This window comes from Osmerus eperlanus, chromosome 6, assembly GCF_963692335.1.
Source record: "Osmerus eperlanus chromosome 6, fOsmEpe2.1, whole genome shotgun sequence".
In the NCBI taxonomy this organism is placed as follows: Eukaryota; Metazoa; Chordata; class Actinopteri; order Osmeriformes; family Osmeridae; genus Osmerus; species Osmerus eperlanus.
Genome location: NC_085023.1, coordinates 4,232,436 through 4,373,437, shown reverse-complemented (window position 1 = coordinate 4,373,437; position 141,002 = coordinate 4,232,436). Strand labels below are relative to the sequence as shown.

At 45.0% G+C, this 141,002-nt stretch overlaps 17 protein-coding genes and 1 long non-coding RNA gene across 19 annotated transcripts in view; 9 read left to right on the top strand and 9 right to left on the bottom strand.

Annotated features, from left to right (window-relative positions):
* Positions 1–13,354, top strand: part of LOC134021968 (NACHT, LRR and PYD domains-containing protein 12-like) — a 248,064-nt gene extending 234,710 nt beyond the window's left edge. The window contains 1 exon segment of the mRNA XM_062463092.1: positions 12,149–13,354. Within this exon segment, the coding sequence (XP_062319076.1) occupies positions 12,149–12,684 (536 nt within the window). The 3' untranslated portion in view covers positions 12,685–13,354.
* A 19,405-nt stretch (positions 13,355–32,759) lies between these two features.
* Positions 32,760–33,176, top strand: LOC134021965 (histone H2A). Its single transcript, XM_062463088.1, has one exon. The coding sequence runs from the start codon at positions 32,770–32,772 to the stop codon at positions 33,154–33,156; it is 387 nt and encodes a 128-aa protein (XP_062319072.1). The 5' UTR covers positions 32,760–32,769; the 3' UTR covers positions 33,157–33,176.
* Positions 33,177–34,152: 976 nt separating this feature from the next.
* On the bottom strand, positions 34,153–38,651 carry LOC134022738 (immunoglobulin lambda-1 light chain-like). Its single transcript, XM_062464489.1, has 5 exons — positions 38,609–38,651; positions 38,211–38,526; positions 37,042–37,112; positions 36,165–36,464; positions 34,153–35,630 (listed from the first exon to the last, which is right to left on the bottom strand). Exons 1-5 carry the CDS (start codon positions 38,649–38,651, stop codon positions 35,476–35,478), a joined length of 885 nt encoding a protein of 294 aa, XP_062320473.1. The 3' UTR covers positions 34,153–35,475.
* A 10,289-nt stretch (positions 38,652–48,940) lies between these two features.
* LOC134022737 (uncharacterized) lies at positions 48,941–51,509 on the top strand. The gene is made up of 4 exons (XM_062464488.1): positions 48,941–49,468; positions 49,611–50,030; positions 50,151–50,271; positions 51,201–51,509. The coding sequence occupies exons 1-4, from the start codon at positions 49,446–49,448 to the stop codon at positions 51,507–51,509; spliced, it is 873 nt and encodes a 290-aa protein (XP_062320472.1). The 5' UTR covers positions 48,941–49,445.
* On the top strand, positions 50,147–59,801 carry LOC134021929 (uncharacterized). The gene is made up of 10 exons (XM_062463054.1): positions 50,147–50,271; positions 51,201–51,512; positions 51,635–51,838; positions 51,937–52,047; positions 52,160–52,287; positions 52,401–52,482; positions 58,187–58,299; positions 58,410–58,597; positions 58,721–58,939; positions 59,122–59,801. Exons 3-9 carry the CDS (start codon positions 51,653–51,655, stop codon positions 58,927–58,929), a joined length of 1,017 nt encoding a protein of 338 aa, XP_062319038.1. The 5' UTR covers positions 50,147–50,271; positions 51,201–51,512; positions 51,635–51,652; the 3' UTR covers positions 58,930–58,939; positions 59,122–59,801.
* Positions 59,802–61,200: 1,399 nt separating this feature from the next.
* On the bottom strand, positions 61,201–61,921 carry LOC134021944 (histone H2A). The gene has a single exon (XM_062463071.1). It carries the CDS (start codon positions 61,909–61,911, stop codon positions 61,525–61,527), a length of 387 nt encoding a protein of 128 aa, XP_062319055.1. The 5' UTR covers positions 61,912–61,921; the 3' UTR covers positions 61,201–61,524.
* A 721-nt stretch (positions 61,922–62,642) lies between these two features.
* Positions 62,643–63,418, bottom strand: LOC134021919 (histone H1-like). The gene has a single exon (XM_062463034.1). It carries the CDS (start codon positions 63,396–63,398, stop codon positions 62,772–62,774), a length of 627 nt encoding a protein of 208 aa, XP_062319018.1. The 5' UTR covers positions 63,399–63,418; the 3' UTR covers positions 62,643–62,771.
* Positions 63,419–66,120: 2,702 nt separating this feature from the next.
* Positions 66,121–67,443, bottom strand: LOC134021918 (histone H2B-like). The gene has a single exon (XM_062463033.1). It carries the CDS (start codon positions 67,208–67,210, stop codon positions 66,836–66,838), a length of 375 nt encoding a protein of 124 aa, XP_062319017.1. The 5' UTR covers positions 67,211–67,443; the 3' UTR covers positions 66,121–66,835.
* Positions 67,444–74,269: 6,826 nt separating this feature from the next.
* Positions 74,270–74,741, top strand: LOC134021940 (histone H3). The gene has a single exon (XM_062463065.1). It carries the CDS (start codon positions 74,278–74,280, stop codon positions 74,686–74,688), a length of 411 nt encoding a protein of 136 aa, XP_062319049.1. The 5' UTR covers positions 74,270–74,277; the 3' UTR covers positions 74,689–74,741.
* An 11,918-nt stretch (positions 74,742–86,659) lies between these two features.
* On the top strand, positions 86,660–97,912 carry LOC134021923 (uncharacterized). Of its 2 annotated transcripts, XM_062463041.1 has the most exons (12): positions 86,687–87,356; positions 87,499–87,924; positions 88,044–88,164; positions 88,284–88,591; positions 88,716–88,923; positions 89,022–89,138; positions 89,251–89,378; positions 89,494–89,578; positions 96,263–96,375; positions 96,483–96,670; positions 96,794–97,012; positions 97,182–97,912. In XM_062463041.1, the coding sequence occupies exons 1-12, from the start codon at positions 87,334–87,336 to the stop codon at positions 97,586–97,588; spliced, it is 2,343 nt and encodes a 780-aa protein (XP_062319025.1). In that variant the 5' UTR covers positions 86,687–87,333; the 3' UTR covers positions 97,589–97,912. The 2 variants fall into 2 exon arrangements, with proteins under 2 accessions (XP_062319027.1, XP_062319025.1); XM_062463043.1 differs by lacking the exons at positions 96,263–96,375; positions 96,794–97,012; positions 97,182–97,912 and having other exon boundaries at positions 86,660–87,356; positions 96,483–96,663.
* Positions 97,913–99,719: 1,807 nt separating this feature from the next.
* LOC134021947 (histone H2A-like) lies at positions 99,720–105,981 on the bottom strand. Its single transcript, XM_062463074.1, has 2 exons — positions 105,930–105,981; positions 99,720–100,123 (listed from the first exon to the last, which is right to left on the bottom strand). The coding sequence occupies exons 1-2, from the start codon at positions 105,979–105,981 to the stop codon at positions 99,771–99,773; spliced, it is 405 nt and encodes a 134-aa protein (XP_062319058.1). The 3' UTR covers positions 99,720–99,770.
* Positions 105,982–106,662: 681 nt separating this feature from the next.
* LOC134021936 (histone H1-like) lies at positions 106,663–107,470 on the bottom strand. Its single transcript, XM_062463062.1, has one exon. The coding sequence runs from the start codon at positions 107,449–107,451 to the stop codon at positions 106,843–106,845; it is 609 nt and encodes a 202-aa protein (XP_062319046.1). The 5' UTR covers positions 107,452–107,470; the 3' UTR covers positions 106,663–106,842.
* A 1,234-nt stretch (positions 107,471–108,704) lies between these two features.
* LOC134021949 (histone H2B-like) lies at positions 108,705–110,709 on the bottom strand. Its single transcript, XM_062463075.1, has one exon. The coding sequence runs from the start codon at positions 110,305–110,307 to the stop codon at positions 109,933–109,935; it is 375 nt and encodes a 124-aa protein (XP_062319059.1). The 5' UTR covers positions 110,308–110,709; the 3' UTR covers positions 108,705–109,932.
* Positions 110,710–111,153: 444 nt separating this feature from the next.
* On the bottom strand, positions 111,154–111,531 carry LOC134021958 (histone H4). The gene has a single exon (XM_062463085.1). The coding sequence runs from the start codon at positions 111,518–111,520 to the stop codon at positions 111,209–111,211; it is 312 nt and encodes a 103-aa protein (XP_062319069.1). The 5' UTR covers positions 111,521–111,531; the 3' UTR covers positions 111,154–111,208.
* A 12,297-nt stretch (positions 111,532–123,828) lies between these two features.
* LOC134021941 (histone H3) lies at positions 123,829–124,319 on the top strand. The gene has a single exon (XM_062463068.1). It carries the CDS (start codon positions 123,831–123,833, stop codon positions 124,239–124,241), a length of 411 nt encoding a protein of 136 aa, XP_062319052.1. The 5' UTR covers positions 123,829–123,830; the 3' UTR covers positions 124,242–124,319.
* A 3,004-nt stretch (positions 124,320–127,323) lies between these two features.
* Positions 127,324–128,220, top strand: LOC134021964 (uncharacterized). The gene is made up of 2 exons (XR_009930601.1): positions 127,324–127,428; positions 128,190–128,220. It is a non-coding gene; the product is annotated as an uncharacterized LOC134021964 (long non-coding RNA).
* A 3,716-nt stretch (positions 128,221–131,936) lies between these two features.
* Positions 131,937–133,761, top strand: LOC134021932 (N-lysine methyltransferase KMT5A-A-like). Its single transcript, XM_062463058.1, has 4 exons — positions 131,937–132,060; positions 132,168–132,355; positions 132,479–132,697; positions 132,867–133,761. Exons 1-4 carry the CDS (start codon positions 131,966–131,968, stop codon positions 133,271–133,273), a joined length of 909 nt encoding a protein of 302 aa, XP_062319042.1. The 5' UTR covers positions 131,937–131,965; the 3' UTR covers positions 133,274–133,761.
* A 973-nt stretch (positions 133,762–134,734) lies between these two features.
* Positions 134,735–135,516, bottom strand: LOC134021943 (histone H2A). The gene has a single exon (XM_062463070.1). The coding sequence runs from the start codon at positions 135,498–135,500 to the stop codon at positions 135,114–135,116; it is 387 nt and encodes a 128-aa protein (XP_062319054.1). The 5' UTR covers positions 135,501–135,516; the 3' UTR covers positions 134,735–135,113.
* Positions 135,517–141,002: the final 5,486 nt, after the last annotated feature.

The following is a 141,002-nucleotide window of genomic DNA, read 5'->3' as shown; positions in this document are numbered from 1 at the left end:
GTGTATGTGGTCACTACTGTCTGAACCAGTATCATGAGGAGTAGTGTGTATGTGGTCACTACTGTCTGAACCAGTATCATGAGGAGTAGTGTGTATGTGGTCACTACTGTCTGAACCAGTATCATGAGGAGTAGTGTGTATGTGGTCACTACTGTCTGAACCAGTATCATGAGGAGTAGTGTGTATGTGGTCACTACTGTCTGAACCAGTATCATGAGGAGTAGTGTGTATGTGGTCACTACTGTCTGAACCAGTATCATGAGGAGTAGTGTGTATGTGGTCACTGCTGTCTGCTTAGCAGGGGGCCAGACTCACCCCATACCAAGTGAGATTTCAAACATAAAACATATTGACTGTCAGTTGGGGATTGTTTAAAGTCCCTCAGATTAAATTGATACCAGTATTTATACTGGTTAAATTGTATCAATACAATTTTTTACTACTGTCATTTAAGAATCATATTGTGTGCACAGATGTTCATTTATTGCGTGCTTTCAACAAACGTAGATGAACAAACAGCTGAAGAACATCTGGTCAGCCAAGTGCTCCATGAAATGAGCCTGGGTTTGTCAATGTTATAACTCACCCTGGTGCATGTTGGTATAAAGCTGATGTTTGACTTCTGTCACAGTATCTGTGAGCACATCCAGACTGCATGACTGAGGAGTAGTGTGTATGTGGTCACTACTGTCTGAACCAGTATCATGAGGAGTAGTGTGTATGTGGTCACTACTGTCTGAACCAGTATCATGAGGAGTAGTGTGTATGTGGTCACTACTGTCTTAACCAGTAACATGAGGAGTAGTGTGTATGTGGTCACTACTGTCTGAACCAGTATCACGAGGAGTAGTGTGTATGTGGTCACTACTGTCTGAACCAGTAACATGAGGAGTAGTGTGTATGTGGTCACTACTGTCTGAACCAGTATCATGAGGAGTAGTGTGTATGTGGTCACTACTGTCTGAACCAGTATCACGAGGAGTAGTGTGTATGTGGTCACTACTGTCTGAACCAGTATCATGAGGAGTAGTGTGTATGTGGTCACTACTGTCTGAACCAGTATCATGAGGAGTAGTGTGTCTGTGGTCACTACTGTCTGAACCAGTATCATGAGGAGTAGTGTGTATGTGGTCACTACTGTCTGAACCAGTATCATGTGGAGTAGTGTGTATGTGGTCACTACTGTCTGAACCAGTGTCATGAGGAGTAGTGTGTATGTGGTCACTAATGTCTGAACCAGTATCATGAGGAGTAGTGTGTATGTGGTCACTACTGTCTGAACCAGTATCATGAGGAGTAGTGTGTATGTGGTCACTACTGTCTGAACCAGTATCATGAGGAGTAGTGTGTATGTGGTCACTACTGTCTGAACCAGTATCATGAGGAGTAGTGTGTATGTGGTCACTACTGTCTGAACCAGTATCATGAGGAGTAGTGTGTATGTGGTCACTACTGTCTGAACCAGTATCATGAGGAGTAGTGTGTATGTGGTCACTATTGTGTCTGAACCAGTATCATGAGGAGTATTGTGTATGTGGTCACTACTGTCTGAACCAGTATCATGAGGAGTAGTGTGTATGTGGTCACTACTGTCTGAACCAGTATCATGAGGAGTAGTGTGTATGTGGTCACTACTGTCTGAACCAGTATCATGAGGAGTAGTGTGTATGTGGTCACTACTGTCTGAACCAGTATCATGAGGAGTAGTGTGTATGTGGTCACTACTGTCTGAACCAGTATCATGAGGAGTAGTGTGTATGTGGTCACTACTGTCTGAACCAGTATCATGAGGAGTAGTGTGTATGTGGTCACTACTGTCTGAACCAGTATCATGAGGAGTAGTGTGTATGTGGTCACTATTGTCTGAACCAGTATCATGAGGAGTAGTGTGTATGTGGTCACTACTGTCTGTACCAGTATCATGAGGAGTAGTGTGTATGTGGTCACTACTGTCTGAACCAGTATCATGAGGAGTAGTGTGTATTTGTTATGCATGTAACTGATTGGATAAGGAAGTAGTTGGAAATAACTAAGACGTTCGTTCAGAGAAAACCCAGTAAAGTGATTTCATGTTCTGTGGTTATTCGTCCTCAAGTGTTTCTTTCTATACATAATACATCACAGTTTGCATCTGGTGGCTGTTGTGCTGCTGTCCCTGTGGGTGACTCCTGTTGTACTGCATGAAGGGAAGGGAATTAGAAATAGCAAGAAAAGTGTGCTTGTTGTATTATACTACTATATAACTGGATATTCACCTTCATTCTGACATACTATACCTTATAGGATGGTAGTATTCCAGTTGAGATGCAGGGATGGTCAACCAAGTGCCTCATATACCAAGTGAGATTTCAAACATACAACATATTGACTGTAAATTGGGGATTGTTTCAAATCCCTCAGATTAAATTGATACCCGAATTATTACTGGTTATATCGATTCAAACCATTTGTTTTACTTCTGTCATTTAAGAATCATATTTTGAGCGCAGATGTTCATGCATTTGCATGCTTTCAACAAACTTAGGTGACCAAACAGTTGAAGAACATCTATCTGGTCAGCCAAGTGCTCCATGAAATGAGATTTTGAACTTGGCCCAGTTTCCCAGACATGGATTAAGCGTAGTCCTTTACTAAAAACAATTTTCAATGGAGATCTTCATTTTATTCGACCTACTTACTTTTGGACTAGGCTTAATCCATGTCTGGGAAAGTGGGCATATATCTCTTTTATTAATATGGTCTGAGAATAATAAGTGACAGTAAATTAACACATTGAATCAGGAGAATAGTAAACCATTTAAAAGTAGCAGTTACAGTTAGATTCTGCCTTCTCTGGGTGGTGAGGTAATCAAATAATACACATTCATCTAAGTGTCTAAGTTAATTCTGCTGTCTTTTGGATTTATGAATTCTCTTGCTAGACTGAGAGTCAGAGACGTGTTTTTAGCACAGTGCTTCAGGGTGGCTGGAGAGACAGAGTCTGGCCCAGCTGCTTAGCAGGGGTAGGTGTTGTGGTCTCTCAGAGTACAGTCGTTTAGCCTCTCTCACCACCTTGCTAAACCTGGTCTTTGACTTCTTGAACCTGGATCTGTCCCTACTCCTGGACGCTTCCTCCTCGTCCAACCTCAGCCTTCTGAGTTTAGCCGTGAACCAGGGTTAGTCGTTGTTATAACTCACCCCATACCAAGTGAGATTTCAAACATAAAACATATTGACTGTCAGTTGGGGATTGTTTAAAGTCCCTCAGATTGAATTGATACCAGTATTTTTACTCGTTATATTGTATCAATACAATTTTTTACTACTGTCATTTAAGAATCATATTGTGTGCACAGATGTTCATTTATTGCATGCTTTCAACAAATGTAGATGAACAAACAGCTGAAGAACATCTGGTCAGCCAAGTGCTCCATGAAATGAGCCTGGGTTTGTCGATGTTATAACTCACCCTGGTGCATTTTGGTATACAGCTGATGTTTGACTTCTGTCACAGTATCTGTGAGCACATCCAGACTGCATGACTGAGGAGTAGTGTGTATGTGGTCACTACTGTCTGAACCAGTATCATGAGGAGTAGTGTGTATGTGGTCACTACTGTCTGAACCAGTATCATGAGGAGTAGTGTGTATGTGGTCACTACTGTCTGAACCAGTATCATGAGGAGTAGTGTGTATGTGGTCACTACTGTCTGAACCAGTATCATGAGGAGTAGTGTGTATGTGGTCACTACTGTCTGAACCAGTATCATGAGGAGTAGTGTGTATGTGGTCACTACTGTCTGAACCAGTATCATGAGGAGTAGTGTGTATGTGGTCACTACTGTCTGAACCAGTATCATGAGGAGTAGTGTGTATGTGGTCACTACTGTCTGAACCAGTATCATGAGGAGTAGTGTGTATGTGGTCACTACTGTCTGAACCAGTATCATGAGGAGTAGTGTGTATGTGGTCACTACTGTGTTCGAACCATTCCAAAACATACCAAAGGATGTATTGTGTTATTGTATCTCACTGGTGAATTAATCTTTTAAGTTTCATGTCACAATAACACAATCAAGCTAACCATTCCTGAACAGTGTCATATATTCACTGATAGTTTGATCATGTCAGTACAACAGTGCCATAGATATCGTCTATAGTACTGATCATAGGAGATACTAAACCTTGTATTGATCCTAGTACCAAGGGAATTATGATCTGAATGGTTCAGAAAGACACTAGACAGTCTAGAACAAAAGATTCACTGATGGCCTACATTTCACATTATATGACTTAGAAATACCTCAGGAAGACCACATGATGTCTCAGTATACATTAGACAGGATTGTTTTGGGGATATTTCACAAGTACAATCCAGCTTAGTAAAATCAGCTTCTCAGGCAGGTTCATTTTTCACATTGGTTACTGGCTACTTTGTCATTGTGTTCGAGTCAAATGTTAAACTCTCATGGAAACTCATAGTTAAAACATTTAAGAAAGCTTGGTAGGAGCAATTCAGTGAGAGAGTTCCACTCTTCCAGAGGTGGTCGGTGTTGAAGAAGAGGTGCAGACCATAAGCAAAGCATAATCATGCATCAAGAGTAGAGATAACAATAAAAAGTGTTTGTGATCCCTCCCTAATGATAATCTTCTACAGGCTGTCAGGCTGTCACATCACAGAGGAAGGCTGTGCTTCTCTGGGCTCAGTGCTGAAGTCAACCTCCTTCCTGAGACAACTAGATCTAAGTAACAATGATCTGAAGGATGCCGGCATGAAGCTGCTCTCTGCTGGACTGGGGAACCCACTCTGCAAACTGGAGACACTGAGGTATGTATTTATGTTCTACATGAGCCATTAGTAAAGTTACCATCATCAAGTTGGGTATAAACTTAATGCCAAGAATGAGATATGCCTTCTAGTCATCAGTGAGGACTAGTTTGATAAGAAACAGGCAGATTTGCTTCATCTGAAACACTCTAAAACATGCTGTACATAATGATTTGCTTATATTTTATTTCATGTTTTTGTTTATTTTAGACAGAATGAAAATGTTGATGCAACTGTTTCTGAATGTGCAACACGATTTCAGTCTCTTTGGGTAGTGTTAACAATCTGTATGCCCTTGCCCAAAGGGTAATACAATACAGCTTAATTTAATTTTCAACCTTAAACCTATTTCGCATTGAAACACAACCTGTCATTCATCAAACTTTGTGAACATCTGGGGTTTCCCTCTTCACAGTGGAAACATTTTGACTTTAATCTGTGAACACCACTTGTTTTATTACAACACTGAAATGTGCAGTCATGGCTTTCGCAAAGAGAGAAATGGAGGTACTGTCATCTTCAGCACCTTTATAGACTGTAACCTAAATCAGTAGCACACATAATCTCAATTTCTTATTGTGTACGTGTGTGTCTGTGGTTGTTGTGATGTATTTTTATGAATGTTAGGGTCACTACGAAAAGTAAGACATTTGAAGTTAAAAAAAGAACTATTTGAGGGTTTTCTCTGCTGTTAAATATAATAGCAGTCATGTTTGACCCTGAAGACAACACAAGGGTTAAGATATACTATTCATCATATTATTGTACATTTACCTGGGCAGTGAGTTTAGCATCTGGCGGCTGTTGTTCCTGTGGTTGACGCCTTTTCCACTACATGAAGGGTTTCAAATTAGGAATGGCAAGAAAAGTGTGCTTGATGTATAATACTACTGTATATACTGTATATATGTATGGAACTGGCTATTCACATGTATTCTGACATACTTTACTTCATAAGATGGTAGTATTCCATCTGAGATGCAGGGAGAGTCAGCCAAATGCCCCATACCGAGTGAGATTTCAAACACATATCTGCTCTTTAAAAAAGGGAAGAAAGAAAGTTGAACACAGAACGTCAGTCTTTTATTGATCCTTTGCACAGATCACAAAAGGTGACATTGGCCATAAAATGTATTGAGGTTGGCCCTGCTAATGCGTCCTAACATTAAGAGCACAGAATGCAAACATGACTGTTACAACTTAAAACTAGAATTTTGGAAAGAATATAAAATGTTGAAATAGCCTATATAAAGACATAGGCATGATGGTGTTAAATGATTATCTGTAATCCATGAACAGCATACTAATATAGCAGTTCCTCTTCTCGCAGGGAGTGCAGAGCCAACAGGCAGTCAGGTTATCTAATGACTTAACATAGTTAAATAAATACTGACAGGCATTCTCTGTTGTTCAAAAATAATAATATTTGCTAGATACGTTTTTTGAATACTTTTGGTTAATTTCACTTCCATTTAATTTCCCCTTTAATTTTTTGGAATAACTTCTTATATTGTCCAATAGCCTGAAGTGTTTGATGGCACGCCCTGTCATGTGATCTCTGTCTCTGTATCAGTTATCCTGTTGCTAAAAAGAACACTGTTAACTGAAGGCGTCTGAAGGGAACCAGATGTCTATCTGCTCAGAAAATTCGAAGCTAGAGAAAAATTTACCATCTGAAAGTTAAAGTCTATTAGTAGCCGGTCCAGAACAAATACGTTTACTGAGGCTTTTTAGGTAATTTAGAAGCAAATTACCTCAGGTTTACCACAGAAAATTCTCAGGGTATAAACCAGGATGTTTTGTAGCTAATAGGCTACAGAGCGACTGAAGTGGGATATTCTTCAGTTGGAATCCAACTCAGTGGAACAAGTTCGGCAGGTAGGCTGATATTTTACCACTTTATTTGTATAAATTACGTTTTAGTTGACTGCGGCAGGGTGTGGGGAATGGGAGGTAGTTACAAATAGCTAGAAAGAGGCAGCAGGAGAGGGCTTTGTCGGGAAAGTAGCTGGTCGCTGTTGTTTATTAGGTTGTCATGACTTCATGAATGATTAACGTCCTGTCACTGTTCAGTTGCTCATCCTCCTCGATATCGTGATATTTAATACAATTCTGAAGCAGCGGCGGCAATGATGATCTATGTCGAGCTGTCATAGAACTCGGTTTAGAGAGGGAAAGGTCACGTGGCCGTGAACATTGCTTTCTGCAATGGTGGATAGATATGATCCATGTTCTATGTCTCGTACTGCTTAAGAATAGCAACAACTAATTTGTTGTGTTCATTCAAGTCAAGTTTGGCTTTATGTAGCAGACGTCCTGATGTTCCATAGAACTACTAGCACCAAACTGACCACAAACCTAACCTTCCTGAACTGGGGGGAAAGGTCACTCTGTCTAATGAGGGGGAGGAGCAGCTATGACAGCACCTGCCAAATGAACCCCTCTGTGCTGACTCACTCTGGAGGCCCAGATGGATTCTGTCACAACATTGATCCTCTTTCTACAGGCTGTCAGGCTGTCTGGTCACAGAGGAAGGCTGTGCTTCTCTGGCCTCAGCTCTGAGGTCCAACCCTTTCCACCTGAGGGAACTGGACCTGAGCTACAATCATCCAGGAGCAAAAGGATCGAAGCTGCTCTCTGCTGGACTGGAGGATCCACACTACAGACTGGAGAAACTCAAGTAAGGACATGTTTGTGTTTTTATATACCTCCATGTAATGTTGCTTAACACTGAATATACATCTAAGTATGTTAATAGGCCTTGCATTTCATGATTATACAATCACAGACTGCGTGTTTATTTAGGACAGTGGGTTAGGAAGAGAGAAGCCCTATATAATCTACAATAGCCTTTAGTGCAATTATGACTATATAGCTACAATCCTAATTGTATTTCCTGGGGTCTATTCCAGAAAGTGGGTTGAAGTGAAAACAGTGAGTTTGTTAACCCTGAGATGAGGGAAACTCTGGGTTTTCTGTTCCAGAAAGAGAGGAAACACAAACTCTGGTTAAGTTACCACGGTAACTGATGGTAACTAACCTAACCTGCTTGCTGGCAGCTTTTGTTTAGCAAACCATGAATTTCTCCCTCTCTCCTCCCTCATGCCGAGCCTGAAGCAACTATCAGACATGGGGTGTCCTTTCCTCATCCAGGGCTCCAGACTAACTTGTTTTACTAGGAGCACTGTAGCCCCTAACTGAACATGTTGGGGGCACAGGCAGAACATGTAGGGGCCTACACCTTAAATTGACCTGCAAAGCAATTATTCACATTTTCCCCATTTTAAATGTATTACTGATAATGTGCTGTTGTATTTTACTTTGCAGTAGGGCTGTGCGATATGACCACAATCTCATATCCTGATATAGATCCTTTCATATCCCGATAACGATACATAACACAATATGGCACATTTTCTTTCAATTCAATGAATAAATAGTTGATATAAAATGACCACATGGAGAGGCTCTAAATTGCGGCCAATTTGGTTGCATCTGTAAGGGAAAAACTTGCCTGGGGCGCCAAATGTGCTAGGACCGCCACTGTGTATAACACATAAGGATGACATGAAGTTTCCATGCAGAGCTAACCTGGTATTTACTGAACATGTCCCTGTTAATCTGTGCTGTGGAGGTTGATGGACCCTCCTCAGGGTTTCCCGCAGCACTTTCCAGTTAAGGCGGCCGCCTAAGCAACACACGCCTGCCGCCTTAACTACGTCGTCCAAAACAAAAAGAAAGATGAATGCCGTGTTACTCTGTCCTGTTTGCTCCCTTTCATTCCAAACAGTACCTTCTCTGCAGAATGCATTAGTCTATCGTACAAACAACCCCCCTCCCCCCAGAACACATTAGGCTAGACTCTACAACCCCCCCTCCCGGTCTGACGGCAAACCCTACCACCTTAACTAACACGTTTTCTGTGGGAAACCCTGCTCCTCCTTGTAATGCCCAGTCATGCTCTGTTATAAAGGAGAAGAATGTGCCAGTTGTTTTACCATTCATTCTTTTTTCTCATCACGTCAATGTACATGTCAAACCCATAATTCCACACAAGAACCTCAAAACAATGTACATGGGGAGAGAACAGTGTAGCTCAGTAGCTACCATACAGTAAGATGTATACCTCTGTAGGTCTTTCTGAATCCCTCTGTGGCAGCAGACAACATATCTGTATCATTCTGTGATGAAGAGCATTCTGTTCTACTGTACTGTACACAGTCTTTGCAATATTGAGAACTTAAACTGCAAGAGGTTCTGTTGTGGCAGAAGGCTCAACAAGGCAGGTAACACCATCAATGACCTTTGGGAGAAATGAACCCCCCAAATGAAATCTCCACAAACACACTAACATGTTATGTGGGCCCTTGTGTCCTCGGGGGTGATAGGCTTGGATGAGTTCCCTCCAGGGATGCCTTCAGCCGCTGGTCGCCCAGCGTTCTGGCTCAGAGCCAGCTCTTCTGCCTCTGTCAGAGGTGGTGCCCTCCTCTGCCTTCTTTCTGTTAGTCCACTACAAGTCCAATGTTCATATACTGAGCAGGATTAGGTGAGACAACATTTATGTGTTAAAACAGCATTCTCACAAGTTGAGACAGCCACTGAATGATTTGTACTTGGTTTAATCCTGTCAAACATGATTAAAACAATCATGTGTCTGAATCAGAAGGGGACAATGACAGACAAGGAATTTACTTTGGCCGAAAGATACCGACCGAGGCAGCCATTATCGGCGCCCCCTTGAAAATGTCAGCAGAAACATGAGAGAAAAAGTCAACCCCCAGACTATGCTCCTAGAGGAGTACAGTGTGAGAACAGGAGAAAACACCTCAGCACATGGGCACATACATTGTACAACATTACAGAACTCATGACATGCAAAGGGGGTGGGAAGGCCAAAGCAAAATATGCCCTACCTGTTTGAACTGATTTTATATTTCATTTTCAGCTGCTGCCAAGTGTGTTTTGTGCCCATAGGATTGTTCCACCACTTGTCCAGCTGTAGTAAGACGTGTGGTTAAATGTCAAATAAATAGACTGCATTGAAATGTACTCATTGACCAATTGTCTCTCTTTTGCTGTTGCAGTTGTTGTTTACCTTTCAGAAAATGTTTGCATACTCGCCTGCACGCATGAGAATTCCTAATTCCAGTGAATTAGAATTAAACGAACTCAGATCAGCTCTTCTGGAACCGATAACTCTGTGCTTCCCATCTCAGGGTTCATCAAGTCTGAGTTCAGGGTTAGGCTCAGAGTTTGTAAAACTCTGAGCTGTTTTCTGGAATACACCTCTGATGATAAACATAGAAACAACATGTTTACTTTAGTCACGTAGCAACAGGTGAGGTGTCATTTCCTCATCATTCCTCTGCTTCTCCCTACAGTGTGGATCATGGTGGAGAGTGCTGGATCAAACCTGGTCTTAGGAAATGTGAGTATTGACTGCTACTTAGTTCTGGTACACAGGGTCATACAGGGACAATACCATTAGTGACTTTGACACTGTCAGAAATGGACACACGTATGTGCCCTCCCTTCACCCTCCCCTCTCTCCCCCTCCCCTGTTCCCCCCCCTCCCTTCCCCTAGCTGCTGTGTGTTTCCTGTCCCCCTCCCTCCTTCCCTCACTCCTCGCTTCCTTCCCTCTCCACTGCCCTACCCTCTCCTCCTCCCACCCCTCCCTTCATCTCCTTCTCCCCTTTCGTCTCTCTCCTCTTCTGAGAGGAGGTCAGGGGGGTGGGGGGAGAGGAGGGGGGGGGGTCGGGGGAGAGGAGGTGGGGGGGAGAGAGTAGATAAGGGGGGTGGGGGGGAAGAGGTCAGGGGGCGGGGGGGAGAGAGTTGATAAGGGGGGTGGGGGGAGAGGGGTGGGGGGGGAGGAGGTCAGGGGGCGTGGGGGAGAGAATAGATAATGGGGGTGTGGGGAGAGAGCAGATAAGTGGTGTTGGGGGGGAGGAGGTCAGGGGGGTGGGGGGAGAGGAGATAGGAGGGTGGGGGGGAGAGGAGGTGGGGGGGAGAGAGTAGATAAGGGGGCTGGGGGGAGAGGAGGAGGTGGGGGTGGGGAGAGAGGAGGTCAGGGGGGCGGGGGTGAGAGAGTAGATAATGGGGGTGGGGGGAGAGGAGGACAGAGGGGTGGGGGGAGAGGAGGTGGGGGGGAGAGGAGGTCAGGGATGGGGGGAGAGAGTAGATGAGGGGGTAGGGGGAGAGGAGGTGGGGGGGAGAGAGTAGATAAGGGGGCTGGGGGGGGAGAGGAGGTGGGGGGGAGAGAGTAGATAAGGGGGCTGGGGGGAGAGGAGGTCAGGGGGGGGGGGTGAGAGAGTAGATAATGGGGGTGGGGGGAGAGGAGGACAGAGGGGTGGGGGGAGAGGAGGTGGGGGGGAGAGGAGGTCAGGGATGGGGGAGAGAGTAGATGAGGGGGTAGGGGGAGAAGTGGTGGGGGGGAGAGAGTAGATAAGTGGTGTTGGGGGAGAGGAGGTGGGGGGGGAGAGAGGAGGTGGGGGGGGAGAGAGTAGATAAGGGGGGTTGGGGGAGAGGATGTGGGGGGGAGAGAGTAGATAAGGGGGGTTGGGGGAGAGGAGGTGGGGGGGAGAGAGTAGATAAGGGGGGTGGGGGGGGAGAGGTCAGGGGGGGGGGAGAGAGTAGATAAGGGGGCTGGGGGGAGAGGAGGTCAGGGGGGGGGGTGAGAGAGTAGATAATGGGGGTGGGGGGAGAGGAGGACAGAGGGGTGGGGGGAGAGGAGGTGGGGGGGAGAGGAGGTCAGGGATGGGGGAGAGAGTAGATGAGGGGGTAGGGGGAGAAGTGGTGGGGGGGAGAGAGTAGATAAGTGGTGTTGGGGGAGAGGAGGTGGGGGGGAGAGGAGGTCAGGGATGGGGGGAGAGAGTAGATGAGGGGGTAGGGGGGAGAGGAGGTGGGGGGGAGAGAGTAGATAAGGGGGGTGGGGGGAGAGGAGGTGGGGGGGAGAGAGTAGATAAGGGGGGTGGGGGGAGAGGAGGTGGGGGGGAGAGAGTAGATAAGGGGGTGGGGGGGAGAGGAGGTGGGGGGGAGAGAGGAGGTGGGGGGAGAGAGTAGATAAGGGGGGTGGGGGGAGAGGAGGTGGGGGGGAGAGGAGGTCAGGGATGGGGGGAGAGAGTAGATGAGGGGGTGGGGGGAGAGGAGGTGGGGGGGAGAGAGTAGATAAGGGGGGTGGGGGGAGAGGAGGTGGGGGGGAGAGAGCAGATAAGTGGTGTTGGGGGGGAGGAGGTCAGGGGGGTGGGGGGGGAGAGAATGAAAGGGGGAGGGCAGGAAGAGGGAGACATTCTAATGTGAATGATGATGATCAGTAATATATTGTGTCTTGGTCTCCCCCATCAGATGCCTGTGAGCTCACACTGGACCCAAACACAGCATGCAGAGAACTCTCTCTGTCTGAGGAGAACAGAAAGGTGACAAGGAGGTGGGAGAAGCAGCCGTATCCTGATCACCCAGAGAGATTTGAGGGCTGTGCACAGGTGCTGTGTAGAGAGGGTCTGTCTGGGCGCTGTTACTGGGAGGCAGAGTGGAGTGGAAGATGGGTTGGTATAGCAGTGACATATAAAGGAATCAGCAGGAGAGGAAGGGGTGCTGACTGTAGGCTTGGACACAATAACAAGTCCTGGAGTCTGGTCTGTGATGATGACGATTACTCTGCCTGGCACAATAAGAAGAGCACTGACATACCTGCCCCCCCCTCCAGCTCCCACAGAGTAGGAGTGTATCTGGACTGGCCGGCCGGCACTCTGTCCTTCTACACAGTCTCCTCTGACACACTGACCCACCTGCACACATTCCACAGCACATTCACTGAGCCCCTCTATCCTGGGTTCTTGGTTCTTGATGACTCCTCAGTGTCCCTGTGTCAGGTAGAATAGCCCACACACACTCTCACACACTGTGCTCACATAGATGTCATTGAAGATTGAACTGTATACAGTTGGAATTGATATCCCAGAGTGTTTGTAAATATTGGTGTGTGTAGAATGTTTGTTTTGTTTTAACCTTTTAGATGTAAATATTACTGATATTAAATATTATTAATATCTCTAAATATTACCTACGCTTCCACCAGAGTGAGTTATTTTTCCAAAACGGAAGCTAGCTTTAGTTAGCTTCCGTTACCTAGCAACCTAGCATAATACTCGTAGCAATGCTACTACCTGCTAGTGTTACTTGTTAGCCTCCTAATTGTACATTTTGAAGCCATACTACAGCGTTTGTCATGTAGTTTTTGTCTATCGGAAAATAGTCGGTTGGAATGTTCAGAATCACACGTGCGACGTTACTCTGTGGGGCTTTCGAACTATCGCACACGTGTGATGCTGCTCCTTAACGGGTTAATTGTTGACAAACAACAATCCTGTCTTTGATCTCAGTCCCACTGAATGTGATGAACTAAATAGTGTCTTAGTGACTAAATAAGGAGAAATAAAGATGTTTTATACAGGATGATAGAAGACATGCTGTGTGTTTGTTGGTGACCCAGTGGCCCTATAGACACACACACACACACACGTACACACACACACACACATGCACACACACACATGTACACACACACACACACACACACACTGGAAACACTACATTTAGGACCAGTAATATGACAGTATTACCCACTTGAATATACACTGTGTGTGTGTCTAGTGTGATCCCCTCTCTCCCTCCCTACTCTCTCCCCCCACCCCCCCTCCCTCCCTACTCTCTCCCCCCACCCTCCCTCCCTACTCTCTCCCCCCCACCCTCAACCCTACCTCTCCACCCCACCCTCCCTCCCTACTCTCTCCCCCCAACCTCCCCTCCTACTCTCTCCCCTACTCTCCCTCCCTACTCTCTCCCCCCACCTCCCTCCCTACTCTCCTCCCACCTCCTCTCTCCCCCACCTCCTTCCGATCTCCCCCACCCTCCCTCACCTACCCTCTCTCTCCCCCCACCCTCCTCCCTACTCTCTCCCCCACCCTCCCTCCTACTCTCTCCCCCCACCCTCCCTCCCTACTCTCTCTCCCCCACCCTCCCACTCCCTACCCTCCCCCCTCCTCCCTACTCTCTCCCCCCACCTCACCTCCCCCCTCTCCTACTCTCCCTCCCTACACTCTCCCCCCACCCTCCTCCCTACTCTCTCCCCCCTCCCCCCCACCCTCCCTCCCTACTCTCTCCCCCACCCTCCCTCCATACTCTCTCCCCACCCTCCCTCCCTACTCTCTCCCCCCACCTCCCTCCCTACTCTCTCCCCCACCCTCCCTCCCTACTCTCTCCCCGCCACCCTCCCTCCCTACTCTCTCTCCCCCACCCTCCCTCCCTACCCTCCCTCCTACTCTCCTCCCTACTCTCTCCCCCACCCTCCCTCCCTACTCTCTCCCCCCACTCCTCAACTGCCTCCACTGCTCCCATCACGGCCCGTATCAGATTCAAGACTCTGGTACTGACCTTCGAGCGGTGAACGGGACTGCTCCCGACTACATCAAGGTCTCTCCTCCAGCCTTACCCCCCCCCCCGCCCACCTACGGTCTTCTTCTGACAACCGTCTGGTGGTCCCACCTCTCAAGAGCACCCGCTCCAACCCAAGCTCTTCTCCTGTCTGGCCCCCAATGGTGGAATCACCTCCTCACCTCCATCAGAGACACTGACTGTCTCTCCACCTTCAAAGAAAAGGCTCAAGACGCACTTGTTCCGGGAGTACAACGGTACTTAGGGATGATTTGCTGGACCTGATGTTAGTTTCCTCCAGATCACAATGACTCTTACTTAGAGACTTGTTGCTCTTGTTGGTTAGCTGTAACTGATTTAAATTACCGTACTCGCTGTGAAATATATTTTTACTGTTGCTTGTTTTTTCTACAGGTACACTCTTGCACTTTTTTGAGGTCATGTTGTTTAATTGTAACTTACTCAACTACAAGCTCTTATGGTTCTTCCTTCTGGCACTTATTTAGGTTTTTCACAATGTATGCTTCATGTTGGCTCCCCGCAATGTTTGGGGCGTCTCAGTGTTATGATCAGTGACCTGTGCTCTTTTGTAAAGCTCTCTCTGGAAGTTGCTTTGGAGAAAAGCGTCTGCTAAATGAATAAATGTAAATGTACTCTCTCCCCTCACCCTCCCTCCCTACTCTCACCCTACTCTCTCCCCCCCACCCTCCCCTCCCTACTACTCTCCCCCACCCCCCTCCCTACACTCTCCCCCCCACCCTCCTTCCTAACCTCTCCCCCCCCACCCTCCCCCCTACTCCTCCCCCCACCCACCTCTACTCACTCCCCCAACCCCCCTCCCTCCCACACCACCCCTCCCTACTCACTCCCCCCACCCTCCCTCCCTACCCCCACCCCTACCACTCTCCCCCCACCCTCCCTCCCTACTACTCTCCCCCCACCCTCCCACCCTACTCTCTCCCCCACCCTCCCTCACTACTCTCTCCCCTCCCACCCTCCCTCCACTCCCCTCACCCCCCCACCCACCTCAACTCACCCCCACCCTCCCTCCCTACCCTCCCTCCCCTACCTCTCACCCCCCACCCTCCCTCCCTACTCTCCCCCCCACCCTCCCCTCCCTACTCTCTCCCCCCCCACCCTCCTTCCCTACTCTCTCCCCCCCACCCTCCCTCCCTACTCACCCCCCACCCTCCCTCCCTACTCTCTCCCCCACCCTCCCTCCCTACTCTCTCCCCCCCACCCTCCCCTCCCTACTCTCCCCCCCCACCCTCCCTCCCTACTCTCTCCCCCACCCTCCCTCCCTACTCTCTCCCCCACCCTCCCTCCTACTCTCTCCCCCACCCTCCCTCCCTACTCTCTCCCCCCACCCTCCCTCCCTACTCTCTCCCCCCACCCTCCTTCCCTACTCTCTCCCCCCACCCTCCTTCCCTACTCTCTCCCCCCCCACCCTCCCTCCCTACTCTCTCCCCCCCACCCTCCCTCCCTACCCTCCCTCCCTACTCTCTCCCCCCACCCTCCCTACCCTCCCTCCCTACTCTCCCCCCCACCCTCCCTCCCTACTCTCCCCCCCACCCTCCCTCCCTCCTCCTCTCCCCCCCCCCTCCCTCCTACTCTCTCCCCCCACCCTCCCTCCCTACTCTCCCCCCCACCCTCCCTCCTACTCTCTCTCCCCCACCCTCCCTCCCTACTCTCTCCCCCCTACCCTCCCTCCCTACTCTCCCCCCCACCCCTCCCTCCCTACTCTCCCCCCCACCCTCCCTCCCTACTCTCTCCCCCACCCTCCCTCCCTACTCTCTCCCCCCCACCCTCCCTCCCTACTCTCTCCCCCCCACCCTCCCTCCCTACTCTCTCCCCCCACCCTCCTTCCCTACTCTCTCCCCCCCACCCTCCCTCCCTACTCTCTCCCCCACCCTCCCTCCCTACTCTCTCCCCCACCCTCCCTCCCTACTCTCTCCCCCCACCCTCCTTCCCTACTCTCTCCCCCCCACCCTCCCTCCCTACTCTCCCCCACCCTCCCTCCCTACTCCTCAACTCCCTCCACTGGCTTCCCATCACGGCCCGTATCAGATTCAAGACTCTGGTACTGACCTTCCGAGCGGTGAACGGGACTGCTCCCGACTACATCAAGTCTCTCCTCCAGCCTTACACCCCCCCCCCCCCCCCCCGCCCACCTACGGTCTTCTTCTGACAACCGTCTGGTGGTCCCACCTCTCAAGAGCACCCGCTCCCAACCCAAGCTCTTCTCCTGTCTGGCCCCCCAATGGTGGAATCACCTCCTCACCTCCATCAGAGACACTGACTGTCTCTCCACCTTCAAGAAAAGGCTCAAGACGCACTTGTTCCGGGAGTACAACGGTACTTAGGGATGATTTGCTGGACCTGATGTTAGTTTTCTCCAGGATCACAATGACTCTTACTTAGAGACTTGTTGCTCTTGTTGGTTAGCTGTAACTGATTTAAAATTACCGTACTCGCTGTGAAATATATTTTTACTGTTGCTTGTTTTTTCTACAGGTACACTCTTGCACTTTTTTGAGGTTCATGTTGTTTAATTGTAACTTACTCAACTACAAGCTCTTATGGTTCTTCCTTCTGGCACTTATTTAGGTTTTTCACAATGTATGCTTCATGTTTGGCTCCCCGCAATGTTTGGGGCGTCTCAGTGTTATGATCAGTGACCTGTGCTCTTTTGTAAAGCTCTCTCTTGGAAGTCGCTTTGGAGAAAAGCGTCTGCTAAATGAATAAATGTAAATGTACTCTCTCCCCTCACCCTCCCTCCCTACCCTCCCTCCCTACTCTCTCCCCCCACCCTCCCTCCCTACTCTCTCCCCCCACCCTCCTTCCCTACTCTCTCCCCCCTACCCTCCCTCCCTACTCTCTCCCCCCACCCTCCCTCCCTACTCTCTCCCCCTACCCTCCTTCCCTACTCTCTCCCCCCTACCCTCCCTCCCTACTCTCTCCCCCCACCCTCCCTCCCTACTCTCTCCCCTACCCTCCCTCCCTACTCTCTCCCCCCACCTTCCCTCCCTAGAGAGGAAGGGGTGATGACTGTAGGCTTGGATACAATAACAAGTCCTGGAGTCTGGAGTGTAGTGATGACAGTTACTCTGCCTGGCACAATATGAATAGCACTGTCATACCTGCCCCCCCCCCCCTCCAGCTCCCACAGAGTAGGAGTGTATCTGGACTGGCCGGCCGGCACTCTGTCCTTCTACACAGTCTCTTCTGACACACTGACCCACTTGCACACATTCCACAGCACATTCACTGAGCCCCTCTATCCTGGGTTCTATGTTGGGTTAGACTCCTCAGTGTCCCTGTGTCAGGTAGAATAGCCCACACACACTCTCACACACTGTGCTCACATAGATGTCATTGAAGATTGAACTGTATACAGTTGTAATTGATATCCCAGAGTGTTTGTAAATATTGGTGTGTGTAGAATGTTTGTTGTGTTTTCATTGTTGACAAACAACATTCCTGTCTTTGATCTCAGTCCCACTGAATGTGATGAACTAAATAGTGTCTTACTGCCTAAATAAGGAGAAATAAAGATGTTTTATACAGGATGATAGAAGACATGCTGTGTGTTCGTTGGTGACCCAGTGGTCCTACACACACACACACACACACACACATGTACACACACACATGTACACAATGAAAACACTACATTAAGAACCAGTAATGGGACACTATTACCCACTTGAATATACACTGTGTGTGTCTAGTGTGATCCCCTCTCCCCCTGACCTCCTCTCTACCCACCACCTCCTTTAACTCACTGAGAGATAAAGAGGGGTGTTGGGAGGGGGGGGGGGTCTAACTCACTGAGTGATAAAGAGGGGTGTTGGGAGGGGGGGGGGTCTAACTCACTGAGTGATAAAGAGGCGTGTTGGGAGGGGGGGGGTCTAACTCACTGAGTGATAAAGAGGGGTGTTGGGAGGGGGGGGTCTAACTCACTGAGTGATAAAGAGGGGTGTTGGGAGGGGGGGGTCTAACTCCTTCTACCTTGGAGCCTCTCTTCCTCTCCTCTTCCTGGTTCTGACCATTCACTCATTTCCATCCTTTCAGCTCTCTGTGTCTGGAGGACAAAGGCATTTTCACAGGACGACAACAGAAGGATTGTTATCTGAAGAAAATTCTAGTGGCACTGTGTAGATCTGAATAGTCAAGACTGGTTTCAGTACAATTTATTTAGCTTGTACAAATGAAGAATTAACAAAGTACTTTGTGATTAGTCATTACGAAGGACGTGCTACCTAAGTCACAGATCATTCGGTAGAGTGACAGAGAACATCAGTTATGTACTGCCTTATATGAACTGAGAACATATGTTCTTAATAGATGGCCAATCCATCAATGCAGTGGTCTCTGTGATTGGATAGCACTGGTCAGTGACAGTTAAGACAAAATAACCCCCCAGGCCAAATGACCAATCCTTTGATGTAGCATAATGTCCTCTCCACACCACTGGGGGGCGACATTCCTCAGAGGCTGAGAGCAGCAAGAGAGCCAGACAGAGACATGCAGCTGTGGAGGAACCTGAGCAGAGAAGAAGAGCTCCAGTCACAGCCCCGCTCTGCTGAGCCACCAGAGCCTCTCTCTGTGTTATGGAGACACTCGTCATGGTGGACAAACACAGGGGTTCCCAGAGACAGAGCCCAGGTACTTGAGAGGCTCCCCTCTGCACATCAGGCCGTTCATCACTCCCTAGCCAAGAGGGATGGAGCACACTAGTTCATGGGATTGATGAACTTGGTTGAAGGCTGTGTGCAAGTGAGCCAGTGTGTTGTTTTGTTGTGTGTGTGTGTGTGTGTGTGTGTGTGTGTGTGTGTGTGTGTGTGTGTGTGTGTGTGTGTGTGGACATGTGGCATCAGTGTTGTTATGATTCTCCGCTTTTATATGAAACAGTCATGCAGTCAGTCCCCATGACCAGACACTGCTACCTTCCGACTGCTGAGAGAAGATGGAAGGAGGTTTGAAACCGAGGGAGGAGGAGCAGGGAGGCAGAGATCCTCCAGAGTGGTCAGCTCAGTGTTGTCAGGGCAGGAGGGGCTCCCTGCTGGGTGGGAGGAGATACAGGAGTCTCAGAGAGACCACATTCCTCCTGCTGACTCCCTCCATGATAACTCACTGCTGTGGGGAGGGGGGAGAGAGCGCTGTTGTGTTGTGGCAGGTTTAAGTGACCAAAATGCAGTGGCAACTTGACTCTTCAGTGAGCAATTTCAACCCTGATACTGTAGTGTCAGTAAGTCTATGCTGGGAACATGGAATTATGTGAAAACAATAGTAGAATAGTTATGACATGTTATGACATGGATCAAAGGGGTTGTGCTCTATATAAACTTCACAGTCTATAAAAAACGTAATGAAAAACAATGAACAGTTCCAGCATTTAGCAATGGTGTGCAAATCTGCTCCCTACTTGTTTGTGCTTCAGGTGTGCATTAGTGGCCCCCTAGTGGATCGCTGGTGGAACTGCAGGTGACTGCTGCCTCAAGCCAAGCATCAACAGTACATAGTTCTGCTGCTCTAAGGAGGGACACTAAAGAGTTCTGCAGAGAAGTCATGTTTTGGTCTCATTAAAAGATGTTAAAATGAATCCATCTCTATCCTCTGTCTGGTCTTGATGCAGATTGATCCATTTTCAAATAACCAACCCCCATCTTACAGTAGCATACTTATAAGAGTTCAGGTAAAACAATATTTGTTCACACCATAGACTGTATATGGTTCATACACACCCACAGATATGCAAACACAAACATGGATATGAAAAACATGTACCTGTATCATGGCTACGGTGTAGCAATACCTTTCATACCTCATAAAACCAGACTTTCCAGGATGACCAACTTGAGTAGAACTGGGCATTTATTAACAAAACACAAAAACAGGTTAAATAATGTTGTTCCTCAAACTGCTCACCAGGGTACAGGATAGCTCTAGGCCTGGCAACAGTGAAAAGAGCAAAGGTGGTTAGCATAGGACACAGTTTTCAAGTCTTGTGCTGGACAGTTTTGATGCTGTGTCGCTCCCCAGTCAGCCAATGAGGAGCAGCTGAGCTCCTGTTGGATGACTGGGGAGCAGGACGGTCAAACCAGGCCTGGATCCCCTGAGCCAGAGCTGCCCAGAGCACTGCCAGCGGTGGTGCTTGGCTCTCTGCTGTTTCTTGGCTCCCTGGTTGCCACAAAACACATCCTTACCTGCAGGAATGACACATCCTCTGCCCTAAGCTCCTGCTTCTTCAACTGTGTCTGAAAGTGAGGCTATCTTTGTGTTTATTCCTCAAATCTTTTCTTTCATTGTCTCCCTCTTCTCTTTCTCCTCTCTCCTCAGAGCTGCAGTCCTGACCTGCTCTTCCTCAGAGACTGCTGAAGCTTGTTGAACGTTTCCTTTATCTGCTTCTCTGTGTTTACTGTCTGGGTCTGTTAGAGTCAGAGAAGACCTCACATTAGCATTTTGTTATTCATTTAACAATGATGATTCACATATCTTTACTGATCGATTCAATGCCCTTTGATCACACTATTGGCTAACACCTACTGTACTGTACCTCAATGTGTTCTGCAATCTGCTCACACGTTAGTTTAACTTGAGTTAAACTAACGTGGACTTAAGTCCTCCAGCTTCTTTTCTTCTTCTTCCTCTCACCCTGTGATCCTGGGCAGCTTCGTCTACTGGGACACAGGTGGAAGAATTGTGTTTTCTGGAGGTCTGACAGAACGTTTGATGGATGACATCCTCCTCTGGAAGCAGTTCTCTACCTCTGTGTCCTTCCAGTTCTCCATAGAAGCAGAGAAACATGATCACATACAACCTTTCCATTGACACTCCTCTATTCTATGTGTGTTTCTAAATGTCCTGTTGAGTTCTTTGTTGTGTCTGTTCCAGATGTCCCCAGGTATGAAGATAGTTGTCCACAGTTGATGAAGACCACATGAACAACTGATATCTCTGTTGAGCTGAACTAAGTAATGACTGCCGTTTACATGAAATCCAAAAGTCATTAGACAGGTATAGTAGTGTTTGTGTGTGTATGAGTGTCTACATATTTGTGTGTTTGTGTATGTGTGCATTTATGTGTGTGAGTTGTGTGTTTGCGTGTGTGCGTAGTTGTGTGTGTATATGTGTCTGTGCATAGTGTGTGTTTGTGTGTGTGGTCATGCTTGTGTGTGTGTGTGGTGCTTGTTTGTGTGCATTCCTGCATGCCCGTTTGGGTAGGTCTGTCAGTGAATGTGCCAGAGTCCATGAGCTCTTTGGAGAGAGATGCAGGGAACAAGGGAGGAGAGGAGGAGGAGGAGAGGAGGAGGAAGAGGAGAGGAGGAGGAGGAGGAGGAAGAGGAGAGGAGGAGGGTGGGGAGGAAGAGGAGAAGGAGGGGAGGAAACATGTGTCACCAGTGTGACACAGTCACCTGTGGTATCCCAGCTTGTCAGTATTGTGTTTGTTATTGTTGGTCTCCTCCCCTTTGTGTGTCTCCTTTCCACATGTCGTCAGCTACTCTGTCAGTAGAGTTCTCTGTGGTGGTGAACCTTCAGTCAGCAGATCAGCTGGTTTGGTTGGTCCTCAGGTTCATATTTATTGTGATTATTTATGTATTTGATCCAGGGCCGGCCCAAGGCATAAGCGAACTAAGCGGCTGCTTAGGGCCCCCGTGGCCACCAGAGGGCCCCCAAGAGCACATGAAATTACAGTTTAATGTACCGTTTTTCTTCGATTAAACGATGCCCTCGATTAAACGCCGCACCAAAAATACGGTAGGACCCAGCTAACAAAATGACGTCCCCAGGACGTCCCCTGAACGTCCCCGAATGTTATCAGGACGTCGCAAGGGAACGTCCCCATGACGTCTTTTTGTAGGGTCCCCTGAAGGTCCCCGGGACGTCCATGTAACGTCCTCATAACATTTAGGGGACGTTCAGGGGACGTTTGTCTGCGACGTCATGGGGACGTTCCCTTGCGACGTCCTGATAACTTTCGCATACCAAATGCAGAATCAATTTCTCAACCTTAATTTATAGTCACATTTATGCATTTAATGGATATTTTTTGTATACAAAGTAGCCTTTAATGCATATTACCTAGTAAAATGTAGCCTATAGTGAAAAACTAAACTGAATGTGTACACTTAAACTCAACAATGTAATTTAACCTATTTATTTAAAATAAATCTACTTAAAGTATAACAGGCTGCTGCTAAGTATTGTGTATTGTAACTTATTATGTATATGCTTATAGAAGAAAAAACACGATTTAAAGTATAAACAATCACTTTATTTAAATTGATTTTTAAGGCCTGAATTAATTCTTATATTTTGATTGTCAACCCCTCCTTCTCCCCCTCCTCCCCCTCCCTCTCCTCCTATTCCTCCCCCTCATCCTCCTCCTATTCCTCCACTTCGTCGTCGTCGTCCTCCTCCTCCCCCCCTCCCCCTCCTCTTCCTCGTCCTCCACCAGTTCGTCCGGAATCAACACCTGCAAAAATTTTCTACAGTTAGACAACAGAGCAATTTTACCTGCTTTTACCTAGTGAGAATTATAATGTAATGCATTTATATGTTAACATAAATGTTATCTTACTGACTCTTATAGCCTACTTAAACTTTGTAAATAACCCAATTTGCAATAACGGGTTTCCATATTCTGCTTAATCAACATCAATCAACTGTTGCATTAACATTAACACAATCTAAACAAAATCGGTCGCATGGCAATAGCAAAATGCATTACAATATTTGCTATATATTTGCACCAATCCACCCCCTTCAGTTGACTGATCCATACGTATGTATGGATAAGTGTATATAATATGTGTATATACCTGGTTTGTTGATCTGCATTGGGGAGCATGTTTTAGTGTAACCGCAATGGCCTCCTCCACCTTCTGGCAGTCCACACTGGGAAAGGAACGGCTGCAGGCACCTAAACAGAAATATTCATATGACTGAACTAGTAATGGTGATAGTAAAGTGTTGGGCAATCTCCATTACTGCCCAAGGAGTTTATTTTCATTGTGGTTTGTTTGTTTGTCTGTATTTGTCAGCAGAGTTATGGAAAACCTATAATACAGTGTATTATATAAAGCATTGTAGCCTACAGTGAATGTTTAGTTTGTGTGTGTGTGTGTGTGTGTGTGTGTGTGTGTGTGTGTGTGTGTGTGTGTGTGTGTGTGTGTGTGAGATTTAACTTACGTATCACCACATCAAAAATTAATAAATGGTTGAAGGGTCTCTTCCCCTTTCTCCCCTTCAAACTAAACCCCTTCCATAATTCATTATCCCGATTTCTTTAAGGATTCTCCTAACTCCATCTCCAATATTGTTGCCTCCAAGAAGGCTCAGGTATCTAATCTAAAGAAATAAAATAACAAAAATCACCTCAAAACCATTTAATTTCAAACAACATATTTGACACATTTAACAAGTTGTACATATTAATGTTCTGTTAAAGAAGGTGTCACATCAATATAAAGAGAAAAAGAAACTTCATTTGTAGGTCTATTTGTCTCTTGGTCTAATTGTAACAGTTTACTGCCATTAAAAAGAGATGGTGTATTCCAGGACATACCATTTTCATTTTAAATGAGCGGTCTTTCAGTTTTTGACAGAGGTCCTCCAAGTCTCTGTCATTTTTGCATGGACACTCCAATATCTCAATTTCTGCTGCCTCAGAAGGTCTCATTGGCCGGGACTCCACAGCCTCCATCACACGGCCAATGGTATTCCTGCATCCTTTCTATTTTGATCCCGATTCTCCTCTCAACACCCTCCAGGAAACCGAAAATCTCTGTTGAAACAAGCATAATAATTAACATTAAAATCAAGATTCACAAAATGCTTCCTTAGTCGTAGTAATAATCAATGGGAAGGGTTGATTTTTTTAGAGATACCTTTACGTAGCTGGTTCAACGTAGCTGACATTGTGTTAGTTTGGAGTATGTTATTAGGCTGAATGTAGGGGAAAGTGTATTGCATGAGAAGGAAATGTATCAAAAGATTATGGTGTGATTTCCCAGATTGTTGTGTTACCCATATAGATGGTGTCACTAAAGGGTCAACGACCTGAGCGTCACGTCACCTCATAAAAGTAGAGGGCGCATTGCGTAATTTGTTATGGAAAATCATCCCTAGTGAGCGGGCGCTATGAAGATAAATGAAAGTTGAAAAATTATCACAATTATTTTATTAGTAGACTAACACTGCATTGCGAGAGCAGGTTTCTGCTCTTTCGTGTTTTTCTGCTGACATTGACATTGAGAACTTAGCAGGCCCGTAAAGATTACCCCCGCACCGCGGGGGGGGCTCGCAGGGATGGGGGGCCTCCCGTTTTTTTTTTTTTTTTATCCAATTTGAATTACATGGGATGTCTTATTGTCTTGTCTGTGTTTCCAGAGTTGATATAAAAATAAAGGAAAGTATATTTAATTGTGCTTTCTTTGTTAGCTAGGTAAGTGACATGACGAAGTAGGTCAGATGATCACACAGACCGGCAAGCCCGCTGCAAATAGGTAGCTAATAGTGATGGGCATTCCGGCTCTTTTTCGTGAGCCGGCTCGTATGGCTCAGCTCAACAAAAAGAGCCGGCTCTTTTGGCTCCCGAACAGCTCTTTAAAAAATACATGTTTTAACTATGAATTTGACTATGATGGGTGTGAAAACAATTTGAATTAAATTATGAAATTAAATCATACTCGACCGTAACCACATATCTTTAAAAATGCATTGATTTGTCATGGCTCTCCTCCGAGTTTTGACTACTCTCTGACTGTGTGTGAGTTGGCTCGGCCCTCCCTCATGCAGGATTGACAGGAACAGAATGTGAGGATGATCGTGTGCGCCTTTAAGCCTACAAGTATTTTTTTGTTGTTCTTTGAATTAGTCAATTATTTTAAATACAATTAAAATTCATTATTTCATAATCATTTCGTTTTTATAGGCTGTATTAATCTATTAAAAATAGAGTCGGCTCATGCGAGCCAGCTCCCGACGTTCACCTTCAAGAGCCGGCTCTTAGAGCCGGACCGTTCACGAACGACCCATCACTAGTAGCTAACTGTAGCATAGGAAAAACGCACATTTAAAAGCGGCATTCAAAACAGAACATTTCGGAATTAAATGCCAAACTTCCAAAAAAAAATTTCGACCAGCCGGTGAAGGATGCACTCATCTGCCAGAAGAGACAGGTATTGTACTGTTTGCTATAGCTAACATTACTGTACCACGTAGCTAATTAGCCTATACTTTGACAGCTGTACTGCTCTGTCTGTGTTGTGCTTCCTAGTGTTAACAGAGCCTCCTTTCCAAGAACCAGGAACATTAGCCTTGCTCCTTTATTGACTTCCTATCAAGCTGACAACATTGAAATGGAGTGAAACTACAAAAAAAAGAGAAAGTAGAAAAAGTGCTTAATTATAAAATATATTACTACATAACTGACATTATTAGCAAACATGACGTATGCGACAGTACCGTGCAGTTGCAGCGATTGCGTTTGACTATTTAAACATACAAAAAACATAATCAAAGTTACAATAAGTCATTGTATTTCAGTTATATACATATTGTGATCGTGTAAAACGTACAGTCATTGCTTTCTACAAGATTCACACGACAAAAAATGGCTCCATTTATGATTTAGCGAACACGCTAATAATAAAACACAACTTCATACTATCAAGTGTGCCTGATGTAGCCACGGCCATCACATTATTTCTGACCATACCCGTGACTGTCGCAAGCCCTGAAAGATCATTTTCCACGCTGAAACTGATCAAAACATATCTCAGAAGCTCCATGTCACAAGAGAGGCTGTCAGGTCTGGCCATCCTTAGCATAGAAAATGAATGTGCGCGCGCGCAGTTTAGATGTAAAGAGTGTGGTAAAAGACTTTGCACACAGATTTGCTAAAAGACGCGCACATGTGTAGGCTATTAAGTAAGTAAGTAAGTAAGACTTTATTTATATAGCACATTTCATACAAGAATTGTAGCTCAAGGTGCTTTACATAAAATCAATAAAAACAATAATACAAGTGATAAACAATTCAAACAAAAATAAAAATCCCAATAAGATCTCTGTTCAAGAGAGAAAACAACTTTAAACATGCATCTTAAAAGTAACATATACATTTGGTTCACCCCTGGTCTGTATATATAAAACCATACACTCTGTTAACAGATCCTTTCCCCAGGTCACCTGCAAATTAACCTGCAAACCGTTTGAGCGTTTTTTTCTTATTGAATAAATTTCCCTCACAAGACAAGCTTGAGTTTTGATATCTTGCATTTATTACACGGCTCTTCAGAATGTTCCAAAAAGTTCAGTTGATCGCGTCGGGGTCCTGTTCGTCCCGTCGGTATTTGTATTACATTATCCGTTACATATTTGGTAGGGGGGCCTCTCAGGCTTATTCTGTGGGGGGGCCTCATGTGTTTCCGCTACGGGCCTGGAACTTAGGTTGGACATCTTTGAACAGTGCTAGTTCATGACTATACCATATCAAGCTTGATTGTCTATTCACCTACCATTTAGTTAGCTGATGATTAGCAGTGTACAATATTTTGTGTTAACTGGGTTCATAGGAAGATTAGATTTGATGTTCCTGCTAGTAATGGAGAGACCCAGCTTGTTAGGGCACAGCTTATTAAGGACCAAGGCACAGATCACAGGTGTGCCCCTGCAGCAATCACAGCTCCTCTACCTGCCTGCCATCCTGCAACAGAACCAAAGACACAGAAACAGAACACAGAGAGAGGAGACCAAAACAATGCACAGAGCCAACAATCATGGTTTATACCATCATCAGAACAGGCATAACCTCCCGATCACTACAAGTCATTCAGGTAATGTCCTATTGACTCATACAGCAGTGAACAGTATCCTTTCTGAAGTAGAGCAATGGCTAGTGTTTGCTGACCATGACAGTGTTTTATAGCATTCAACTCAAGTTAAAAGCATCTTACACAGCAGAAAGAAAAATATGTATTTCAGGTCATCTGCAAGTCCCAGTGTGCCATTACAATCAACCCTGGGCCCAGCAGCAGCTTGGGTAGGCCTGGTTGCACAGTGAAATCCAGCTGCATGGTTGCTGCCAGAAGGTGACCTGAGAAGGAGTTGGGCCTTTGGGACATCATAGATGATCTGTTAAGTATAAAGACAACAGTGTGTGAATGTGAAGGACAGCCGATGAACCTTTATTTCTGTCACCTTGGCTGTGTATTTCACTTTTCTAGGTCTATACAAGGAAGATGACCGCTCAACAAATTGGCATCACAATATATTGGCACGAGAACCTATCACTTCATAACTGCTACCTCCAATCACTGTACATACTGTCCTGTCACTGTACATACTGTCCTGTCACTGTACATACTGTCCTGTCACTGTACATACTGTCCTGTCACTGCAGGCTACATACGTTTGCACTGGCACCAATTACTGTTATTTTTTGTTTTATATGGCATCATGGTCCTGGGGAAATAAGTTTTGTCCTGTGGTCCTATAGGTTTAGTATACTCTATTGTTTATTTTGTATTTATTTAGGAGGTTTATTACATTATATTTTAGCTTATCATAGGTGTAATCTATGTTCTGAGTACTTATATGTCATGTTATGCCAGGTTGCTTTGCGTTATCTTGTCCTAAGAATTTCAGTGCCCAGTCTGACCCTGTGTTGGTCTGTGCATCTTGAACTTGAAACTCTGTTTCGTTTTTAGTATGTACAACCTAATTGAAAATGACAATAAAATACACTTGACTTGAATAGTAGCCTAACAACAGTTGTATATTGCCACCAACTGAGTTTGCGCATTGCCTCTTACATTAAGGGATGTTGGCAGTGAAACCAAATTGTGCACAATACTGAGGCAACACAAACGCAGCGCAAGGGAAGTTCACAAAGCTCCAAGCCAGACAGCCAGCCAGCCTGATATTACTGTATTTATTTGTCTGCACCCCTTTTTATATCCTACAGTATTGCAATTGTGACCACCAACTTCATACTAATAGCTAACTAGCTAACCAACATTGTATTTGATAGTAGCTCGCACAAGCATCCTTAGACCTACTTTACTTATGTATTAGTTGTTACAATTATTGTCATAATTTCCCATCGGAGATTCAAGCCAGCAGACTTTAATTTTGGAAAAACAGACGCTGATTGAGCCAAACCAGGCGTTAATTTTGTGTGGTTTGCTAGACACGTCTCAAAAAAGCACGCGTTTATTTAGACGCGTGCTTTGAACGTGTCACGTGACACGGTTCGATTTGAGGCGAAAAAGACACCGACTTTGTATGGAAGTCGGCGCAATGGACGCCGTCTTTGCATGCAAAGTCGGCGTTAATTACGCGTGGTTGACACACAGGGGCGTCTTAATACTTGCCCACTAGGCCTGCCATACCCATGCGTGCGTTTAGCTGCGGAGCTGCAGACAGGAAACTGCTGTACTCTCGTCTGACCCCAGCCGCCGCTGTGCACCGAATCGGCGGCACAGCCCAAGGTGGAGTCGACTCGAAAGGGCTGGGGCTGCGCCCCCTGACCAAGAGAGGTCTGAGCTCTGTCTTCGCTATGAGCTTCGAGAGGTCTCACAGCGCGACCAGAGCCCTGGGCGCACAGCCGCAGTGATGGCTCTTGTAACGTGACAACAGAGCCACACGCTGTGTCAAGGTGCACAGAGACGGGTCGCGGTCTGGCCACACGCTTGCTAACTGGGTTAGACTCTGCTACACTCATACTGCATGACGGTCCGGTGTCGCTAGTTGAGTAAAACTCACGCACCGAGACCAACTCAGTAGATGAACCCACACCAGTAAGAGTGCTCAACTCTGTATCGGTCGGGCTTACAAGAGGCACTGACTGGAATACCTGTCTTTCTTTGATAAAGTATTGTGGAGGTCCAAGCCTCTCTTTACAATTCTTTAATACATTAAGACACGTAGTTGGGGGAACCGAAGTTTCGGTCCCCACCGCCAGTCCTCATCCTGCTCTGACCACCAAGCCAGGCAGGGGCAGGTGGTCGGGCGAAACCCGTCCTCTCTGCTGGAGCCGTGGTGTGTGGCACAGGTGTCGAGGGAGGAGGGGCGCTTGAGATGCTGCCGCAACTCTGGTCGCTGCTGCCGGTCGGCGAGGGCGCCGTTTCCTGCCCTGAGACGTCCCCGATGAGGCCAGGGAAGAAGAGGCGGCGGGAGGCTGCCCTGAGACGTCCCCGATGAGGCCAGGGAAGAAGAGGCGGGGGGAGGCTGCCCTGAGACGTACCCACCGAGGCCAGGGGAGAAGAGGCGGTGGGAGGCTGCCCTGAGACGTCCCCACCGAGGCCAGGGGAGAAGAGGCGGGGGGAGGCTGCCCTGAGACGTCCCCGATGAGGCCAGGGGAGAAGAGGCGGGGGGAGGCTGCCCTGAGACGTCCCCGATGAGGCCAGGGGAGAAGAGGCGGCGGGAGGCTGCCCTGAGACGTCCCCGATGAGGCCAGGGGAGAAGAGGCGGTGGGAGGCTGCCCTGAGACGTCCCCACCGAGGCCAGGGGAGAAGAGGCGGGGGGAGGCTGCCCTGAGACGTCCCCACCGAGGCCAGGGGAGAAGAGGCGGGGGGAGGCTTCCTCTGTAAGGGCATGTGTCCCGACAGGTGTTTCCTCTCCACCTCCAATCGGGAGAAACGCTCGGAGGCCGAGGCAACTGCCGGTCCAAAGAGCCCATCCCTGGACACAGGAGCATTGAGAAGAGTGGTTTTGTCCGCGTCCCTCATGGCCGTCAAGGACAGCCATAGGTTACGTTGCACCACCACACTGCTCGCCATCGAGCGCCCCGCGCAGATCGCCGCCCCCTGGGCGAGGAACACGGCCGCCGACATCATCCTCGCCACGAGGGATGCTTCCACAGCAGACAGCCCTTCTGTCTTCCCTGTGGACAGCTTCGCGACCGCTGCCATGAGCAGGGCGGCGTTGCTGGAAGCAGCTGCCGCCTGCGCTCCCCACATGTAGACCTTATCGGCCAGAGAGGCCGTCAGCCTGTCACGAGGGCTTGGCATGGTCGCCTTCTTGTTGGTCGACCAAGCGCTCGCTCCCGGAACCAGGTACGCTACCAGCGATGGTTCCAGGGGCGGGGACCGGTCTTCATAGCATCTAGCATCCCGTCTACCCGGGAAAAAGGCAGAAGCGCCTTAACCGGCGCGTTGGCTGCCAACGGCGCGTCCCACGAGCCCTCTACCTAATATGCCCGTTTAGGCATTGCGGGGCAGGCTGGACGGGCCGGTCTGGACCTCTTAGAATAGGGCCCGACATCCCATGGGTCGTCCTGCTCCACAGGAGGGGAGACCGGCATGGGAACACCCATAATGCTAGCCACATGGGCTATCAGGATGGGGAAGTCGGCGCTCCTGGATAGACGAGAGGAGGCGGGAGGGGCGGGAGCCGGTTCCTCGTCCTCCTCTGAGGCCGAGCTCGACACGCCCCCTGCTCCCTCAGAGACGGAGAGGGGGGCCGAGTGCAAGATGTTCTGCAGGAACTCCTCCACAGGAGGGTCCTGCCCCAGAACCATCTTGCCAGCCACCTCGGGAGGCCTAGGTCGTTCGACCCTGAGCTCTCCTCATCGGAGAGCAGGGCGGAGACCACGTCCACGAGGGGCTCTTCCACCTGGAAGTACTCGTGACGCTTACGCCTCTCCGTTTCAGAGAGCCTGGCGCACTCAGCACACTCCGGGGAATTCACCAAGCCGTCTGGCGTGCCGAGGTCCCAGGCACACGAAGCAAAATTCGTGGCGGTCCCCTTCGGCCTCCAGGTGACGGCACCTGCACTGAGCTCTTAAAAGAGCTTTGCGCGGCAGAGGTGGTATGGAAAAACTCATTTTAATACTCTTTAATCTCATCAAAATTCAGAACAACCCGTGCTGAATTTTTGGGGAGGATGAGTGACGGCTGTCACCCCTGCCTTGACTGGGGCGTTAGCCACCGATGGCGCATCCCATGAGCCCTGCACATAGTCTGCCAGTCTCGGCATAGTGGGGCATAAGGGCTTCGAGGCCTTACTGCGTTTTGCATGAGGGCCGACATCCCACGGGTCATCTTCCTCCACAGGAGGAGAGGCCGGCAGCGGAACGCCCATGATTTCGGCTGCCTTCGCGATGACAGCCGGGAAGTCTGCCCTGCGAGACAACGCGGAGGAGACGGGAGGGGCGGGAGCCGGCTCTTCGTCATCCTCTGAGGTCGAGGTCAACTCGCGCCCTTTTACCTCAGAGAAGTGCGGGGGGGTTGAACGCAACACGCTTGGGCAGAAAGCCTCCACAGGAGGGTCCCGCCCAGACGCGTGCACCTCAATAGCCGCCTCGAGGTGGTCCTCAATTTCTGAACTCTCCTCCTCGGAGAGCAGAGACCACATCTTCGAGGGGCTCCTCCACCTGAAAAAAGTCGTGACGCAGCCGCCTCTCCGAAACGGAGAGGCCAGCGCACGACAAGCAGACAGGAGGGTTCACCAGACCGTCCCTGGCATGCCGAGGTCCCAAGCAGACTAAACAAAATTTGTGGTGGTCTCCATCAGCCTCCAAGAAACGGCACCGGCATTGGGCTCTTAAAAGAGCCTTGCGCGGAAGCGGTGGAATGGAAAAGCTAATTTCAAAAATTCTTTAATCTTCAAGCCACTAAATTCGAGCAACCGTGCTGAATTTTTTGGGAGGATGAGTGACGGCTGTCACCCCCTTATATAGAGCACCTGTGTGAGTGACAGGTGTGTGTATATTTTGATCTTCAGTCATTAGCTGCACTAGGCAGCGGGTAAACCAATAGGAGCAGAGCTCCCCTATGGGGCGGAGCTCCACGAAATAGAACCTGGTCAGCTAGTAGTAGAAGTATGTGCAACAAGTTTGAAGTTTGTATGGTCTATTTTGACAAAGATATTGAAGAAACACTTCACACACACAATTGTGTGTATTCAAACGTCTGCTAGGTTTTTCGGCATTCAGGCTCTCTACTCTTTTACCCCGGTCCCTAAATATGACACGGAGCCTGAACTGGGGTACGAATATGAATGTCCATGAGATGTCTATGCTGTATGTGTTCTGTTGCCCCTCCAGCGTCGCTGTTGTGCAGGCGAGAGACACAAACATGAGTTTTCAAGTAAACTCTCTCCTGTTTTTTTTACCCTGGACGGCTCTCTGTGTCACAGTAGCGGCCTGACCTTGAGGACAGACCCTGTGTATTATTTACATCAGCAGGTGTGTCCTCGGTGCCTTGTGAGATTATGTGTCTCAGTACACAATTGTATAGTGGTCTTTGCATTCATTCATCCATCCATGCCACATTAATGTATGTTATTGGCGCCTTAAAGGAGGAGCGACTGGATGAACAAAGAGAGGAGAGGAGGGTGGGTAGACGAGACGACAAAACGCAGGAGAGAATGGCTCCACCCCCGAGTTTGTCGCCACCTACGATTGGATCAAGACCCAACCGACATTGTGACCAATGAAAGCCGTTTACCATCAGCTAGCCTATAAGTCTGTACTCTGACAGACGCTTTTCACTCCTCATTTAAACAGAAATATCGCGAAGATGAGCGGAAGAGGCAAAACCGGAGGCAAAGCCAGGGCTAAGGCCAAGACCAGGTCATCCCGCGCCGGGCTCCAGTTCCCCGTGGGTCGTGTTCACAGGCTTCTCCGCAAGGGCAACTATGCGCAGCGTGTGGGAGCTGGTGCACCCGTCTACCTGGCAGCCGTGCTCGAGTACCTCACCGCTGAGATCCTGGAGTTGGCCGGGAACGCGGCTCGTGACAACAAGAAGACTCGTATCATCCCCCGTCACCTGCAGCTGGCCGTACGCAACGACGAGGAACTCAACAAACTTCTCGGTGGCGTTACGATCGCTCAGGGTGGAGTGCTGCCCAACATCCAGGCGGTTCTTCTCCCCAAGAAGACCGAGAAGGCCGTTAAGGCCAAGTAAAGACTAAACCTTTGTTTCACGTTCCCCAAAGGCTCTTTTAAGAGCCACTCACTACACTCTTCAAAGGCGCATTGTATTTCAATTCTTATCAAGTTTGGTGGACTCTTTAAAGGAAAGCTACAATACATATATAAACCAAGACGTATAGCCACACTGAAACCCCTTCATTAAGTTCCAGCACTAAACCTAAATGGTTTACTGTGCTGCTCAAGCTGCATGTCCGCGTACAAACGTTGTAGAAGCGGGTTCATTCCTTACAGAAAGTTTGGAAAAGGCTCAATTGCTTTTGGTCAATATGCTCAGCGATTTTACATATTTGAATGCTTGTATTCATGTATGGGTTGTCTTTGGTGTGTACACGCTCTAAGTCACAAGCACGTTCTTAAATACAGAAATTAGTTTAATTTACACATTCATTAATCACCTGCCCGCCACCGCGCAGCGGTGCAACGGATGGAGGATGGGGACGGAGCCAGAAGGTTTAAAGTGTGGGCGGGAACGGACGTCCGATCAGTCTGCTCGGAGTCCGATCAGCGGACGACAAGCAGACCATACTTCCTTATCGTTCAAACTCGTAGACGAGAAGACAAGTATCATAATGGCAAGAACCAAGCAGACAGCTCGTAAATGTACGTGTGGCAGCAGCTAATAGTTTATGTCTGGTTTGTTGTTTTTATTTATTTTTACAAAATGTACCTGCAGAAATCATGTTGGAACCTTCTGTTTGAGTAAGTTCATGTGTATATTTTAAGTACAAAATGTACATGCGGGGAATGTAGTGCAAATATAATAAAATATTGTACCACTGTAGTTGAGGTCAAACAAAATGTTAATGACACAGTTATAAAAGTATTTGAAAGTGTAATAACACTTAATGACATCTTTATGACAAGTGAAAATGTTACCACTGTAGTCGAGGGCAAGGAAAATATTCATGACACTGTTATAAAAGCATTTGACAGTGTTAAAGCACTGAATGACATCTTTATACCAATTCCAAATGTTACCACTGTAGTTCAGGTAAAAAATATGTTCATGACACAGTTATAAAAGCATTTGACAGTGTAATAACACTTAATGACATCTTTATGACAAGTGACAATGCTACCACTGTAGTTGAGGTCAAGGAAAATATTCATGACACTGTTATACAAGCATTAGACAGTGTTATAGCACTTAATTACATCTTTATGCCAATTCCAAATTGTACCACTGAAGTTGAAGTTAAAAAAAAATCATGACAGTTATAAAAGCATTTGACAGTGTAATAACACTTAATGACATATTTATGACAAGTGAAAATGTTACCACTGTACTTGAGGTCAAGGAAAATATTCATGACACAATTTTAATATAAAAGTAAGGGCGTCAGGTGGCTGAGCGGTGAGGGAGTCGGGCTAGTAATCAGAAGGTTGCTGGTTTGATCCCTGGCTCTGCCAAATTACGTTGTGTCCTTGGGCAAGGCACTTCACCCTACTTGCCTCGGGGGAATGTCCCTGTACTTACTGTAAGTCGCTCTGGATAAGAGCGTCTGCTAAATGACTAAATGTAAATGTATAATGGTCTCATGACAGCCATTGTCAAAACCAACCACATATGACAGTAGTATTTAATCCTAACACATAAAGCTAAATACACTGCTCTAAAAAAAATTATGGACCACGTAATCACCACAATATTACACCGTCATTTAAACTTCAGGGATATCAATCTGTCCAGTTAGGAAGCATAAGCAATTGTGAATCAATGTCACCTGTTTTGGTCCAAATGAAAGTGACAACAGGTGCCCTGGAGAGGCAACAGCGAGACAACCTCACATAAAGGGAGGTCAGGTGGCTGAGCGGTTAGGGAGTCGGGCTATTAATCAGAAGGTTGTTGGTTCAATTCCCGGCCATGCAAAATGACGTTGTGTCCTTGGGCAAGGCACTTCACCCTACTTGCCTCTGGGAGACTGTCCCACATATAATAGCCCATAACATTTATTTTTAAATCATATTACTTAAAAAATACAGAAGTATAACATTTTAAGACAAGAACCAAATGAGTCCACTTAAATGATGTAGACTGTTTCCTAATACCTCCAACACTTTGTTCCCACTACATATTCTCATTTTCTCCAGACCCCGCCGGATGCCACTTGACAGAGTGGACATCATTTTTGTCCAACGGAAAATAATGCCAGAAGACTACTCAACGTGCACAATTATTCATGTCTACCCATTTCTGTATGTCCCACTTCCTTCCAATGCCAAATGTCAACAGGCAAGATATGGACAAATCTGCTGTAGTAGGAATGCAATTTTTAACTACCTGTAGAGTTTAGAGAACATTTCTCTGGGTGTGTGGTCGACTTCCCTTGTTGTCCTTGAGGAGCAGCAGGAGGGAGAGCCCACAGCAGTACACCAAGCTCTTCACTATCATCACAGTGTAAACCAGAGAGGCCAGGTTCACACTGCACATGAACTGCAAGAGTTCTGGAAAAGAAAGAAATTAAATTATACCATACATATTGACATATACTGACCAATCAATCTATTTCTCCCAAGGCAACATATAAAGATTCATGTGATAGTAATGATGAATTGCGTACTCTTCAAGAAACAAAAGCACATGAAATCTACTGATAAATATGATTCAATAAACAGCATTCTAACATGTTTTTTAAATGAAAAATATTCTATAAAATACAGACAAAGTATGTATTGTTTATAAACAATTTACAGTTGAACTATACATTTGTTCAACCATCAAGAATACGGATGGCGTGAGAGACTTGTGTATGATTTTTGGTGTAGAGGCAGCCGTGGTAAAAGAAGATTCATCTGAGATAAATTAGATGGGCCAGAGCAATATTATAATTCTGTGATAAAGTAATTTGAGAATAAAAAAATATAAATTGTAAATAACTTTGAATAGATAAATATACTTAGGTGAGCCTACTTTTTGTCCTATCAAGAGATGAGAAAATAGGTACATGAATTGAATAAAAATAAATCTTCTTTGTTTACTTTTTGTTATGTCAGCAACAGCCACTTCATGCTTTACAGTACAGCTGTACTTTTTTGATTTAGCATCTTCGTTCTTGATGATGATCACACTAGTCACTCTCCCGTCCTCCCTCTGCTCCAGCTCTTCTCTCTCTGCTTCAGGCACCTCCACCAACCAGCCGTCTTCTCTCTCCATCTTCCATGAAAATGTCACCAAGTCTGGGAACATGTCACTGGCCTGACACAGCAGGGTTGTCCTCTTATTTGTTTGGTTCTTGGGAGCTTGATAGGCCGTCACTTTTGGTTTTTTTACATTGTTGTCTGATGGTAAGATAAATGAAGAAGAAAATACGACCACTCTAATTCATCATTGAGTACAGTATGTGAAATTAAAATGTGCAAAACATATTAAGTTCACTGCAGATTGCTTGAGTCTTTTACATAATGTAGATTTTGAACTGTGCCTGAAAATAAAATAAAATATGTCCATTACAGCCACTGTATGTACACAAAAACAAACTGCATGCAAGATAATTTACATTATATTAAGTTCATCCTTGTACATTCTGGGTAGTGTTCTGGGCTCTGGGAAACACTTGATGATCATAATGATTAAAGATGTGATGGCTTCACTCATGAACAACATTTTACTTAAAATCACTGTCCTTAAAATTACTTAATAAACAAAGGTGTGAAGATTACAAAATAATTTATTTAGACATCATTTCATTGATTGTGGGAATTTAATGTCTCTAGTACAACACCTGAAGAAGAGTATCAATTAAATGTTTTAAATGTTTCTTTGTCTGGTAACATGCTATGTTTTACAAACATTACCACATAGAAAGATTCACTAAATGATAATGTAAACTTGATAATACAAATAATTATATCTTACCAGTAACGTAAAGTCTAGTCCCAGGACCAAAGACGTAGTCCACAGTGAAATGCCCCATACCTTTAAGTTGGCTGTTGGATGCAGTCAGGGGTATAGGCGTGGTTATTCATTATTTCAACAATCTAAATATCTTATGTATAAACTAGCACCATTTAAAGCAAAGGTAAACTGCGTACATACATATTTCTACATAAACATATGTAAACATTGTTAGACCACATAAGAAATAATTGGGCCTGATATGGCCTTGCTAAATGTATGATTATTCCACCTACCAGATGTTTTCCATTATTCCATTTAATGTGAGACCATTTACTATGTATCCTCTACACAGTCATTGCTGTCACTTCACTTGTAAGTGTACAACTCCTCTATAAAAGGGAGTCTGCACGCCTCTATAATAGTAATCCCACACCATCACATTTGAACTTCTCAGCCAGACTGAGGCACTTCCTGGCTGTGTTCTGCTATGTAGACAGTTATGTTACTACATGACAGATTACGGTTTAAGTTTGTCTTCACTCGTTTGTGAAATTCATCCGTCACATATTTCAAAATATACACTGGATCAGTAATAAAATGTTAATTATATTTGTACACTTGGGTCTGACCTGAAAAATGGCTTAAATGGTTTACACATAACTCCTCAAGGCAAATTATAAAGCAGTAATTGGAAAAGGATCCCAAATAGGATTTACAACAAATGCTTCTAAATCAAACTCCATAGCCTGGTTGATGTGCTTTTGGCCCTTTCAAACAGTTTGGAATTTGCTGGAATTTGTACTACTTGGCAACGGCCAGGATGAAAGCATTCTCGACATAACTAAAATTCCAGTAGATCACCCTTAACATTATCTCCTTCCAAGACATATATTATTTTGGGAGGTTTTAAAATGCAGAAAAAGGTTGAAAGAGAGAGTGGGTCAGGTTGGTACCAACCCATGCTGTTGGAATTGGCTGTACTTGGAGGATTGCATTATTATCCACCAGCCTTCTATATGTGTGAGGGTTGTGGAACTTTGTTGGGTAGCTGGCTGTTGTGTACTCGTAAAGTGGGAGAGCTTTGGAAACAACCCTGCATGACTGAGACTGCTCAGAAATCAAATCTATCTAGATGAAGCCCAGACAGTTTTTGAACAGGGTATCAGAGACAGTTGTCACTGTGGGGCCTACTACTCCTCCAGCAGGCACAGTAGTAGGTGGCAGAGTGGGACCGTTCAACTGACTTAATCTCCAACTCATAGTTGTTCTCCCTTTTCAAGACTGAGAAGTCATCTATTTGAGGATGACCGAAACGTGAATAAATGTTTCCATTACTGTTATGAATAACTAGAATCAGAACAAAAGGCTCCCCTGCTCTTTCCTGGTACCAGTAGACATAAGAACCACCACACTGCTCAGTGCCTCTGCAGCTGAAGGAGACACTAACACCCTCTATGCTTATCCATGACTTTGGCTCCTGGAACAACTGGTCTCCAGCTACAGCTGTTGACCAGAGAAAAAATCAAACTTTAGCTTGTGAACACAGCTGTCAATGTCACATTTACAGTATGTGTGGAATACTCACCTAAGCAAAGGATAGACGTAAAAGCACTGAAAACAAGGAACATTTCTACACCATTAAACAGTCAACTGTTGTAACTGAAGTTGTTTAGGTCTTTGTTCAGTGTGGGCAGAGAGATGAAGATGTAATGGGGTGTGTGGTTTCAGAAAGTTAATCTAACCTCATGTCACGTGTCCACCTTGCTTTAATCCTCTATTTGTTGAGATAATTGACTAGTATTTTCTCTAAGCTGCGTAAAAAGATAAGCTATACAAATTGACTTGGACCAACTGTTTGGGAGCATGTTCAACAAGTTAAATCGAACTTTGGCTAGAGTGAAATAAATACGGTCTAATGCATATGATTAATCATCTGTCAATCCAACTGTGGTTAAACAGTCTCACCATGTTTCCAATAAGTAACATCACTGCCTTCATTAGAAAACCATGAACGCTTTCACCACAACTTCCATCTACACAGTTTCAAAAACAGTGTGAGCAGCACCTGTGTTTCATCTAACTAGTATGTGCCAGAGAGAAACACATTCAATTCTATCATGCAATTATAATAAGATTAAAGATTTTTATAAAGAAAAAAAAAATGTGTTCCCATTTTATTTTAGTTGATAGAATGACATATGTCTTTCTTGTCGTTTTTACATATGACAGTATTAGAAGTAGTTATTAGTAGTATTAATAGTATACAATCATGGGGTTCATTGAAAATGTACATACACACTGGCTAGTTTATTAGATGTACACATCTAGCATGTGCTCAGACCTCTATTTTCCTCAGAACCGACAGAATCTGTTCCTGTCACTATTATGAGACAATATGATGTAGTCAATACAGACACATTGACATTATGCAGATGAGGCAGCCATACATTCATACAGTAAACAGCCATTCAATCTTCATCCCAAAGAAGCTTTATTGGGTTGAAGACAGTCAGGTATGCTGAACTTATGATAACAAGTAAATCAGTAGCTTTATGCAGTCATACCCAGATAATGGCTTTTGTGTTTATTTGTCCACAAGAAGGTGGTCTTGCACACACTTACACTCTCCTATTTATGTATTGGAACTATGCTGTTTCTGCTGCACAATAACAACACATGAAAACATGATTAAAAGATGAACATGGAGCAGAAGTAAAACATTTGACCTTTTATTTGTGTCTGTTTCAATATGTATGTGTTTTACCATTTAAAGATAAAAGCACTTTTAGGGTTCCATCTTCCTATTTTAAGCAAGTATAAGTGTTGGGACAATTTAATTTAAATAAGTTTAAAACTATGACGATGTTCTTCTTTCAAGGTAGTTTTAAAAATGTCATCATTTCATCTTACTACATTATTTGTAATGACAGCTATTCTGTTGCTGTTATGTTATATGAGAGAAGCTTGCCGAACACTGTCTTTCAATGTACAGTTCATAGTATTTATTATTTGATTTAAAGAAAGAGTAATAGGTTTAGATATAAAAGCAATTAAACTATATTTTGATTGGAAACTTCTAGATATATACAATGTCAGGATACTAACAGTTGATGTGTGAGAAAAACACTAATATGTACAATGAATATTCATCGTCTCACCATGTTTCCAGTATACATCACCTCAGCTTGCACAAAAAATATTTTCAATATGTGGCAGAATTATTTGTAACAATAATCTTCCTGTAATCTAATTGTTATATTTTCACAAATAAAGAATATCAAGTATATGTATCAGCATACTCGTAGAGTAAAGACATATTTGGCAAGGATATGATAGGGATATCACAAGTAATCCCCGTAGCTGCATGCCTCACCTGTTTTTTGTCCACAATATGGTGATATTGCACAATGTTGTTAGTGGTTGTTCACGACAGTGAAGAGCAACTACTTTTTCATTATATGTTGCAATGATTTGATGGTGTGAAAGCACAGTAGTTATAATGTCCTGTAAAGGTGTAATCAATATCCTTGATCCTTTGTCCACTTGCATTAGGCCATTGCTTTTTAAGTTAAATTAATGAAGTATTGTTCTTAACCATATCTCAATAAAGTGTTGTTTAAGCTTCCCTTGTGAATATTTAGTAATTTTTCTAAATGTGCATTTATTAGGAAACATTATTTAGAATACACTGTGTAATGTGGTAAATATGGAAAAGGTTGTCACCGTTTATTTAAAAAAACAAACACCGTCATAATCATCATAAATCATCATCATTAAACAATGTTTTCAAACTCATCCGTACCATAAATGATCAATAGATTAAACTGTGGTTGAACTGTCGTATCATGTCAGCGTTTATTAGAAAACCATAAACACTTCACCACATCTTCCAAACAACAGTGTGAGCTGCACCTGTGTTTCATCTGGGCCTAACTAATATGTGCATTAGAGAGAGGAGAAAAAAATGATTTGAACATGCAATTATAATGTTAGGCTATTAACAATTTAAAATGTTTTTGCTTATTTCATTTTTGTTGAAATGTTGTCATTCCAAAGCCATTACAAAACTGCAAAAACTGTGCTGTCATAGAAAATAAACTGATAGCCTACAATGCATTATGTTTCAACATAATACCCGTTGGTGTCTCCTTACCTAATATAGATTACTGAGCCATGAACATAATATAGATTACTGAGCCATGAACATTATATAGATTACTGAGCCATGAACACTATATAGATTACTGAGCCATGAACATAATATAGATTACTGAGCCATGAACATTATATAGATTACTGAGCCATGAACATAATATAGATTACTGAGCCATGAACATTATATAGATTACTGAGCCATGAACACTATATAGATTACTGAGCCATGAACACTATATAGATTACTGAGCCATGAACACTATATAGATTACTGAGCCATGAACATTATATAGATTACTGAGCCATGAACATTATATAGATTACTGAGCCATGAACATAATATAGATTACTGAGCCATGAACATTATATAGATTACTGAGCCATGAACATAATATAGATTACTGAGCCATGAACATAATATAGATTACTGAGCCATGAACACTATATAGATTACTGAGCCATGAACATTATATAGATTACTGAGCCATGAACATTATATAGATTACTGAGCCATGAACATTATATAGATTACTGAGCCATGAACACTATATAGATTACTGAGCCATGAACATTATATAGATTACTGAGCCATGAACATTATATAGATTACTGAGCCATGAACATAATATAGATTACTGAGCCATGAACATTATATAGATTACTGAGCCATGAACATAATATAGATTACTGAGCCATGAACATAATATAGATTACTGAGCCATGAACATTATATAGATTACTGAGCCATGAACATAATATAGATTACTGAGCCATGAACATAATATAGATTACTGAGCCATGAACATTATATAGATTACTGAGCCATGAACACTATATAGATTACTGAGCCATGAACACTATATAGATTACTGAGCCATGAACATTATATAGATTACTGAGCCATGAACACTATATAGATTACTGAGCCATGAACATAATATAGATTACTGAGCCATGAACATTATATAGATTACTGAGCCATGAACACTATATAGATTACTGAGCCATGAACACTATATAGATTACTGAGCCATGAACATAATATAGATTACTGAGCCATGAACATTATATAGATTACTGAGCCATGAACACTATATAGATTACTGAGCCATGAACACTATATAGATTACTGAGCCATGAACATTATATAGATTACTGAGCCATGAACATAATATAGATTACTGAGCCATGAACATTATATAGATTACTGAGCCATGAACACTATATAGATTACTGAGCCATGAACATAATATAGATTACTGAGCCATGAACACTATATAGATTACTGAGCCATGAACATTATATAGATTACTGAGCCATGAACATTATATAGATTACTGAGCCATGAACATTATATAGATTACTGAGCCATGAACATTATATAGATTACTGAGCCATGAACATTATATAGATTACTGAGCCATGAACATTATATAGATTACTGAGCCATGAACATTATATAGATTACTGAGCCATGAACATTATATAGATTACTGAGCCATGAACATTATATAGATTACTGAGCCATGAACATTATATAGATTACTGAGCCATGAACATTATATAGATTACTGAGCCATGAACATTATATAGATTACTGAGCCATGAACATTATATAGATTACTGAGCCATGAACATTATATAGATTACTGAGCCATGAACACTATATAGATTACTGAGCCATGAACATTATATAGATTACTGAGCCATGAACATAATATAGATTACTGAGCCATGAACATTATATAGATTACTGAGCCATGAACATAATATAGATTACTGAGCCATGAACATTATATAGATTACTGAGCCATGAACATTATATAGATTACTGAGCCATGAACATTATATAGATTACTGAGCCATGAACATTATATAGATTACTGAGCCATGAACATAATATAGATTACTGAGCCATGAACATTATATAGATTACTGAGCCATGAACATTATATAGATTACTGAGCCATGAACATAATATAGATTACTGAGCCATGAACATTATATAGATTACTGAGCCATGAACATTATATAGATTACTGAGCCATGAACATAATATAGATTACTGAGCCATGAACACTATATAGATTACTGAGCCATGAACATTATATAGATTACTGAGCCATGAACATGGAATTGATTTGCTTTGGCTTAAATATATTTGTCAAATGTATCAAAAATATTTATCTGATGGCCTTACTATATTTTTGTTAATTCGAATCGTGCTATTATAATTGTCATATAATTATGTAACTTTGAATTATTGATCAATTGCATCTTGAAATTCTATGGAAAGATTTGATAATGTTTGGAAAATCTTTACTTTTAATGATGGCTAATCTCAACAAATAAGACGACAGACAGTACTGCACTTCAGCGATGCAAAAGTGCCATTAAAGAAGCATACCTGTTTAATGGACATGTCGTTTACAAGACAAGTGATGCACTCCATGTGTATTATTTTACTTTAACAACTGTAATAGGCCTACAAGAATGTCTAACATAAAAATATATATATAAAAAAAAAATAGAAACAGATCCTTACCAAATGCTCTTAATTATTCTGGGACTAAACTGAACGTTAGAGTTGCTTCCAGACACTACTTTATAACATACATGATTTACTTTTAAAATACTTAAAATTCTAAATATTCTGTATAGAATTTGCAACAATGTGTTGTCATGTCATTTCACTGCAATCGCTTATTAGACTTGGCTTCCTGGAAACATGGTGAGGCAGTTTAACCACAGTTTGACTGACAGATCATTCATTGCATGCATTTTCATCTTGCATTTTCAATCTTGCACACTAATCTTTGTTTAAACATATGCCATTTTATGGGTGTAAATATAGCATGTTTTAACCTGTGCTAAGTAAGCTATAGTATAAAAAAATTAAATAATAACTAATTCAAATCTGTTGATCAAGCTGTGGTTAAATTGCCTCAAATGGTTTCAAGTCAGAAACACCTTACCCTTTATTACTTTTCATCAAAAGAGATTAGGCCTATTATTTTTCAGCTTCCACTGACAATTAATTACAAATATTATTATCATATTTTTGGTCATAATGATGACCTTCCTATTCCAGAGTACCTATGTGGAAGTATACATAGAATATATAGTTGCATCCCGTATTAATATTGTATTGCTGTTAAACTGTACAATAAAATATCTCATAGGCTTTTTTTAAATGTACACCGTATATGACATCAAACGAGAGTTTATTTTCAAAGACACGTTTTAGCAAATCACATAGGCTAATAGACCTTAGTGGATAATGGGCATGACCTAAGAATGGCACAGGCCTGTGTTTACATATTGTCAGTAAATTGTTTTGTATTGAAATGTATTATCTAATTTAATTTCAATATTCCATGTCTAAACAGTTGTTTAAAGATGATTAAGTTATGCATAGGTCACACCTGTTTCTCAGGCATTTTATTTTAAAAAGCTTGCATTAAATGTACACTTCTGAACAAAATGGAGTTAGGCTTAACTGAAGTTCGGGAGAAGAATATCGCACCTCAAATTCTCCTTCACTCCAATCAAGTCATTCGCATTATCGCATCAGTCCAGCCGAAGGTGCGAGGAATGCGACTTGAAACTCCCCTTTCTCCAATGAGACATTTCCACATGTATTTCCTCTATATTCCTCCGTCTTTGTGCTCGCATGTTTTGTCGCACTCCTTCCCCTCATTAGCGAACGACCCATCACTACTGGAGAATGACACTCTTGTCTCCACAGGACGCTAGGTTTGTCTCTGCTACCAGCCTCCTCCAGCTGCACCAGGCTTGGCTATGCTCCCAGTCTCTACATCCACCGGGATCACCGTGCTACCAGCCCCATCATTCTAATAAACATCTTAAACTTCAAGTGTTGGTATGTTATTGCACTTGTGAATATAAAGTAGGAGAGCATATGTAGGCTACTCAAGCATTCTTACACTGTAAAAAAAAAAAAATAACGGTGAAAGACTGTAAAGTAGGCTAGCAACAGTAAAAAACTGTAAATGATAAAACATGAAACAACTGTTGAATTAACAGAAGTAGGCTACTGTTGATGTAAATACAAGAAAGTTTGATAACTTTTGCATTATTGCTTTGTAAAAACTACACCTAAGCCTACACAAAATCACTGTTTACATTTAGTCATTTAGCAGACGCTCTTATCCAGATCGACTTACAGTAGCCTAAGACATTGCCTCAAGGGACATTCCCTTGAGGCAAGAAGGGTGAAGTGCCTTTCGATAGGCCTACATTTGCTAGATCATTCTTTCAACTTATGTAAATATTCAATAAGTGCATACATTGTCTGTTGTTTTTTTTATTAGTAATCATGTGCCGTTGGCAACACTGTTGCAGCTGTGCAGTTTATCGTGGCTGCAATGTCATGGGGCGAGCGACACAGCGTCATGTTGAAAGGAGCGAATGGAGAGAGGCGCGACTCAACGGAAACAAGCAGCCTACAATGAAGTTTAGGGTTTGAGTTGAATGCAACTAAGTTAACAAACAGTAGACAAAATGAAACAGGAAAGGATGGAAATTAGATCCAAGGATCTAATTTTTTTCACACACACTGTGAAAGGAAAGGGGAACATAGAAGCCTAAACAGAGTAGATGAAAGCAGAGTACAATATTGTACAGTAGAGTAGGCTATAGTTAGCCTGACGTTGTCATACTCATAATTCTAGTCAGAATATGAGTCTGAAACCGCTCCGTTGGGCTGTGAGTATGGGGCGTGTTTCAACCGAACCCGGAAAAAATGCCTCTTCACTCAATTGGATAGACCTACAACCAATCAGAGCAACGTAGTATGTTGTTTGTTGAAAACAAATTCAACCCAAGTGCTCTTTGGTGATGTGGTTGATTACGTTACTGTTGATCATCTGTTCATCATCGTATAAAGCCATAAATAAATAAAGACAATTGTCACGGCGGGCTAAGTTTGGCTGGCACCCAGGCTAGGCTATTGTAGAAAAACTCAGGAACTGAAACTGGACTTTGGTTCAGTGAAAGCTGAAATTGAGACTGTTAATATGTTGCTGCATGTACCCATCTCGGCGGACAGCCTCAGTTCAATCCACTCAACAACACAGGATTCGACACTGCAGAGACTCATTGAAACCATACAACAAGGTTGGCCAAATGACCAGTCAAAGACACAGAGCGAAATCAGACCATACTTTTTCATTTCAGGATGAACTGACTCACCAAGACGGAATCGTGTTTTGGGGTGAACGTGTCATCATACCTGATGCGCTAAGGAGAGACATCACGTGCCACCTACAGTCCTCTTATCTTGTGGTGGAAGCACCATAAAGAAACACTGGTCTCCCATGAAATGCCAAACAGACCATGGGCTAAGGTAGGCACAGATCATTTTTTTTTTTTTTACATCAAGTAGCCTACTATCTTATCACTGTAGATTATTACTCAGGTTATTATTACTTACTGTAAGTCGCTCTGGATAAGAGCATCTGCTAGATGACTAAATGTTAATTTCTGGGAAATTGACTAGCTTGCAGACACAAAATCTACAACTGTGATAAGGAAACTGAATGCTCACTTTGCCAGACAAGGCATCCCTGATATTGTCATCTCGGACAACGAACCACACTCATCGCAATAATTCCAAACATTCAGCGAACGGTGGGAATTCCTGCATAAGACTTTTTCACCTGCACAAGCTCAGAGCAATGGCAGAGTGGAATCAGCCGTCAAAACAGCCAAGAGACTTTTGCACAAAGCCAAAATGGCTGGACAGGATCCTTACCTTGCTCTTCTGGATCAACGTAACACACCATCACAAAGCCTGGACAGCAGTCTAGCACAAAGACTTCTCAGTCGCCGCACCAGAACACTGCTGCCCACGAAAGCAAGCCTTCTGCAGCCAAAAGTCGAACAGGCACAGCAAAGACTAAGAAGTAACCAACTACGCCAGTCTGTCTACTACAACAGATAAGCCAGAGATCTGGACACATTGAAACCAAGGGACTGTGTGCAAATACAACCTTTTGGACCTCATACTCTCTGTAGATTAAGCAAAGTTCTGAGGGCTGTGGATGTGAGATCCTATGAAGTCCAGCTGCAGTCTTGTGGTCTCCTGTGGAGGAATCGCAGACACCTAAGACGTGCACACGGACAGATTCTCAGTGACTCGATGGACATAGAGGCTGTTGTTGTTCTTTCACAGACTGTTCCTGGACCACACACAGCCACAGAGACGGGTGACACAGACTCAACTGATAAAAATGTCTTGCCTGTGACACCAAGTGCTGGTTACACAGCAGTGAAGCCACAATGCTTCAAATACTTTGTGAACTAAAAGGTGTGGACCAAACATGGAAAAGCACATGTTTTAGTAATGTGTGTAGTTATAAGTTAACGACTGAAATAGGAAAGGCAGTAGAACAGAATCTGTGTAACTTTACAAAAGTGTTCTGTGATTTGATTTCTGCAAACATGAGTGAATGTAAGGAATATCACTCCAGTTAAGTTGTGAAGAGCAGGGGCGTTGTTAGACCCTTTTTAGTATTTGCACTCAAATGAATGCGGAAAAAAATGTGCGTGCTCACATTAACTATTGATGTTCCTGCCAAAGCTGATATCAAACTTGCATCCCTGAACTGTTGTATAGTGGGTTAAGCAAGGGGAGTTTCTATAGCCGAGTAGTGCATTGTGCGCAGCAAGCTTGGAAGAAAAAAAGAGGGATACGAATAGGGGCCTGTTCCCCAGTAGGGCCTTATGTCTAACAACGCCCCTGGTGAAGAGGATTTGTTTTTCACAGTAACACAGTAATGAGTTCTGTCATTCAGAGATGATTTGTATTGTGTGAATTTTTTCACAGTTCATTAAGAGTCAAACAGTTTAAGAAAGAGAAATGAAGAAAAAAAGACAACGGATCTTGCAATAGTAATTGTGTCCACACGGACCTGTTTTCAGTGTAACACCGTTGGTGAGAATGAGACATGAGATTGTACTGTATGTGAGACACGTGCGAGTACGTTTATAAAGCATGTTCGCATAGTACAGTTATTATGTTGTTCTTTAGTCCCCTGTATGAGAACAAGAACATAATAAAACACAGGGGAAGGAGTTACAATCGCGTTGGTTTGTGTTAGCTGTTCTTGGATCCTTCACCCTGCCGAGTTCTACAGTTCTGTTTTCAGTTCTGACCAGACTGAATTAGAGCTCCAGCGACGAGTGAAAACATGGGAAGATTTTAGGTGAAGTAACCTAAATTTCTGTCGTTTACCAGCAAGCTAAAGTGAAGAGAAACCACTGTGTGAGAATACATTTTGTTCGTTGATTTGTCACTTTGCCATTTTCCTGGACAAGGACGTTGTTTGGCTAGCCTATTTGTTTTGATACGTTTTTTTCCTATGGACTGAGCCTGGACAATATTTGAGTATTTGGAACAGCGTATTTTTCTTATTGTTTGGACTGAAACCATTTTTGTTTAAAACAACTTTTGGATGAGATGACACTGATCTGTGACATTTAGTGTTTATTGCTTTTTGTGACTGCTGTTAATGTCATTCAAGTCAATGTTATGTTATCATAGCTTTTCAATATTTTGAAGCGGTGAATGAAAGGGGTTTAATGAAAAATTCTTTAGATCAATAGGATAAATCATGTCTGAGCGCTCAGGTTTAGTAAGTTGCCCAACAATAGTGGTAACAAGCTTAAACAATAACCATGAAAAGTGAACCCATGGGTGATTTTGATTTTTTTTTTTTTATGAAAATTTACCCCAATTGATTTAGTATATGAAATCAGCACTAATTTGAAACTTTTTAACTATTGCTTGTACTGTGAAATTCTTGATATTCTCTGGAGTAGGGGTTTTCTCATCCTCTGCTAGTAAAGTATAGTCGGTCGGGGATATACAGGGTAAGGTGCACACATAGACATTTATGCTTGTGTTATATTCTTTAGGTCATCACTGTGACATTTCCAAATCCGAAAGCCTAAACTATTATATTAGTTTCCTGAAGGCAGAATAGGCTTGAGACTAGTTGATCTGGGGGTCAGGACAGGTCTTTTGATCTCCAGCCTTTCAGGGAAGAGTTATTTACCCCTACTAAGCATAGACGTAGGTTCCGTTTGCTACAATTACATCACACTAGGTGAGCTTGGCAGATATTTCTGTATAAATAGAAGAGGACATTTCAAACACTCCACAGTTCTGCTCATCTAGTGATCTTGACCTTCTGACCTGAACTTCTACCTGCTTACCTGAAGAACCATTCATTACTTTCACTATGGCTGCACAAGCTGAGAAGAGGTAAGACTGATGTTATTACAGCAAAACGTTCTTATTTTATGGGTGTTTCCTTCAATGGCATTTTCTGCATTTTGATCTTAAGAGTTTCTTATTTCACTGTTATGAATGTCTTTTTTTGTACCTTTTTGTGTTTATCTTGAAGGTCTACTGATCGCATGTTTGTGTACTGTCTGCGGTGCCAAAAGCCACAGTACATGTTGTCTAAACATCTGGCCAGGGTCTGTATGAAAAGCAGCACACCACAAGAAAGAGCGTCTGAGGTGCAGAAGGCCAGGGATTCCACCAAGAATTGGACCCGGACCAGGATTTGGGATTACAACCATATCTGTGAGATGCTACCCCACCTGGAATGTCGTTTAGCCCTGGTGATTGAGCTTCTTGGGAAGGAGCACTTCATCAGAAACATGCCCCCTGAGACCATGGCCGTACACTCTGCAAGTGACGACACCTCAGCAACTGCCACCATATGTGTTGGCACCTCTCCCCCCTCTTCACCACAAGGGACTGATGACAGGGACTTGCCCTCTTCTGATCTGGATGAGAGGACAGGAGAACCTTCCTGGCAAGTATTATGAATTGTATACATGTGTTATGTTGAAGTAGAATTTATGATCTGGACTACAACCTTTTTTTCAATTCTACAACTCATCATTTAATTCTTCCCCTCTTCTTTTTCCCCCAGTGTGCGTGGTAAAATGCTAAAGGCGGGTCTATATTCAAAGTTTCCTGATAATGCCAGTCTCATTTCGGACTTCAAAACGTACCTCACGGACAGTCTCAGCATCACCAACTCTCAACAGGAGGTAAGATCTATTTACACATACATTTTCAGCAGCGCTTGACATTAACATTTTTGCTCACCAGCCACTGTGGCTAGTGGTTTTCCAAAGTTACTAGCCACTCAGCAATTTCATTAGCAACTATTTTCGTTGAACAGTCTTTTATTTTTCTTTGTCTCTTCTTCATTGTCGGTTTCATCACGAGACTATTAATACAGTATAATTTGAAATCAAATGAAGAAATACATCTTCAGTGCTTCCCATACCCTCTAACATTTCCCTTAGTTTCAGATAACGTAGGCCTAAGCCAGCCAAACTGAGCCAAATCTTCTGGTTGCAAAGCAGTTGTATAGTTTTTCACTGCATCATTAATAGCCAAAAATGGGCTATATTACCAAATGTTCTAGCCTCTCTGGAGTAAATATAAAAAATGTTAGACAAGCTTTCTTCCAAACTTTCTCTGTCACGTGTGTTTGGGCGTCTATGTTGCTAAGTAACGACCACACGGTGGCCGAGACTGTTTAACAAAGGGGAAAACGATACGTGCTGGCGGCAGGAAACTTCACTCCGTGTGCCTGCGCCTCGTCCATTAATGTTTACAACGTTAGCAAGACAACTTGGTTGGCGTTGCCTTCTCAGCGTGAGAAATACAAGGTGTGGCGTGAGAGCGTGTGAACTGGTTGAAATGCGTGTGTCTCACAGTCAATGCGTGAGGCTTGAGGACCCTGTTTTAGATGTGTTTTGAGAAGACTACAATAAAAAATATATATATAGAGATATATATATAGAATTCCACCCGCCAAAGTGTTTAGTAAGAGTGACTGCTTTACCCGACACAACCGAATTCTACCCGCATCAAGCCCTGATTTTCAGTCAGAACACCAATTTCAACAATGTTCCATATGTTCAATGATGTTAATGCTAACATTTATTTCTCATTGTGTCTCTCAAAGGCTAACAACGTGTCACGCTTCCTGCGCTATTTGCAGCCCAAGGGGGATGAGCCAAATCTGGACTTCCTCAAGAAGAGCAAAGATACACGAGATTACTTGACAAAACTACGACTGACAGACATGAGCGCAGCCAACATTCTGCTCTACATTGATAACATGATACGATTCGTAGGCTTCCTGAAGATAAAGCTTGATCTGGGAAAGGAAGGCGCAGAGCTCCAGTCCATGTGCCAAGCGTACAAGGACCTGCTGCTGTCACTGAGGAAGCCGGTTGCCAAGGCTTGTTTCCATGCAGTGGTCACCAAGTAAGTACTATTCATTCTGTATTGTCTTATTACCACTGATGTCCTTGTTTACTACTGCAATCCTGAGTGTGGTGTGTTTAATAACCTGTCTCCCGTTTTCTCTATTATTTTCTTGTTTAATCTAGAAACAATCGATTATCCAATGGCATGCGCAGCATTGCAGATTGCCAGGAAATTTTGAACGTTGCAAAGGCAGAATTCCTGAACATCTTCAAGAAATTAATGGATGAATCCGATGTCTCTGAAGGTGATAAGACGTCATTCCGCCATTACTGTGAAACGGTCATGGTGTTGGGTCACTTTCAGCACCCAGGAGCTGTGGAGGGCATGACTGTAAGTTCATCTCTGTTAACAGCTTGAAGGAGTTTATCCCCAGAATATGCTGTAATGGTTATTTAGAAATGCATTTAAATATTTTCCATGTTTTCCAGGTGAAAGAGTGGAAGAGTAGAAAGCATGTTGGTGGCAGGGCTGTGATTTGCATCCGCCACCACAGAACACTACAGATCGTCACACTTGCCTTGACACTGGAGGAGGAAGCTGTAAGTCCTTTAGCAGACAAATGTGTTTTACCATTGTTATTTTTGTATGATACAAATGATATATTACTCACAATGTTTTGCAGTCAAGTTATTGTCTTTCTTGTTCACTAAGTGGTTACAGGCGTACTATGATAAAATTCGCCGTGGATACCTCAAGGATAGTTGCAACAAGTTTTTCATTTCATCCCATGGCAAACCTGTTCACAGTGTCTCACAGGATGTCTATCGACTCCATAAAAGGTATGTCCCTACCTACATCCATTTGCTGATGAGTATTTGATATATTTCTTGTATTTCACCCTATTATCAGACACATCACAATTAAAGTTTCATGTCAAATGTTCTTACTGCAGCTACAAACTCCAACCTGCCACTAGTAATGAGATCCGAAGGGCTGCCAAGACACAGGCAGCAGCATTTATGGAGAGCCAAAAGGTATGGAATGCCGTTTGATTCAAAATGTAATATATAAATAGGTAAATAAATAGGTAAATACATAAATAAATATGGCTATGAAATAAACCATGAAAAAAAAAGATGGCAATTAATATATAAAGATTGCATCATATAAACATATACAGTTAGGTCCATAAATATTTGGACATTGACACAATTTTCATCATTTTGGCTCTGTATACCACCACAATGGATTTGAAATGAAACAATCAAGATGTGCTTTAAGTGCAGACTTTCAGCTTTAATTTCAGGGTATTTACATCCAAATCAGGTGAACGGTGTAGGAATTACAATACATTTTATATGTGGCCCCCCCCTTTTTAAGGGACCAAAAGTAATTGGACAATTGGCTGCTCAGCTGTTCCATGGCCAGGTGTATGTTATTCCCTCATGGGAGTTTGTTATTTCATTGACAAGGAGCAGATAAAAGAGAGTTCATTTCAAGTATGGTATTTGTGTTTGGAATCTGTTGCTGTCAACTCTCAATATGAAGTCCAAAGAGCTGTCACCATCAGTGAAGCAAGCCATCGTTAGGCTGAAAAATCAAAACAAACCTATCAGAGAGATAGCAAAAACATTAGGTGTGGCCAAATCAACTGTTTGGTACATTCTTAAAAAGAAAGAATGCACTGGTGAGCTCAGCAACACCAAAAGACCCGGAAGACCACGGAAAACAACTGTGGTGGATGACAGAAGAATTCTTTCCCTGGTGAAGAAAAACCCCTTCACAACAGTTGGCCAGATCAAGAACACTCTCCAGGAGGTAGGCGTATCTGTGTCAAAGTCAAAAATTAAGAGAAGACTTCACCAGAGTAAATACAGAGGGTTCACCACAAGATGTAAACCATTGGTGAGTCTCAAAAACAGGAAGACCAGATTAGAGTTTGCCAAAAAACATCTAAAAGAGCCTGTACAGTTCTGGAACAACATCCTATGGACAGATGAGACAAAGATCAACTTGTACCAGAATGATGGGAAGAGTATGGAGAAGGGAAGGAACTGCTCATGATCCAAAGCATACCACCTCATCAGTGAAGCATGGTGGAGGTAGTGTTATGGCGTGGGCATGTATGGCTGCCAATGGAACTGGTTCCCTTGTATTTATCGATGATGTGACTGCTGACAAAAGCAGAAGGATGAATTCTGAAGTGTTTCTGGCAATATTATCTGCTCAGATTCAGCCAAATGCTTCAGAACTCATAGGACGGCGCTTCACAGTGCAGATGGACAATGACCCGAAGCATACTGCGAAAGCAGCCAAAGAGTTTTTTAAGGCAAATAAGTGGAATGTTCTGCAATGGCCAAGTCAATCACCTGACCTAAATCCAATTGAGCATGCATTTCACTTGCTAAAGACAAAACTGAAGGGAAAATGCCCCAAGAACAAGCAGGAACTGAAGACAGTTGCAGTAGAGGCCTGGCAGAGCATCACCAGGGACGAAACCCAGCGTCTGGTGATGTCTATGGGTTCCAGACTTCAGGCTGTCATTGACTGCAAAGGATTTGCAACCAAGTATTAAAAGTGACAATTAGATTTATGATTATGTTAGTTTGTCCAATTATTTTTGGTCCCTTAAAAAGGGGGGGGCCACATATAAAATGTGTTGTAATTCCTACACCGTTCACCTGATTTGGATGTAAATACCCTGAAATTAAAGCTGAAAGTCTGCACTTAAAGCACATCTTGATTGTTTCATTTCAAATCCATTGTGGTGGTATACAGAGCCAAAATGATGAAAATTGTGTCAATGTCCAAATATTTATGGACCTAACTGTAGCTGAATCCATTTACCTAAATACATGTACTTATTTCAAAATTTCGTTTTTCAAAAAACATTTATTTATTTAATGGGACTTCTATTTCCTATTGCCACATGTATTTCTGTGCTGTATTTATTTCCAATCCTACATGCAAAGGAGAGGGTCGAGGTTATCTTCAGACCAAAGCAACTGCACTAGGTCATAGGCAGACCTTGTGGGGTACATGGAGAAAAACAAGCTGTAGTGCAGATGTTGGCATTATTGGTGTCAGAGATAGCATGCTGGCCTTATAGCTGTTCTAATTGATCATCATGGCTTGACATCATTTTGGCACACTGAAGATTTTGTAGAGGTACTTGGGCGGATAAGTGCTCTACAGAACATAGACATCAATGACCAAGTCTTAAATTGTTTGAGACTTATCTAGCACCGCGTTCGTGTGCAAGATGTCCAGGAAGTAACCTCTAGCCAGAGATGGGGACTCGAGTTAGAGACTCGTACTAGAGTCACACTTAAGTCGCATTATCATTGACTTGCGACTTGACTCGACGTATTGCAACTTCAGACTTCACTCGGACTCTAGATGTAAAGACTCGTGGACAATACGAGTCATTAGAAAATGCATAGGCCTACAGAAATCCTCGAAAATTCCTATAGCTTTCTGTCAGTATTTTGCTCTTCGCATTTGCGCCACAGCTGACTGACAGGAGAGAAGAAAATTAGAGCAAGCGAGAGGAGAGAAAGGGCGTGGAATAGGACAAGCAAGCATGGCAGCTCCACACGTGCCTTTTGTCATTTCGTTTGGTTTTACCGATATTCAAAGCACAGGAACGAACAAGCGCAGTGTAATATGCAAAACTTGTCACACGAAAATAAGAGATGCAGGATCAACAGCATCAAACTTCATCAGGCATCTTAAAACACACCCGAGAGGTCAGTTTTCTGTAGTGTAATGTTAGCCAAGAACGTATGGTGGCTATAGCTAAAGTAAACGTGTGCAAGGGCAGGATATCGAGTGATGACTTGGCATTTAGTTAAGACTAACTAGCTATCACATTACATTTACAGTAGGACTTTCATTTGGATTATTAATTCATAGACTACAGCACTCTAGTGGAGCTCACTTTGGTGAAGATTTGTTGGCTTCAAATGCTTAAAATCGGTATGCTGTAGTGGTAATATGTAATTATGGTTGAGACTTGTGACTTGGCTCAGACTCGTGGTCAGAGACTCCAGACTTGACTTGGACTCTTAACTCAAAGAATTCAGACTTGACTCAGACTCTGATAAAAGGACTCGTGAACATCTCTGCCTCTAGCACAGGTGCGGGACGCCCTATACAAAAAAGATTTGATTCGATTAATTTGTATAGTACATAATAAAGAAATGCGATGGACATAAATGTGTTGTGGCCCCTACTCCACTTCCACTACTGTGGAATAAACTGCCAATTTCATCCCCCACCACCGTGACATTTAAGTCTCGTCTTAAAACATATTTTTATTATTTGGCTTTCGAGTCAGTTTAGGGTCACTCGTGCTCACTGTAATTGTGTTGTTTGTCTGTTGTTCCTACTTATTGTTGTTTTGCCTTATGTGATGACTTTGGTTGGCATTGGCTGTTTTTAAATGTGCTCTATAAATAAACTGACTTGACTTGAGTGTTTGTTAGAAACAAAATACAAATCTATGTATTTTAGACACATAACAAAGTTACCTGGATGCTCAATCACATCAATTCCACACCTTCAGTATTGTGTTGTGGGTAGAATATTACCACTTGTATACTCTTCCTTTGCCTCAGTGTTCGCATTTAAGCGTATTGTGTTTATATAGTCTGGGTTAAGTGACCTAAGTATTCCTTGTTAATGTAGTGTCATAAAGGGCTGTGATGTCGTGGTTAATATGGATATTGCCTCGAGAAACCCAAATATGTGACAGGTACACTCTGGTATCGTCTACGGTGTGCCCAGGGTAACCAGTTATTTTAGATCAAACCAAACCAAAATGTTGCCTGAACGCCAAGGTAGTTGATAAATATGGCCGGCCTCTAGAAATCACTGTATATACAGTGGGCATAGATTATTTTTTTCAATCTAGATTAATCTCACTGTAATATTGGCGTTAATCTATATTAAAATGGCTCATTTGAATTCTGCCGAAGGCATTCAGAATATGTGTGCTACCCAAATAATAACTAAAAGTAAGTCTTTGAGAATGGGTTTATCAAGCCAGATGGCGCATTAGACCAGGGGCTCATCTCCTGTTTCCAAAATGCATCACAAACTGCTGGAGAAAGCTGTTCTACTATGATAATTGGTGATGAAAATAAATTATGTTCAATAAGATGTACTTGTGTTTATTAACTGTTTATTAGATTAGTTAGCTTGGCTGATAGAGCTGTGCTGACGGGCTTGCCTCGGTTGCACTCAAACAGTAGTTTGACGACGACTCTTCCCCTGCGCTACATCAGTGCTTGGCCCGGCATCTTCCGCATTAGCTAAGGGATGCTTTGCGTTTAGGTGGTATTTGAGACTGGAAGAACTCCTACAGTAAACTAATTCCGCATAGCACAAGGTGCAAACAACCTTAGTTTTGTCGAGGTTTCCATTGGGAAGCTTCTTAAAAATACATTTTCCCTGAAGCAAACCAGGCGGCTTCATAGCTGCATCCATGTTAGCACGTTACGTTTGATGTGGTAATTTCATACACAAGGCATACGCACAGGTTCGAAGACTCGTTCTCACCCCCTACAGTGCAATTCGGCTAGGTATACATCCGCGCTAAAATATCAAGGTGAAACTCATCATAGCTTGCGTAGTATAGACCCAGCTCCCAACCAAACTTTGAGAATCGATTTACGGCAATATTTTTTATCGCCCAATAAGAGTCTCACGTTAACGCAGCACGTTAGCGCCGATTACGGCCCACCACTAGTGTATATACACATCAGTGTTCAACGCTTCAAGCGTTCAAGTTCCAAGTTTAATTGGGTGAAGGCGAGCATGGTTTGAATGACAGCACTCCAATGCAGCCGGTTCTGCAAACGTACCCCATGCGCATTTTCAGCCAAGGTCCTTGGGCATTCAACTCAAGTTGGTATCGCTCTCGAACTTGGTTAGAGTACTCAGCCAAGCTAGATGCATGTTTCTGCTTCCCCTGTTGAATGCTAACAACGCCTGGCTCCGCGCCTGATTAACACTAGGATTTATAAGCAGTCTCAAAAATGGTATCAATATAAAAAATAATACGATCCCTTTCCGTAATCATGACACCCCCCAGAAAGCAGGCTGCATCTGGCCCTGGATGAAAGGCAGTTTCAAGAGAGATGGGAAAGCGAATACATTGTGCTTCAAGGAGAAAAAAATGTATGTATTTCGTGTTAAATGAGGCGATGTCGGTCGTTAGAGTACAATCTCCGTTGGCATTTTGACACCAAACACAGAGATAAATATGCCACATGTAGCCTCCAAGAAAAACTGCAGATTGTCCAAGAATTTAAAGGCGGACTGCAATCGCAGCAGAATATGTTCACAAAAGCTACAGCTAGACACAACTGTCCTTTTGAGGGCGACCATAATGCTGATGTGGCCCTCGGTTAAAATGAGTTTGACACCCCTGGTCTAATCGGTGAGCTTGATTAGCTCGCATTGACGAGCAGTGGATTAACGATAATACTTGTGTTTTTGCTCTAGTGGGACTTCAATGGTCATCAATGTCTATGTTCTGTTCATTTTTAAATTAGTCCATGTTTTATTTATTTATGTAAATGGATTCAGCTATATATGTATATGATGCTATATTTATATATGCTATATTTATTGTCATTTTTTTCACGGTTTATTTGATAGCCATATTTATTTATGCATTTACTTACCTATTTATTTATTTAATTTTGAATCAAATCTGCGTTCCATAAAAAGGAGGGTGTGGCACATCATATGGCCCATAACAGTTTTCTGGCCAACCAGCATTATCGAATGCGATTGCCAAAGGTTTTATTGGCCAGAGCTCTAACGCTGGAATCCTTGATTGAGTAAGCATCTTCATTTTACACAAAACAACACGTTAATTAAATCTCACAATTGTGTACCAAGTTGTCTTCATTTGTCTCATTTTAATCCTTATTTTCTTTAATCTTTAAAGCACTTCAGAGACCTGCCCTCCACCAAGTAAGGACAACCAGCCTTCCGAGCCTACTGAAAAAGACTTTTCTAGCTTCATCACCACATTCCCAGTTTCCACAGAAGGCCAGCCACCAGGAAAAAGGAAGAGGGTCACTGCAGGGTTCCCAGAAACCTCCCAGTATCTCCAGAGACAGGAACATCTGCTGTGTAAGTACTCCAATCCATAATCCATAACATTGATTACCAAATCAATACATTACTTACACATGGCAATTTATTTAGTGTGATAAATGACTAGCATGACTGATGTTATGTTATTATTTCTATCAGCAAAATACATCCATCAGAAACCATCAGTCAGGAAATTGGATAGGCAGATTAAGAAGCAGGGGTGGACAGCCAACCATCCAACTCCAGAAGAGATCCGGCAGATGTGGAAACCAGCCTCCAAACTGTCCATTGAGGGTGATGCTCACACCTACAAGAAAACAATTCAGCAGAATTGGAAAGGCCTGGTCATCCAAGACTTTGGTGGATAGAAAGGGCTAAGTAAGAAAACCTTTCATTTTTCTTGTAAGGGGATGAATATGAACACTAATATGAACACTTAAATGATCTTTTTATCATGTTGGGCTCCACCCATAAGAAAAACGTATTGAAATGTTTACCAACTGTAATATCTATTTAGTTATTTTGATCTAACTCAAAATGTTATCTTCTCTTTATTACAGGAGTGGTTACAACCAAGCCTTTTGCTGAAGGTGCAGTTGTCTGTGATTACCATGGAATCATCACCACAGCTGCTGAGGGGAGACAAATGATGAGCCACAACTCAGAAGAAGACATGCGTGGCCTGTTTTTCTTCAGAGCTGGGCAGACGGAACTCTGCATTGATGGCCACAGTCCATGTGAGTGTCACGGAGCCGACACTTTTGGAAGAAGGATCAAGCATTCTTCGAAAAAGAGCAACCTGAAGCCACTTCACTGCGTCTTCAACACAGGAGAAGGTGAAAAGCAAGCCATCCTCTTCAAGGCTGTGAAGGACATTGACACAAACACTGAACTTTCTTTTGACCACGGTGCCAAGAGGAAGTTCTTCAGAGGAGAGGGCCTGGACCTGAAATGGCTGGATGAGTAGAATAGTCATGTCGATGACAGGACTTAACATCTTGTTGTTACAACATCAACAGTCCCAGTGTGTATCCCAGTACTGGATACCTGCTGGAACTAACAATGCATGTACATGTATGTAAATAGTTGTTAATTGCATTCATTTTTTAACTCTTAAAAAAAGTGTGCATTAATTATTTTGTAAATGTTTTATTAAAAAAGACACATGCACACTTATGTTAATAGTTGCATGATTGAATACATTTTCTACTCCTATATTTCTTTCTTGGTTTTATTTTGATGTTGTGAATTATTGCTTTTGAAAATTCAATTTAAAATGACCTCAGCTTGAGCAGGTGAGTAGGTCTTACCTGTACACCAGGCCCAGCTGAACACAAAAAAACAACAAGGGCAATAAACACATGTTCACTCTCACTGAGAACATGTCAGCTCAAAAGGGTCAATTAGGCCCCTAGACTCTCAGCTCACATTGCCCTGACACACATTTCCATGAGTGAAGGGAAAATACTTGTAGAGGCTTATGTCGATAGTGTTTTGGTCTCTTTTTGATGCAGTTGTGTTTTATAGGTGAGACTCAACAATACAATGGACAGAAAATGTGTGAGGGAAAATCACTTGTCAAGAACAACAATGGAGCAACAGTAGCGTATTGCGATTGTAATACTATCTTTAATTGTTATGATTTGGTGTTGCACGACCAAGTTTTTTGGGTTGCTCGTTGGTCTTTTACTCAGGATTATATCCAGGTTATCAAACCATGGGAATTATTTTTTTGACGAGCTACCACTTTTGCCATTGAACATCACCCACTTTTAGCTGTCTACGTTTTTTAACTTTGAACCAACATTGGTCCACCGTGCAACAATGACCCTTTATTTCAGTATATCACTAAATAATTGTAATTCCTCACTCTTATGTGTCTCCACAGGTATCTCTGCAATATGATCATCAGCCCATATTTGCCGAAGAGCCTTCACTTCATCATTCCTCCACGTTTTCCCTAAACTAATTTCGCTGTTAATGAGTGGCACGGCTGTCTCCGCCAAGTGTAAATTCCTTTTTCAACCCACAATGCACTACATTTTGGTTTGCTTCCTGGAATAGATCAATATTAAGTCCGATTACGTTCAGACCTAAAGCGAACTGAACCATGGTTCACTTGGAACCGGACCGAGTCCCGTCTTTTTAGGGGGACCATGGTTCGGTTGTTTGGTCGGCACCAGAGTTCGAATGCGTGTTCTCACCTCTCCAAACGAACCGGACTTTCAGAGAAAACGAACCATGGTCTGATTGAAACGGACCAAACATGTCAGGTGTGAAAGCACCCTAATTTTAAGTTTGCCACACCACAGAATAATGTGTTATTAACTACCCATCCAAATTCGAATGAAAAAATAACACCGACAAGTATGTTAAATTAGGCTTTGAAATCGTGAAAAATCAGCAGTCTTCTCTGCTTGAGACTGGGGGGCGTGTCGCCTGAAGGAGCTGAATCTCCGCCCCTCGCTGCCTACCTCCGACCCAGATAATGGACGCTACGTCAAGCCGAACAAAACCGTATAGATTTACAATTTATTTGTTCAATGAAACATACATGCATATAAATGAAATGTTCCCCTGAGCTGTAACAGTAAAAATGGACACCAGAGACATCAGTGAGCTCTCCAACTAGGCTACTTTTAACACATTAGCTACCATTTCACCAAAATACCATTCTACACCGAGTAGCCTAATATCAATTTAGCGGTTTTCACCAACTCATACCAGATACCTCTGCTATTCATTCGAATTTGGATGGGTAGTCAATAACAAATTCTTTGGTGTGGCGAACTTAACTCGTTTTCAGGTCCACTTTACAGGATCTTTAAATATGTATTGTAGCTTTCATTTAGAGTCCACCAAACTTGTCACTTGATAAGAATTGAAAGACAATGCGCTTTTGAAGAGTGTAGTGAGTGGCTCTTAAAAGAGCCTTTGGGGAACGTGAAACAAAGGTTTAGTCTTTACTTGGCCTTAACGGCCTTCTCGGTCTTCTTGGGGAGAAGAACCGCCTGGATGTTGGGCAGCACTCCACCCTGAGCGATCGTAACGCCACCGAGAAGTTTGTTGAGTTCCTCGTCGTTGCGGACGGCCAGCTGCAGGTGACGGGGGATGATACGGGTCTTCTTGTTGTCACGAGCCGCGTTGCCGGCCAACTCCAGGATCTCAGCGGTGAGGTACTCCAGCACGGCGGCCAGGTAGACGGGTGCGCCAGCTCCCACACGCTGCGCATAGTTGCCCTTGCGGAGAAGCCTGTGAACACGACCCACGGGGAACTGGAGCCCGGCGCGGGATGACCTGGTCTTGGCCTTAGCCCTGGCTTTGCCTCCGGTTTTGCCTCTTCCGCTCATCTTCCTGATATTTCTGTTCAAACGAGTAATAAAAACGTCTGTCGGAGTACAGACTTTATAGGCTAGCTGATGATAAACGCTTTCATTGGTTACAAAGTCGGTTGAGTCTTGATCCAATCGTAGATGGCGACAAACTCGGGGGTGGAGTCATTCTCTCTCCCGCAGAAGGCGCGTTTGGTCTCCTTGTCTCCCTCCCCTCCTCACCTCTCTTTGTTCATCCAGTCGCTCCTCCTTTAAGGCGCCAATCACATACATTAATGTGGCATGGATGGATGAATGAATGCAAAGTCCACTATACATTCGTCAATCGTGGAGTGACAACAGTTTCATATATCCACATACATATTTATCAGAGCTATAGGCCTAGAATTATCCAGTTGGTGATAGTGGTTTTAAATTGGATTTGCACCCTTAATATTCCAGGCAACTATTTGCAAGTTGCTAATAGCAGAAGCACCATTTATATGCAGCTCTACAGTTCCACGAAGCCCTTTCACCAATGAAAGTCTCATGCAACGTATATTTCTCAAATTAGCTAGCTGTATCATGTTCTCCATTTGTCATGGTTTTCTCGCTAGATTATCCCAAATGGGAAGTGCCATTGCAACTAGTCCATTTGCTTTTTTGTATTTTATTTATCATCGATTTAGCTAATGTCTGAGACTAAGATAATTTAAGGTGCAACAGAAGTGGGTTCCAAAGACTCCAAGTTAACTAAGCATTATGAAAGACCATCATGCATGTGTAAGTGTTTGGTAGCCTACACGAGCAAACAACATGGTCATCATGCACATTTCAGGACAGGTGGGTGGCTCTTAAAAGAGCCTTTTTTTGTAATACGGACAGACGCGGACTAAGGTTTACTTCTTCTTAGGCGCTGGTTTCTTTGCCTTGGCTGCCTTGGGCTTGGCGGCTTTGGGCTTGGCTGCCTTCTTGGGACTCTTGGCCACTGTTTTCTTGGGTGTTGCGGTCTTCTTCACCTTCTTGGGGCTCTTGGTTGCCTTCTTGGCTGCCGCGGGCTTCTTAGCCTTCTTGGGTGACTTCTTGACAGCTGAGGGCTTCTTGACAGCTGCGGGCTTCTTCGCAGCGACCTTCTTGGGCTTCTTGGCAGCAACAGGTTTCTTGGCGACTGCCTTTTTGACTTTCGGAGCGGCGACCTTCTTAACGGGCTTCTTTGCCTTGGCCTCCGCCTCCTTGTTAATCTTAAAAGAGCCAGAAGCGCCCGTCCCTTTGGTCTGGACCAAGGTTCCTTTGGTGACGAGGCTCTTCACTGCGATCTTGACGCGGGAGTTGTTCTTCTCTACATCGTAGCCGCCGGCCGCCAGGGCTTTCTTGACCGCTGCCAGGGACACGCCGCTTCTCTCTTTGGAAGCGGACACGGCCTTGACGATCAACTCGCCGACGCTGGGTCCAGCCTTCTTGGGCTTGGCTGCCGCCTTCTTCTTGTGTGCCTTTGCAGGAGCGGGAGCTGGAGCGACTTCTGCCATGTCTAAACACTCGTGGGACGTGTGCGATTTGAATGTGCGAGGCTGCTGTTTAGCGCTGCGGCGATAAGAGCGCTGGCTTTAAATACAACATGAGAACTGTATAGACTCAACCCTCAACCCAGTTTCTCTCCGTTGCTGCTATCCGTTGGCACTTGTGTTTTCTCCCGGTGAACAACGGGCTAAAAAATCCCTGTTGGAATTGAGCTGCGGTCTGGAAGTTAATCGGGCAGCAAGCAGCCTTTTCAACGTTCAAAATAAAACGGTATGTGGACCGGAGGCACTCTATGTTTTGTTGTGGCCGGCTCAAATCATCGCCGTTGTCCTCGCGGAGGGAGCTCTGCGCACCGTGTTGTTTGTGCCATTTGACCCCAATAGTATTTAAAACGGCCGTCGTGGAAAACGAGAAAACGTTTTCCAGTGAGCCAAATAATCTGTCGAGAAACGTAACTGTTTTAGAATACGCAGCTGGGGTACCAGGGGCTTAAAACTGGTCTATTTTGGGAGATACAAAACACAGTGTGGGGCTGTGGACCGGAGGTTGAAGTCTGGGAAATCTTGGTCTCCCTATTGCTCTCCCTCCCCTAGTTTTTCATCTCCAAGGACACAATCCTTACTGTAAATCTTGCAGTAGCCTACTGTAAGACTTGTTACTTGTTACTGTGAGACTTACTGTAGCCTACAGCGTGACTGTATTCCGTGGATGGTGTGTGTGTGTCTGGTCTCTACCTGCTCAGTATGAGCCGGACTCGTCAGATCCAGTACATGTTAATATCCATGCTGTTGGTGATGGGGAATGTATGAGTCGTAAGGACTTTTCATTTATTTCATTAGGCTGGACAAGTGGTTGTATTTAGTTCCTAATAGCCTGTTTGTATGATGGGCTGTTTAGGAAATGATTCAGACTGTCCTCACACATACACACACACGTTCACACACACATCCATACGACTGAAAACTCACATCCACCTTATGTGAAATCCTCGCACACACTTTGAAACACATTCACATGTGAAATGTTCACACACTCACTCATACTACTGAAAATGTACATACACACATATTAAATGCTTGCACAGACGCATGGGAAACACATTTACACACGCATATGAAATGCTCAAGTCTTATAAGGATGAGTAAGAAGCTTAGAGAATGTAAGAACATTTTAAATATATCCGGAAGTCACTTCAGTATATTCGGAAGTCAGTTGAGTATTGCAATTTTACAGAAACATAAGCAAAATAGCTTTAAACTAGAACAAACCATTTTAAATACTTGGTGACCAAACACACAGATCTAGAAAAGTCAAGAAAGCAAGATTCTTGAATTTGATCGAGTGCAACGTTTTCTTTGCTGTTGCTTAATTTTTTGGCAAGACATAATACCCTAAATACCCTGCCCTAAAATGCACCCCCATGTAATTTATGTTCTGTATATCCCAGTATCAAATAATTCTTACTGTACATTGAGGGGACTAGTATGAGTAAGCAGAGTAAGTTTCATGCATGTGGCACTTTCCTAGTCAACAGAGATGGGAAGTAACAAAGTACAAATACTTTCTTACTGTAGATTTTTCTAGTATCAGTACTTACAGTTTTTTTTTCAAATGCTTAGACACAAATTCCTTACTTTTCACACAATTTCATAAACCTGACACTCAAACTCCAGAACTACGCCTCAAATCTTCAAAACCATATGCACATTTTGGGCCTTTGACTCAGTTTTCAATTTCATAAAACACTTTTTGCAAAACACAACACACAATTCTCCATGTAACACACACAATTCTAACAGGAAGCATTGATTTCCTTTTTCAAATACAACCAATCAAAATGCCACAATAATTCATCAGTGCCTTAAACAGGCTCTGCTTACTCTAACTCCTCACATGTGCAAACACTCATTGCTTTACTCAACACCAACCAATCATGGCTTTAGAATAGGCCTATACATAGCCTAATTTGAGTTGATTTACAGTGGTGGGTAAGATTTGAACCTTTACTGTTGAAAAGATAACAGGTATTTAACAATATACTGTAATATACACATGTTCTAATGTACACATAATAGCTGTTTCAGCACAACACACGGTATACTTTATACACAAACATATATTTTAGGACCCATGCATCCATTGACTGCAGTGCACTGCATGATTGGTCACAGTCTGGTGGATTACTGTATCATACCGTGCAACAGTACAGTGACTGTAAGAAGACATTCTGACAATATTGTAGAAAATAGTATATATTACTGTATTCTTCAGTTCATGGCAGACACACCATTATTTAATCACCTTTTTCAAAATTAGGTTTGGTTGCTGTCCTACTACAATCTTTCTTTTGTACTGTGTAATACTGTATTCACAACCACAAATGCAATAGTAAAACAATTTAGTTTAGTTTAAATCTTGTTTTTGTGTTTACCATTTTTGTATCTTGTACAGAAATGTACAAAGGAGCTCATGAAAGAAGAGCTTTAGGTTTTGAATAACTGTATATGATATATCCAAAAATTTAATATAATCGCAAAAGTGTTTGCAACATGAGACAAATTTGTGCTTTTGAGACGTGTTTGTGATATTTTGAATGCAGTGCTTCATTTTGCAAGAGAAGCGAGGCATTTTGCATTTTGTGTGTGCAGTTGTTGGATTTGTGTGTTAAGTTTTGAAAAAAATAGGACAAGTAAAAAAAAAAATTTAAGCATTTGAAAAAAGTACTTGATCTGAATCAGAATAGGTTTTTATTGCCATGTAAGTTAACACAAACACAATTTACCATGGCAGGAAGGTGCATACAATGAACATATGGATCTTTTTTTTTATATTAAAAAAAAAAAAAGTAGAAAAAGCATAATGTATAAATAACAATTTAAAAGTCTAATACTGAAGAGCTAAACATGTCCTAAAGAGCTAAATAATATACTAGAGCTAAACAATATATATTTTATATAAAATAGATATAAATATAAAATATGAAATGAGTCGCGTCCCTCAGGACGCTGAAGTCTCGCGCCCGATGACATTGCAGCCACGAGATTCTACACAGCTGCAACAGTTGCCGTCGGTACATGATTACTAATTAAAAAAACTGCCATTTTATGCACTTATTGAATATTTACATATGTTGAAAGAATGATCTATGATAAGAAAATGTATCGATCATTATGTGATTAACCTGGGCTACACAGGCATACTGCAAAGACAATTGTTATTGAGGAATCGTGATGTTACTATTGCACCGTCCTTAAATTATTGAAACACTGTACTGTATTTGTTTAGTTTGCAGAATAACCTGTCTGTTCACGGCAGTCAATAGTTGCTTCACATACCATGCAGCAATATAGAAACATTCAAACAAGTGCGATGGACTTCCTCAATTGTAGAGACCAGTGGGTGGCTCTTAAAAGAGCCTTTGGGGTGAATTTGAAGGAGAGTCCGTTTACTTAGAGCTGGTGTACTTGGTCACGGCCTTGGTGCCCTCGGACACGGCGTGCTTGGCCAACTCACCGGGGAGCAGAAGGCGGACAGCGGTCTGGATCTCCCTGGAGGTGATGGTTGATCGCTTGTTGTAGTGAGCCAGACGAGACGACTCTCCGGCGATACGCTCGAAAATGTCGTTGACGAAGGAATTCATGATTCCCATGGCCTTGGAGGAGATGCCGGTGTCGGGGTGGACCTGCTTCAGTACCTTGTACACGTAGATGGCGTAGCTCTCTTTCCTGGACTTTCTGCGCTTTTTCCCGCCCTTTGTGGCAGTCTTGGAAACGGCTTTCTTGGAGCCCTTCTTGGGCGCGGACTTTGCTGGCTCAGGCATTGTATCGTTGCTTCTCAGAAACGGATGATTAGAACAGCTGCTGGTTACCCGGTATATGTAGCCGGAGACATGCAAATGTTTAGGCACGCCTCATCCTAGTTGCTGCATTCAGCTGGGATGTGACTTTCCCGAGCTATAGTGAAATCTACTGCGCGTGCGTGGGATTTACCGACCCCCCCTTTCCCTTCAGTAGTCATGACTCAACCTAGTTATGAAAACTGAAAGGAAATATTCGACTTTTTTTACACAGAAAAATCCTCAGCCAATCAACTTCATCAATCATTAATGTCACAGCGGAAATGTTTGCTGTATGCTTGGATGAGATGGGGTTATTCAAAGCAAATAACTTATATTGTTCTTCTATACTCTTTGCTCAAAGCTAGGAAGTTGCGCCGAACTCCCTCAGCAGTTTACCGCAGTACAACGCGAGTCAATGGTACCTACAATAGTTTTAATAAAGTACTCATTGAGCAGATGCTAGTATCTCTGGATAAGAGCGTCTGCTAAATATCTAAGGTGATGCACAGTATAGGGTGGGAACCTCCTGTGGAGGCTTTCTGCCCAAGCGTGTTGCGTTCAACCCCCCCGCACTTCTCTGAGGTAAAAGGGCGCGAGTTGACCTCGACCTCAGAGGATGACGGAGAGCCGGCTCCCGCCCCTCCCGTCTCCTCAGCGCTGTCTCGCAGGGCAGACTTCCCGTCTGTCATCGCGAAGGCAGCCGAAATCATGGGCGTTCCCCTGCCGGCCTCTCCTCCTGTGGAGGAAGATGACCCGTGGGATGTCGGCCCTCATGCAAAACGCAGTAAGGCCTCGAAGCCCTTATGCCCCACTATGCCGAGACTGGCAGACTATGTGCAGGGCTCATGGGAAGCGCCAGCGGTGGCTAACGCCCCGGTCAAGGCGCTCCTCCCGTTCACGAGGGTGAGCGGGCTGGGTGAGGCAGCGAAGTCCGGTCCCCCACCCTTGGAACCGTCCCTCGCCGCTTACCTGGTGCCAGGGGCGAGCGCTTGGTTGACGGCGAGGAAGGCGACCCTGCCATCATCCCGGGACAAGCTTACTGCCTCTCTGGCAGACAAGGCGTATGTCTGGGGTGCGCAGGCAGCGGCTGCCTCTGGGAACGCCGCCCTTCTGACGGCGGCGGTCTCCAAACTCTCCACGGAGAGGCCTGAGGGACTGTCGGCCGAGGAGACGTCGTGGGTTGCCAGGATGGCATCTGCCGCGCTCCACCTGAATCAGGGGGCAGCGATTTGCGCTGGCAGGGCGATGGGAAACAGCGTTGTGGTTCATCGCCACCTGTGGCTGTCGCTGACAGCCATGATTGAGGCGGACAAGTCCGCCCTACTCAACGCTCCCGTGGCTAGCGAGGGCCTGTTCGGACCGGCTGTGGCGTCAGCCTCCGAACGCTTCTCGCGCCTGGAGGAGGAGAGGAAGCACCTGCTAGGGCATATGCCCCTGCAGAAGAAACCTCACGCTGCTCCATTCTCTGTTTCCTCCGGTACCTCGCAAAGCAGGAGGAAACGAGCTCGCCGCCCGGTGGCACGAGCGGCCGCTGCGAAGCAGGCTGCTCCTCCCGCGGCACCTGTTCCACCCTTGGCTGTTCCCCCCGAGAGAGCGGGTCACAGCCGCCCGCCTAACGCCAGCTGGCGTGGTGGCGGAGGGGGAAGGAAGAGGAGAGCGTGACTGGCGGCGGGGTCCCCACCCCGGTCTATCTGAATGAAATAAAGAGGCTTGGACCTCCACTCTACCCTTTCCCTGAAAGACAAGTGTTCCATTCAGTGCCTCTTACGCCTTCGACGAGTACAGAGCTGAGCACTCGTACTGTTGTCGAGCGGGTTAATGAGTTGGTTTCGGTTCGCGAGTTGTCCTCAACGAGTGACGCCGAACCATCAAGCACTGCACTCGTAGCGGAGTCTGGCCCAGCTAGCAAGCGTGTGGCCAGACCGCTACCCGTCTCTGTGCACCTTGACACAGCGTGTGACTCTGTTGTCACGTTACAAGAACCATCACTGCGGCTGTGCGCCCAGAGCTCTGACCGCACTGTGAGACCTCTTGGAGCTCATAGCTCAGACAGAGCTCAGACCTCTCTTGGTCAGGGGGCGCAGCCCCAGCCCTTTCGAGTCGACCCCACCTTGGGCTGTGCCGCCGATTCGGTGCACAGCGGCGGCTGGGGTCAGACAAGAGTACGGCCGTTTCCTGTCTGCGGCTCCGCAGCTACACGCACGCCCGCTCTCTCTGCGTTATGCAGAGTGGCGAGAGTCATGCTCACTGCCAAGCTGGCTAGACAGGATACTGAGAGAGGGTTGTGCCATCCAGTTCATGCGGACTCCCCCTCCTTTCAGAGGAGTGAGGGAGACACGCTTGTCCTGCCCGCTGAAAGCACTCGCTCTCCGGACGGAGATAGCGAGCTTGCTGACCAAAGGGACAGTGATCCCGGTCCCCAGAGATCAGGAGAACTCGGGTCTCTACTCCCCTTATTTTTTGGTTCCCAAGAAAAACGGGGGGATGAGGCCGATTCTAGACCTGAGGGTGCTCAACGAGAGTGTGGCCAAACGGCCCTTTCGCATGCTGACGATAAAGCGTTTGCTGACTTGTGTACAGCGGAACGACTTTGGGATCAGCATAGATCTGAAGGACGCGTATTTCCATGTGCCTATCAAACTGAAGCACAGGAGATTTCTGCGTTTTGCCTTCGAAGGGAAAAAGTACGAGTACACGCGCCTGCCGTTTGGTTACGCGCTGGCTCCTCAAACTTTCTCCAAGTGCGTGGAAGCAGCTCTAGAACCGTTACGGCGGACAGGAATACGCATTCTGGCGTACCTCGACGACCTGTTAGTTCTAGCTCAGTCTCCGGACAGAGCTATCCAGGACGCGACCTCACTGGTGAGTCAGCTCAGCCAGTTGGGGTTCGCTGTCAACTGGGAGAAGAGCGCTCCATGGCCCGCTCAACAGTTTACCTACCTAGGTATCCATTTGGACACTGTTGGGATGAGAGCCAGACTGTCGGCGCCACGGAGAGAGGCTATTTCATTAGCTCTCTGCGCGTTCCGGGTCTCACGCACAATCACCGCACTGTCGGCGATGTCCCTATTGGGGTTGATGGCGGCGGCTCATGTAGTAGTGCCATTAGGCCTGTTATTCATGCGCAAGCCGCAGAGATGGTTTGCTCAGTTGCGGTTGGATCCTGTGCGACACCGCCGCAGACTGCTAGTGATACCGAGATCAGTCAAAACCGATCTGAACCATTGGAGAGACCCGCGCGTCATGGCGCGCGGAGTCGACATGGGCAGAGTGACATCTCTCTATCCGGTCTTTACGGACGCGTCCTTGACCGGGTGGGGTGGAGTATGTCAGGCGGGCTCGATAGGAGGAAGATGGGAACCGTCAGAGACGCGTCACATCAACCTCCTGGAGCTCGAAGCGGTTCGACTGACTCTGTGCCATTTCGCGCTGGTGTTGAAGGATCAAGACGTTCTCGTCAGATCCGACAACAGGGTGACGGTGGCTTACATCAACAGACAGGGAGGGGTGCGCTCTCCAGCACTTCACCGCTTAGCGGAGGAAGTGTGGACTTGGGCTTTCACGCACCTACGCTCCCTGAGAGCTCTGCACATTCCAGGTCTGCTCAACGAGGGAGCGGACCTGATGTCAAGAGGCGGCCCGAGAGAGGACGAATGGAGGTTGAAACCGTCCATCGTGTCTCTGATCTGGGCACGTTTCGGCCGAGCACAGGTGGATCTGTTTGCGTCACGAGCCAACACACAGTGTCTTCTGTGGTTCTCGCTGCGCGCACAGGACAGACCTCCGCTTGGAGTCGATGCATTCGCGCACCGTTCCTGGCCGAGAGGTCTGCTATACGCATTTCCACCTCTGGCCTCCATCCTCCCCTTACTGGCTCGGGTGAGGTCGGACGGGCTGTCGGTCATTCTGATAGCCCCCGATCGCCCCGGAGCCCCATGGTTCCCGGAGATGATGGGGATGCTGGTGGGCGGGCCTTGGCCCATACCTCATCGGACGGATGCGCTCTCTCAGGCCGGAGGCCTGGTGAAGAGCCCTCCAGTGATCAGAGGCCCACTTATGGCTTGGCTACTGAGAGGGAACTCTTAGAGCGCCGGGGTCTGTCTGATGCTGTCATTCAGACCATTCAGAGTGCGCGCGCACAATCTACTGCTAGAGGGTACGCGTCGCGCTGGCGAGCCTTCATGCAATGGTGTGGAAAACAGAACCTTGACCCGGTCTCATGTCCGGTCGAAATGTTCTTGTGTTTCTTACAATCGTTGTTTGACGAGGGCTTAGCCGCGAGCACGGTTCGTGTTTACGCGGCTGCCGTTTCGGCATGTCACGAAGGGTTCGCCAAAACGACACTGTTCAGCCACCCGCTGGTCAAGCGTTTTCTGGCTGGGGTGTGTAGGCTCAGGCCGCCTCCGAGAGCGTCAACACCTACATGGGATTTATCTCTGGTGTTAGACGCTCTGTGTGGGCCACCTTTCGAGCCCATAGACGATGTGTCATTACGTCTGCTTTCTCTCAAGACGAGTCTGCTTCTCGCTTTGACTACGGCTAAGCGAGTGAGCGACTTGTGCGCTTTGTCAACACGCGCGGATTGTTTGGTCATCTCGGGTGATCGAACAAGAGCGGTGTTGCGTCCTAACCCGGCTTTTATCCCCAAGGTGATTAGCCGAGCGTTCAGGGCACAAAGCTGCGAACTGAGAGCCTTTTTCCCACCTCCGCACAGCGGAGAGGAGGAAAGACGCTTACATAGCCTGTGCCCAGTGCGCGCTCTCTCGCGCTATCTGGAATGCACAGCAAGCATCAGATCTTCTCCCCAGTTACTGATCTGCTACGGTGGATCGAGAGCTGGCTTGCCACTCTCCAAACAGAGACTTTCTCACTGGCTCTGCGAGGCTATTGGTCTCGTGTACGAGTCTATGAGATGTCCCGTGCCACCTGGCATTCGGGCTCATTCCACCCGAGGAGTGGCGGCATCAGCCGCCATCCTCAGGGGTGTAGGAGTGGAGGAGATTTGTGAAGCGGCGTCTTGGTCGTCGCCTTCACCATTTGTGCGATATTATCTATTGGACGTTTCCTTCTCATCTTTTGCGCATTCTGTCCTCAGCATGGCTGGAGGATCAGGTGTAGCGAGATGACAACTCGCAAGGTTCTTGTGGGCCCTAGATGCGAGTTGTTCGTTGGGTTTATCGCCAAGTGTGGGACAGTCAGACATTCTCAGTTGAGATGTCTATACTGTATGTGTTCTGTTGCCCCTCCAGCTTAGCTGTTGTGCAGGCGAGAGGAACAACATGAGTTTTTAAGTAAACTCTCCTGTTTTCACCCTGGACGGCTCTCTGTCACAGTAGCGGCCTGACCAGGAGGACAGACCCTGTGTATTATTTACATCAGCAGGTCTGTCCTCGGTGCCTTGTGAGATTATGTGTCTTTTAGATCTAGTCTCGCTGGGGGTATATCTGGCCTCGCTCGCTCCGCCTAAACCAATAGGAGCAGAGCTCCCCTATGGGGCGGAGCTCCACGAAATAGAACGATAGTTAATGGAGGTAACTCCAGTTCTATGAGTGGAGCGGAGCCCCATAGGGCTGCAGGCCCAGCTCGACTTATTCAACCCGGCTGTATTAATACTTTTGGGAGGATGAGTGACGGCTGTCACCCCCTTATATAGGGCACCTGTGTGAGTGACAGGTGTGTGTATATTTTGATCTTCAGTCATTAGCTGCACTAGGCAGCGGGTAAACCAATAGGAGCAGAGCTCCCCTATGGGGCGGAGCTCCACTCATAGAACTGGAGTTACCTCCATTAACTATCGTTACTGATCTGCTACGGTGGATCGAGAGCTGGCTTGCCACTCTCCAAACAGAGACTTTCTCACTGGCTCTGCGAGGCTATTGGTCTCGCGTACGAGTCTATGAGATGTCCCGTGCCACCTGGCATTCGGGCTCATTCCACCCGAGGAGTGGCGGCATCAGCCGCCATCCTCAGGGGTGTAGGAGTGGAGGAGATTTGTGAAGCGGCGTCTTGGTCGTCGCCTTCACCATTTGTGCGATATTATCTATTGGACGTTTCCTCCTCATCTTTTGCGCATTCTGTCCTCAGCATGGCTGGAGGATCAGGTGTAGCGAGATGACAACTCGCAAGGTTCTTGTGGGCCCTAGATGCGAGTTGTTCGTTGGGTTTATCGCCAAGTGTGGGACAGTCAGACATTCTCAGTTGAGATGTCTATACTGTATGTGTTCTGTTGCCCCTCCAGCTTAGCTGTTGTGCAGGCGAGAGGAACAACATGAGTTTTTAAGTAAACTCTCCTGTTTTCACCCTGGACGGCTCTCTGTCACAGTAGCGGCCTGACCAGGAGGACAGACCCTGTGTATTATTTACATCAGCAGGTCTGTCCTCGGTGCCTTGTGAGATTATGTGTCTTTTAGATCTAGTCTCGCTGGGGGTATATCTGGCCTCGCTCGCTCCGCCTAAACCAATAGGAGCAGAGCTCCCCTATGGGGCGGAGCTCCACGAAATAGAACGATAGTTAATGGAGGTAACTCCAGTTCTATGAGTGGAGCGGAGCCCCATAGGGCTGCAGGCCCAGCTCGACTTATTCAACCCGGCTGTATTAATACTTTTGGGAGGATGAGTGACGGCTGTCACCCCCTTATATAGGGCACCTGTGTGAGTGACAGGTGTGTGTATATTTTGATCTTCAGTCATTAGCTGCACTAGGCAGCGGGTAAACCAATAGGAGCAGAGCTCCCCTATGGGGCGGAGCTCCACTCATGGAACTGGAGTTACCTCCATTAACTATCGTTTTGTCCACATTCATTAATCGAGTACGTGCCCGCCACTGGGCGCAGCGGTGCGAAGGATCAGGGCGGAGCCAGACGGTTTCAAGTGTAAGCGGGAAATGATGCTAGGCCCCTGCGTCCAATTGCCAAAGGAGAAAGCGTCGACGGTCTGCCAATCAGTCTGCTCGGGAGAGCAGACCAATCAGCGGACGACAAACCGACCATATAAACTTTTACTTATTTTCTAGGACTTAACTTCAACTCGGAGACGAGAAGACAAGTATCATGGCCAGAACCAAGCAGACTGCTCGTAAATCCACCGGTGGCAAAGCCCCGAGGAAGCAGCTCGCCACCAAAGCCGCTCGTAAGAGTGCACCAGCCACCGGTGGCGTGAAGAAACCTCATCGTTACAGGCCCGGGACCGTGGCTCTGAGAGAGATCCGTCGTTACCAGAAGTCCACCGAGCTGCTTATTCGCAAGCTGCCTTTCCAGCGCCTGGTGAGGGAAATCGCCCAGGACTTCAAGACTGACCTGCGTTTCCAGAGCTCCGCTGTGATGGCTCTGCAGGAGGCCAGCGAGGCTTACCTGGTCGGTCTGTTCGAGGACACCAACTTGTGCGCCATTCACGCCAAGAGGGTCACCATCATGCCCAAGGACATCCAGCTGGCCCGCCGCATCCGCGGAGAGCGCGCCTAAACGTTGCCCGCGATCATTTGACCTCAAAACCCACAAAGGCTCTTTTAAGAGCCACCTCACTGTTTAAACCAAAAGACCAATGCCTTCTGTCAAACGTCTTGATCATGCGTGTTGGAATGTTTTCGGTATTACCATTAACTATTGGCACTCGAAATGCAAACGATCGTCAATGCTAGTTTTTCAATTCAATTGACTGTATAGCCATGTAAGTTTACTCAAACACGGAATTTACTCTGGCAGGAAGTTGCATACAATGATCATACAGATCTTAATTAAAACATTAGATTTTGTAAGTAAAGTTTAATACAAGAGCTAACAATATGTAAGATATACAATGTAAATGTTACGAAACATAAAATAGTGCAATATGACGTGCAAATAGGTGGTGGATAGACTTGTATAGATACAAGTGTTGTCAGTGTGAGTCCTTGGCCTTGTTGAAGAGGCCAGCAGTGGACGGGAAGAAACTGTTCTTTTGGTGTGACGTTTTGGTCCTGATGGACCGCATCCTTTTGCCAGAGGGGAGTAGCTGGAACAGTCCAGGGTGGGAGGAGTCAGCCACAATCTTCTCGCTGGCCTCAGGGTCCTCGAGGGTAGCATCCTATCACCTTCTCAGCAGCGCGAATCATAGCTGCAGTCCACTGTGATTTGGGGGGGTGGGGGGGGGGGTGGAAGAGACAACAGCTCTGAATTTTCTTTCAGAAAGTAGTCTTCAAAGCCTTTGGTACAGAATACAGAATTACAAATACAGTACAATGTTTCATCAGTTTGTGATAGGACCTGATTATTGTACAACAGGGCTGGACTGGCCATCTGGCATATCGGGAATTTGCCCGGTGGGCCGACGCATTTTTGGGCCGAATCGCCGATATAATTTATATCCTATGTTTTTTTTTCTTTTTTTTGGTCGGGCCGGCCCAAAAATAACCGACAGCGGCCCATTGGTAAAAATTGTTTTGTTCGGGCCGGCCTATAGAGTACTGACAGCGGCCCATTGGTTAATTTTCTTTATTGGCACTGGCCTGACCCAATCAAATCCAGGAACCCCCATCCCCTGAATCATAATAGGTGCGTTCGACTTCATGCAGCGCCGGCGTCGCCTGCAGCCTTCTGCAGCCCGGCTGACTTGAAGCAGCCAATCGCATTCTCAGATTCAAGGCCGCCGGCGCTGCATGAAGTCGAATACACATAATATCGCCACCCGCAGGCCTTGAGACACGAGCTGTTGGCTAATGCGTATGCTGGTTTAGCATCGCTAAAATGGAGAAACGACCACCAAAGCGCAAGGGAGGCGCAGAAAAGTTAAGGGAGAAATAGATAACAAATGTACAGGTGAATGCCACAAAATGTGCAAAAATGTCGAACATGTTTGGGGGGGGCTTTAGCTGCTTCAACATCAGCGCCTGTAGAGGAAGGAGGAGAGGTGTCTCAGAGAGGCAGAAACATACTGACAGGGTCAAGGAAGAAGCCGAGGAGCAGGAGAGTGACCATGACAGGGCCATGGGAGCGAGTGAGGAAAAGATGGAAGAAAGAGTAGTTGACGACGTGGTAAGGAGTAGGCAAATTAACAGGGACTCAGGAAGGGAGGGAGGCTGTGTGTTTGTATTGTATTTAGCAGACACTTTTGTCCAAAGCCACAAAATATGAATCTTACAATAATTTAAATTAACAGTAAACTGTTTTAAAAGTTGCTAAGCCAATATTAAGCAAAATAGTAATAATAACAATACAATATCAAATATCAATATGTATATATTTTTTATACCATATACAAATCATAACTCTAAAAATTAATTAATTATTTAAGTGTAAGATCAACAGATAAGTCTTGAGACCCTTCTTGAAGGATCCAAAATTATCACATGAACGCAGAACACTAATAGGGCAACTCATATTATAGAATGCACGCATATTTTAAGGAGTCTGCAGGGAATGTATCTGACCAGTCACGGTGGGTGTGGGCCGCCTGGGCCAAAAATGCCAGGGCCGATTTTTTGTCCCAGTCCAGCCCTGGTCAGCTCGCTCACCCATAACATTGTGTTGGTGGTACATGTACATTTACTTTTAGTCATTTAGCAGACGCTCTTATCCAGAGCGACTTACAGTAAGTACAGGGACATTCCCCAGAGGCAAGTAGGGTGAAGTGCCTTGCCCAAGGACACAATGTCATTTTTCACGGCCGGGAATCGAACCAGCAACCTTCTGATTACTAGCCCGATTCTCTAACCGCTCAGCCACCTGACTCTCTCACATTGCAGTTGCTGTGGCTAGCCAAACTTCACTGAGTGAGGGGATTGTTTGAAAGCCCCGGAAATGAGAATGTTTCTTTTCACATAAAGTTTAGGCTGTGGCATTGAAGCTTTGTTGACACATGGCACTTTTTGACACAAAAACTTAAGTTCAGCTTAAACAGTGCAACGGAAGGTAAATAAAAATACAAGCAACTCAATCACTACCAAGACAAAACTTTTGACACCAACGTTGTCTATGTAGTCAAATATTGACAGATCCTTAGGGGTGGGAAAAGAAACAAAAATGTATAATAAATATATACAGTTAGGTCCATAAATATTTGGACATTGACACAATTTTCATCATTTTGGCTCTGTATACCACCACAATGGATTTGAAATGAAACAATCAAGATGTGCTTTAAGTGCAGACTTTCAGCTTTAATTTCAGGGTATTTACATCCAAATCAGGTGAACGGTGTAGGAATTACAACACATTTTATATGTGCCCCCCCCCCTTTTTAAGGGACCAAAAATAATTGGACAAACTAACAATCATAAATCTAATTGTCACTTTTAATACTTGGTTGCAAATCCTTTGCAGTCAATGACAGCCTGAAGTCTGGAACCCATAGACATCACCAGACGCTGGGTTTCGTCCCTGGTGATGCTCTGCCAGGCCTCTACTGCAACTGTCTTCAGTTCCTGCTTGTTCTTGGGGCATTTTCCCTTCAGTTTTGTCTTTAGCAAGTGAAATGCATGCTCAATTGGATTTAGGTCAGGTGATTGACTTGGCCATTGCAGAACATTCCACTTCTTTGCCTTAAAAAACTCTTTGGTTGCTTTCGCAGTATGCTTCGGGTCATTGTCCATCTGCACTGTGAAGCGCCGTCCTATGAGTTCTGAAGCATTTGGCTGAATCTGAGCAGATAATATTGCCAGAAACACTTCAGAATTCATCCTACTGCTTTTGTCAGCAGTCACATCATCGATAAATACAAGGGAACCAGTTCAAGTTGGCAGCCATACATGCCCACGCCATAACACTACCTCCACCATGCTTCACTGATGAGGTGGTATGCTTTGGATCATGAGCAGTTCCTTCCCTTCTCCATACTCTTCTCTTCCCATCATTCTGGTACAAGTTGATCTTGGTCTCATCTGTCCATAGGATGTTGTTCCAGAACTGTACAGGCTCTTTTAGATGTTTTTTGGCAAACTCTAATCTGGTCTTCCTGTTTTTGAGACTCACCAATGGTTTACATCTTGTGGTGAACCCTCTGTATTTACTCTGGTGAAGTCTTCTCTTAATTTTTGACTTTGACACAGATACGCCTACCTCCTGGAGAGTGTTCTTGATCTGGACAACTGTTGTGAAGGGGTTTTTCTTCACCAGGGAAATAATTCTTCTGTCATCCACCACAGTTGTTTTCTGTGGTCTTCCGGGTCTTTTGGTGTTGCTGAGCTCACCAGTGCGTTCTTTCTTTTTAAGAATGTACCAAACAGTTGATTGAGCCACACCTAATGTTTTTGCTATCTCTCTGATAGGTTTGTTTTGATTTTTCAGCCTAACGATGGCTTGCTTCACTGATGGTGACAGCTCTTTGGACTTCATATTGAGAGTTGACAGCAACAGATTCCAAACACAAATACCATACTTGAAATGAAATCTAAACCTTTTATCTGCTCCTTGTCAATGAAATAACGAACTCCCATGAGGGAATAACATACACCTGGCCATGGAACAGCTGAGCAGCCAATTGTCCAATTACTTTTGGTCCCTTAAAAAGGGGGGGGGGCACATATAAAATGTATTGTAAATCCTACACCGTTCACCTGATTTGGATGTAAATACCCTGAAATTAAAGCTGAAAGTCTGCACTTAAAGCACATCTTGATTGTTTCATTTCAAATCCATTGTGGTGGTATACAGAGCCAAAATGATGAAAATTGTGTCAATGTCCAAATATTTATGGACCTAACTGTATGTGAGAGAACAATGGTTGTGCTCGCCGAAGGCTTGAGCACACCCAATAACCGGCACTTGCGTTTAAAAAGATAAGACCTGCACTTCTGACTTCTGTGTTTACAACTTCCAAAGTTTTGAGTGCACATGAAATACAGATGCAACTCAAGGTTTTGTGGTCCTCTCGCCTCGTTGATGCGCGCCTGTTTCTCTTTATTATGCTGCATCCTCACAGCAGCAGTATCCTTCTCCTCCGCCTCTTTCTTCTTCTCTTCCTTCTCCATTCGCTCCTCTGCAAGATGGATAAGCTCCACGTTCTTGGCCTTTTTCTGTTGCAAGAAGAAGATCCAACTTAGTTCTGCTAATGAGAGTCACAAGAATGCGTTACACTGGTTTACGTTTGATCTACTTTTAAGTCAAATGTTTATTGTCCACACCGTAAAAATCTACTGGAGAAGTTGTTTAGCACTTGTGTTATATCCCATAGATAGGAGCAGCTGTTATTCAAGAGTGGGTTGTCCAAATAAGATAAGTTGTATACAGTATATTAAAATACAACATGTAAAGGGTCATTTCTGCCAAATCTATCCAGTTGCACATGTGTATTACATTCACTGGATGTGCTGTCTGCTATGTGCCAACTGGTGCAGCGACTGTCTCCCTGAGACTGTGTTGAAGGGAGGCAGTCTGTCCTCTCTCAGGATGGGCATGGTGACTTTGGCATTTTTCTGAGAAATCTCAGGTTTCAGCCAAGCTTCCTCATTCTGCCTGTGCATCTGCTTCAGGCCAGCTAGACAGACAAATCATAGTAAGATTCAAAAGTAAAAATCACCAGACCAGCAAACCTTTTTGTCCCTGATGGTGGAACTGTTTAGGGTTAGTGTTGTGGCCCTTTACAAAGTGACTATATCAAATCATTTTATTAGTATAGCCCTTCTTACAAACAATGACAGAGACAGCTTCACATATCAGATGAGCACCTATAGTATGTGGGGATAAGCCTGTAGCGTTAGCTACTTTGTGGCAGTTACAGCTTCTGTGGTCCACTTTGTCCCAGAAACACTTCACACAGAGATATCTCTCATCAATTTAACACAGATCCACTTATGCGATCCTGAAAATTGAGCCAACAATGAAGGTAAGTGAAACATGCTACAACGTACTAATGAGGTTCCCTCGGGTGTCTCTGAGGGGTGCACCGCACCCTCCCCGGCCCCATGGGTCCTAGTTTTTCCTTTCAGCCTCCAACTTATGACATCATGAACATGAGATTGACTGTCACTGCGTGAGATGGTCTAAATGGGATGAATTAAAAAAATCTACATAGATCTACAACTTTTATAATTTATCTGACCAAAATGTTCAGCCCTCCATTCTCTGTACATGTAATGTCAAAACATTACATGCCCACCATCATTGCTCTACTTGTTTGAAAGACAGACTAAGGGAAAACATAGAATCTCAACTCAAAGTTGAGTCAAATTAGTCATCACAATGTCTAATATGTCGGCTGAGGGATAATGTTAAAAACATATTGTTAGGCTACAAAATAACAGACAATGTGTGAATCGCGCATGGTCATTAACTTTTGCTTTGTACGTTGAGTAAACATTTTTATCCTGCCTACACAATTAATAAATTATTTTAAAAAGTAACATCGGAAAGTGATCAATACTAACTAGACAATCTGAACAGTTCTTCACTGACCTCCCTTTTCATTTGTCGGACAACTTGCATGACGATGAGTGGTTCACAAGGTGGGCCTATTTAGGGGATATTTTTACTCACCTGAATGAACTAAATCTCGCACTGCAGGGCCTCTAAGCGAGGATCTTCAATATGCGGGACAAAACTGAGGCCATAATGACAAGCAGCAACTTTGGTCTGACTGTAACAAGAACAACACTTAAGTGTTCCCATCATTGCATGATTTTTTGTGTGCAAACAAACTCAGACTTGCTGCCAGTGTCTAATAGGAAAACACCTGGCTGCACAATTAAGCAAGTAGGGTAGGCTGCTTCCCTGAAACAGACAACAGACAGAGATAACTTTCCCTTTCTTCCACCAACTCTTGCCACCTTCACATGTCTGAGCGAGAGTCTATTTGAGATTAGTTAAGGCGCTGCCAGATTTCTGGATTGCACCATTAAGACTTTGATGCAACGGCGTAGATATGGACTGGCTTCTCAGATCTCACCAGAATTAACACAAAGTACAGGCACAGACTATGAGTGGAAAACAATTTAAGACTTACGCACATCCCTCACGCTATTCTGTAGTGAGGTGAGGCATGATATGTTCAGAAATATGTATGTACACAGAGGGTAAAGTGTAGTTTATGTACAGTAAAATGAATTTGTCCTTTGATATTTATGATAATTACATTATTATTGATTGATTGGGTATATACAGGTTGGATCACATGTGTGTGTGGGGAGACTTTCAGCCCCATCTGAGCCACAAGGGGGCGCAACTACTTACAAATCTAGCAATGTGCAAAATTATTTTCTCAAATGGAAACCGGAAGACACACACAAACTCATACACTTACCTTGGGCGTTATAATATTGATTTTCTTTTTTTTTTATATTGAACTATAGTAGTTAGTTACTAACAAGTTGAATAACTAGTTATTAACATTCAAGATATAGGGTCTGATCCCTTTTGGAATATGTAGGAACATACTTCCCTGAATTGTGTAAAACTGGTCATTCTACTACATTAGATTTGGAGATTACTGTGAACATTAATCTTGAAACTAGGTATGTTAAAATGAACAAAAGTTTTGGTTATCATGAACAGTAAATGAATGTACTTAAATCCAGTAGAAACATGATGATTCAGAGGCAGGTCATCAGAAGCTTCAGAGCTAAAGCAGAAGGCTGTCCTGACAAAAACCCCCAATAACATTTTATGATTAATTGTGAATCTCAAAATGTTCCTTCGAGCTACCTGCAGTCAGAAAGACAGAGAGCCTTTAAAAGGGTGGCGATAAAGGCAACCACAGATCTGAGAACACCGGAAATTAAAACAAGTGAATAGATTTTGGATCACTGAGCCTGGATTTGTCTCAGTAGACAAAGCACGAAATGACACCTAGGTTCTACAGATTGATAATTTAAAGACAACCGACTCTGCTACCTACTACTGTGCCTACTCGGATCATCACAGTGTAGACCACACTTACACATCCTGTGACAATAACTCTCTTTACAGGTACTTTGCTACTGCTGCCAACTGTTTGGGAAATTCAGGAGGGATGAACATTTCAAGCAAAATTACTTTTGATAATTAGTGAGGGGAGGTCCTATAGTTAGCTACACAGGAACATCAACCATGGTGGAAAGGAGACCTGCAATTGTGGAGACAAGATACTTTGTCTCTACTTGGATCTGCAACAATATCTAGATTTACTAACATTTTACATATTGCATGGTTTAGTGAGAACCAACCCATTTAAATGGAATTCTGTAGAATTACAATTCACTGCGTGTGTCATCGATGTGCCATTGGATATCTAGCTTTTTGGTCCCGTAACTGGCTAAAGCAGTGTTTGTGAAAGGTTGTTGTTGTGTGGTGTCAATGAGAGGACCCTAGGTCAATCCCTGGAATGGAAAAATTAGGAAGGAATCCATGTTAATGAGATGACACGTGACACAATCCCCTACATTGTTACTGGGGTGAATTGATGGTGTTTAAATGATTGCTTCCAGATGTCTTACCATACCATCTGCATCTGGCTGTTGAATACATCCTCTGACTGGCTGGAAATAATGGACCTTGTCAGCTAGGTGGGTGCTAAAACTTACAAACTGCACAGGAGAGGAACATTCTCAGAAAGTAACCTTAATATTTCACACGTACAGTAGCAGGGTGGTTCCTATAATGTGCCATAATATTAGGGCTAAAGCGTGGGTCAGTTGGCTGAGCGGTTAGGGAATCGGGCTATTAATCACATTTACATTTAGTCATTTAGCAGACACTCTTATCCAGAGCGACTTACAGTAAGTACAGGGACATTCTCCCAAGGCAAGTAGGGTGAAGTGCCTTGCCCAAGGACACAACGTCATTTGCCACGTAGCTGTGCCAGACCAGTGACATGTTCCCAGACTTGGTGACGTTTTCATGGAAGATGGAGAGAGAAGATGGCTGGTTGGTGGAGGTGCCTGAAGCAGAGAGAGAAGAGCTGGAGCAGAGGGAGGACGGGAGAGTGACTAGTGTGTTATCATCAAAAAAAGATGACTGGCAAAATTAAATGAATCTGTTCAGTGGAGAATGAGACAAGTTCTGACATCCCAAATGGACCATCCAAAGATTCCTAATGTAAACTATTTATTTGAAAATTGTATTTGGTTTAGCATCATTGTCACGTTTTTCATCTTTTAAACTGGTAAGATTGTGGACCATTGTAATACAAAATATCCACCTGATTGTATGACTCCAGAGTTGGATGGGTGAGTCAACAGACCGATTACATGTCACAGAAAATAAGCAATTCCAAGATGGTAAGTGCTTATTTTGACGAATCACCACCATTTCTTATTTATTAGATGTGAAACTGCATTTCAGTAGCTCCTTTTGAATGTAGCCATGTCAATATAGTTTCTATATATACATTTCCTATGCTTTTAAATATAGAGATGCAATTATTTGACTTAATTTTTTGTATAAATGTGTGTATTCCTCCTCTGTCTCCCAGCCCTCTTGCAGTCCATGTGCAGTGTGAACCTGGCCTCTCTGGTTTACACTGTGATGATAGTGAAGAGCTTGGTGTACTGCTGTGGGCTCTCCCTCCTGCTGCTCCTCAGTGATCATGTCTCCCACATGGAGACATGATCACTAGCCGTGTAACAATATATCGTGGAACAATATATCGCAATACAAAAATTGTACAATACGTATCGTAGTTATGGCAACATTTTTACAATATGACATCCATTTGCTCCTATTGGTTGAACTACCAGCGTGCAACCTACTCTGCACCTGCGTCATGCGTTCATTCATTGCATTCACAGAAATCGCTTGAACTGAGTTAACTAAATTGTATGTACAACTATCTAGCTAGAAAAGTATCATAATTTGAATATGAAAGATCTGAAGTATTTGTATGTCGAATTTCATGAAACAGAAATATTTTGCTGTTGAATATATAATATCTGAATTTTTTGTATGCCCAATTTAATAAAACTAAATTATTTTTATCCAGAAATACACATTTCTGAACTTTGGTTCAGTGAAAGCTGAAGTTGAGACTGTTATTATGTTGCCGCATGTACCCATCTCGGCGAACAGCCTCAGTTCAATCCGCTCAACAACACAGGATTCGACACTGCAGAGACTCATTGAAACCATACAACAAGGTTGGCCAAATGACAAGTCAAAGACACAGAGCGAAATCAGACCATACTTTTCATTTCAGGATGCACTATTGTACTTCACTTGTCTTAGGTTAGTATACGTTTATAAGGTTAGTAGGTTATCATGTGTTTTATGTGTATTAGAGGCTTAGTATACTGTATTGAATATTGTATATTATTTGTATATTAGGAGGTTTGCTATATTTTAGCTTATCATAGATGTAATCTATGTGCTGTGTACTTATATATGTTATGTTATGCCAGGTTGCTTTGCGCTGTCTTGTCCTAAAAATTTCAGTGCCCAGTCTGACCCTGTGTTGTCCCTGTACTTACTAGTCACTCGGGATAAGAGTGTCTGCTAATTGACTAACTGTAAATGTATACTAGCTAAGCATGAATGACCAGATCAAGACATATGTAGCCAAGTATGACATTTGCAGGCCAGTGGATTATAAGCACCAAAAAGCAACACTGATCTCACATGAAATGCCAAACAGACCATGGGCTATAGGCACAGATCTGTTTGTTTTTTTTGTTTACAAGTTCTATCTTATCACTGTAGATTATTACTCAAATTTCTGGGAAATTGACTATCTTGCAGACACAAAATCTACCACTGTGATCAGGAAACTGAAAGCTCACTTTGCCAGACATCCCTGATATTGTCATCTCAGACATTGGACCACACTCACACTCAAGAATTCCAAAGATTCAGCGAACGGTGGGAATTCCTGCATAAGACTTTTTCACCAGGACAAGCTCAGAGCAATGGTAAAGTGGAATCAACTGTCAAAACAGCCAAGAGACTTTTGCACAAAGCCAAAATTGCTGAAAAGGATCCTTACCTTGCTCTTCTGGATCAACGTAACACACCATCACAAGGCCTGGACACCAGTCTAGCACAAAAACTTCTCAGTCGCCGCATCAGAACACTGCTGCCCACGAAAGCAAGCCTTCTGCAGCCAAAAGTCGAACGGGCACAGCAAGGACTAAGAAGTAACCAACAGTGCCAGTGTGCATACAACAATAGATTAGCCATAGATCTGGACACATTGAAACCAGGGGACTATGTGCAAATACAGCCTTTTGGACCTCATACTCTCTGGAGATTAAGCAAAGTTCTGAGTGCTTTGGATATGAGATCCTATGAAGTCCAGCTGCAATCTGGTGGTCTTCTACTAATTTCAGGGAAGCAGTCTCTCGCTCACTCTAAATACTAAATCCCCGATTTCCGGGAGACTGTATAGCATTTGCGGGCGTCAGGGAGTCGCTAAATGAAAATGCGGGGGAACTTCCGGGAGACTTGGGATATCTGTAAGACTTGTTCTTTCACAGACTGTTCCCAGACCACACACAGCCACAGAGACGGTGACACAGACTCACCTGATAAAGTTTGTGGGGACTAATGAAAAAAAAGGTGAGAAAAGCACGTTTTAGTAATGTGTGTAGTTATACATTTAAGAAATAAGAAAGGCAGTAGAACAGAATCTGTGTAACTTTTCAAAAACGTGTTCTGTGATTTGATTTCTGCAAACATGAGTGAATGTTAACAAGGAATATCACTCCAGTTAAGTTGTGCAGAGGGTTAGTTTTTACAGTAACAGTAATGGGTTCTGTCATTCAGAGATTATTTGTATTGTGTGCATTTTTCACAGTTCATTAAGAGTCAAAGAGTTTAAGAAAGAGAAAAGAAAACGAAAGATAAAGGATGGATGTAGCAATAGTAATTGTGTCCACACGGACCTGTTTTCAGCGTGACACCGTCTGTGAGAATGAGACATGAGATTGTATGTGAGACACGTGCGATTAGGTTAATAAATCATAGTAGTTCTGTAGTCCCCTGCATATATGTCTATGGTCCCCTGTATGAGAACAGGAACAGAATAAAACACAGGGGAAGAAGTTACAATCGCGTTGGTTTGTGTTAGCTGTTCTTTGATCCTTCACGCTGCCGAGTTGGACAGTTCCCTGCTGACCAGACTGAATTAACGTTAGAGCTCCACTGACGAGTGAAAACATGGGAAGATTTAAGGTGAAGTAACATACGTTTGTGTCGTTTACCATCAAGCTAAAGTGAAGAGAAGCGACAGATACATTTGTGGTCATTGATTTGTCACTATGTCGCCATTTGCCTGGACAAGGACGTTGTTTGGCTAGCTTATTTGTTTTGATACTTTGCCGTTTTTTCCCTATGGACTGAGCCTGGACAATATACGAGTATTTTGAGAAACTTTCGCTTGGAACAGAGTATTTTTATTATTGTTTGGACTGAAACCATTTTTGTTTAAAACAACTTTTGGGTGATCTGTGACATTTAATGTTTATTGCTTTTTGTGACTGGTGTTAATGTCATTCAAGTCTATGTTATGTTCTCATAGCTTGGATTAATGCATCGATCCAATACAAGTTATTTTCAATATTTTGAAGCGGTGAATGAAAGGGGTTTAATAAAAATGTCTTTAGATCAATAGGATAAATCATATCGGAGTGCTCAATTTTAGTAAGTTGGCCAACAATAGTGGTAACAAGCATTAACAATAACGATGAAAAGTGAACCCATAGGCGATTTTGAGTAAAATTCTATACACATTTATTTATTTTCCCAATTGATTTAGTATGTTAAATCACCACTAATTTGAAACTTTTAAACTATTGCTTAAACTGTGAAATTCTTGATCTTCTCTGGAGTAGGGGCCGTCTCATCCTCTGCTAGTAAAGTATAGTCGGTCAGGGATATACAGGGTAAGGTGCACACATAGACACTTACGCTTGTGTTATATTCTTTAGGTCATCACTGTGACATTTCCAAATCCGAAAGCATAAACTTGGCTGAGACTAGTTGATCTGGGGGTTAGGGACTCAGATCTTTTGATCTCCAGCCTTTCAGGGAAGAGTTATTTACCCCTACTAAGCAGATGTAGGTTCCGTCTGCTACAATTACATCACACTAGGTGAGCTTGGTAGATATTTCTGTATAAATAGAAGAGGACATTTCAAGCACTGCACAGTTCTGCTCATCTAGTGATATTGACCTTCTGACCTGAACTTCTACCTGCTTACCTGAAGAACCATTCACTACTCTACTTTCACTATGGCTGAACAATCTGAGAAGAGGTAAGACTGATGTTATTACAGCAAAACATTCTTATGTTATGGATGTTTCCTTCAATGGCATTTTCTGCATTTTGAGCTTAAGAGTTTTTTATTTCACTGTTATGAATGTATTTTTTTGTACCTTTTTGTGTTCATCTTGAAGGTCTATTAATCGCAGACTTGTGTACTGTCTGCTGTGCCAAAAGCTACAGGATGCGTTGTCTCAACACCTGGCCAAGGTCTGTATGAAAAACAGCACACCACAAGAAAGAGCGTCTGAGGTGCAGAAGGCCAAGGATTCCACCAAGAATTGGGCCCGGACCAGGATTTGGGATTACAACCGTATCTGTGAGATGCTACCCCACCTGGAATGTCGTTCGGCCCTGGTGAAGGAGCTTCTTGGGATGGAGTACTTCATCAGAAACATGCCCCCTGAGACCATGGCCATACACTCTGCAAGTGACGACACCTCAGCAACTGCCACCATATGTGTTGGCACCTCTCCCCCCTCTTCACCACAAGGGACTGATGACAGCGACTTGTCCTCTTCTGATCTGGATGAGAGGACAGGAGACCCTTCCTGGCAAAGGTAAGTATCATAAATTGCATACATGTGCTATGTTGAAGGAGAATTTATGATCTGGACTACAACTTTTTTTCAATTCTACAACTTGTCATTTAATTCTTCCCCTCGTCTTTTCCCCCCAGTGTGCGTATGAAAATGAAAAAGGCGGGTCTATATTCAAAGTTTCCTGATGATGCCAGTCTCATTTCGGACTTCAAAAGGTACGTCACGGACAGTCTCGGCATCACCGACTGCCAAAAGGAGGTAAGATCACTTTACACATACATTTTGAGCCAGAACACCCATTTCAATAATGTTCCATATGTCTACTTTCTTCTTATGATGTTAATGCTAACATTTATTTCTCATCGTCTCTCTCAAAGGTTGACAAAGTGTCACGCTTCCTGCGGTATTTGCAGCCCAGGGGGGATGAGCCAAATCTGGACTTCCTCAAGAAGAGCATAGAGACACGAGATTACTTGACAAGATTACGACTGACAGACATGAGCGCAGTCACCATTCTGAAGTACATCCAGAACATGAAACGGTTCGTAGGCTTCCTGAAGATAAAGCTGGATCTGGGAAAGGAAGGCGCAAAGCTCCACTCCATGTGCCAAGCGTACAAGGAGCTGCTGCAGACACTGAGGAAGCTGGTTGTCAAGGCTCGTGTACATGAAACGGTCAGCATAAAGTAAGTACTATTCATTCTGTATTGTCATATTACCACTAATGTCTTTGTTTTTTACTACTGCAATCCTGAGTGTGGTGTGTTTAATAACCTGTCTCCCATTTTCTCTATTATCTTCTTAATCTAGAAAGAATCGATTAACCGATGGCATGCGCAGCGTTGCAGATTGCCAGGAAATTTTGAACGTCGCTAAGGAAGACTTCCTTAACATCCTCAGGAAGTTAATGGATGAATCTCATGTCTTTGACAGTGAAAAGACGTCATTCCGCTATTACTGTGAAGCGGTCATGGTGTTTCGTCACTTTCAGCTCCCAGGAGCTGTGGAGGGCATGACTGTAAGTGCATCTAGTTTAACAGCTTGAAGGAGTTTATCCCCAGAATATGCTGTAAGGGTTATTCAGAAATGCATTTAAATATGTTCCATGTTTTCCAGGTGAAAGAGTGGAAGAGTAGAAAGCATATTGGTGGCAGGGCTCTGATTGGCATCCGCCACCACAGAACAACAACACAACAGATCGTCACACTTGCCTTGACACTGGAGGAGGAAGCTGTAAGTCCTTTAGCAGCCAAATGTGTTTTACCATTGTTATTTTTGTATGATACAAATGATATATTACTCACAATGTTTTGCAGTCAAGTAATTGTCTTTCTTGTTCCCACAGTGGTTACAGGCGTACTACAAGGAAATTCGCCCTGGATATCTCAAGGATAGTTGCGACAAGTTTTTCATTTCATCCCATGGCAAACCTCTTCACAGTGTCACAAAAGACGTCTATCGACTCCATGAAAGGTATGTTCCTACCTACATCCATGTGCTGATGAGTAAATGTTAACACTTTCTTGTATTTCACCCTATTATCAGACACATCACAATGAACTTTTCATGTCAAATGTTCTTCCTGTAGCTACAATCTCCAACCTGCCAGTAGTATTGAGGTCCGAAGGGCTGCTGAGGCACAGGCAGCAGCAACATTTATGAAGAACCAAAAGGTATGGAATGCCGTTTGATTCAAAATTTCATATATAAATGGGTAAATACATAACCATATGTATGTAATAAACCGTGAAAAAAAGAGTTGGCAATAAATATATAGATATAGCATCATATAAATATATAGCTGAATCCATTTACCTAAATAAATAAATACATGTAGGCCTACTTATTTCAGAATGACATTTTTCAAAATACATTTATTTATTTCATGGGACTTTTATTTCCTATTGCCACATTTATTTCTTTGCTGTATTTATTTCCAATCCTACATGCAAAGGAGAGGGTCGTGGTTATTTTCAGACCAAAGCAACTGCACTAGGTAATAGGCAGACCTTGTGGGGTACCTGGAGAAAAACAAGCTGTAGTGCAGATGTTGGTATTAGTGGTGTTAGAGATAGCATGCTGGCCTTATAGCTGTTCTAATTGATCATCATGGCTTGTCAGGGGACATCATTTTGGCACACACTGAAGATTTTGTAGAGGTACTTGGGTGGATAAGTGCTCTACAGAACATAGACATCGATGACCAAGTCTTAAATTGTTTGAGACTTATTGAGCACCGTGTTCGTGTGCAAGATGTCCAGGAAGTAACCTCTAGCCAGAGGCATATTCATTTTTCAACCCAGCGCGTTAGCATGAGCCAAGTAGGCCAACTTACGTTTTTCAGGTGGTAGGCTACATCATATTCGACATTGAACTATGAAAAATAAACCGTTGTTGGCAGAGTTTGCATTCATTTTGACTAATAACACCGACAAAGTAGGCAATGGCAGAGTTTGTAGTTCGGCAGCCAATTGTGCTCGTGCCGTGTGCAAAAAACAAAACAAAGCGCAGATTAACGAAAAGGAAAACAGTAACAAATTTTCTTTTAAATTAAATATTTTTTGAGTTGCTTTATTTGTCTTAAATAATATCACCTACAATTTCTGTAGAACATTTCTTTAAATCAGCAATGGTGACACAAGCGGGAATCAGATCTCACACTGCCTTAAAGCAGCACGACTAAAAAATCTTAGTCGACCAAGAGCATATCGACCAGAAAATCGACTAGTCGACTGAGTGGGGACAGCCCTAAATGTGATAGCTAGTTAGTCTTAACTAAATGCCAAGTCATCACTCGATATCCTGCCCTTGCACACGTTTACTTTAGCTATAGCCACCATACGTACTTGGCTAACATTACACTACAGAAAACTGACCTCTCGGGTGTGTTTTAAGATGCCTGATGAAGTTTGATGCTGTTGATCCTGCATCTCTTATTTTCATGTGACACATTTTGCATATTGCACTGCGCTTATTCGTTCCTGTGCTTTGAATATCGGTAAAACCAAACAAAATGACAAAAGGCACGTGTGGAGCTGCCATGCTTGCTTGTCCTATTCCACGCCCTCTCTCTCGTTTGCTCTAATTTTCTTCTCTCCTGCAAAATACTGACAGGGTTAGGGTTAGCTATAGGAATTTTTGAGGATTTCTGGAGGCCTATGTATTTTCTAATGACTCGTATTGTCTACGAGTCTTTACATCTAGAGTCCGAGTGAAGTCTGAAGTCGCAATACGTCGAGTCAAGTCGCAAGTCAATGATAATGTGACTTAAGTGCGACTCGAGTACGAGTCTCTAACTCGAGTCCCCATCTATTATAAGAATCACATCCAAATCGAATGACATTATCTTCTCCCAAGACAACAAAATCTTTCTCTGTTGCACCGTTCCCCACTCGGCTTCTACGTAAGTTCGCATGCTGCACTTTTTCAGGCAGTGATCAGCGCGCTCTGATGATTTGCATGTTAAACAAACAATATTTTTATTTTGTAGTACATTGGTTATTATGTATTATCACTTACAATCAGGCATTTTGTATTATATCGGCATTCGGTAACAACAGGACTGGTGACACGAGACTTATTATTAGTAATAGCTTATTTTATAGAGGCTGAATCTGGAATGTCCAGCAGCTACATTGAGTCAGATCAAGAAAATGTTTGTACATTTATGTTTGTCTTGTTGTCAATCTCCCTTCTTACATATGTATTTCTTTCATATTATCTCTTAAAGCAGTGAGGTAAAATATCACACAAAAGGGTTTGATGAAAAACATTGTGACATTTATAGAAAAAAAAAACGTTTCAAATTTCGATTAGACGATTTTCAAAAGTGTTTAATCAAATCAACTTTTATTTGTATAGCCCTTTTTACATGCAAGCATGTCACAGAGGGCTTCACATACGCCTATAGAACTGCCCCTCAACCAACCTAAACCCTCAGGGAAGACAAGGAAAAACTCACAGAAAAACTCAATTCAGGAGAAAAAATGGAAGAAACCTTGGGAGTAGCAATTCAGTGAGGGATCCCCTCCTCCAGAGACGGTTGGTGAAAGAGAGGAGCAGAACACAGGCTTAACATAGTCATACAGCAGGGAAGTGTCAATGGGTTTTGAAACACCAAAATCCATTGTTCGACTTGGTAGAGGTAGGAAGGGACCGGGAAACTCGCTGTTGCCCGTCATGGAGACTGTTTCCGGTTGGCAACCAGGTCCAGCTTTGGCAGACGGACGGCCAGGCAGGTGCTGACAGCTCAAACACCCACACCACAGGGGATGTGTGGAGGGGGGACAGAGAGGGGAGAGCAGAGATTAGAGAATGTCAGGAGCAGCTAACAGTTACAGTCATATTTAGAATGAGATCCCCACCGGTTAAGTGTGGACTAGTGCAGCAATTTAGCAGAGCAAAAAAGGGTATTTGATGCAGCCCTAGACACTAAGACAGCGCCAGCCCCCCTCGGTTGGAACATGAACTCTGTTCCAGGGGAGAGAACTCTAAAATAAGTTATATTTATATAATAAGGGTGAGAATGCCCCGTCCCCCGTTGTCACCAACTAGTAACGGAAACTATAACAATAGCAATATACAGTAACAGGTTTAGTCGAGTCTTGGTCGACCAAAGAAAATCTTAGTGGGGGACAGCCCTAATAACATTACATTTACAGATACAGTAGGACTTTCATTTGGATTATTAATTCATAGACTACAGCACTCTAGTGGAGCTCACTTTGGTGAAGATTTGTTAGCTACAGCAGTATAAGCTAATTGTTTAGATTATTATTATTTGCTGCTAAAAATGTAGCTGACATTGCACTGTTATTATATTCTTCAGCTACATAATAGATTGTTTAGTATTCTTTTGTGTTTTCATTGATTGAGGGGAAATACAGAAAATATAAGATAGCATAACTAAAACTTATGATATTAGTATAAGTAGTAAGAAAGTTTTGACCTTCATTTAGAGGACCATGTTCTGTTGCACAATGGTATTTTACCTGTACAAGGTATCTAAGGATCTTAGCACTATCTGTAAAATGTCATACTTTTAATTAACCAGGCCAGTTGGCTAAACACTTACTCATATTTACAACAATGGCCTGGGTGAAATTAGGATTCATTCAAATACTTTGAATCGATATGCTGTAGTGATAAGTCATTAGGGTTGAGACTTGTGACATGACTCAGACTCATGGTCAGAGACTCCATACTTGACTTGGACTCTTAACTCAGACTTGACTCAGACTCTGATAAAAGGACTCGTGAACATCTCTGCCTCTAGCACAGGTGCGGGACGCCCTATACAAAAAGATTTGATTCGATTAATTTGTATAGTACATAATAAAGAAACGCGATGGACATAAATGTGTTGTGGCCCCTACTCCACTTCCACTACTGTGGAATAAACTGCCAATTTCATCCCCCACCACCGTGACATTTAAGTCTCGTATTTTTTTAATATTTTTATTATTTGGCTTTCGAGTCAGTTTAGGGTCACTCGTGCTCACTGTAATTGTGTTGTTTGTCTGTTGTTCCTACTTATTGTTGTTTTGCCTTATGTGATGACTTTGATCGGCATTGGCTGTTTTTAAATGTGCTCTATAAATAAACTGACTTGACTTGTGTGTTTGTTAGAAACAAAATACAAATCTATGTATTTTAGACACATAACAAAGTTACCTGGATGCTCAATCACATCAATTCCACACCTTCAGTATTGTGTTGTGGGTAGAATATTACCACTTGTATACTCTTCCTTTGCCTCAGTGTTCGCATTTAAGCGTATTGTGTTTATATAGTCTGGGTTAAGTGACCTAAGTATTCCTTGTTAATGTAGTGTCATAAAGGGCTGTGATGTCGTGGTTAATATGGATATTGCCTCGAGAAACCCAAAAATGTGACAGGTACACTCTGGTATCGTCTACGGTGTGCCCAGGGTAACCAGTTATTTTAGATCAAACCAAAATGTTGCCTGGACGCCAAGGTAGTTGATGAATACAAAAATGGAAGAAGTAGGTCTAATTCACATCACTCAAGGCCTGCAGGCCACATAAAATGAGTTGGCGGGCCACATTTGGGAGCTTAAATGGTCTATTGAAAAAAGTCTACTCTGCTTTACAGCATGCATTGACCATAAACTACATCTCCCACAATGCATTTCGATTAGGCTATGTTACGGCAGAGTGACGACATACGGCCTTAGAAATCAGTGTTCAACGCAAAGTTCCAAGTTGAACTGTGGGTGAAGGCGAGCATGAGTTGTAGTGATGTGTCGTTCGTGAACGATTTGTTCATTTTGAACGAATCATTAGTATGACTCGGGAGTAACGAGTAGTCTCAGAGAGCGATTCGTTCATTTTCTCGTGGCCGAGAACAAAAAAAAAAAGTTACATTAACTAAACCTATAATGATCACTTGTAAACGAATATCATTCACGTCTTACTAAACCTAGTCACGCAAAGACTCATACCCGGCAATTGAACGAATCATTGATCCGAAGACCCGGTTGTCAGAAGAACGAAACATTGATTCGAAGACACGGTTGGGAGGAACGATTCGTTCATCTGCCGGGTACAAGTTTTTTTCACGTGACCTGCAGGCTCAGTACTGGTAGCTAGCAAAAACAGAAACGATTCGTTCATTTTGACTGGGTCTTCGGATACGGATCATTGGATAATTTTTCACGTGACCTGCAGGCTCAGAAGAGGAAACAGAAAGGATTTGTTTACCTCGTTCACTTTCGCGTGACTAGGTTTAGTAAGACATGAATGATATTTGTTCACAAGTAATAATTACAGGTTTTGTTATTTTCACTTTTTTTGTACTTTACTTATAGTTCAGTGCAGCATAATTGTTTTCTGTGATAATTAAATGCTAGTGTGATAATAAATGACCATTTCAAATCATACAAACTGTCATGATACATTATTTTAATGCAGGAATTTCTTTTAAAATAGTATCTGCTGGTTTACATGCACTAACATGAGAATATGATACGTGTTTGCAGTGGACGTATTTAGGCCAGGGTTATAAAATGATAAAATGTTGAGCAACCCCCCCCCCCCTCCCAGTTCAAATGAACGAATGACTCGAAAAAAGATTTGTTCATTTTGCTGAACGAGATACAAAGAACCGAATCAGTAAAATGATCCGAACTTCCCATCACTAATGGTTTGAATGACAGCACTCCAATGCAGCCGGTTCTGCAAACGTACCCCATGCGCATTTTCAGCCAAGGTCCTTGGGCATTCAACTCAAGTTGGTATCGCTCTCGAACTTGGTTAGAGTACTGAGCCAAGCAATATGCATGTTTCTGCTTCCCCTGTCGACAATTTGGAGCCAGAAATTATAAAGACATCACCTTCACTAGACAAGGTTTTACCAATTGGAAAACGGCTATGTTCATTTTACATAAAGCTCAAAGCTATTTTGCGCTCTTGTGAAGGGCAAAAAAAGTAACTTGTGCGCTATGCATGCTAGCATTAACTGTGGAAGTCCCTATCTAGCATCACATCAAACTCAGAATGCGTCCTAGGTTTCGGATAATCCCTGAATGTTTACAACGCCTGGCTCCACGCCTGATTAACACTCGGATTGATAAACTAAACAATTGTATCAATAAAAAAAATAATACGATCCCTTTCCGTAATCATGATACCCCCCAGAAATGTTCACTGCACCCCCAGTCAAAGCAGGCTGCATCCGGCCCTGGATGAAAGGCAGTTTCAAGAGAGATGGGAAAGTGAATACATGTTTGTGCTTCAAGGAGAAAAAACGGTATGTATTTTGTGTTAAATGAGGCGATGTCGGTCGTTAAAGAGTACAATCTCCATTGGCATTTTGACACCAAACACAGATAATAATGCCACATGTATCCTCCAAGAAAAACTGCAGATTGTCCAAGAATTTAAAGGCGGACTGCAAAATCGCAGCAGAATATGTTCACAAAAGCTACAGCTAGAAACAATGTTTTTACATCGTAGTTACAACTGTCCCTTTGAGGGCAACCATAATGCTGATGTGGCCCTCGGTTAAAATGAGTTTGACACCCCTGGTCTAATCGGTGAGCTTGATTAGCTCGCATTGACGAGCAGTGGATTAACGATAATACTTGTGTTTTTGCTCTAGTGGGACTTCAATGGTCATCAATGTCTATGTTCTGTTCATTTTTTTATTGGTCCATGTATTTATTTATTTATTTATTTATGTAAATGGGTTCAGCTATATATGCATATGATGCTATATTTATATATGCTATATTTATTGACATATTTTTTTTCACGGTTTATTTCATAGCCATATTTATTTATGCATTTACTTACCTATTTTTTTCATTTTGAATCAAATCGGCGTTCCATAAAAAGGAGGGTGTGGCACATCACATGGCCCATAACAGTTTTCTGGCCAACCAGCATTATCGAATGCGATTGCCAAAGGTTATATTGGCCAGAGCTCTAATGCTGGAATCCTTGATTGAGTAAGCATCTTCATTTTACACAAAACACGTTAATTAAATCTCACAATTGTGTACCAAGTTGTCCTCATGTGTCTCATTTTAATCCTTATTTTCCTTAATCTTTAAAGCACTTCAGAGACCTGCCCTCCACCAAGTAAGGACGACCAGCCTTCCGAGCCTACCGAAAAAGACTTTTCTACCTTCATCACCACATTCCCAGTTTCCACAGAAGGCCAGCCACCAGGAAAAAGGAAGAGGGTCGCTGCAGGGTTCCCAGAATCTTCCCAGTATCTCCAGAGACAGGAACATCTGCTGTGTAAGTACTCCAATCCATAATCCATAACAGTGATTACCAAATCAATACATTACTTACACATGGCAATGTATTTAGTGTGATAAATGACTAGCATGACTGATGTTATTTTATTATTTCTGTCAGCAAAATACATCCATCAGAAACCATCAGTCAGGAAATTGGATAGGCAGATTAAGAAGCAGGGGTGGACAGCCAACCATCCAACTCCAGAAGAGATCCGGCAGATGTGGAAACCAGCCTCCAAACTGTCCATTGAGGGTGATGCTCACACTTACAAGAAAACAATTCAGCAGAATTGGAAAGGCCTGGTCACCCAAGACTTTGGTGGAGAGAAAGGGCTAAGTAAGAAAAACTTTCATTTTTCTTGTAAGGGTATGAATATGAACACTTAAATTATCCTTTTATCATGTTGGGCTCCACCCATAAGAAAAACGTATTAAAATGTTTGCCAAACTGTAATATCTATTTAGTTATTTTGATCTAACTCAGTGTTATCTTCTCTTTATTGCAGGAGTGGTTACAACCAAGCCTTTTGCCGAAGGTGCAATTGTCTGTGATTACCATGGAATCATCACCACAGCTGCTGAGGGGAGACAAATGATGAGCCACAACTCAGAAGAAGACATGCGTGGCCTGTTTTTCTTCAGAGCTGGGCAGACGGCACTCTGCATTGATGGCCACAGTCCATGTGAGTGTCACGGAGCCGACACTTTTGGAAGAAGGATCAAGCATTCTTCGAAAAAGAGCAACCTGAAGCCACTTCACTGCGTCTTCAACACAGGAGAAGGTGAAAAGCAAGCCATCCTCTTCAAGGCTGTGAAGGACATTGACACAAACACTGAACTTTCTTTTGACCACGGTGCCAAGAGGAAGTTCTTCAGAGGAGAGGGCCTGGACCTGAAATGGCTGGATGAGTAGAATAGTCATGTCGATGACAGGACTTAACATCTTGTTGTTACAACATCAAAAGTCCCAGTGTGTATCCCAGTACTGGATACCTGCTGGAACTAACAATGCATGTACATGTATGTAAATAGTTGTTAATTGCATTCATTTTTTAACTCTTAAAAAAAGTGTGCATTAATTATTTTGTAAATGTTTTATTAAAAAAGACACATGCACACTTATGTTAATAGTTGCATGATTGAATACATTTTCTACTCCTATATTTCTTTCTTGGTTTTATTTTGATGTTGTGAATAATTGCTTTTGAAAATTCAATTTAAAATGACCTCAGCTTGAGCAGATGAGTAGGTCTTACCTGTACACCAGGCCCAGCTGAACACAAAAAAACAACAAGGGCAATAAACACATGTTCACTCTCACTGAGAACATGTCAGCTCAAAAGGGTCAATTATGCCCCCAGACTCTCAGCTCACATTGCCCTGACACACATTTCCAGGAGTGAAGGGAAAATACTTGTAGAGGCTTATGTCGATAGTTTTTTGGTCTCTTTTTGATGCAGTTGTGTTTTATAGGTGAGACTCAACAATAACAAATTAACTTCAGTTCATTTTACTTTCTGGCAGGGTCACAGACAGAGGTCAAATCTAGCACAGAGGCCCCTACCTGAAATAGACCAACGTGATATCATAACCAGTCTAGGAATTTGTACATTAAAGATCCTGTAAAGTGGACCTGATAACTAAGGGTGCTTTCACACCTATTAATCCGTTTGCTTGGTCCGAATCAGTGGATGAGTTGCTACTTTGGTGCATTTTTCATTAGTTCCGGATAGTGTTCACACGGTCCTGTTTTAAGCGAACCAACGTGTGTAAAAAAACAATGACGTTTGTAAAAAAAAAACAATGACATACTGTCGTACAGGTTGTCTATCTATTGGACAGAAAATGTGTGAGGGAAAATCACTTGTCACGAACAACAATGTAGCAACAGTAGCGTATTGCGATTGCAATACTATTTTTAATTGTTATGATTTGGTGTTGCACGACCAAGTTTTTTGGGTTGCTCGTTGGCCTTTTACTCAGGATTATATCCAGGTTATCAAACCATGGGAATTATTTTTTTGACGAGCTACCACTTTTCCATAGAACATCACGCACTTTTAGCTGTCTACGTTTTTTAACTTTGAACCAACATTGGTCCACCGTGCAACAATGACCCTTTATTTCAGTATATCACTAAATAATTTTAATTCTTCACTCTTATGTGTCTCCACAGGTATCTGCAATATGATCATAAGCCCATATTTGCCGAAGAGCCTTCACTTCATCATTCCTCCACGTTTTCCCTAAACTAATTTCGCTGTTAATGAGTGGCACGGCTGTCTCCGCAAAGTGTAAATTCCTTTTTCAACCCACAATGCACTACATTTTGGTTTGCTTCCTGGAATAGATCAATATTAAGTCCGATTACGTTCAGACCTAAAGCGAACTGAACCATGGTTCACTTGGAACCGGACCGAGTCCCGTCTTTTTAGGGGGACCATGGTTCGGTTGTTTGGTCCGCACCAGAGTTCGAATGCGTGTTCTCACCTCTCCAAACGAACCGGACTTTCAGAGAAAACGAACCATGGTCTGATTGAAACGGACCAAACATGTCAGGTGTGAAAGCACCCTAATTATAAGTTTGCCACACCACAGAATAATGTGTTATTAACTACCCATCCAAATTCGAATGAAAAAATAACACCGAATATAATTACAATTTACTTGTTCAATGAGTGAAACATACATGCATATATAAATGAAATGTTCCCCTGAGCTGTAACAGTAAAAATGGACACCAGACAGCAAGCTCTCCAACTAGGCTACTTTTAACACATTAGCTACCATTTCACCAAAATATCATTCTACACCGAGTAGCCTAATATCAATTTAGCGGTTTTCACCAACTCATACCAGATACCTCTGCTATTCATTCGAATTTGGATGGGTAGTCAATAACAAATTCTTTGGTGTGGCGAACTTAAAACTCGTTTTCAGGTCCACTTTACAGGATCTTTAAATATGTATTGTAGCTTTCATTTAGAGTCCACCAAACTTGTCACTTGATAAGTATTGAAAGACAATGCGCTTTTGAAGAGAAGTGGGTGGCTCTTAAAAGAGCCTTTGGGGAACGTGAAACAAAGGTTTAGTCTTTACTTGGCCTTAACGGCCTTCTCGGTCTTCTTGGGGAGAAGAACCGCCTGGATGTTGGGCAGCACTCCACCCTGAGCGATCGTAACGCCACCGAGAAGTTTGTTGAGTTCCTCGTCGTTGCGGACGGCCAGCTGCAGGTGACGGGGGATGATACGGGTCTTCTTGTTGTCACGAGCCGCGTTGCCGGCCAACTCCAGGATCTCAGCGGTGAGGTACTCCAGCACGGCGGCCAGGTAGACGGGTGCGCCAGCTCCCACACGCTGCGCATAGTTGCCCTTGCGGAGAAGCCTGTGAACACGACCCACGGGGAACTGGAGCCCGGCGCGGGATGACCGATAGTTAATGGAGGTAACTCCAGTTCTATGAGTGGAGCGGAGCCCCATAGGGGAGCTCTGCTCCTATTGGTTTACCCGCTGCCTAGTGCAGCTAATGACTGAAGATCAAAATATACACACACCTGTCACTCACACAGGTGCCCTATATAAGGGGGTGACAGCCGTCACTCATCCTCCCAAAAGTATTAATACAGCCGGGTTGAATAAGTCGAGCTGGGCCTGCAGCCCTATGGGGCTCCGCTCCACTCATAGAACTGGAGTTACCTCCATTAACTATCGTTCTATTTCGTGGAGCTCCGCCCCATAGGGGAGCTCTGCTCCTATTGGTTTAGGCGGAGCGAGCGAGGCCAGATATACCCCCAGCGAGACTAGATCTAAAAGACACATAATCTCACAAGGCACCGAGGACAGACCTGCTGATGTAAATAATACACAGGGTCTGTCCTCCTGGTCAGGCCGCTACTGTGACAGAGAGCCGTCCAGGGTGAAAACAGGAGAGTTTACTTAAAAACTCATGTTGTTCCTCTCGCCTGCACAACAGCTAAGCTGGAGGGGCAACAGAACACATACAGTATAGACATCACAACTGAGAATGTCTGACTGTCCCACACTTGGCGATAAACCCAACGAACAACTCGCAACTAGGGCCCACAAGAACCTTGCGAGTTGTCATCTCGCTACACCTGATCCACCAGCCATGCTGAGGACAGAATGCGCAAAAGATGAGGAGGAAACGTCCAATAGATAATATCGCACAAATGGTGAAGGCGACGACCAAGACGCCGCTTCACAAATCTCCTCCACTCCTACACCCCTGAGGATGGCGGCTGATGCCGCCACTCCTCGGGTGGAATGAGCCCGAATGCCAGGTGGCACGGGACATCTCATAGACTCGTACGCGAGACCAATAGCCTCGCAGAGCCAGTGAGAAAGTCTCTGTTTGGAGAGTGGCAAGCCAGCTCTCGATCCACCGTAGCAGATCAGTAACTGGGGAGAAGATCTGATGCTTGCTGTGCATTCCAGATAGCGCGAGAGAGCGTGCACTGGGCACAGGCTAGTAAGCGTCTTTCCTCCTCTCCGCTGTGCGGAGGTGGGAAAAAGGCTCTCAGTTCGCAGCTTTGTGCCCTGAACGCTCGGCTAATCACCTTGGGGATAAAAGCCGGGTTAGGACGCAACACCGCTCTTGTTCGATCACCCGAGATGACCAAACAATCCGCGCGTGTTGACAAAGCGCACAAGTCGCTCACTCGCTTAGCCGTAGTCAAAGCGAGAAGCAGACTCGTCTTGAGAGAAAGCAGACGTAATGACACATCGTCTATGGGCTCGAAAGGTGGCCCACACAGAGCGTCTAACACCAGAGATAAATCCCATGTAGGTGTTGACGCTCTCGGAGGCGGCCTGAGCCTACACACCCCAGCCAGAAAACGCTTGACCAGCGGGTGGCTGAACAGCGTCGTTTTGGCGAACCCTTCGTGACATGCAGAAACGGCAGCCGCGTAAACACGAACCGTGCTCGCGGCTAAGCCCTCGTCAAACAACGATTGTAAGAAACACAAGAACATTTCGACCGGACATGAGACCGGGTCAAGGTTCTGTTTTCCACACCATTGCATGAAGGCTCGCCAGCGCGACGCGTACCCTCTAGCAGTAGATTGTGCGCGCGCACTCTGAATGGTCTGAATGACAGCATCAGACAGACCCCGGCGCTCTAAGAGTTCCCTCTCAGTAGCCAAGCCATAAGTGGGCCTCCGATCACTGGAGGGCTCTTCACCAGGCCTCCGGCCTGAGAGAGCGCATCCGTCTGATGAGGTATGGGCCAAGGCCCGCCCACCAGCATCCCCATCATCTCTGGGAACCATGGGGCTCCGGGGCAATCGGGGGCTATCAGAATGACCGACAGCCCGTCCGACCTCACCCGAGCCAGCAAGGGGAGGATGGAGGCCAGAGGTGGAAATGCGTATAGCAGACCTCTCGGCCAGGAACGGTGCGCGAATGCATCGACTCCAAGCGGAGGTCTGTCCTGTGCGCGCAGCGAGAACCACAGAAGACACTGTGTGTTGGCTCGTGACGCAAACAGATCCACCTGTGCTCGGCCGAAACGTGCCCAGATCAGAGACACGATGGACGGTTTCAACCTCCATTCGTCCTCTCTCGGGCCGCCTCTTGACATCAGGTCCGCTCCCTCGTTGAGCAGACCTGGAATGTGCAGAGCTCTCAGGGAGCGTAGGTGCGTGAAAGCCCAAGTCCACACTTCCTCCGCTAAGCGGTGAAGTGCTGGAGAGCGCACCCCTCCCTGTCTGTTGATGTAAGACACCGTCACCCTGTTGTCGGATCTGACGAGAACGTTTTGATCCTTCAACACCAGCGCGAAATGGCACAGAGTCAGTCGAACCGCTTCGAGCTCCAGGAGGTTGATGTGACGCGTCTCTGACGGTTCCCATCTTCCTCCTATCGAGCCCGCCTGACATACTCCACCCCACCCGGTCAAGGACGCGTCCGTAAAGACCGGATAGAGAGATGTCACTCTGCCCATGTCGACTCCGCGCGCCATGACGCGCGGGTCTCTCCAATGGTTCAGATCGGTTTTGACTGATCTCGGTATCACTAGCAATCTGCGGCGGTGTCGCACAGGATCCAACCGCAACTGAGCAAACCATCTCTGCAGCTTGCGCATGTATAACAGGCCTAATGGCACTACTACATGAGCCGCCGCCATCAACCCCAATAGGGACATCGCCGACAGTGCGGTGATTGTGCGTGAGACCCGGAACGCGCGGAGAGCTAATGAAATAGCCTCTCTCCGTGGCGCCGACAGTCTGGCTCTCATCCCAACAGTGTCCAAATGGATACCTAGGTAGGTAAACTGTTGAGCGGGCCATGGAGCGCTCTTCTCCCAGTTGACAGCGAACCCCAACTGGCTGAGCTGACTCACCAGTGAGGTCGCGTCCTGGATAGCTCTGTCCGGAGACTGAGCTAGAACTAACAGGTCGTCGAGGTACGCCAGAATGCGTATTCCTCTCCGCCGTAACGGTTCTAGAGCTGCTTCCACGCACTTGGAGAAAGTTCGAGGAGCCAGCGCGTAACCAAACGGCAGGCGCGTGTACTCGTACTTTTTCCCTTCGAAGGCAAAACGCAGAAATCTCCTGTGCTTCTGTTTGATAGGCACATGGAAATACGCGTCCTTCAGATCTATGCTGATCCCAAAGTCGTTCCGCTGTACACAAGTCAGCAAACGCTTTATCGTCAGCATGCGAAAGGGCCGTTTGGCCACACTCTCGTTGAGCACCCTCAGGTCTAGAATCGGCCTCATCCCCCCGTTTTTCTTGGGAACCAAAAAATAAGGGGAGTAGAGACCCGAGTTCTCCTGATCTCTGGGGACCGGGATCACTGTCCCTTTGGTCAGCAAGCTCGCTATCTCCGTCCGGAGAGCGAGTGCTTTCAGCGGGCAGGACAAGCGTGTCTCCCTCACTCCTCTGAAAGGAGGGGGAGTCCGCATGAACTGGATGGCACAACCCTCTCTCAGTATCCTGTCTAGCCAGCTTGGCAGTGAGCATGACTCTCGCCACTCTGCATAACGCAGAGAGAGCGGGCGTGCGTGTAGCTGCGGAGCCTCAGACAGGAAACGGCCGTACTCTTGTCTGACCCCAGCCGCCGCTGTGCACCGAATCGGCGGCACAGCCCAAGGTGGGGTCGACTCGAAAGGGCTGGGGCTGCGCCCCCTGACCAAGAGAGGTCTGAGCTCTGTCTGAGCTATGAGCTTCAAGAGGTCTCACAGTGCGGTCAGAGCTCTGGGCGCACAGCCGCAGTGATGGTTCTTGTAACGTGACAACAGAGTCACACGCTGTGTCAAGGTGCACAGAGACGGGTAGCGGTCCGGCCACACGCTTGCTAGCTGGGCCAGACTCCGCTACGAGTGCAGTGCTTGATGGTTCGGCGTCACTCGTTGAGGACAACTCGCGAACCGAAACCAACTCATTAACCCGCTCGACAACAGTACGAGTGCTCAGCTCTGTACTCGTCGAAGGCGTAAGAGGCACTGAATGGAACACTTGTCTTTCAGGGAAAGAGTAGAGTGGAGGTCCAAGCCTCTTTATTTCATTCAGATAGACCGGGGTGGGGACCGAAGCCTCGGTCCCCGCCGCCAGTCACGCTCTCCTCTTCCTTCCCCCTCCGCCACCACGCCAGCTGGCGTTAGGCGGGCGGCTGTGACCCGCTCTCTCGGGGGGAACAGCCAAGGGTGGAACAGGTGCCGCGGGAGGAGCAGCCTGCGTCGCAGCGGCCGCTCGTGCCACCGGACGGCGAGCTCGTTTCCTCCTGCTTTGCGAGGTACCGGAGGAAACAGAGAATGGAGCAGCGTGAGGTTTCTTCTGCATGGGGCATATGCCCTAGCAGGTGCTTCCTCTCCTCCTCCAGGCGCGAGAAGCGTTCGGAGGCTGACGCCACAGCCGGTCCGAACAGGCCCTCGCTAGCCACGGGAGCGTTGAGCAGGGCGGACTTGTCCGCCTCCCTCATGGCTGTCAGCGACAGCCACAGGTGGCGATGAACCACAACGCTGTTTCCCATCGCCCTGCCAGCGCAAATCGCTGCCCCCTGATTCAGGTGGAGCGCGGCAGATGCCATCCTGGCAACCCACGACGTCTCCTCGGCCGACAGTCCCTCAGGCCTCTCCGTGGAGAGTTTGGAGACCGCCGCCGTCAGAAGGGCGGCGTTCCCAGAGGCAGCCGCTGCCTGCGCACCCCAGACATACGCCTTGTCTGCCAGAGAGGCAGTAAGCTTGTCCCGGGATGATGGCAGGGTCGCCTTCCTCGCCGTCAACCAAGCGCTCGCCCCTGGCACCAGGTAAGCGGCGAGGGACGGTTCCAAGGGTGGGGGACCGGACTTCGCTGCCTCACCCAGCCCGCTCACCCTCGTGAACGGGAGGAGCGCCTTGACCGGGGCGTTAGCCACCGCTGGCGCTTCCCATGAGCCCTGCATAGTCTGCCAGTCTCGGCATAGTGGGGCATAAGGGCTTCGAGGCCTTACTGCGTTTTGCATGAGGGCCGACATCCCACGGGTCATCTTCCTCCACAGGAGGAGAGGCCGGCAGGGGAACGCCCATGATTTTGGCTGCCTTCGCGATGACAGACGGGAAGTCTGCCCTGCGAGACAGCGCTGAGGAGGCGGGAGGGGCGGGAGCCGGCTCTTCGTCATCCTCTGAGGTCGAGGTCAACTCGCGCCCTTTTACCTCAGAGAAGTGCGGGGGGGTTGAACGCAACACGCTTGGGCAGAAAGCCTCCACAGGAGGTTCCCGCCCAGGCGCGTGCACCTCAATAGCCGCCTCGAGGTGGTCCTCAAATTCTGAACTCTCCTCCTCGGAGAGCAGAGCAGAGACCACATCTTCGAGGGGCTCCTCCACCTGAAAGAAGTCGTGACGCAGCCGCCTCTCCGAGACGGAGAGGCCAGCGCACGACAAGCAGACAGGAGGGTTCACCAAACCGTCCCTGGCATGCCGAGGTCCCAAGCACACGAAACAAAATTCGTGGTGGTCTCCATCGGCCTCCAAGAAACGGCACCGGCATTGGGCTCTTAAAAGAGCCTTGCGCGGAAGCGGTGGAATGGAAACGCTCATTTCAGATATTCTTTAATCTTCAAGCCACTAAATTCGAGCAACCCGTGCTGACTTTTTTGGGAGGGAGAGTGACGGCTGTCACCCCCTTATATAGGGCACCTGTGTGAGTGACAGGTGTGTGTATATTTTGATCTTCAGTCATTAGCTGCACTAGGCAGCGGGTAAACCAATAGGAGCAGAGCTCCCCTATGGGGCGGAGCTCCACGAAATAGAACTGGTCTTGGCCTTAGCCCTGGCTTTGCCTCCGGTTTTGCCTCTTCCGCTCATCTTCCTGATATTTCTGTTCAAACGAGTAGTGAAAAGCGTCTGTCGGAGTACAGACTTTATAGGCTAGCTGGTGGTAAACGCTTTCATTGGTCACAATGTCGGTTGGGTCTTGATCCAATCGTAGGTGGCGACAAACTCGGGGGTGGAGCCATTCTCTCTCCTGCAGAAGGCGCGTTTGGTCGCCTTGTCTCCCTCCCCTCCTCACCTCTCTTTGTTCATCCAGTCGCTCCCCCTTTAAGGCGCCAATCACATACATTAATGTGGCATGGATGGATGAATGAATGCAAAGTCCACTATACAATCGTCAATCGTGGAGTGACAACAGTTTCATATATCCACATACATATTTATCAGAGCTATAGGCCTAGAATTATCCAGTTGGTGATAGTGGTTTTAAATTGGATTTGCACCCTTAATATTCCAGGCAACTATTTGCAAGTTGCTAATAGCAGAAGCACCATTTATATGCAGCTCTACAGTTCCACGAAGCCCTTTCACCAATGAAAGTCTCATGCAACGTATATTTCTCAAATTAGCTAGCTGTATCATGTTATTCATTTGTCATGGTTTTCTCGCTAGATTATCCCAAATGGGAAGTGCCATTGCAACTAGTCCATTTGCTTTTTTGTATCTTATTTATCATCGATTTAGCTAATGTCTGAGACTAAGATAATTTAAGGTGCAACAGAAGTGGGTTCCAAAGACTCCAAGTTAACTAAGCATTATGAAAGACCATCATGCATGTGTAAGTGTTTGGTAGCCTACACGAGCAAACAACATGGTCATCATGCACATTTCAGGACAGGTGGGTGGCTCTTAAAAGAGCCTTTTTTTGTAATACGGACAGACGCGGACTAAGGTTTACTTCTTCTTAGGCGCTGGTTTCTTTGCCTTGGCTGCCTTGGGCTTGGCTGCTTTGGGCTTGGCTGCCTTCTTGGGACTCTTGGCCACTGTTTTCTTGGGTGTTGCGGTCTTCTTCACCTTCTTGGGGCTCTTGGTTGCCTTCTTGGCTGCCGCGGGCTTCTTAGCCTTCTTGGGTGACTTCTTGACAGCTGCGGGCTTCTTCGCAGCGACCTTCTTGGGCTTTTTGGCAACAACGGGTTTCTTGGCGACTGCCTTTTTGACTTTCGGAGCGGCGACCTTCTTAACGGGCTTCTTTGCCTTGGCCTCCGCCTCCTTGTTAATCTTAAAAGAGCCCGAAGCGCCCGTCCCTTTGGTCTGGACCAAGGTTCCTTTGGTGACGAGGCTCTTCACTGCGATCTTGACGCGGGAGTTGTTCTTCTCTACGTCGTAGCCGTCGGCCGCCAGGGCTTTCTTGACCGCTGCCAGGGACACGCCGCTTCTCTCCTTGGAAGCGGACACCGCCTTGACGATCAACTCGCCGACGCTGGGTCCAGCCTTCTTGGGCTTGGCTGCCGCCTTCTTCTTGGGTGCCTTTGCAGGAGCGGGAGCTGGAGCGACTTCTGCCATGTCTAAACACTCGTGGGACGTGTGCGATTTGAATGTGCGAGGCTGCTGTTTAGCGCTGCGGCGATCAGAGCGCTGACTTTAAATACAACATGAGAACTGTATAGACTCAACCCTCAACCCAGTTTCTCTCCGTTGCTGCTATCCGTTGGCACTTGTGTTTTCTCCCGGTGAACAACGGGCTAAAAAATCCCTGTTGGAATTGAGCTGCGGTCTGGAAGTAAATCGGGCAGCAAGCAGCCTTTTCAACGTTCAAAATAAAACGGTATGTGGACCGGAGGCACTCTATGTTTTGTTGTGGCCGGCTCAAATCATCGCCGTTGTCCTCGCGGAGGGAGCTCTGCGCACCGTGTTGTTTGTGCCATTTGACCCCAATAGTATTTAAAACGGCCGTCGTGGAAAACGAGAAAACGTTTTCCAGTGAGCCAAATAATCTGTCGAGAAACGTAACTGTTTTAGAATACGCAGCTGGGGTACCAGGGGCTTAAAACTGGTCTATTTTGGGAGATACAAAACACAGTGTGGGGCTGTGGACCGGAGGTTGAAGTCTGGGAAATCTTGGTCTCCCTATTGCTCTCCCTCCCCTAGTTTTTCATCTCCAAGGACACAATCCTTACTGTAAATCTTGCAGTAGCCTACTGTAAGACTTGTTACTTGTTACTGTGAGACTTACTGTAGCCTACAGCGTGACTGTATTCCGTGGATGGTGTGTGTGTGTCTGGTCTCTACCTGCTCAGTATGAGCCGGACTCGTCAGATCCAGTACATGTTAATATCCATGCTGTTGGTGATGGGGAATGTATGAGTCGTAAGGACTTTTCATTTATTTCATTAGGCTGGACAAGTGGTTGTATTTAGTTCCTAATAGCCTGTTTGTATGATGGGCTGTTTAGGAAATGATTCAGACTGTCCTCACACATACACACACACGTTCACACACACATCCATACGACTGAAAACTCACATCCACCTTATGTGAAATCCTCGCACACACTTTGAAACACATTCACATGTGAAATGTTCACACACTCACTCATACTACTGAAAATGTACATACACACATATTAAATGCTTGCACAGACGCATGGGAAACACATTTACACACGCATATGAAATGCTCAAGTCTTATAAGGATGAGTAAGAAGCTTAGAGAATGTAAGAACATTTTAAATATATCCGGAAGTCACTTCAGTATATTCGGAAGTCAGTTGAGTATTGCAATTTTACAGAAACATAAGCAAAATAGCTTTAAACTAGAACAAACCATTTTAAATACTTGGTGACCAAACACACAGATCTAGAAAAGTCAAGAAAGCAAGATTCTTGAATTTGATCGAGTGCAACGTTTTCTTTGCTGTTGCTTAATTTTTTGGCAAGACATAATACCCTAAATACCCTGCCCTAAAATGCACCCCCATGTAATTTATGTTCTGTATAACCCAGTATCAAAAAATTCTTACTGTACATTGAGGGGACTAGTATGAGTAAGCAGAGTAAGTTTCATGCATGTGGCACTTTCCTAGTCAACAGAGATGGGAAGTAACAAAGTACAAATACTTTCTTACTGTAGATTTTTCTAGTATCGGTACTTAGTTTTTTTTCAAATGCTTAGACACAAATTCCTTACTTTTCACACAATTTCATAAACCTGACACTCAAACTCCAGAACTACACCTCAAATCTTCAAAATCATATGCACATTTTGGGCCTTTGACTCAAGTTTTCAATTTCATAAAACACTTTTTGCAAAACACAACACACAATTCTCCACGTAACACACACAATTCTAACAGGAAGCATTGATTTCCTTTTTCAAACATAACCAATCAAAATGCCACAATAATTCATCAGTGCCTTAAACAGGCTCTGCTTACTCTAACTCCTCACATGTGCAAACACTCATTGCTTTACTCAACACCAACCAATCATGGCTTTAGAATAGGCCTATACATAGCCTAATTTGAGTTGATTTACAGTGGTGGGTATGATTTGAACCTTTACTATGAAATGAGTCGCGTCCCTCTCCATTCGCGCCACACAGGACGCTGAAGTCTCGCGCCCGATGACATTGCAGCCACGAGATTCTACACAGCTGCAACAGTTGCCGTCGGTACATGATTACTAATTAAAAAAACTGCCATTTTATGCACTTATTGAATATTTACATATGTTGAAAGAATGATCTATGATAAGCAAATGTATCGATCATTATGTGATTAACCTGGGCTACAAAGGCATACTGCAAAGACAATTGTTATTGAGGAATCGTGATGTTACTATTGCACCGTCCTTAAATTATTGAAACACTGTACTGTGTTTGTTTAGTTTGCAGAATAACTTGTCTGTTCACGGCAGTCAATAGTTGTTTCACATACCATGCAGCAATATAGAAACATTCAAACAAGTGCGATGGACTTCCTCAATTGTAGAGACCAGTGGGTGGCTCTTAAAAGAGCCTTTGGGGTGAATTTGAAAGAGAGCCCGTTTACTTAGAGCTGGTGTACTTGGTCACGGCCTTGGTGCCCTCGGACACGGCGTGCTTGGCCAACTCACCGGGGAGCAGAAGGCGGACAGCGGTCTGGATCTCCCTGGAGGTGATGGTTGATCGCTTGTTGTAGTGAGCCAGGCGAGACGACTCTCCGGCGATACGCTCGAAAATGTCGTTGACGAAGGAATTCATGATTCCCATGGCCTTGGAGGAGATGCCGGTGTCGGGGTGGACCTGCTTCAGTACCTTGTACACGTAGATGGCGTAGCTCTCTTTCCTGGACTTCCTGCGCTTTTTCCCGCCCTTTGCGGCAGTCTTGGAAACGGCTTTCTTGGAGCCCTTCTTGGGCGCGGACTTTGCTGGCTCAGGCATTGTATCGTTGCTTCTCAGAAACGGATAATAAGAACAGCGGCTGGTTACCCGGTATATGTAGCGGGAGACATGCAAATGTTTAGGCACGCCTCCGGCTAGTTGCTGCACTCAGCTGGGATGTGACTTTCCCGAGCTATAGTGAAATCTACTGCGCGTGCGTGGGATTTACCGACCCCCCCCTTTCCCTTCAGTAGTCATGACTCAACCTAGTTATGAAAACTGAAAGGAAATATTCGACTTTTTTTACACTGAAAAATCCTCAGCCAATCAACTTCATCAATCATTAATGTCACAGCGGAAATGTTTGCTGTATGCTTGGATGAGATGGGGTTATTCAAAGCAAATAACTTATATTGTTCTTCTATACTCTTTGCTCAAAGCTAGGAAGTTGCGCCGAACTCCCTCAGCAGTTTACCGCAGTACAACGCGAGTCAATGGTACCTACAATAGTTTTAATAAAGTACTCATTGAGCAGATGCTAGTATCTCTGGATAAGAGCGTCTGCTAAATATCTAAGGTGATGCACAGTATAGGGTGATTTGAACCTGACACATCTCGGTCAAACGCGCTCCCCCTATCCGGCTAATAGAACCCATTTATAGATCCCAAGCAGCCTATTAACAGTTGAAGTCTGAATAATGAACCGCTTTACAATAAATACCATTGGCTCAAATGCGTCAGATACAGCGTGACCACCGGAACACTGCGGACGATATTATGCTACTCAAGGTGTTCATTATGCCTTTATACAGTACTCTAAAGGTACAAATCATTTCACAGCCAGAAAGATCACAATTTTTAAACACCCGAAATATGGAAATAAAGTCTCTGATCTGTAACACGTGGGTGGCCCTTAAAAGAGCCTTTGTGTTGAACCTCGGTTAATGGACTTGTGGATGTTTTAACCGCCGAAGCCGTACAGAGTACGTCCCTGACGTTTCAGAGCGTAAACCACGTCCATGGCGGTCACGGTCTTTCTTTTGGCGTGTTCTGTGTAAGTCACAGCATCACGGATGACGTTCTCCAGGAACACCTTCAGCACACCGCGTGTCTCTTCGTAGATCAAGCCTGAAATACGCTTCACACCACCGCGTCGAGCCAGGCGGCGGATGGCGGGCTTGGTAATGCCCTGGATGTTATCACGGAGAACCTTGCGATGACGCTTGGCGCCTCCTTTGCCGAGTCCTTTACCTCCTTTGCCTCTTCCTGACATTGTTCTACAAGTCTGTAGTTTTCACCGATGAGAATAGTTAAGCTTGCCCAGAGACAGCGTATTTATGTTGTGTAAGCGGACGTGAAGGAGGCCATTCCCTTATTTGGAGGGCGTTGCAATGGGAGGGAACTTCAGTCAGAGAGGGAAAATATGTATATTTTACGTTTCATTAATTTAGCAGATCTAATCAGACATATTTGTACATATAATTATATATTTTACATCCGTTAAGCACCAAGCTTGAAACACTTCAGAGATAGCTAAGACAAGCTCACGATTGTGCATTTGAACGATGTCTGGCGTTTTCAGCCTTCTTTCTTCATCCACCCCTTCATCCTTGGACCCTGTTTGTCCACTTAAGGGGAGGTACTACAGGTGAATAGGAAAAAAAAAAATCCTGTTCTTCTATCAGAATGAACCTTTACCACATGAATCTACCCAAAAATATAAGATATTTTCGTATTGCGACTGTTAAAATATGTTCATTATGTCCTCAGTTGTATGTAATGTAATGCTGTACTAGGCTACTCATGGACTATATCCGAAGGACTTTATCCAAGCATAAAAAAAGACTAATCTTCTGGATTTAGGACTTCTTCAAGCCAGGAGAGTTTATTACACTGTTGGAAGAGTATGGACGAGTATGTTGGAAGAGTAGCCCTTAGGATATGGACGCTCCAGAATGTGGATAAGGGAGCTTTTGCATAGGCCTATCGTCCTGGAAAGACATTGCTATGGGCAAGCAGAAATACTTTGTTCAGCTGTTGGAACCATACATGAACATCATGAAAACTGGAAATGGAAGCCTAACACAAAAGCGAGCCATGGCCACATTTGCCCGTGAGTCTACAGACAGGGACGTTGTTACTGACACGTAGGCCTAATGGTCGCTAGATGGTGATTGTATCGTCTAATTATTCGTTTGAGCCATGTTTGAATACCTACATGCAAAATGCGTTTATTAGTTAGGCTACGTTTATCTGATTTACAAAATAGTTTTTTTTCAGTCTTGAAGCTTATTTTTGCCGCTCTAAAATAATGGGACATACTAATTGCGCTTATAACTTGTCTACACACAAATGTAGGCCCCTATGTGACACACATGCACTTCCTATAATTCAATTATTATCCTTTTGCTAAAATATATATATATATATTATAAATCCTGGAATTTGATCTAGTGCAAAGTATTTTCGCATCTAGTGTTAACCTGAAAGTATATTGTAAACGATATAGGGAAATATTGTATTTTATTTGTATTCTTTCCAATCTCGATGCAAGTTGAGTGTAGGCTATGTGGATGTTTGTGTAGTGTACATGTTTCTGGTTCCACACTGTAAGGTTGGGTGTCACCCTGCCCCCCACCTCTCATATGCTAAAATTTGAGTTGCTGGACAGTTTTTCTTCTTGATGGGTCTCACACCTCCTACAGGGCTGTATTGGCAGTGACCCGAATGATCAAACCCCTTTGTCACTGGTCACTAGGTCGGACATTCATCTGGGACAGTCGTTCATTTGCACCAGAGGGACTGTAATGTTAAATAACAATCACACCTTCCTGCACACACCACTGGAGGAGTGCTCTCAACAGTTGAAGACGAAAGTGAACTGAGGATGACTGAAATGATCATTAAAAGTTTTGTTCATGTAAATACAGTTCTAACATGACTTAATGTCATGTTACATGTTTCTTATTTTATGCATCACATTCTAGTAATATGTTTAGTGTTGTGAAACATATTTACAGGATTTACAGTTTGTGCATGCAGAAGTCCAAACATGTGTTTACATATTCGTCTTCCAAAAGCGTCACATTCGGTCTACTGCAGCCCTGAGTAAACTGACAATGGTCCAATTTGAATGTGTATGCGTGAGGCAATCTTTCTTTCATATAGTCGGTGTCCCAATTTTAGTATGCAGGTTGGGTGTATATCCCTACAAGACGAAGCTATACCAGTCACTTCGACGAGCTCCGGTGCGTTAAGTGCCTAATTATTGTGATTACCTTCGTTAATGATTGAAGGTATTTTCTGTATTGATTTGTTTCATTATTATCATGTAGTAATTATCTTACTATTTAGATAATACACTTTAATTTAGCATTTTAAATGATACTGGTTCACCTTAGCCTATCTCTCACTCACACTAACGAGTCAAACTCCCATCAGATCAAATTGTTTTCCAGTCGGGGTCCCATCAGAGTCCCATCAGAGTCCACCATCTACCGTTAGTTTTCTGTGATTTCATTAAAGAACTTGGATTGGGTCCTGCAGTGGGAAGATATGGGGCCCCGGAGGTAAAATGGATGATACAAATAAAACACTGTTTCATGGATTATTGTTTTAATAAATCCACAAATTAACAGCGCCCACAGATTCTTCAAGTTGCCATGAAACAAACTGCTAATGGCAATTATTATTTGGCTCTCTATATAGGATAATATATTGATCCTTGCTTCTTCGATCTCAGTAGACTTTTTGTTATTATGGTAATCAGGTATTGTTTCAGTTACAGTTTGACTTTTTGGCTTTGTGAGTTTGATAATGCAGATCCCACATTTGTATTGTTCAGATGTTTGATTGCTGTAGCAGGGACTATATGGAATATATACTGTAGGCCCCTATGTGTATATTTGATGGTGTCATTATGGGGAGCCTCTCTGTCATAATATATGCTGAATCCATCTTTAAACCTCTGGTACATGTGGTTCCAGAAGAGTCAGTATTCCTCACCATATTCCTTCATAACCTTGAATCCCTCCAGATCCAGGAGAAGCAGGAGCGCCGGAGGCTGGACAAGGAGAAGAGAGACCGGGCTGAGGCCAAGTTGGAGGCTGAAAGGAAAAACTAGGACCCATGGGGCCGGGGAGGGTGCGGTGCACCCCTCAGAGACACCCGAGGGAACCTCATTAGTATGTTGTAGCATGTTTCCCTCACATTCAAGCATTTCTGGGAGAAGGTGGATTACAGTAGCTGTAACCTCCATAACCTCAGGGGCGCAACTACCCAATGTCAGAGGGGAATGCAGCAACGATTTTGACACCCCCCCAAAAAAACACCCTCCCAAAACAAATAAATAAATAAGTGTGCCGGACATTGGTCAACAGAACTTCAAACCGTACTGGACATTTAGTGTTGTTTGCTAACTAATATAACTCCTACCTGATGTCATCACTGGTCTCATCTCTATTTGATGCCATCGCCGACCTCATGTCTGTCTCATTCACTCCTTGCCTGTGTTCTTCTCCACTAAGACATATTGTCAAACAAACATTAAGTAATAGATTTTCCATATTAGCTTTTCCATATTAATAATATGAAGAAATGAATCTGTTGGTATCAAGTGGCTCCCCCTACACTTCCATCTAATGTTAGACCTACCTGTTGCCCTCCTCTGTCTTTTCTGATCCACCATCCTCACACCTGAATGAAATGAACTCACTGTTAAATATAGCAGCCTAAATTCAATTCTTAAATCAGCCTAGTGATGGCATCAGATAAGAGAACTATTATGCAGTAAGGTTGTGCTGCTGTTGAAATTACATTCACATTTTGGATTTTAAAAAGTAAAAATATGGAGAGCCACTTAGCACAGACCTGTACAGAGAGAGAGATGTGACCCTGTAATTACAGCTTACGTGTCACCCAAAATATGTAACTATAGCCTGTATGTCTGACAGCACAGCTAACATGAACATGAACAGCTAATGGTAAAACAAAATCTATTAATGATTCCATGGTAAACCAGAGTTATTGCTTAAGTTATGTTTTCCAGCTTCTTGTCATTTATTGTTGGAATGCTGCTTCAGCAGTTTCATGCTATGACTGCTATGACTTTTCAGCTTTCTACTTCTTATGTTTGAATTAATATAAATTAGTAGCGAAGGGGGGCGGGGGCGCCGTAAACCTCGGGCCCCGCCCCCTTGGGCCCCGCGATCTATGATTGTTTTTTTCTTTTTCATAATTTCTCTTTGGCAACAAAACTTTGAATATGGCCATGGTAGACAATTTTACAAAATATAGTTTTTCAATATAGTTGTGTGCAATCTCTTCGCAAATATATCAGATTCCTTATTTAGGTGAGATTATTATTGTGGCTCAGTGTTCCTGGGCTATGAACAAGGATTATCGTGATCATCAGGTGGTTTTAGTGTCTCATTCATTCCTGTTACTCCATCAAGCATGGGGATTAACTAAAAGACCATTTTACTAAATATATATACATTTTCAATTTGTTTACGTGACGTAGAGACGTAGTAGACGTACAGTAGGATAAACGTTGACTAAACTTTCGCAGTTTGAGCATCGCTTTGCTGATTTCAGGAGAATGGCTGAGAAATTTGCTGTGATGAACCCGAAACATTTTTGTCACCCTGATGCTGCTCGGAGAGCGCTTGCGGAGTTCTATTCTGAATATCTGTCTAAGGCCGATGATGTGGTTGATGAATTTGTTACACTTCGTAGTAGGCTACCGTGAGCTGAGCATGGAAAAACATGAACTAAACACGCACAGCATCCTACCATTTCTCATTGACAACGACATGCACCGTGCTTTCCCCAACCTTGCTATTCTTTATCGCATTTAGGTAGGCCTACTTGACAATTCCGATAAGCAGTGCTAAGGCAGAGAGGACTTTCAGCCGTCTGAAATTGATAAATAATGTGTTTTGACCTGTGTGTAGGCTATGAGTTTGCTGGTTTTGAGAGATGCACAATACATGTCAGTTCGGAAAAGAAAATGATTATAGTCTAGTGGAATTTTAGTTCAATCGTAGCATGCCTGTAGGTGGTCAACTGCAGTGCGCGTCACGCATGTGTGTGTTGCACACTCGTTTTTTTTTCATGGGGGCTTGGTATTGCGTGTAGCTTGCCCAAATTGTTGTTGAAAGAATTGTTATATAGGCCTATGTTTGCTTATTATTAGTTGCCACTGTTAGGATGACTATAGGCTACTGTCTTTAACTTCATTTTGGGGGGCTTATGACCTCTTATTGTTGAATTTGAATATAGTGTATTTGGTAAATGGACAGATCATTAAACCCATGTTATGCATGGATTTGTGTAGGCCTACTGCGTGTGAAAGATTCTAATGAATGCTGAATGCGAGGCTAGTGGCCTAGGCCTACATTTTGTTTGCACATTAGGGGCTATGATGACTGAACACATTTATTATATGTGCTGTTCACAATAGAGGTTGCCATTGGTTACTTTTTATTGTTATATTTTATTGCACTGCAAAATGTTAATAACAGGGTGGCCCCCAATCAGTTTCCGCCCCCCCTGAGACACAACCCTTGCTCCGCCCCTGATATAAATCAATATTCATAATACTTTTAACATGGTTTTCCAATTGAGTTTTTTTTCTAATCCTCTCAAACTTCTTAAAACTTCAACTGCCAAATCCTTCTTCTTCCTCAATATTTCAGCTAGAGCCACCATTTAAACTTTAAAATGTTGACAAAACCCAAAACTATAAAAAAAAACAATCAGCTTTTTGATATCTATTCAACTTTTTTCAATATCACTGATTATGTTTCATTACTTTTTCAAGCCGTTTCTGAGATTTACATGGGTGTGTATGTGAAAGCCTAGAGTGCAGACTGGAACGCTTAGAGTGGAGGGGAGCTTCGAAAACTTCTTCAAAAAATATTTCTAGTTTGCCAGCATTGCCAATTTTCACTCTTCATGCTTCATTTTTGGATCAATAGATAGCTAATTTTGTGCTGGTTGTCTGTTGAATCCAACAGACGTACACATTTGTTCAGAGCCCCACGAAAGCGAGACAAAGTCCAACTCTCGCCCCATAGAGACCAATGCAAATCTGGTGGCAAAATCGTCAGAGAAAGCAAAAAGAACAAGATTTTGAAACTGCCGTTAGAGTCGTATTTCTGACCGCACAGACATCTAAAGGACATCTCTGGTTTTGGCAGTCTTGGGTCTCGGAAAATATCCTTATTTTTGGGATTGGACGTATAGTTTTGCGTCTAGGTTAACTTGTTTGAGGTGTTGATTCTAGCTAAATTTCTCTTATTCTCTGCCCTCAGCGGTTTAGCAATCATAGCTGCACAATCACCGTGGCAACGACAGACACGCACCACTCAGTCTCTCACACAGGTGAGTGGGTAGGCAGCGGGTAAACCAATAGGAGCAGAGCTCCCCTATGGGGCTCCGCTCCACTCATAGAACTGGAGTTCTATTTCGTGGAGCTCCGCCCCATAGGGGAGCTCTGCTCCTATTGGTTTACCCGCTGCCTAGTGCAGCTAATGACTGAAGATCAAAATATACACACACCTGTCACTCACACAGGTGCCCTATATAAGGGGGTGACAGCCGTCACTCTCCCTCCCAAAAAAGTCAGCACGGGTTGCTCGAATTTAGTGGCTTGAAGATTAAAGAATATCTGAAATGAGCGTTTCCATTCCACCGCTTCCGCGCAAGGCTCTTTTAAGAGCCCAATGCCGGTGCCGTTTCTTGGAGGCCGATGGAGACCACCACGAATTTTGTTTCGTGTGCTTGGGACCTCGGCATGCCAGGGACGGTTTGGTGAACCCTCCTGTCTGCTTGTCGTGCGCTGGCCTCTCCGTCTCGGAGAGGCGGCTGCGTCACGACTTCTTTCAGGTGGAGGAGCCCCTCGAAGATGTGGTCTCTGCTCTGCTCTCCGAGGAGGAGAGTTCAGAATTTGAGGACCACCTCGAGGCGGCTATTGAGGTGCACGCGCCTGGGCGGGAACCTCCTGTGGAGGCTTTCTGCCCAAGCGTGTTGCGTTCAACCCCCCCGCACTTCTCTGAGGTAAAAGGGCGCGAGTTGACCTCGACCTCAGAGGATGACGAAGAGCCGGCTCCCGCCCCTCCCGCCTCCTCAGCGCTGTCTCGCAGGGCAGACTTCCCGTCTGTCATCGCGAAGGCAGCCAAAATCATGGGCGTTCCCCTGCCGGCCTCTCCTCCTGTGGAGGAAGATGACCCGTGGGATGTCGGCCCTCATGCAAAACGCAGTAAGGCCTCGAAGCCCTTATGCCCCACTATGCCGAGACTGGCAGACTATGCAGGGCTCATGGGAAGCGCCAGCGGTGGCTAACGCCCCGGTCAAGGCGCTCCTCCCGTTCACGAGGGTGAGCGGGCTGGGTGAGGCAGCGAAGTCCGGTCCCCCACCCTTGGAACCGTCCCTCGCCGCTTACCTGGTGCCAGGGGCGAGCGCTTGGTTGACGGCGAGGAAGGCGACCCTGCCATCATCCCGGGACAAGCTTACTGCCTCTCTGGCAGACAAGGCGTATGTCTGGGGTGCGCAGGCAGCGGCTGCCTCTGGGAACGCCGCCCTTCTGACGGCGGCGGTCTCCAAACTCTCCACGGAGAGGCCTGAGGGACTGTCGGCCGAGGAGACGTCGTGGGTTGCCAGGATGGCATCTGCCGCGCTCCACCTGAATCAGGGGGCAGCGATTTGCGCTGGCAGGGCGATGGGAAACAGCGTTGTGGTTCATCGCCACCTGTGGCTGTCGCTAACAGCCATGAGGGAGGCGGACAAGTCCGCCCTACTCAACGCTCCCGTGGCTAGCGAGGGCCTGTTCGGACCGGCTGTGGCGTCAGCCTCCGAACGCTTCTCGCGCCTGGAGGAGGAGAGGAAGCACCTGCTAGGGCATATGCCCCTGCAGAAGAAACCTCACGCTGCTCCATTCTCTGTTTCCTCCGGTACCTCGCAAAGCAGGAGGAAACGAGCTCGCCGTCCGGTGGCACGAGCGGCCGCTGCGACGCAGGCTGCTCCTCCCGCGGCACCTGTTCCACCCTTGGCTGTTCCCCCCGAGAGAGCGGGTCACAGCCGCCCGCCTAACGCCGGCTGGCGTGGTGGCGGAGGGGGAAGGAAGAGGAGAGCGTGACTGGCGGCGGGGACCGAGGCTTCGGTCCCCACCCCGGTCTATCTGAATGAAATAAAGAGGCTTGGACCTCCACTCTACTCTTTCCCTGAAAGACAAGTGTTCCATTCAGTGCCTCTTACGCCTTTGACGAGTACAGAGCTGAGCACTCGTACTGTTGTCGAGCGGGTTAATGAGTTGGTTTCGGTTCGCGAGTTGTCCTCAACGAGTGACGCCGAACCATCAAGCACTGCACTCGTAGCGGAGTCTGGCCCAGCTAGCAAGCGTGTGGCCAGACCGCTACCCGTCTCTGTGCACCTTGACACAGCGTGTGACTCTGTTGTCACGTTACAAGAACCATCACTGCGGCTGTGCGCCCAGAGCTCTGACCGCACTGTGAGACCTCTTGAAGCTCATAGCTCAGACAGAGCTCAGACCTCTCTTGGTCAGGGGGCGCAGCCCCAGCCCTTTCGAGTCGACCCCACCTTGGGCTGTGCCGCCGATTCGGTGCACAGCGGCAGCTGGGGTCAGACAAGAGTACGGCCGTTTCCTGTCTGCGGCTCCGCAGCTACACGCACGCCCGCTCTCTCTGCGTTATGCAGAGTGGCGAGAGTCATGCTCACTGCCAAGCTGGCTAGACAGGACACTGAGAGAGGGTTGTGCCATCCAGTTCATGCGGACTCCCCCTCCTTTCAGAGGAGTGAGGGAGACACGCTTGTCCTGCCCGCTGAAAGCACTCGCTCTCCGGACGGAGATAGCGAGCTTGCTGACCAAAGGGACAGTGATCCCGGTCCCCAGAGATCAGGAGAACTCGGGTCTCTACTCCCCTTATTTTTTGGTTCCCAAGAAAAACGGGGGGATGAGGCCGATTCTAGACCTGAGGGTGCTCAACGAGAGTGTGGCCAAACGGCCCTTTCGCATGCTGACGATAAAGCGTTTGCTGACTTGTGTACAGCGGAACGACTTTGGGATCAGCATAGATCTGAAGGACGCGTATTTCCATGTGCCTATCAAACAGAAGCACAGGAGATTTCTGCGTTTTGCCTTCGAAGGGAAAAAGTACGAGTACACGCGCCTGCCGTTTGGTTACGCGCTGGCTCCTCGAACTTTCTCCAAGTGCGTGGAAGCAGCTCTAGAACCGTTACGGCGGAGAGGAATACGCATTCTGGCGTACCTCGACGACCTGTTAGTTCTAGCTCAGTCTCCGGACAGAGCTATCCAGGACGCGACCTCACTGGTGAGTCAGCTCAGCCAGTTGGGGTTCGCTGTCAACTGGGAGAAGAGCGCTCCATGGCCCGCTCAACAGTTTACCTACCTAGGTATCCATTTGGACACTGTTGGGATGAGAGCCAGACTGTCGGCGCCATGGAGAGAGGCTATTTCATTAGCTCTCCGCGCGTTCCGGGTCTCACGCACAATCACCGCACTGTCGGCGATGTCCCTATTGGGGTTGATGGCGGCGGCTCATGTAGTAGTGCCATTAGGCCTGTTATACATGCGCAAGCTGCAGAGATGGTTTGCTCAGTTGCGGTTGGATCCTGTGCGACACCGCCGCAGACTGCTAGTGATACCGAGATCAGTCAAAACCGATCTGAACCATTGGAGAGACCCGCGCGTCATGGCGCGCGGAGTCGACATGGGCAGAGTGACATCTCTCTATCCGGTCTTTACGGACGCGTCCTTGACCGGGTGGGGTGGAGTATGTCAGGCGGGCTCGATAGGAGGAAGATGGGAACCGTCAGAGACGCGTCACATCAACCTCCTGGAGCTCGAAGCGGTTCGACTGACTCTGTGCCATTTCGCGCTGGTGTTGAAGGATCAAAACGTTCTCGTCAGATCCGACAACAGGGTGACGGTGTCTTACATCAACAGACAGGGAGGGGTGCGCTCTCCAGCACTTCACCGCTTAGCGGAGGAAGTGTGGACTTGGGCTTTCACGCACCTACGCTCCCTGAGAGCTCTGCACATTCCAGGTCTGCTCAACGAGGGAGCGGACCTGATGTCAAGAGGCGGCCCGAGAGAGGACGAATGGAGGTTGAAACCGTCCATCGTGTCTCTGATCTGGGCACGTTTCGGCCGAGCACAGGTGGATCTGTTTGCGTCACGAGCCAACACACAGTGTCTTCTGTGGTTCTCGCTGCGCGCACAGGACAGACCTCCGCTTGGAGTCGATGCATTCGCGCACCGTTCCTGGCCGAGAGGTCTGCTATACGCATTTCCACCTCTGGCCTCCATCCTCCCCTTGCTGGCTCGGGTGAGGTCGGACGGGCTGTCGGTCATTCTGATAGCCCCCGATCGCCCCGGAGCCCCATGGTTCCCGGAGATGATGGGGATGCTGGTGGGCGGGCCTTGGCCCATACCTCATCAGACGGATGCGCTCTCTCAGGCCGGAGGCCTGGTGAAGAGCCCTCCAGTGATCGGAGGCCCACTTATGGCTTGGCTACTGAGAGGGAACTCTTAGAGCGCCGGGGTCTGTCTGATGCTGTCATTCAGACCATTCAGAGTGCGCGCGCACAATCTACTGCTAGAGGGTACGCGTCGCGCTGGCGAGCCTTCATGCAATGGTGTGGAAAACAGAACCTTGACCCGGTCTCATGTCCGGTCGAAATGTTCTTGTGTTTCTTACAATCGTTGTTTGACGAGGGCTTAGCCGCGAGCACGGTTCGTGTTTACGCGGCTGCCGTTTCGGCATGTCACGAAGGGTTCGCCAAAACGACACTGTTCAGCCACCCGCTGGTCAAGCGTTTTCTGGCTGGGGTGTGTAGGCTCAGGCCGCCTCCGAGAGCGTCAACACCTACATGGGATTTATCTCTGGTGTTAGACGCTCTGTGTGGGCCACCTTTCGAGCCCATAGGCGATGTGTCATTACGTCTGCTTTCTCTCAAGGCGAGTCTGCTTCTCGCTTTGACTACGGCTAAGCGAGTGAGCGACTTGTGCGCTTTGTCAACACGCGCGGATTGTTTGGTCATCTCGGGTGATCGAACAAGAGCGGTGTTGCGTCCTAACCCGGCTTTTATCCCCAAGGTGATTAGCCGAGCGTTCAGGGCACAAAGCTGCGAACTGAGAGCCTTTTTCCCACCTCCGCACAGCGGAGAGGAGGAAAGACGCTTACATAGCCTGTGCCCAGTGCGCGCTCTCTCGCGCTATCTGGAATGCACAGCAAGCATCAGATCTTCTCCCCAGTTACTGATCTGCTACGGTGGATCGAGAGCTGGCTTGCCACTCTCCAAACAGAGACTTTCTCACTGGCTCTGCGAGGCTATTGGTCTCGCGTAAGAGTCTATGAGATGTCCCGTGCCACCTGGCATTCGGGCTCATTCCACCCGAGGAGTGGCGGCATCTGCCGCCATCCTCAGGGGTGTAGGAGTGGAGGAGATTTGTGAAGCGGCGTCTTGGTCGTCGCCTTCACCATTTGTGCGATATTATCTATTGGACGTTTCCTCCTCATCTTTTGCGCATTCTGTCCTCAGCATGGCTGGTGGATCAGGTGTAGCGAGATGACAACTCGCAAGGTTCTTGTGGGCCCTAGATGCGAGTTGTTCGTTGGGTTTATCGCCAAGTGTGGGACAGTCAGACATTCTCAGTTGAGATGTCTATACTGTATGTGTTCTGTTGCCCCTCCAGCTTAGCTGTTGTGCAGGCGAGAGGAACAACATGAGTTTTTAAGTAAACTCTCCTGTTTTCACCCTGGACGGCTCTCTGTCACAGTAGCGGCCTGACCAGGAGGACAGACCCTGTGTATTATTTACATCAGCAGGTCTGTCCTCGGTGCCTTGTGAGATTATGTGTCTTTTAGATCTAGTCTCGCTGGGGGTATATCTGGCCTCGCTCGCTCCGCCTAAACCAATAGGAGCAGAGCTCCCCTATGGGGCGGAGCTCCACGAAATAGAACGATAGTTAATGGAGGTAACTCCAGTTCTATGAGTGGAGCGGAGCCCCATAGGGCTGCAGGCCCAGCTCGACTTATTCAACCCGGCTGTATTAATACTTTTGGGAGGATGAGTGACGGCTGTCACCCCCTTATATAGGGCACCTGTGTGAGTGACAGGTGTGTGTATATTTTGATCTTCAGTCATTAGCTGCACTAGGCAGCGGGTAAACCAATAGGAGCAGAGCTCCCCTATGGGGCTCCGCTCCACTCATAGAACTGGAGTTACCTCCATTAACTATCGATCTTAAATGCAAGAATGAATTTAGGCCACATGTTTTGTACACATTCATTAATCGACTAAGTGCCCGCCACTGGGCGCAGCGGTGCGAAGGATCAGGGTGGAGCCAGACGGTTTCAAGTGTAAGCGGGAAATGATGCTAGGCCCCCGCGTCCAATTGACAAAGGAGAAAGCGTCGACGGTCTGCCAATCAGTCTGCTCGGGAGAGCAGACCAATCAGCGGACGACAAACCGACCATATAAACTTTTACTTATTCTGTTGGACTTAACTTCAACACGGAGACGAGAAGACAACTATCATGGCCAGAACCAAGCAGACCGCTCGTAAATCCACCGGTGGCAAAGCCCCGAGGAAGCAGCTCGCCACCAAAGCCGCTCGTAAGAGTGCACCAGCCACCGGTGGCGTGAAGAAACCTCATCGTTACAGGCCCGGCACCGTGGCTCTGAGAGAGATTCGTCGTTACCAGAAGTCCACTGAGCTGCTTATTCGCAAGCTGCCTTTCCAACGCCTGGTGAGGGAAATCGCCCAGGACTTCAAGACTGACCTGCGTTTCCAGAGCTCCGCTGTGATGGCTCTGCAGGAGGCCAGCGAGGCTTACCTGGTCGGTCTGTTCGAGGACACCAACTTGTGCGCCATTCACGCCAAGAGGGTCACCATCATGCCCAAGGACATCCAGCTGGCCCGCCGCATCCGCGGAGAGCGCGCCTAAACGTTGCCCGCGATCATTTGACCTCAAAACCCACAAAGGCTCTTTTAAGAGCCACCTCACTGTTTAAACCAAAAGACGAATGCCTTCTGTCAAACGTCTTGATCATGCGTGTTGCAATGTTTTTCGGTCTAAGCATTAACTATTGGCACTCGAAATGCAAGCTTCCGTCAATGCTAGTTTTTTAATTCAATTAGCTGTATAGCCATGTAAGTTTACTCAAAACACGGAATCTACTCTGGCAGGAAGTTGCATACTATGATCATACAGATCATAATTAAAACATTTGTAACGTTTTGTAAGTAAAGTTTAATACTAAAGAGCTAACAATATGTAAGATGTAAATGTTACAAAATATTTAAAATGGTGCAATATGACGTGCAAATAGGTGGTGGATAGACTTGTATAGATACAAGTGTTATCAGTGTGAGTCCTTGGCCTTGTTGAAGAGGCCAGCAGTGGACGGGAAGAAACTGTTCTTTTGGTGTGACGTTTTGGTCCTGATGGACCGCATCCTTTTGCCAGAGGGGAGTAGCTGGAACAGTCCAGGGTGGGAGGAGTCAGCCACAATCTTCTCGCTGGCCTCAGGGTCCTCGAGGGTAGCAGCCTATCACCTTCTCAGCAGCGCGAATCATACGCTGCAGTCCACTGTGATTTTGGGGGGGGTGGAAGAGACAACAGCTCTGAATTTTCTTGTAGAAAGTAGTCTTCAAAGCCTTTGGTACAGAATACAGAATGACAAATACAGTACACTGTTTCATCAGTTTGTGATAGGACTTGATTATTGTACAACAGGGCTGGACTGGCCATCTGGCATATCGGGAATTTGCCCGGTGGGCCGACGCATTTTTGGGCCGAATCGCCGATATAATTTATATCCTTTGTTTTTTTTGGTCGGGCCGGTGTTGGACCGTAGCGGTAAACGGAGACGCAGAAGCGGAAAACTTGAGGAAACTGTCAGTAGGCTATTTAATTCATGTTTCATCAAAATATAAGTTATGTTGTGCTGCACTTGAGAGCCTATACGATTTGTATGTCGTGCTACTCGTAAAATACGAATGATTGTCTCAAGAAAATAGACGTACTTTGGAGCTGCACTTGAAAAACGATGTTGATGTCGATGTTGTGCTACACTGTCCTATTATCGGAATGAGGGTAATATGTGTTTTATGTTGTAGTTGTGACTGCTGTTATGTCACTGTCTGGTAAAAGCGAGCATCCTTCTTTGTATTCATTTGTACGAATCACTTTTAGTAGAACTATTCACTTCTGATTCTTGATTACGTTGTACTTGCTGTTATATGTATACTTAATAAATGCACTATATGCCAATTAATTGGCATATAATCGTCTGGTAAATGAGTACATTATTTTACAAAAAGGCCCCTGCTCACAGGTCCATCCTACCAGAATTCTACTTCTATTTCCCTCTCAGTAAACTACTTGCCACACAACTGTTTTGTGTTTACAATCATATCCATTTTATAGATCCTGCTTCCCACAGCCTAGTTTGTGTCTTCTAACTTGCAATGTACAGTGTTTGGTTTTAGTATCCTTCCCTTTGTGAATGGCTAGTGAAAAACATCTAATAAATGATGACATTTTGATTGGTTCCATCACATTAATTTTAAACAAAAAACTATAATCATATATTTAACAAAAGGTAGAAAAAAAGAAAGAAAGTGATCATTTAAATAAGAGTTTTAACAAGTTTGAGGCTTGATCATGAAAACAGGTCAGGGATGTTTACGGCAGGCAGAATTTTGGGTAAACATTAAGATTAATTTGTGGAATGATAATGAATGATCAAACATTAGGAATGGCAAAAACTGTCACTGTCACCTATAATAAAATTTCCACTTATACAAAGAAATACCAATGCTTCATTATAAATGTGTCTAGTAGTGAAAAAAGTATTGTATTCAATACCAGTTGACAAGCTATTACCCAGTTAGTGTCGCCATCCAGATTGTCCACACCCTCGCATAGTTGGGGGGTGTCAGATCTTATAGCCCCAAGATATGGGGGGGGGATTTAGGCAGGTATGAAAGACACATTTTGCATATTGCACTGCGCTTATTCGTTCCTGTGCTTTGAATATCGGTAAAACCAAACAAAATGACAAAAGGCACGTGTGGAGCTGCCATGCTTGCTTGTCCTATTCCACGCCCTCTCTCTCGTTTGCTCTAATTTTCTTCTCTCCTGCAAAATACTGACAGGGTTAGGGTTAGCTATAGGAATTTTTGAGGATTTCTGGAGGCCTATGTATTTTCTAATGACTCGTATTGTCTACGAGTCTTAACATCTAGAGTCCGAGTGAAGTCTGAAGTCGCAATACGTCGAGTCAAGTCGCAAGTCAATGATAATGTGACTTAAGTGCGACTCGAGTACGAGTCTCTAACTCGAGTCCCCATCTATTATAAGAATCACATCCAAATCGAATGACATTATCTTCTCCCAAGACAACAAAATCTTTCTCTGTTGCACCGTTCCCCACTCGGCTTCTACGTAAGTTCGCATGCTGCACTTTTTCAGGCAGTGATCAGCGCGCTCTGATGATTTGCATGTTAAACAAACAATATTTTTATTTTGTAGTACATTGGTTATTATGTATTATCACTTACAATCAGGCATTTTGTATTATATCGGCATTCGGCAACAACAGGACTGGTGACACGAGACTTATTATTAGTAATAGATTATTGTATAGAGGCTGAATCTGGAATATCCAGCAGCTACATTGAGTCAGATCAGGAAAATGTTTGTACATTTATGTTTGTCTTGTTGTCAATCTCCCTTATTACGTATGTATTTCTTTCATATTATCTCTTAACCCTTGTGTTATCTTCGGGTCATTCTGACCCATCAGTCATTGTGACCCACTGTCGTATTGCGACAAATTTACCTCATACAAAAACAAAGTGAAGCATTTTCTTTTAACTGTCGGGCTGTCTCAGACCCCCCACATTGCAATGGTTAAAAGAAAATTATTTTTATTTGTTTTTGTATTGGGTGAAATTGGGTAAACACAACGATGGTTCGTTGTGAACCTTTGGGTCATGTGACCCGAAGGCAGCACGAGGGTTAAAGCAGTGAGGTAAAATATCACACAAAAGGGTTTGATGAAAAACATTGTGACATTTATAGAAAAAAAAACGTTTCAAATTTCGATTAGACGATTTTCAAAAGTGTTTAATCAAATCAACTTTTATTTGTATAGCCCTTTTTACATGCAAGAATGTCACAGAGGGCTTCACATACGCCTATAGAACTGCCCCTCAACCAACCTAAACCCTCAGGGAAGACAAGGAAAAACTCACAGAAAAACTCAATTCAGGAGAAAAAATGGAAGAAACCTTGGGAGTAGCAATTCAGTGAGGGATCCCCTCCTCCAGAGACGGTTGGTGAAAGAGAGGAGCAGAACACAGGCTTAACATAGTCATACAGCAGGGAAGTGTCAATGGGTTTTGAAACACCAAAATCCATTGTTCGACTTGGTAGATGTAGGAAGGGACCGGGAAACTCGCTGTTGCCCGTCATGGAGACTGGTTTCCGGTTGGCAACCAGGTCCAGCGTTGGCAGACGGACGGCCAGGCAGGTGCTGACAGCTCAAACACCCACACCACAGGGGATGTGTGGAGGGGGGACAGAGAGGGGAGAGCAGAGATTAGAGAATGTCAGGAGCAGCTAACAGTTACAGTCATATTTAGAATGAGATCCCCACCGGTTAAGTGTGGACTAGTGCAGCAATTTAGCAGAGCAAAAAAGGGTATTTGATGCAGCCCTAGACACTAAGACAGCGCCAGCCCCCCTCGGTTGGAACATGAACTCTGTTCCAGGGGAGAGAACTCTAAAATAAGTTATATTTATATAATAAGGGTGAGAATGCCCCGTCCCCCGTTGTCACCAACTAGTAACGGAAACTATAACAATAGCAATATACAGTAACAGGTTTAGTCGAGTCTTGGTCGACCAAAGAAAATCTTAGTGGGGGACAGCCCTAATAACATTACATTTACAGATACAGTAGGACTTTCATTTGGATTATTAATTCATAGACTACAGCACTCTAGTGGAGCTCACTTTGGTGAAGATTTGTTAGCTACAGCAGTATAAGCTAATTGTTTAGATTATTATTATTTGCTGCTAAAAATGTAGCTGACATTGCACTGTTATTATATTCTTCAGCTACATAATAGATTGTTTAGTATTCTTTTGTGTTTTCATTGATTGAGGGGAAATACAGAAAATATAAGATAGCATAACTAAAACTTATGATATTAGTATAAGTAGTAAGAAAGTTTTGACCTTCATTTAGAGGACCATGTTCTGTTGCACAATGGTATTTTACCTGTACAAGGTATCTAAGGATCTTAGCACTATCTGTAAAATGTCATACTTTTAATTAACCAGGCCAGTTGGCTAAACACTTACTCATATTTACAACAATGGCCTGGGTGAAATTAGGATTCATTCAAATACTTTGAATCGATATGCTGTAGTGATAAGTCATTAGGGTTGAGACTTGTGACATGACTCAGACTCATGGTCAGAGACTCCATACTTGACTTGGACTCTTAACTCAGACTTGACTCAGACTCTGATAAAAGGACTCGTGAACATCTCTGCCTCTAGCACAGGTGCGGGACGCCCTATACAAAAAGATTTGATTCGATTAATTTGTATAGTACATAATAAAGAAACGCGATGGACATAAATGTGTTGTGGCCCCTACTCCACTTCCACTACTGTGGAATAAACTGCCAATTTCATCCCCCACCACCGTGACATTTAAGTCTCGTATTTTTTTAATATTTTTATTATTTGGCTTTCGAGTCAGTTTAGGGTCACTCGTGCTCACTGTAATTGTGTTGTTTGTCTGTTATTCCTACTTATTGTTGTTTTGCCTTATGTGATGACTTTGATCGGCATTGGCTGTTTTTAAATGTGCTCTATAAATAAACTGACTTGACTTGTGTGTTTGTTAGAAACAAAATACAAATCTATGTATTTTAGACACATAACAAAGTTACCTGGATGCTCAATCACATCAATTCCACACCTTCAGTATTGTGTTGTGGGTAGAATATTACCACTTGTATACTCTTCCTTTGCCTCAGTGTTCGCATTTAAGCGTATTGTGTTTATATAGTCTGGGTTAAGTGACCTAAGTATTCCTTGTTAATGTAGTGTCATAAAGGGCTGTGATGTCGTGGTTAATATGGATATTGCCTCGAGAAACCCAAAAATGTGACAGGTACACTCTGGTATCGTCTACGGTGTGCCCAGGGTAACCAGTTATTTTAGATCAAACCAAAATGTTGCCTGGACGCCAAGGTAGTTGATGAATACAAAAATGGAAGAAGTAGGTCTAATTCACATCACTCAAGGCCTGCAGGCCACATAAAATGAGTTGGCGGGCCACATTTGGGAGCTTAAATGGTCTATTGAAAAAAGTCTACTCTGCTTTACAGCATGCATTGACCATAAACTACATCTCCCACAATGCATTTCGATTAGGCTATGTTACGGCAGAGTGACGACATACGGCCTTAGAAATCAGTGTTCAACGCAAAGTTCCAAGTTGAACTGTGGGTGAAGGCGAGCATGAGTTGTAGTGATGTGTCGTTCGTGAACGATTTGTTCATTTTGAACGAATCATTAGTATGACTCGGGAGTAACGAGTAGTCTCAGAGAGCGATTCGTTCATTTTCTCGTGGCCGAGAACAAAAAAAAAAAAGTTACATTAACTAAACCTATAATGATCACTTGTAAACGAATATCATTCACGTCTTACTAAACCTAGTCACGCAAAGACTCATACCCGGCAATTGAACGAATCATTGATCCGAAGACCCGGTTGTCAGAAGAACGAAACATTGATCCGAAGACACGGTTGGGAGGAACGATTCGTTCATCTGCCGGGTACAAGTTTTTTTCACGTGACCTGCAGGCTCAGTACTGGTAGCTAGCAAAAACAGAAACGATTCGTTCATTTTGACTGGGTCTTCGGATACGGATCATTGGATAATTTTTCACGTGACCTGCAGGCTCAGAAGAGGAAACAGAAAGGATTTGTTTACCTCGTTCACTTTCGCGTGACTAGGTTTAGTAAGACATGAATGATATTTGTTCACAAGTAATAATTACAGGTTTTGTTATTTTCACTTTTTTTTGTACTTTACTTATAGTTCAGTGCAGCGTAATTGTTTTCTGTGATAATTAAATGCTAGTGTGATAATAAATGACCATTTCAAATCATACAAACTGTCATGATACATTATTTTAATGCAGGAATTTCTTTTAAAATAGTATCTGCTGGTTTACATGCACTAACATGAGAATATGATACGTGTTTGCAGTGGACGTATTTAGGCCAGGGTTATAAAATGATAAAATGTTGAGCAACCCCCACCCCTCCCAGTTCAAATGAACGAATGACTCGAAAAAAGATTTGTTCATTTTGCTGAACGAGATACAAAGAACCGAATCAGTAAAATGATCCGAACTTCCCATCACTAATGGTTTGAATGACAGCACTCCAATGCAGCCGGTTCTGCAAACGTACCCCATGCGCATTTTCAGCCAAGGTCCTTGGGCATTCAACTCAAGTTGGTATCGCTCTCGAACTTGGTTAGAGTACTGAGCCAAGCAATATGCATGTTTCTGCTTCCCCTGTCGACAATTTGGAGCCAGAAATGATAAAGACATCACCTTCACTAGACAAGGTTTTACCAATTGGAAAACGGCTATGTTCATTTTACATAAAGCTCAAAGCTATTTTGCGCTCTTGTGAAGGGCAAAAAAAGTAACTTGTGCGCTATGCATGCTAGCATTAACTGTGGAAGTCCCTATCTAGCATCACATCAAACTCAGAATGCGTCCTAGGTTTCGGATAATCCCTGAATGTTTACAACGCCTGGCTCCACGCCTGATTAACACTCGGATTGATAAACTAAACAATTGTATCAATATAAAAAATAATACGATCCCTTTCCGTAATCATGATACCCCCCAGAAATGTTCACTGCACCCCCAGTCAAAGCAGGCTGCATCCGGCCCTGGATGAAAGGCAGTTTCAAGAGAGATGGGAAAGTGAATACATGTTTGTGCTTCAAGGAGAAAAAACGGTATGTATTTTGTGTTAAATGAGGCGATGTCGGTCGTTAAAGAGTACAATCTCCATTGGCATTTTGACACCAAACACAGATAATAATGCCACATGTATCCTCCAAGAAAAACTGCAGATTGTCCAAGAATTTAAAGGCGGACTGCAAAATCGCAGCAGAATATGTTCACAAAAGCTACAGCTAGAAACTATGTTTTTACATCGTAGTTACAACTGTCCCTTTGAGGGCAACCATAATGCTGATGTGGCCCTCGGTTAAAATGAGTTTGACACCCCTGGTCTAATCGGTGAGCTTGATTAGCTCGCATTGACGAGCAGTGGATTAACGATAATACTTGTGTTTTTGCTCTAGTGCGACTTCAATGGTCATCAATGTCTATGTTCTGTTCATTTTTTTATTGGTCCATGTATTTATTTATTTATGTAAATGGGTTCAGCTATATATGTATATGATGCTATATTTATGTATGCTATATTTATTGACATATTTTTTTTCACGGTTTATTTCATAGCCATATTTATTTATGCATTTACTTACCTATTTATTTCATTTTGAATCAATTCGGCGTTCCATAAAAAGGAGGGTGTGGCACATCACATGGCCCATAACAGTTTTCTGGCCAACCAGCATTATCGAATGCGATTGCCAAAGGTTATATTGGCCAGAGCTCTAATGCTGGAATCCTTGATTGAGTAAGCATCTTCATTTTACACAAAACACGTTAATTAAATCTCACAATTGTGTACCAAGTTGTCCTCATGTGTCTCATTTTAATCCTTATTTTCCTTAATCTTTAAAGCACTTCAGAGACCTGCCCTCCACCAAGTAAGGACGACCAGCCTTCCGAGCCTACCGAAAAAGACTTTTCTACCTTCATCACCACATTCCCAGTTTCCACAGAAGGCCAGCCACCAGGAAAAAGGAAGAGGGTCGCTGCAGGGTTCCCAGAATCTTCCCAGTATCTCCAGAGACAGGAACATCTGCTGTGTAAGTACTCCAATCCATAATCCATAACAGTGATTACCAAAGCAATACATTACTTACACATGGCAATGTATTTAGTGTGATAAATGACTAGCATGACTGATGTTATTTTATTATTTCTGTCAGCAAAATACATCCATCAGAAACCATCAGTCAGGAAATTGGATAGGCAGATTAAGAAGCAGGGGTGGACAGCCAACCATCCAACTCCAGAAGAGATCCGGCAGATGTGGAAACCAGCCTCCAAACTGTCCATTGAGGGTGATGCTCACACTTACAAGAAAACAATTCAGCAGAATTGGAAAGGCCTGGTCACCCAAGACTTTGGTGGAGAGAAAGGGCTAAGTAAGAAAACCTTTCATTTTTCTTGTAAGGGTATGAATATGAACACTTAAATTATCCTTTTATCATGTTGGGCTCCACCCATAAGAAAAACGTATTAAAATGTTTGCCAAACTGTAATATCTATTTAGTTATTTTGATCTAACTCAGTGTTATCTTCTCTTTATTGCAGGAGTGGTTACAACCAAGCCTTTTGCCGAAGGTGCAGTTGTCTGTGATTACCATGGAATCATCACCACAGCTGCTGAGGGGAGACAAATGATGAGCCACAACTCAGAAGAAGACATGCGTGGCCTGTTTTTCTTCAGAGCTGGGCAGACGGAACTCTGCATTGATGGCCACAGTCCATGTGAGTGTCACGGAGCCGACACTTTTGGAAGAAGGATCAAGCATTCTTCGAAAAAGAGCAACCTGAAGCCACTTCACTGCGTCTTCAACACAGGAGAAGGTGAAAAGCAAGCCATCCTCTTCAAGGCTGTGAAGGACATTGACACAAACACTGAACTTTCTTTTGACCACGGTGCCAAGAGGAAGTTCTTCCGAGGAGAGGGCCTGGACCTGAAATGGCTGGATGAGTAGAATAGTCATGTCGATGACAGGACTTAACATCTTGTTGTTACAACATCAACAGTCCCAGTGTGTATCCCAGTACTGGATACCTGCTGGAACTAACAATGCATGTACATGTATGTAAATAGTTGTTAATTGCATTCATTTTTTAACTCTTAAAAAAAGTGTGCATTAATTATTTTGTAAATGTTTTATTAAAAAAGACACATGCACACTTATGTTAATAGTTGCATGATTGAATACATTTTCTACTCCTATATTTCTTTCTTGGTTTTATTTTGATGTTGTGAATTATTGCTTTTGAAAATTCAATTTAAAATGACCTCAGCTTGAGCAGGTGAGTAGGTCTTACCTGTACACCAGGCCCAGCTGAACACAAAAAAACAACAAGGGCAATAAACACATGTTCACTCTCACTGAGAACATGTCAGCTCAAAAGGGTCAATTAGGCCCCCAGACTCTCAGCTCACATTGCCCTGACACACATTTCCAGGAGTGAAGGGAAAATACTTGTAGAGGCTTATGTCGATAGTTTTGTGGTCTCTTTTTGATGCAGTTGTGTTTTATAGGTGAGACTCAACAATAACAAATGAACTTCAGTTCATTTTACTTTCTGGCAGGGTCACAGACAGAGGTCAAATCTAGCACAGAGGCCCCTACCTGAAATAGACTAACGTGATATCATAACCAGTCTAGGAATTTGTACATTAAAGATCCTGTAAAGTGGACCTGAAAACTAAGGGTGCTTTCACACCTATTAATCCGTTTGCTTGGTCCGAATCAGTGGAGGAGTTGCTACTTTGTTGCATTTTTCATTAGTTCCGGATAGTGTTCACACGGTCCTGTTTTAAGCGAACCAACGTGTGTAAAAAAACAATGACGTTTGTAAAAAAAAACAATGACATACTGTCGTACAGGTTGTCAATCTATTGGACAGATCGATAGATCAATATTAAGTCCGATTAGGTTCAGACCTAAAGCGAACTGAACCATGGTTCACTTGGAACCGGACCGAGTCCCGTCTTTTTAGGGGGACCATGGTTCGGTTGTTTGGTCCGCACCAGAGTTCGAATGCGTGTTCTCACCTCTCCAAACGAACCGGACTTTCAGAGAAAACGAACCATGGTCTGATTGAAACGGACCAAACATGTCAGGTGTGAAAGCACCCTAATTATAAGTTTGCCACACCACAGAATAATGTGTTATTAACTACCCATCCAAATTCGAATGAAAAAATAACACCGACAAGTATGTTAAATTAGGCTTTGAAATCGTGAAAAATCTGCAGTCTTCTCTGCTTGAGACTGGAGGGGGCGTGTCGCCTGAAGGAGCTGAATCTCCGCCCCTCGCTGCCTACCTCCGACCCAGATAATGGACGCTACGTCAAGCCGAACAAAACCGAATAGAATTACAATTTATTTGTTCAATGAGTGAAACATACATGCATATATAAATGAAATGTTCCCCTGAGCTGTAACAGTAAAAATGGACACCAGACAGCAAGCTCTCCAACTAGGCTACTTTTAACACATTAGCTACCATTTCACCAAAATATCATTCTACACCGAGTAGCCTAATATCAATTTAGCGGTTTTCACCAACTCATACCAGATACCTCTGCTATTCATTCGAATTTGGATGGGTAGTCAATAACAAATTCTTTGGTGTGGCGAACTTAAAACTCGTTTTCAGGTCCACTTTACAGGATCTTTAAATATGTATTGTAGCTTTCATTTAGAGTCCACCAAACTTGTCACTTGATAAGAATTGAAAGACAATGCGCTTTTGAAGAGTGTAGTGAGTGGCTCTTAAAAGAGCCTTTGGGGAACGTGAAACAAAGGTTTAGTCTTTACTTGGCCTTAACGGCCTTCTCGGTCTTCTTGGGGAGAAGAACCGCCTGGATGTTGGGCAGCACTCCACCCTGAGCGATCGTAACGCCACCGAGAAGTTTGTTGAGTTCCTCGTCGTTGCGGACGGCCAGCTGCAGGTGACGGGGGATGATACGGGTCTTCTTGTTGTCACGAGCCGCGTTGCCGGCCAACTCCAGGATCTCAGCGGTGAGGTACTCCAGCACGGCGGCCAGGTAGACGGGTGCGCCAGCTCCCACACGCTGCGCATAGTTGCCCTTGCGGAGAAGCCTGTGAACACGACCCACGGGGAACTGGAGCCCGGCGCGGGATGACCTGGTCTTGGCCTTAGCCCTGGCTTTGCCTCCGGTTTTGCCTCTTCCGCTCATCTTCGCGATATTTCTGTTCAAACGAGTAGTGAAAAGCGTCTGTCGGAGTACAGACTTTATAGGCTAGCTGATGGTAAACGCTTTCATTGGTTACAAAGTCGGTTGAGTCTTGATCCAATCGTAGATGGCGACAAACTCGGGGGTGGAGCCATTCTCTCTCCCGCAGAAGGCGCGTTTGGTCTCCTTGTCTCCCTCCTCTCCTCTCTTTGTTCATCCAGTCGCTCATCCTTTAAGGCGCCAATCACATACATTATTGTGGCATGGATGGATGAATGAATGCAAAGTCCACTATACATTCGTCAATCGTGTAGTGACAACAATTTCATATATCCACATACATATTTACCAGAGATATAGGCCTAGAATTATCCAGTTGGTGATAGTGATTTTAAATTGGATTTGCACCCTTAATATTCCAGGCAACTATTTGCAAGTTGCTAATAGCAGAAGCACCATTTATATGCAGCTCTACAGTTCCACAAAGCCCTTTCACCAATGAAAGTCTCATGCAACGTTTATTTCTCAAATTAGCTAGCTGTATCATTAATAATCTTCATCTGTCATATGGTTTTTCTCGCTAGTTTATCCCAAATTGGAAGTGCCATTGCAACAATAGTTAATGGAGGTAACGATAGTTAATGGAGGTAACTCCAGTTCCATGAGTGGAGCGGAGCCCCATAGGGGAGCTCTGCTCCTATTGGTTTACCCGCTGCCTAGTGCAGCTAATGACTGAAGATCAAAATATACACACACCTGTCACTCACACAGGTGCCCTATATAAGGGGGTGACAGCCGTCACTCATCCTCCCAAAAGTATTAATACAGCCGGGTTGAATAAGTCGAGCTGGGCCTGCAGCCCTATGGGTCTCCGCTCCACTCATAGAACTGGAGTTACCTCCATTAACTATCTTTCTATTTCGTGGAGCTCCGCCCCATAGGGGAGCTCTGCTCCTATTGGTTTAGGCGGAGCGAGCGAGGCCAGATACACCCCCAGCGAGACTAGATCTAAAAGACATATAATCTCACAAGGCACCGAGGACAGACCTGCTGATGTAAATAATACACAGGGTCTGTCCTCCTGGTCAGGCCGCTACTGTGACAGAGAGCCGTCCAGGGTGAAAACAGGAGAGTTTACTTAAAAACTCATGTTGTTCCTCTCGCCTGCACAACAGCTAAGCTGGAGGGGCAACAGAACACCAACAGTATAGACATCTCAACTGAGAATGTCTGACTGTCCCACACTTGGCGATAAACCCAACGAACAACTCGCATCTAGGGCCCACAAGAACCTTGCGAGTTGTCATCTCGCTACACCTGATCCACCAGCCATGCTGAGGACAGAATGCGCAAAAGATGAGGAGGAAACGTCCAATAGATAATATCGCACAAATGGTGAAGGCGACGACCAAGACGCCGCTTCACAAATCTCCTCCAATCCTACACCCCTGAGGATGGCGGCTGATGCCGCCACTCCTCGGGTGGAATGAGCCCGAATGCCAGGTGGCACGGGACATCTCATAGACTCGTATGCGAGACCAATAGCCTCGCAGAGCCAGTGAGAAAGTCTCTGTTTGGAGAGTGGCAAGCCAGCTCTCGATCCACCGTAGCAGATCAGTAACTGGGGAGAAGATCTGATGCTTGCTGTGCATTCCAGATAGCGCGAGAGAGCGCGCACTGGGCACAGGCTATGTAAGCGTCTTTCCTCCTCTCCGCTGTGCGGAGGTGGGAAAAAGGCTCTCAGTTCGCAGCTTTGTGCCCTGAACGCTCGGCTAATCACCTTAGGGATAAAAGCCGGGTTAGGACGCAACACCGCTCTTGTTCGATCACCCGAGATGACCAAACAATCCGCGCGTGTTGACAAAGCGCACAAGTCGCTCACTCGCTTAGCCGTAGTCAAAGCGAGAAGCAGACTCGTCTTGAGAGAAAGCAGACGTAATGACACATCGTCTATGGGCTCGAAAGGTGGCCCACACAGAGCGTCTAACACCAGAGATAAATCCCATGTAGGTGTTGACGCTCTCGGAGGCGGCCTGAGCCTACACACCCCAGCCAGAAAACGCTTGACCAGCGGGTGGCTGAACAGTGTCGTTTTGGCGAACCCTTCGTGACATTCCGAAACGGCAGCCGCGTAAACACGAACCGTGCTCGCGGCTAAGCCCTAGTCAAACAACGATTGTAAGAAACACAAGAACATTTAGACCGGACATGAGACCGGGTCAAGGTTCTGTTTTCCACACCATTGCATGAAGGCTCGCCAGCGCGACGCGTACCCTCTAGCAGTAGATTGTGCGCGCGCACTCTGAATGGTCTGAATGACAGCATCAGACAGACCCCGGCGCTCTAAGAGTTCCCTCTCAGTAGCCAAGCCATAAGTGGGCCTCTGATCACTGGAGGGCTCTTCACCAGGCCTCCGGCCTGAGAGAGCGCATCCGTCTGATGAGGTATGGGCCAAGGCCCGCCCACCAGCATCCCCATCATCTCCGGGAACCATGGGGCTCCGGGGCGATCGGGGGCTATCAGAATGACCGACAGCCCGTCCGACCTCACCCGAGCCAGCAAGGGGAGGATGGAGGCCAGAGGTGGAAATGCGTATAGCAGACCTCTCGGCCAGGAACGGTGCGCGAATGCATCGACTCCAAGCGGAGGTCTGTCCTGTGCGCGCAGCGAGAACCACAGAAGACACTGTGTGTTGGCTCGTGACGCAAACAGATCCACCTGTGCTCGGCCGAAACGTGCCCAGATCAGAGACACGATGGACGGTTTCAACCTCCATTCGTCCTCTCTCGGGCCGCCTCTTGACATCAGGTCCGCTCCCTCGTTGAGCAGACCTGGAATGTGCAGAGCTCTCAGGGAGCGTAGGTGCGTGAAAGCCCAAGTCCACACTTCCTCCGCTAAGCGGTGAAGTGCTGGAGAGCGCACCCCTCCCTGTCTGTTGATGTAAGACACCGTCACCCTGTTGTCGGATCTGACGAGAACGTTTTGATCCTTCAACACCAGCGCGAAATGGCACAGAGTCAGTCGAACCGCTTCGAGCTCCAGGAGGTTGATGTGACGCGTCTCTGACGGTTCCCATCTTCCTCCTATCGAGCCCGCCTGACATACTCCACCCCACCCGGTCAAGGACGCGTCCGTAAAGACCGGATAGAGAGATGTCACTCTGCCCATGTCGACTCCGCGCGCCATGACGCGCGGGTCTCTCCAATGGTTCAGATCGGTTTTGACTGATCTCGGTATCACTAGCAGTCTGCGGCGGTGTCGCACAGGATCCAACCGCAACTGAGCAAACCATCTCTGCAGCTTGCGCATGTATAACAGGCCTAATGGCACTACTACATGAGCCGCCGCCATCAACCCCAATAGGGACATCGCCGACAGTGCGGTGATTGTGCGTGAGACCCGGAACGCGCGGAGAGCTAATGAAATAGCCTCTCTCCGTGGCGCCGACAGTCTGGCTCTCATCCCAACAGTGTCCAAATGGATACCTAGGTAGGTAAACTGTTGAGCGGGCCATGGAGCGCTCTTCTCCCAGTTGACAGCGAACCCCAACTGGCTGAGCTGACTCACCAGTGAGGTCGCGTCCTGGATAGCTCTGTCCGGAGACTGAGCTAGAACTAACAGGTCGTCGAGGTACGCCAGAATGCGTTTTCCTCTCCGCCGTATTGGTTCTAGAGCTGCTTCCACGCACTTGGAGAAAGTTCGAGGAGCCAGCGCGTAACCAAACGGCAGGCGCGTGTACTCGTACTTTTTCCCTTCGAAGGCAAAACGCAGAAATCTCCTGTGCTTCAGTTTGATAGGCACATGGAAATACGCGTCCTTCAGATCTATGCTGATCCCAAAGTCGTTCCGCTGTACACAAGTCAGCAAACGCTTTATCGTCAGCATGCGAAAGGGCCGTTTGGCCACACTCTCGTTGAGCACCCTCAGGTCTAGAATCGGCCTCATCCCCCCGTTTTTCTTGGGAACCAAAAAATAAGGGGAGTAGAGACCCGAGTTCTCCTGATCTCTGGGGACCGGGATCACTGTCCCTTTGGTCAGCAAGCTCGCTATCTCCGTCCGGAGAGCGAGTGCTTTCAGCGGGCAGGACAAGCGTGTCTCCCTCACTCCTCTGAAAGGAGGGGGAGTCCGCATGAACTGGATGGCACAACCCTCAGTATCCTGTCTAGCCAGCTTGGCAGTGAGCATGACTCTCGCCACTCTGCATAACGCAGAGAGAGCGGGCGTGCGTTTAGCTGCGGAGCCGCAGACAGGAAACGGCCGTACTCTCGTCTGACCCCACCCCAGCCGCCGCTGTGCACCGAATCGGCGGCACAGCCCAAGGTGGGGTCGACTCGAAAGGGGCTGGGGCTGTGCGAGGCACCTGTGGAAACAGAGAAGGGAGCAGCGTTAGGTTTCTTCTGCAGGGGCATATGCCCTAGCACAGGGGTCGGCAACCGCTTGACCAGCGGGTGGCTGAACAGTGTCGTTTTGGCGAACCCTTCGTGACATTCCGAAACGGCAGCCGCGTAAACACGAACCGTGCTCGCGGCTAAGCCCTAGTCAAACAATGATTGTAAGAAACACAAGAACATTTAGACCGGACATGAGACCGGGTCAAGGTTCTGTTTTCCACACCATTGCATGAAGGCTCGCCAGCGCGACGCGTACCCTCTAGCAGTAGATTGTGCGCGCGCACTCTGAATGGTCTGAATGACAGCATCAGACAGACCCCGGCGCTCTAAGAGTTCCCTCTCAGTAGCCAAGCCATAAGTGGGCCTCTGATCACTGGAGGGCTCTTCACCAGGCCTCCGGCCTGAGAGAGCGCATCCGTCTGATGAGGTATGGGCCAAGGCCCGCCCACCAGCATCCCCATCATCTCCGGGAACCATGGGGCTCCGGGGCGATCGGGGGCTATCAGAATGACCGACAGCCCGTCCGACCTCACCCGAGCCAGCAAGGGGAGGATGGAGGCCAGAGGTGGAAATGCGTATAGCAGACCTCTCGGCCAGGAACGGTGCGCGAATGCATCGACTCCAAGCGGAGGTCTGTCCTGTGCGCGCAGCGAGAACCACAGAAGACACTGTGTGTTGGCTCGTGACGCAAACAGATCCACCTGTGCTCGGCCGAAACGTGCCCAGATCAGAGACACGATGGACGGTTTCAACCTCCATTCGTCCTCTCTCGGGCCGCCTCTTGACATCAGGTCCGCTCCCTCGTTGAGCAGACCTGGAATGTGCAGAGCTCTCAGGGAGCGTAGGTGCGTGAAAGCCCAAGTCCACACTTCCTCCGCTAAGCGGTGAAGTGCTGGAGAGCGCACCCCTCCCTGTCTGTTGATGTAAGACACCGTCACCCTGTTGTCGGATCTGACGAGAACGTTTTGATCCTTCAACACCAGCGCGAAATGGCACAGAGTCAGTCGAACCGCTTCGAGCTCCAGGAGGTTGATGTGACGCGTCTCTGACGGTTCCCATCTTCCTCCTATCGAGCCCGCCTGACATACTCCACCCCACCCGGTCAAGGACGCGT

Excerpts from the sequence above, each read along its gene's own strand:
- LOC134021936 (XM_062463062.1), bottom strand. The coding sequence starts at position 107,451 with ATGGCAGAAGTCGCTCCAGCTCCCGCTCCTGCAAAGGCACCCAAGAAG.
- LOC134021940 (XM_062463065.1), top strand. The coding sequence starts at position 74,278 with ATGGCCAGAACCAAGCAGACTGCTCGTAAATCCACCGGTGGCAAAGCC.
- LOC134022738 (XM_062464489.1), bottom strand. The coding sequence starts at position 38,651 with ATGTTCCTTGTTTTCAGTGCTTTTACGTCTATCCTTTGCTTAG. Across the intron at positions 38,527-38,608 it reads TACGTCTATCCTTTGCTTAG|CTGTAGCTGGAGACCAGTTG; the intron begins GTGAGTATTCCA and ends TCTGGTCAACAG. Across the intron at positions 36,465-37,041 it reads GACTAGACTTTACGTTACTG|ACAACAATGTAAAAAAACCA; the intron begins GTAAGATATAAT and ends TCTTACCATCAG.
- LOC134022737 (XM_062464488.1), top strand. The coding sequence starts at position 49,446 with ATGGCTGCACAAGCTGAGAAGAG. Across the intron at positions 50,031-50,150 it reads AGGACAGGAGAACCTTCCTG|TGTGCGTGGTAAAATGCTAA; the intron begins GCAAGTATTATG and ends TTTTTCCCCCAG. Across the intron at positions 50,272-51,200 it reads TCACCAACTCTCAACAGGAG|GCTAACAACGTGTCACGCTT; the intron begins GTAAGATCTATT and ends TGTCTCTCAAAG.
- LOC134021958 (XM_062463085.1), bottom strand. The coding sequence starts at position 111,520 with ATGTCAGGAAGAGGCAAAGGAGGTAAAGGACTCGGCAAAGGAGGCGCC.
- LOC134021929 (XM_062463054.1), top strand. The coding sequence starts at position 51,653 with ATGCGCAGCATTGCAGATTGCCAGGAAATTTTGAACGTTGCAAAGGCA. Across the intron at positions 52,048-52,159 it reads TGACACTGGAGGAGGAAGCT|TGGTTACAGGCGTACTATGA; the intron begins GTAAGTCCTTTA and ends TTGTTCACTAAG. Across the intron at positions 52,288-52,400 it reads GTCTATCGACTCCATAAAAG|CTACAAACTCCAACCTGCCA; the intron begins GTATGTCCCTAC and ends TTCTTACTGCAG.
- LOC134021941 (XM_062463068.1), top strand. The coding sequence starts at position 123,831 with ATGGCCAGAACCAAGCAGACCGCTCGTAAATCCACCGGTGGCAAAGCC.
- LOC134021949 (XM_062463075.1), bottom strand. The coding sequence starts at position 110,307 with ATGCCTGAGCCAGCAAAGTCCGCGCCCAAGAAGGGCTCCAAGAAAGCC.
- LOC134021919 (XM_062463034.1), bottom strand. The coding sequence starts at position 63,398 with ATGGCAGAAGTCGCTCCAGCTCCCGCTCCTGCAAAGGCACACAAGAAG.
- LOC134021932 (XM_062463058.1), top strand. The coding sequence starts at position 131,966 with ATGGCCCATAACAGTTTTCTGGCCAACCAGCATTATCGAATGCGATTG. Across the intron at positions 132,061-132,167 it reads ATGCTGGAATCCTTGATTGA|CACTTCAGAGACCTGCCCTC; the intron begins GTAAGCATCTTC and ends TAATCTTTAAAG. Across the intron at positions 132,356-132,478 it reads GAGACAGGAACATCTGCTGT|CAAAATACATCCATCAGAAA; the intron begins GTAAGTACTCCA and ends TATTTCTGTCAG.
- LOC134021944 (XM_062463071.1), bottom strand. The coding sequence starts at position 61,911 with ATGAGCGGAAGAGGCAAAACCGGAGGCAAAGCCAGGGCTAAGGCCAAG.
- LOC134021943 (XM_062463070.1), bottom strand. The coding sequence starts at position 135,500 with ATGAGCGGAAGAGGCAAAACCGGAGGCAAAGCCAGGGCTAAGGCCAAG.
- LOC134021947 (XM_062463074.1), bottom strand. The coding sequence starts at position 105,981 with ATGAGCGGAAGAGGCAAAACCGGAGGCAAAGCCAGGGCTAAGGCCAAG. Across the intron at positions 100,124-105,929 it reads CAGGGCTAAGGCCAAGACCA|TTACCTCCATTAACTATCGG; the intron begins GTTCTATTTCGT and ends ATAGAACTGGAG.
- LOC134021965 (XM_062463088.1), top strand. The coding sequence starts at position 32,770 with ATGAGCGGAAGAGGCAAAACCGGAGGCAAAGCCAGGGCTAAGGCCAAG.
- LOC134021918 (XM_062463033.1), bottom strand. The coding sequence starts at position 67,210 with ATGCCTGAGCCAGCAAAGTCCGCGCCCAAGAAGGGCTCCAAGAAAGCC.
- LOC134021923 (XM_062463041.1), top strand. The coding sequence starts at position 87,334 with ATGGCTGAACAATCTGAGAAGAG. Across the intron at positions 96,671-96,793 it reads GAGACAGGAACATCTGCTGT|CAAAATACATCCATCAGAAA; the intron begins GTAAGTACTCCA and ends TATTTCTGTCAG. Across the intron at positions 97,013-97,181 it reads TGGTGGAGAGAAAGGGCTAA|GAGTGGTTACAACCAAGCCT; the intron begins GTAAGAAAAACT and ends TCTTTATTGCAG.